General features: G+C 45.8%; 2 protein-coding genes across 3 annotated transcripts; one reads left to right on the top strand and one right to left on the bottom strand.

The window, feature by feature from the left end:
• Nucleotides 1-36,315: 36,315 nt before the first annotated feature.
• On the bottom strand, nt 36,316-78,683 carry PRKCSH (PRKCSH beta subunit of glucosidase II). Of its 2 annotated transcripts, none has more exons than XM_073622665.1 (17): nt 78,472-78,683; nt 71,041-71,157; nt 67,421-67,516; nt 64,101-64,158; nt 63,668-63,785; nt 59,996-60,125; nt 59,823-59,907; nt 56,658-56,736; nt 54,530-54,616; nt 50,166-50,309; nt 43,126-43,201; nt 42,974-43,043; nt 42,238-42,327; nt 40,098-40,172; nt 39,424-39,523; nt 38,580-38,740; nt 36,316-36,696 (listed from the first exon to the last, which is right to left on the bottom strand). In XM_073622665.1, the coding sequence occupies exons 1-16, from the start codon at nt 78,566-78,568 to the stop codon at nt 38,597-38,599; spliced, it is 1,566 nt and encodes a 521-aa protein (XP_073478766.1). In that variant the 5' UTR covers nt 78,569-78,683; the 3' UTR covers nt 36,316-36,696; nt 38,580-38,596. The 2 variants fall into 2 exon arrangements, with proteins under 2 accessions (XP_073478766.1, XP_073478765.1); XM_073622664.1 differs by having other exon boundaries at nt 36,316-36,578.
• Nucleotides 78,684-78,753: 70 nt separating this feature from the next.
• ODAD3 (outer dynein arm docking complex subunit 3) lies at nt 78,754-143,903 on the top strand. Its single transcript, XM_073622666.1, has 15 exons — nt 78,754-79,162; nt 83,079-83,169; nt 88,645-88,766; nt 90,486-90,563; nt 90,679-90,858; nt 92,080-92,115; nt 95,584-95,685; nt 105,813-105,938; nt 107,379-107,498; nt 109,475-109,618; nt 122,717-122,877; nt 128,387-128,543; nt 137,592-137,747; nt 142,040-142,124; nt 143,699-143,903. The coding sequence occupies exons 2-15, from the start codon at nt 83,085-83,087 to the stop codon at nt 143,827-143,829; spliced, it is 1,683 nt and encodes a 560-aa protein (XP_073478767.1). The 5' UTR covers nt 78,754-79,162; nt 83,079-83,084; the 3' UTR covers nt 143,830-143,903.
• The last annotated feature ends 276 nt before the right edge of the window (nt 143,904-144,179 follow it).

The following is a 144,179-nucleotide window of genomic DNA, read 5'->3' as shown; positions in this document are numbered from 1 at the left end:
GGACTGTCCCCAGAAACCGGGGATGTCTGGTCACCCTAGACTAGGGGGTACCCCAGAGGGCCACTGACAGTCTCTACAGCACTTTATCTCCATCTTCCACCCGACTGCCCTTGCTGGCATGGTTCATGCCTATTTGTGAGGTAAACCTACCCCCTGCCAGCCCTTTTACTGGGGATTGGCTCAGGCCCTCATAAATATTACAAACAGTTCCTCCTAACCTCCACCTAATAGCTCTAAAAGTTTTTACAACTTTCTAGAAGTTTCGTACAATAACAGACCTAATCTACAAACCTACACTACTAACTAGCACACACTAGAGGGTGCTACAAGGAGCTACTCAGACAGGCCTTAGGGGTGACCCAAATGGCCTACAGGTATAACTATTTAACCCCAGCACAATATTTCAAAGCTGCATACAGATTATGAAAACCCTGGGGCCCCTTGACTGCATGGTGTACTTTATGGAAAAGGTGAACTAACCCTTTTAAAGAATATATATTGTTGCTGACTGGTAGGTAGAGAACTGTAGTCACATGGCGAGGGTGGCTCAGGCAACCAAAACCCATGATGGCTAAGAGGCCCAGAGCTGTTTCAGCCTGGATTCACACCTGAGTGTTTGCATGTGATTTTGGAGATTTTTTGTGCACGTGTTCTGTTTTCATGTTTGAGTGTTTGATAATAACTCCTTTCCGCTGGCCCTTTAAGATCGGAGTGATGTCATCTCTTTGCGTGGTGTTGACTGGCCTCCCTTTATCACTGTGATTGCCTGACACAGCGATCATGTGATTGGGAGCCAGTCCTACCTACTCCTGATCACAGTCACAGTGCTGGGAGTGCTGATTGGCTCCTGCTGCTGTCAATCAGAGTCAGTGAGCCAATAAGGAGAGAGAGGGGGCGGTGTCAAGCTGCAGCTCCATGTCTGAATGGACACACAGGGCAGGGGAGCGGCTCGGGTGCCCCCATAGTAAGTTGCTTGCTCTGGGGGGCACTCGATAGGAGGGAGGGGCCAGGAGCGCAGGCAGGGGACCCAAGAAGAGGAGGATCTGGGCTGCTTTGTGAAAAACCATTAGGCCCGGTTCACACTGGTGCGATGCCAGACATCGCATGTGATTCACAGCGCACTGCTGTTCACATCACATGTGATGCGATTTCAGCCATACAGATAGTATGGCTGATATCGCACCGCATTCGGTCCAAACATGCACAGGACCCTTTTTTTTGTTCGGACCGGAATCGGATCGCATGGCTGTTCACACCTGTGCAATCCGATTCGTGTCCGAACTGTCAGTTCGCAGTGCGATATGCAAGCTGAACTGGGGGTGTCGTTAACAATGTATTGACACTCCCCAGCGATTCGCATATGGCAGTGTGAACTGCCATGCGAGTCGGTGCGATGTGGGAACCCGCAGTGGATTTGCAGGGTTCTCGCATCGCACCAGTGTGAACCGGGCCTTACACAGAGCAGATAAGTATAACATGTTTGTTATTTTTAAACAACAAAAAAAAAACAGGACGTCAATATCACTTAGTCGCACTGATCTGAATGTATGCCATTGAAAAGAATGGGCTGCGACAGGTCATGTCCAAAGTCACATGACAAGTCGCACAAGCGTGACTGGTGCCTTAACCACTTGCCAACCGCCGCACGCCGATTTACGCTGGCAGAATGGCACGGGCAGGCAAAAGGGCGTACCTGTATGTCCCTTTGAGTTTGCTGCCTAGTAGGCGCGCGCCCACCGCGTGCTGCGGGAGCGTGCCCGCGGGTCCAGCAAACTCGATGTTCGCCAGTGGCCTGCAATTGCGGCGAGGAGAGGCAGAACGGGGAGATGCCTATGTAAACAAGGCATTTCGCTGTTTTGCTTAGCAACATGACAGAGATCTACTGTTCCCTGTCACCGGGAGCAGTGATCTCTGTCATGTTGTAGTGAGCCCATCCCCCCTACAGTTAGAACACACCTAGGGAACACACTTAACTCCTTGATCTCCCCCTAGTGTTTAACCCCTTCCCTGCCAGTGTCATTTATACAGTAATCAGTGGCTATTTGTAGTACAGTGTATCACTGTATAAATGCCAATGGTCCCAAAATAGTGTCAAAAGTGTCCGATCTGTCCGCCATAATGTCGCGGTCCCAATGAAAATCGCAGATCGCCGCCATTACTAGTTAAAAAAATAATTTAATAATAAAAATGCCATAAATCTATCCACTATTTTGTAGACGCTATAACTTTTGCGCAAACCAATCAATATACTCTTATTGAGATTTTTTTACAATAAATATGTGGAAGAATACATATCGGCCTAAACTGAGGAAAAAATGTGTTTTTATATATATTTTTTGGGGGTATTTTATTATAGCAAAAAGTAAAAAAATATTGCTTTTTGTTCAAAATTGTCACTCTTTTTTTGTTTATAGCGCAAAAAGTAAAAACCGCAGAGGTAATCAAATACCACCAAAAGAAATCTCTATTTGTGGGAAAAAAAGGACGTCAATTATGTTCGGGTGCAACGTCGCACGGCCGCGCAATTGTCAGTTAAAACGGCGCAGTGCCTTTCGCAAAAAATGCTCTGGTCAGGAAGGGGGGTAGGGGGGTAAGTCCTTCCGGGGCTAGAGTGGTTAAACTGCTGCACACAGAATCTGGTGTAGCTGTGCATAGTAACCAATCAGTTTCCAGGTTTTAATGTCAATGCTTCATTGAACAAGCTGATTGGTTACTATGCACAGCTGCACTGGATGCTGAGTGCACCAGATATAGTAAAGCTCTGGTTCAATCTGATGCGGCTTTGAAAATGGGCGATTCCAAAGCCGCAGATCAGTGTGATTTGCACTGCTGATTTCCACCTAATCTAAAAATATACAATATTCAGCGCAGAAAAAATAAAACCACAAATGACCTAGGTTGCAAGCTGACACTTAGTTAAATTCATAATAACCCTTCACATGAACAGTAAAAATAATAAAATAGGGGAAGCCATTAGATGTCTCCCAATAATCAATAATAAAAGAGAGGAAGGGGACAAACTAGTGCTCTCTGTATATAATATTTTATTCGACAAATAAAAAAATGGGAAATGTACTCACATAAATTGCACTCCAAAACCGAGTGCAGCTAAACAAGCAAGCATGTAAGGTTGTTTCCAACCTAGAAGATGGCCGCGGGTGACGTCAAACGTGACTCCTCCCCCCTGTCACCCGCGGCCATCTTCTAGGTTGGAAACAACCTTACATGCTTGCTTGTTTAGCTGCACTCGGTTTTGGGATGTTTACATTCCTTGTAATAGGAATAAAAGTGATCCAAATAGTTTTTTACAGTGAAAAAATAGTGAAATAGTGAAAAAATAAATAAAATAAAGTAAAATAAATAAGAAAACGAAAAAAAAAAAAAATTCTTTTTAAAGCGCCCCGTCCCGACGAGCTTGCGCGCAGAATCGAACGCATACGTGAGTAGCGCCCACATTTGAAAACGGTGGTCAAACCACACATGTGAGGTATCGCCGCGACCGGTAGAGCAAGAGCAATAATTATAGCCCTAGACCTCCTCTGTAACTCAAAACCTGCAACCTGTAGAATTTTTTTTAAACGTGGCCTATGGAGATTTTTAAGGGTAAAAGTTTGACGCCATTCCACGAGCGGGCACAATTTTTAAGCGTGACGTGTTGGGTATCAATTTACTCAGCGTAACATTATATTTTACAATATGAAAAAAAAAAAAAAATGGCTAACTTTACTGTTGTCTTATTTTTTTATTCAAAAAAGTGAATTTTTTCCAAAAAAAAGTGCGCTTATAAGACCGCTGCGCAAATACGGTGCGAAAAAAAGTATTGCATTGACCGCCATTTTATTCTCTAGGGTGTTAGAAAAAAAAAAAACAATATATAATGTTTGGGGGTTCCAAGTAATTTTCTAGCAAAAAAACTGTTTTAAACATGTAAACACCTAAAATCCAAAACGAGGCTGGTCCTTAAAGGGGGGTTCTGGCCGTTTTTGTTTTTTTTTTTAAAGTCAGCAGCTACAAACACTGTAGCTGCTGACTTTTAATAAGGACACTTACCTGTCCAGCGAGCCTGTGATGTCGCCCCCCCCCCGGAGCCGATCCTCCATCCTAACTAAGGGAATCAGGCAGTGGAGCCTTGCGGCTTCACTGCAACTTTCCTACTGCGCATGCGCGAGCGGCGCGGCGCTCTGTGAATGGCCCCGTTGTTTCCTGGGGGACACACACATGTCCCAGAAGGCAACGGGGCCGCTCACCTTAGGAGAAGGAAGTGCCGCGGAATAGGAAGAGGCAGATTAGGAAGACTGCCTAGCAACAGGGCTTTCAGGTAAGTTAAAAAAAAAAAATTTTCTCAAATGTTTTTTTTTATTTTTTTTATGAATTTTAATGCCATTTCCTTTTTTAGGGTGGACCTCCACTTTAAGTGGGTAAACATCCCGTGTAATAGGAAAAAAAAAAAAGCATGACAGGACCTCTTAAATATGAGATCTGGGGTCAAAAAGACCTCAGATATCATATTTACACTGAAATGCAATAAAAAGAAAAGAAAAATATTTTTGTCAATTAAAAAAAAAAAAATGTCTCTTTAAGAGCTATGGGCGGAAGTGACGTTTTGATGTCGCTTCCACCCTGCAATGTTATGGAGACGGGTGGGGGCCATCTTCCCCTCACTCATCTCCATACCTAACACCGGGAAGGATCCGATCGGCTCCGGTAAGCGGCGGAGGGCACCAGAGCGTGGCGGAGGGGGGGGCCCCTCTCCCGCCGCTGATAAAAGTGATCTTGTGGCGATTCCGCTGCGGAGACCACTCTTATCGGAAACTGGACGAAGAAGAGGATCCCGTGGTTTTGGCAGGTAGCTGATGCCATAACAACGATATTCCGCTTCAAAATAATGACGTATATCGGCGTGCGGCGGTCCGGAAGTGGTTAACGCCTGAATTACGCCTCCAATGTGAAAGGGGTCTTATTCTAGCCTTACCTGTAGCTATCAGTGGTAGAACGAGGTTTACAAACACTGTAACCAGAGGCTGGCTTCACACTGGTGCGATGCGGGGAAAACCCTGTGAATGATCCAGTGCGGGTTCCCAACTCGAATTCATCGGCGATTCACACTGCACTATGCCAACCGCTTGCGGGTGTCCATACAAAAGTTAATGTCGCTCCACAGATCAGTGCGAACTGCGAATTCGGAACAGGAATCGGAACGTATTGGGTCCGAACACCCATGCGATCCGATTCCTGGTGCGGTCCAAAAAAAAAAAAGGGTCCTGCGCCAATTTCTGGTGCGAATGCAATGCGAATTCAGCCCTACAAACTGTGGGGCTGAGTTTGCATGGCACAGACATCGCATGAGATGTGCACAGCGGTGCGGGTGCGAATCACATGCGACGTCTGACATACGCTATAGTGTGATATCCTCATGTGTATTGTACATGTTTGCAGGGCGGCCCTCCGTTCATCATTCTGCCCACCAAAGAGGGGGGGTCAATTTTTGCTGCTGAGGTTACAACACTTGTACAACTTCCCCTCCCCCACTGTGATGGATTTAGTGGAGGGGGGGCGCAAAAGTGCAACTCAACCACCTATATTTACCGTCCCCCTGGAAATGGGGTGTCGCCAAGTTCTGGCAGCTGATTGGATTAGTAAATCGGTTGGGATGAGGGTGACGCCCCCCCTTAGCTGATCTCTACATATCACAGATGGCACAGGACATCACAGGAAGTGAGGGGAATCCCCTATATAAGGCAGGTGCCCCCAATGGGAGATTTCCCCTCACTTCCTGTTCTGGTGACAACTGAGAATTTTTGAGTTTCCATAAAAAAGGAAGTAGATTTTCCACAAAAGGGGGGGGCGAATGATGATAAAAAGGAGTGGGCGGAGCTTCAAGCCGCCACTGAAGCCTACGTGTAGGCGGGGCTCAACTCACAGGAGGCATACCAGCCTAGGGGTGGTGGGCGGGAACTACTTTAACTTGCAGAAGGCACGGAAGTCTGAGTTGGTGGGCGGAGCTAAACGAGTTCACAGACTGCTTTGCACAGCCTACGTGTAGGCGGAGTTTCCAGAAGATAGCGATGAAGGAATAGGGGTATGAGTGTTGGGCGGAGCTACACTAATCCGATGCAAGCATTGGAGTATATGCGTGTTGGGCAGAGCTACACTAACCCGCCGAAGGCATTGGACTCTGCCTGGTGGGCGGAGCTTACTCTAATCCACATCAGGGATTTGGAGTCTGCGTGGTGGGCGGAGTTTACACAGCCAGGGGTGGAAAAACGTCGTCTGCTAGCCAATTGACAGTGAGAGTACGACAGCAGGTGGCGAGAGCGACCAATAAGGGAATTATTAGGCCAGAATAGACAGGGCGTGCGGCCAATAGCAGTAGAGATTTTGAATAGCATCCCCAAGAAGGCGGATCACTGATGGTGGCGGGCATGTGAGGATAACATGGGAGCGATGTAAATCCATGGAATTCACTAATAGAAACTGAAACTAGAAAAGCTACAATTTCTGGGGAAATTGTGAAAAGTGTTCTTGCCTCTACAACTGGAGTGGGCGGAGTAACTGGGTGGAGTGGCTTGAGTAACTATTTTAAAAAGTATCAATAGTAGTAAAAAAGTTGAAGAAGTCCCATAATTAGCTGAAAGAGCTGAACATTTTTTTCAAAAATGATTTTTTTTTTTTCAAAAATGATTTTTTTTTTTTTTTTCAAAAATGATTTTTTTTTTTTTTTTCAAAGATATATATTTTTTTTATTAGGCGGTCATGTTTTTTCTGATCATGGGGTGGTCATAATGTTTTGACTGATCATGGGGTTGTCAGCTTTTGTCACCTCCCACTCTAGTTTTGAACATTTCGCCATTCATTCCTATGGGACCAATTTCGCCGCAAAAACGACGATATTCCGTGAACCATTCGGCGAATGTGTAAAAACTGTGGGAGGAGTTAGGGTGGTAAATTATCAGCATTATCAAGCATCGCAGATGAAGGTATGGCCACATGCATTTGGGGGGTTTCAGCATCTTGTGTTTACAACCACTGTTTCCTAGCAACGCTCATGTACTGTTTATGCTTCACACGCACTGCTCAATACACAACACAATGTAATTTCTACACAATACAATTCCTATCAAAACTTCCCCATCATATTGCCACCATTAAAACTGCCCCATCAGAATTGCCCTATCAAAACTGCCCCATCATATTCCTCTATTATAAATCAGTACATGGTGTGTCTGTCCCCTCGTTCCACAAAGTAATAGCACACCAATTAAATGACATTGAGGCCGGATTCACACTGGTATTTTTCAGCTTTTCACAAAGTTCCACAAGGTAATAGGACACCAATTAAATGACATTGAACATTTCGCAATTCATTCCTATGGGACCAATATTGCCGCAAAAAACTACGATATTTCGTGGACCATTCGGCGAAATATTCCACAAAGTAATAACACACCAATCGGGAACAATCCGCTCGTTTCGGTATATTACTTGTCTCTGTAGTGTAAAAACTGTGGGAGGAGTCTACAAGCATTATCAAGTCTAGCAGATGAAGTCACATGCATTTGGGATGTCTCAGCATCTTGTGTTTACAACCACTGTTTCCTAGCAACGCTCATGCCCTGTTTATGCTTCCCAAATACTACTTTATCAAAACTGCCCCATCAGAATTGCCCTATCAAAACTGCCCCATCATATTCCTCTATTATAAATCAGTACATGGTGTGTCTGTCCCTTCCCCCGGGCTCTGTAATCAGAGCTGAGATGCTCCAGCCACCTCCCCCCCTGTGTATAACAGAAGCTTTGGTAACCATGGCAACAAAACAAACACTAACAGTACACTCTGATTAATGGCTAAAATTTTCTGAAATGACCTCTAAACAAATGGCCGTATTTTAAAAACTATACATCCTACAGCGAAGATCTTTATATTGTGAGAATCACAAGACCCAGACCTAGATTTTGATACATAGTATGTCTCTGAAATATTAAAAATGAAGGCACGGTCGCAGTTTAGAAATTGCCCTTCAAATTTGAAGGGGCTAGAGTGTAGTTTCAATGAATGTCAATGGACGGTGTGAGTTGCAAACAAATGGTCATATTGTGAAAACTATCAGGACTATGGCTTAGCCGTGGACATGTTTAGTGGCAGCAGGGATAGCTGAACGTTTTGATATAAGATTTGTGTAGGTGGGCTTGAAAATGAGGGAGTGGCGGCAGTTTAGAAATCATGTTCTGATTTTTCAGCTTTTGTCATCTCCCACTCTAGTTTCCCCATTCATTCCTATGGGACCAATTTCGCCGCAAAAACGACGATATTTCGTGAACCATTCGGCGAAACGTTCCACAACGTAATAGCACACCATTCGGGAACAATCCACACGTTTCGGTATATTACTTGTCTATGTAGTGTAAAAACTGTGGGAGGAGTTAGGGTGGTAAATTTGGCTATAATAATAATAAGAATAATATATATGTGAGATAACAATAAGTGGTCTTGCTATGCAAGAACACTTAATAAAACCAAATATAGAATACTGGGATAATTATTAATTAGCAGAATGATGATGGGAATAATTACTTTGCTTTTGCATTTATAATTAAAACTGGTGATGGGACACAAGTGTTTGTCAGTTACATCAGGCAGCCAATGAGATCTAGGCATTCCTCCCACACACCTGATTCATGTCTCCTGCTGCCCAACTGCCAGTTGAAGGAGTGAGCTGAGATTATATTTAAATAATAAAAATGTATCCAGTATAGAATTCTCTCCATTTTATTACATTATAATTGAATGAAATCCTACATACCTTCTGCGTGTCTCTGTCTGGGTTTTAGGTGAATGCAGACAGTGTTTAGAACTGCCCTGAACCCCCGCCTGATAGCCTTACACACCCCCCTACGAGGGGCTTTGGGCTGTGCGGGGGGCTGGTTTTCCGCTGTTAAGGTTGCAACCATTTTTGATTGCATAATTGGGTCTCCTTTGATGATAAACAGAAGATCCGCTGACTTTATCGCACTTCTCTCGCTATGAAAACGCGCTATTATAAAATAATAAGCAACGTGTCTCAGAGCAACAGAACTCACGTCCTTTCCACACAAGAGAAATTCTGAGAGTGAGCCCAGCTCCTGCCAGAGCTCCTTATATCAGGACTCTCCCACTGTGACATCATCAAGTCACATGTGACATGACCATATATGGGCATGTCACATGTGACATGCCCATATATGGGCATGTCACATGACCTTTTTCTAACTGACAAAGAATTCAAATTTGTAAACATGTTAACCCTTCGCTGCCCAGGACAATTTTGACATTTCTCACACACTTGTTAAAATGAACATATTTTTTAGCTAGAAAAATGGCTTATAATAGCCAAACATGATATATTTTCTGAAAGCAGCGACCCTGGAGAATTAAATGGTGGTTGTTGCCATATTTTATGTCACACGATATTCACGCATCTGTTTATTAAATGCAGATTTTCAGGGAAAAAATACACTTGAATGCATTTTTTTTTTAAAGTAATTTTTTTTCTCAAAAATAATTTTTTTTTTTCGAAATAATTTTTTTTTTTAAGTAATTTTTTTTTCAAAAATATTTTTTTTTTTTTCAAAAATAATTTTTTTTTTCGAAATTATTTTTTTTTTTAAAGTAATTTTTTTTTTCAAAAATATTTTTTTTTTTTCAAAAATAATTTTTTTTTTTTTCAAAAATAATTTTTTTTTTTTCAAAAATAATTTTTTTTTTCAAAAATATTTTTTTTTTCAAAAATAATTTTTTTTTTTCAAAAATATTTTTTTTTTTTTCAAAAATATATATTTTTTTTTTCAAAAATATTTTTTTTTTTTTCATGGGGCGGTCATAATGTTTCAGCTGATCATGGGGTTGTCAGCTTTTGTCACCTCCCGCTCTAGTTTTGAACATTTCACCATTCATTCCTATGGGACCAATTTCACCGCAAAAACGACGATATTTCGTCAACCATTCGGCGAAACGTTCCACAAAGTAATAGCACACCAATTAAATGTCTATGTTAATCAGAAGGCAGCGTGGCTGAGCGGTCTAAGGCGCTGGAGTAAGAGCTCCAGTCTCTGCGGAGTCATGGGTTCAAATCCCATAGCGGTCTAAGGCGCTGGAGAAAGCGGTCTAAGGCGCTGGAGAAAGCTCCAGTCTCTGCGGAGTCGTGGGTTCAAATCCCATAGCGGTCTAAGGCGCTGGAGAAAGCGGTCTAAGGCGCTGGAGAAAGCTCCAGTCTCTGCGGAGTCGTGGGTTCAAATCCCACCGCTGCCTGGATTCTTTTTGCTTTGTCATTAAAGAGGAATTGCAGTCTGCTCACATAATAATTTGTAATTAAAACATCTTTGCCATTCTGAAGCTTCCCTCCAACCACTTTGCATATTATTTTATATATACTGTACTTGCCAAATACCCTGCAGAATCCTCCCTCCACGGAGTCTGGCTGCAACCATTTTAACTGTGGGCAGCTGAAGCTGCTGCCTGGATTTACACAGAGGCACACCTCCAGCTCTGCAGCTCTCATTGGCCCTCTTATGAATCCCCCCCCCCCCTTCCTGGCAAACTCTCCAGAGAGAGAAAGCTGTGCATGATGTCATAAGCCAAGGCTAGAAACAGCAAGTGGGCTGTATAAGGTATTTGGTGGCAGAATAAAAGAATAGGATTGTTTGCCCCCCCCCCCCCCCCAAAAAAAAAGTACCACCAACCGCCACTGGTGTCAGGAAAGGTAGGCTGTGATTGGTGATGGGGGGAGCATGTCAGGAACAGCAGGCTGTGATTGGCTGGGGGGGGGGGGGCAGGGAGTGTGTCAGGAAAGGTAGGCTGTGATTAGTGGTGGGGAAGTGTGGGTGTGCCAGAAAAAAAGGCAGGCTCTAATTGGCGGTAAGCGTATTGGGAAAGACAGGGTGTGTGTAGAAAAAACAGACTACAGTGATATAGTCTTCTAACTCTAACTTAGAAATACTAATACACAAACTGACCACACCAATATGGATCTGCTTCCATGCTTAAAGCAGAGAAGATTGACTGACAGGATCGCCATGTACTGTACGAAAGAAGAAAGAAAGATACAACAGGGTCCAGTTTCACACACCAACATATAATGAAAGACATATTTAACATAGACTTTAGGGCACACAGCCACAATATATGATCCACTTTTCTGGTAAAATATAAAAGATGAGGTTGTGTCGAGTAAATAGATACCCAACATGTCAAGCCTTAAACTGATGCACACCACTGAAATGACAACAAGCTTCAGTACCCAAATTTGTCCGTAGGTGACATTTTTAAAAACAGTTTAGAGTTGAATGGTGGCCCTAAGTTTAAACGTCACACATTATGGCCTCTGATGCAGCCGGTCAGCGGGGGCAAAACTGGTCAGGCTGAATTTTAATTTTCTATGCCCCTTCTTTTCCCAAGGGAGCAACTGATCAGGGACTGATAGGTATTTTTTGAACATTTTGCTGCCATAATGCCTTTGGAAAATCGATGGTCATCTTACTTGGCTTGAAATGATGGATACTCGGGACATGCGTTTTCCTTATAGAGAGTGCAGATAGAACTTTTGGCTGCTGACCAAATGATTTGCCGCTGTGAAAGGGAGACTTCCCCAAGAGCTTGCTCCCATTTGATCATATAGCTATGTTTGCCCCGAGTATCTATATTATGCGAGTTTAATATTTTATATACAGTATATCCTCACTAACAACACTGTCCTAACAGAAGGGCCTTGCACTGTATCACCAGCAACGTTGGAGCTCATAGAACAGAGATTCCTGGCTGCAGCAAAGCGATGATGAACAATGCAAGATAATAACTCCCATTTGATAGCAATACTATTTGTAATCCAAGAGAATGTTGCAGGTGTTCTGTGCTGAAAGTGTAGTACTTGGCAAACAATGGAATCCGTGGGCCTGAAGCCCCCTCACCAATCCTGATAGTCTTCAGAGTCACCCGGTGGAACCAACAAACGATTCTTCCTCTTTCAGGTGGACCGGGACACAGGGATCCGTCTGTGGACTGTTTCCGCGGTATTCAGCGCTGCTGCAGAGCGTCCTTCTGACAGCTGGAACTCACTGGGGCTGAAGCGGTGGACTATAGATCGCGTACTAGGCCGCAATCCTCCAAATCCGCATGGGCCTGATCCTCAGATCCCCATATAGTCTCTCCCACAATTCCTCTGCGAGCAGACAGTCTCTTGGGAGATGAGGTTCACAGTCAATACTGCGAAATCAGCAATGCCTGTTAAGGGAACTACTTCTCCCACAATGCTTTTCTCAGTGCTTTAGTTGATGATGCCACTGATGAAAATCCAGCACTAAGCGGGCTAAAATAGTAACAGACAGTCTGCAAAGTCAGATAACTGTAGTCCACTCCCGGCTACATACAGTCAGGTCCATAAATATTGGGACATCGATACAATTCTAATCTTTTTGGCTCTATACACCACCACAATGGATTTGAAATGAAACAAACAAGATGTGCTTTAACTGCAGACTTTCAGCTTTAATTTGAGGCTATTTACATCCAAATCAGGTGAACGGTGTAGGAATTACAACAGTCTGTATATGTGCCTCCCACTTTTTAAGGGACCTGACTGTATGTAAGCCTTGTTCTTTTCTCCAATAAAATTTTGAACAAGAAAATTTGACGGGCAGAGACTACAAAGTCTAGGTTGCTCATAGGCAGTTTATATTCACACTTTTAAAGTTCAGGAAGGTTTCCACAAGCAACACTTATATAGCACCTGGTTTTTAGGCAGGGTTGCTCCTCACAAATTTACTTGCCAGGAGTAGTTATCCTGGTTGATTGCTAGAGATCTATTGATTTCTCCCTAAGTTTGGCCTTGTTGCACTTTTCTCTTCTACCACTAGGTCAGGTTATGGGTATATGGGGGATCTCAGCCAATATGGGCAAGGGTTTTCTTGAAACCCTTGGCCTGCTGGGAGAGCCTATATACTCAGGTGATCTGTGGACGGCTGTCTGGGTGGACTTGTGTTGTACTGCCCGGGCTACTAGGCCGGAAATTGGGCACATCTGGCTGCTGGGCTGTCTGAGGGCCTATCCAGAAGCAAGAGAGCATCGCAGGGTTGGAACTGCGGTTTGCAGTCCAACCAAAAGTGACGGTTCTGCCGGCCGGAGAACCTGTCGTGGCCGGAGATAGAGGGGAAGCTGTCACCACTAAGGGTCTATCCGCCTTATTACCAGGGACCACAGTGAGTAACTGAAGCAAGTACCGAAGCAGAATTCTCAGCAACCGGGGTCGGTGAAGAATCTGGAAACTTCAGTGGGAATCAAGTCAGGGACCCAGCCAGCAGAGGTAACGCTTGCAGAGCAGCCTTGTGTGTCAAGCTAGGGACCGAGCAGGCCAGTGTCGGTGAAGCTTGAGAGGTATCTAGAGTATTAAGCTAGGGACCCAGCAGAGAAAAGGGGGCGATGCTTGAGGAAGATACCACCGTGAAGATTGACGGAGCTCAAGGGATTCAATGGCAGTGAATCAGTGGGTCTAGTGAGAGACCAGGAGCTCAGTGTGCTGAAGAACTACAAGGAGTGATTGTAGTGAAAGTGAAGGAACTGTTAAGCCTTGTGTTTGGAACTGTTAAAGACTGTTGCCATAGGAGGCAGCATTCCTACACATGCAGATGTGGCATCTTGCTGGATGCCTTTCCCTGCATGGCTGTCTTATTGAAGTCTCAGAGTCTGCCAATTAATCTTGCAACTACCTAAGGTTGTCCTGGCCCTAACCCTCTCTCCCCCAAAAAGGTTTGTTAAGAGAAATAAACTTCCTTTTGCATCCAAGAAGTGTCTGGCGCCCAATAACGTAACTACTCTACACCCACCATGCCTCACAACCCACTACATACAGAAGGATGTCAGCTATCCCTAGCCCTGGAGGTTCTCATTAGATCAAAGGAGGCCTGGGACCTTGCTACACTTAGTACAAAATTTTGGAAAAATTCCTGCAATTTTCAACCTCAAGCTCCTGGGACGGCCCCCCACCCCACTCCATATTCAGTGCAAATTCTAGAATTTCTACAAGCTGGTTTCGATAAAGGTGCAGCAAAATCTCTGGCCTTGTCCAGTCTAATGAGAACTTTCCAAGCCAAAGATAGCTGACATCCTTCTGTATGTGGTGGGTTGTGAGGCAGAGTGGGTGCAAGGTGGACAAAGTTATTGGGCGTCAGACACTTCTTGGATGTAAAAGAGGTTTTATTTCTCTTAACAGTCCTTTTTGTATTTTTGGGGGAAAGAGGGTTAGGGCCAGGACACCCTTCAATTTGCAGACTCCGAGACTTCAATAGGAAGACAGCCGTGCAGGGAAAGCCCCCAGCAAGGAGCCACATCTGCACATGCAGGAATGCTGTCTCTCCTATGGCAACAGTCTTTAACAGTTCCTAACTCAAACATAACAGTTCCTTCAGCTTCACTGCAACTGCTTCTTGTAGTTCTTCAACTCTGAGCTCCCGGTCTCTCACTAGACCCACTGATTCACTGACTCTGAATCCCTTGAGCTCCTTCAATCTTTGCGGTGGTATCTCCCTCAAGTGTCACCAATGCTTCCCTGCTGGGTCCCTAGCTTGGCACTCCTGATACTTCTCAAGCTTCACCCCTGCTAACCGGCGAGGTCCCTGGCTTGACTCACGAGGCTGCTCTGAAAGCATCTCCTCCACGGGTTGGGTCCCTGACTTGAGTACCGCCTGAAGTTTCCCGATTCTCCACCATGCCCTTTCGGTGAGAATGTGGTTCTAGTACTTGCTTCAGTTACTCACTGTGGTCCCTGGTAAAGGTGGTTGGTCCCTTAGTGGCGGCAGCTCCCCTTCTACCTCCTACCACGACAGGTTCTCCGGCTGGCAAAACCGTCACTTTTGGTTGGACTGCAAGCCGCAGTCCCAACCCTGCGCTGCCCTCTTACTCCTGGATAGGCCCTCACACAGCCTGGCAGCCAGACGCCCCCTGGATAGGCTCAATCTCCGGCCTAGCAGCCCAGTGCGTATGACACACATCCACCCAGACAGCCGTCCAGGTGGCACAGAACATAGATCACCTGACCTGACCCAAATATATAGGTTCTACCAGCAGGCCAAGGGATTCAAGAAAACCCCTGCCCATTACCATTGGCTGATATACCTCATATACTCATAACCTGACCTTGGGTTGCCCTTCTCATATCTAGTACCACCAAGTACCCGGCCACCTAGTGGTAGAAGAGAAAAATGCAACAAGGCCAAACTAATGCCGTGTACACACGGGCCGACTTTTCGTCCGGACTGGTCTGACGGGACGAATCTGTCGGACAATCCGACCGTGTGTGGGCTTCATCGGACCTGCAGCTGACTTTTTCGGGCGAAAATCAGACGGACTTTAGATTTGAAATATGTTTCAAATCTTTCCGACGGACTCGAGTCAGGTCGAAAAATCCACTCGTCTGTATGCTAGTCCAACGGAAGAAAACCAACGCTAGGTCAGCTATTGGTTAGGCCCAAGGTAGGCCCTTGCACTACATGGTTTTGGTAAATCTGAAGACAAAAATCAGCAGAAAATCTGATAGTGTGTATGGGACTTTACTCTTCGGGCCCCGGCTACTACTGGGTGGGGAGTGGAAGAAGGTCACTCCACCAGGGAAGGCAAGGAGATAAGCAGGCAGGCGGCTGGCTGGGACTTGAGCCAAGGCAGAAGAACATGCGAGCGGAGCTGAGTGGGCATGCGCCCGAAACTGAAGAAATAGTCCCTCCGCTCCGACCAGCACATGATCATCAGAAAGGGACACAGATAATGGAAAAAATAAACCCCCATAAGCTAGTAGGAGCGGCAGAGGAGGGGGGTGCAATTCAGATTTTTTCTTTTTATTCTGCACGGGCTGTCTTTGAAATTGCCCCAGCCCCTGTTCAAATCCAATCCGGGGACAAAACTGGGGACAGACTTGGTCCGGGGACAGTGTCCTCAATCCGGGGACTGTCCCCAGAAACCGGGGATGTCTGGTCACCCTAATTTAGCCCCCTTTACGCTGATACCCCTAACTAAAATCTAGTGGAACTTATTGCCTTCAGAAGTCACCAAATTAGTAAATAGAGTCAACCTGTGTGTAATTAATCTCAGTATAAATACAGCTGTTCTGTGAAGCCCTCAGAAGTTTGTTAGAGAACCTTAGTGAACAAAGAGCATTATGAAGGCCAAGGAACACACCAGACAGGTCAGGTATAAAGTTATGGAGAAGTTTAAAGCAGGGTTAGGTATAAAAAAAAATATCCCAAGCTTTGAACATCTCACAGAGCACTGTTCAATCCATCATCCAAAAATGGAAAGATTGTGGCACAACTTCAAACCTACTAAGATATGGCCGTCCACCTAAACTGACAGGCCGGGCAAGGAGAGCATTCATCAGAGAAGCAGCCAAGAGGCCCATGGTAACTCTGGAGGAGCTGCAGAGATCCACAGCTCAGTTGGGAGAATCTGTCCACAGGACAACTATTAGTCGTGCTCTCCACAAATCTGACCTTTATGGAAGAGTGGTAAGAAGAAAGCCATTGTTGAAAGAAAGCCATAAGAAGTCCTGTTTGCAATTTGTGAGAAGCCATGTGGGGGACACAGCAAACATGTGGAAGAAGGTGCTCTGGTCAGATGAGACCAAAATGGAACTTTTTGGCCTAAAAGCAAAACGCTCTGTGTGGCGGAAAACTAAAACTGCACATCACCCTGAACACATCATCCCCACTGTGAAACATGGTGGTGGCAGCATCATGTTGTAGGGATGCTTTTCTTCAGCAGGGACAGGGTAGCTGCTCAGAGTTGATGGAAAGATGGATGGAGCCAAATACAGGGCAATCTTAGAAGAAAACCTGTTAGAGTCTACAAAAGACTTGAGACTGGGGGGGAGGTTCACCTTCCAGCAGGACAACAACCCTAAACCTACAGCCAGAGCCGGATTAAGAACATCATGGGCCTGGTGCTGAGGATTTTGGTGGGGCTTTTTATAAAAAAATAAAAATGCAAACAATTTCTTGTTATAACAAATTAAATGAAATAGAGGGAGGAGGAGAGAGAGTGAAAGGGTATGAGAGAGGAGTGAGGGGTAAGGGAGGGAGAATGAAAGTAAGAGGGGGGATAAGAGAGTGAGAGGATGCGCATGGGCATGCGTGGGAGTGACAGCAATGCAGCCCGGCAAAGGCAAGTGACCGAAGGCACAGAACCCAGGAGGAAGACCAGGTGAAGATCACAGCGCAGCGCTGGAGGGCTCAGTCTGACAGGTAAGTGTACCCTAATGTGCTAATATGCTGTGCATACTTGTACATAATGGCATAACCTACCTCAGGGCCTCTAAAAAGTAGTAATGTTAGCGAAGTTTACTGTTGCTTTAATATCACAGCATCCCAGGAGCCTCTCATGGAGCCCCCTACTGACCCGGTGGCCCTTGGGCAGTGCCCAAGTGCATAGTTGCCAACATTTCAAAAATATTTTCAGGGACACTTTTTTTACCAGTGGTATATTTAGAGTAGATGACATCCCCTATGTTCCTCTATACATCACAGTAGTAATCACAAAATTATATGAATGCTAACAATGGGCAGAACAAAGCTGAGGACTGAGAAAATTTCCTTTAGTTGAACTAACAAAAGTGTGCCCATTCTGCAGCTGTAACATTGAGGATATTCAATATAAATTGAAAGAACTGTTTTTGTGGGTAAGAGGCATAGGGGAGGAGTATAGATGGTATAAAAGAGGGAAGTATGTGCAGGTGAGGCAGGAGAATGTGGAGGGTATAACAGTGGGCACTATGTGCAGGAGAGGAGTGTGGAGGGTATGGCAGTGGGCACTATGTACAGGAGAGACGTGTGGGGGGTATGGCAGTGGGCAGTATGCACAGCAGAGGAGTGTGGAGGGTTGACAGTGGGCAGTATGTACAGGAGAGGAGTGTGGAGAGTATGATGGGGACATTATGTACAGGAGAAGAGTGTGGGGGGTATGACAGTTGGCTGTATGTACAGGAGAGGAGTGTGGGGGTATGACAGTTGGCAGTATGTACAGGAGAGGAGTATGGAGGGTATAATGGGACAGTATGTACAGGATAGGAGTGTGGAAGGTATGATGGGGCAGTATGTACAGTAGAGGAGTGTGGAGGGTATGACAGTGGGCAGTATGTACAGGAGAGGAGTGTGGAGGGTATGACAGTGAGCAGTATGTACAGGAGAGGAGTGTGGGTGGTATGATACTGAGCAGTATGTACAGAAGACAAATGTGTGGAGGGTCAGACAGTGAGCAGTATGTACAGGAGACGGGTGTGGAGAGTAAGACAGTGGGCAGTATGTACAGGAGAAGAGTGTGGAGGATATGACAGTGGGCAGTATGTACAGGAGAGGAGTGTGGAGGGTATGACAGTGGGCAGTATGTACAGGAGAGGAGTGTGGAGGGTATGACAGTGAGCAGTATGTACAGGAGAAGAGTGTGGAGGATATGACAGTGGGCAGTGTGTACAGGAGAGGAGTGTGGAGGGTATGACAGTGAGCAGTATGTACAGGAGAAGAGTGTGGAGGATATGACAGTGGGCAGTGTGTACAGGAGAGGAGTGTGGAGGGTATGACAGTGAGCAGTATGTACAGGAGAGGAGTGTGGAGGGTATGACAGTGAGCAGTATGTACAGGAGAGGAATGTGGAGGGTAGGAGACAGTGAGCAGTATGTACAGGAGAAGAGTGTGGAGGGTATGACAGTGAGCAATATGTAAAGGAGAGGAGTGTGGAGGGTATGCCAGTGGGCAGTATGTACAGGAGAGGAGTGTGGAGGGTATGATGGGGGCAGTATGTACAGGAGAGGAGTGTGAAGGGTATGATAGGGGCAATATGTACAGAAGAGGCATGCGGAAAGTATTATGGGGGCAGTATGTACAGGAGAGGAGTGTGGAGGGTATGACAGTGGGCAGTATGTACAGGAGAGGAGTGTGGAGGGTATGACAGTGGGCAGTATGTACAGGAGAGGAGTGTGGGTGGTATAATACTGAGCAGTATGTACAGGAGACAAATGTGTGGAGGGTAAGACAGTGAGCAGTATGTACAGGAGACGAGTGTGGAGAGTAAGACAGTTGGCAGTATGTACAGGAGAGGAGTATGGAGGGTATGATGGGACAATATGTACAGGAGAGGAGTGTGGAAGGTATGATGGGGCAGTATGTACAGGAGAGGAGTGTGGAGGGTATGACAGTGGGCAGTATGTACAGGAGAGGAGTGTGGAGGGTATCACAGTGGGCAGTATGTACAGGAGAGGAGTGTGGACAGTATGATGGTGGACAGTATGCACAGGAGAAGAGTGTGGAGGGTATGACAGCCGGCACTACGTACAGTAGAGGAGTTTATGAAAGTAGGCAGTGTGTACAGGAGGGGAGTGTGAAGGGTATGACAGTGGGCAGTATGTACAGGAGAGGAGTGTGGAGGGTATGACAGTGAGCAGTATGTACAGGAGAGGAGTGTGGGTGGTATGATACTGAGCAGTATGTACAGGAGACAAATGTGTGGAGGGTATGACAGTGGGCAGTATGTACAGGAGAAGAGTGTGGAGGATATGACAGTGGGCAGTATGTACAGGAGAGGAGTGTGGAGGGTATGCAATTGAGCAGTATGTACAGGAGAGGAGTGTGGAGGGTATGGCAGTGGGCAGTATGTACAGGAGAGGAGTGTGGAGGGTATGACAATGGGCAGTATGTACAGGAGAGGAGTGTGGAGGGTATGGCAATGGGCAGTATATACAGGAGAGGATTGTGGAGGGTATGACAGCTGGCAGTATGCACAGGAGAGGAATGTGGAGAGTAGGACAGTGAGCAGTATGTACAGGAGAAGAGTGTGGAGGATATGACAGTGGGCAGTATGTACAGGAGAGGAGTGTGGAGGGTATGACAGTGGGCAGTATGTACAGGAGAGGAGTGTGGAGGGTATCACAGTGGGCAGTATGTACAGGAGAGGAGTGTGGACAGTATGATGGTGGGCAGTATGCACAGGAGAAGAGTGTGGAGGGTATGACAGCCGGCACTACGTACAGTAGAGGAGTTTATGAAAGTAGGCAGTGTGTACAGGAGGGGAGTGTGAAGGGTATGACAGTGGGCAGTATGTACAGGAGAGGAGTGTGGAGGGTATGACAGTGAGCAGTATGTACAGGAGAGGAGTGTGGGTGGTATGATACTGAGCAGTATGTACAGGAGACAAATGTGTGGAGGGTATGACAGTGGGCAGTATGTACAGGAGAAGAGTGTGGAGGATATGACAGTGGGCAGTATGTACAGGAGAGGAGTGTGGAGGGTATGCAATTGAGCAGTATGTACAGGAGAGGAGTGTGGAGGGTATGGCAGTGGGCAGTATGTACAGGAGAGGAGTGTGGAGGGTATGACAATGGGCAGTATGTACAGGAGAGGAGTGTGGAGGGTATGGCAATGGGCAGTATATACAGGAGAGGATTGTGGAGGGTATGACAGCTGGCAGTATGCACAGGAGAGGAATGTGGAGAGTAGGACAGTGAGCAGTATGTACAGGAGAAGAGTGTGGAGGATATGACAGTGGGCAGTATGTACAGGAGAGGAGTGTGGAGGGTATGACAGTGGGCAGTATGTACAGGAGAGGAGTGTGGAGGGTATCACAGTGGGCAGTATGTACAGGAGAGGAGTGTGGACAGTATGATGGTGGGCAGTATGCACAGGAGAAGAGTGTGGAGGGTATGACAGCCGGCACTACGTACAGTAGAGGAGTTTATGAAAGTAGGCAGTGTGTACAGGAGGGGAGTGTGAAGGGTATGACAGTGGGCAGTATGTACAGGAGAGGAGTGTGGAGGGTATGACAGTGAGCAGTATGTACAGGAGAGGAGTGTGGGTGGTATGATACTGAGCAGTATGTACAGGAGACAAATGTGTGGAGGGTATGACAGTGGGCAGTATGTACAGGAGAAGAGTGTGGAGGATATGACAGTGGGCAGTATGTACAGGAGAGGAGTGTGGAGGGTATGCAATTGAGCAGTATGTACAGGAGAGGAGTGTGGAGGGTATGGCAGTGGGCAGTATGTACAGGAGAGGAGTGTGGAGGGTATGACAATGGGCAGTATGTACAGGAGAGGAGTGTGGAGGGTATGGCAATGGGCAGTATATACAGGAGAGGATTGTGGAGGGTATGACAGCTGGCAGTATGCACAGGAGAGGAATGTGGAGAGTAGGACAGTGAGCAGTATGTACAGGAGAAGAGTGTGGAGGATATGACAGTGGGCAGTATGTACAGGAGAGGAGTGTGGAGGGTATGACAGTGGGCAGTATGTACAGGAGAGGAGTGTGGAGGGTATGACAGTGAGCAGTATGTACAGGAGAAGAGTGTGGAGGATATGACAGTGGGCAGTGTGTACAGGAGACAAGTGTGGAGGGTAAGACAGTGGGCAGTATGTACAGGAGAGGAATGTGGAGGGTATGACGGGGGCACTATGTGCAGGAGAGGAGTGTGGAGAATATGAGAGTGGGCAGTATGTACAGGAGAGGAATGTGGAGGGTATGACAAGGGGCACTATGTACAGGAGAGAAGTGTATGACAGTGGGACCTATATATAGGAGAGAAGTGTGGAGGGTATGACAGTGGGCACTATGTATAGGAGAGGAGTGTGGAGAATATGAAAGTGGGCAGTATGTACAGGAGAGGAGTGTGCAGGGTATGACAGTGGGTAGTATGTACAGGACAGGAATGTGGAGTGTATGACAGTGAGCAGTATGTACAGGAGAAGAGTGTGGAGGGTATGACAGTGGGCAGTATGTACAGGAGAGGAGTGTGGAGAGTATGACAGTGGGCAGTATGTACAGGAGAGGAGTGTGGAGGGTATGACAGTGGGCAGTGTGTACAGAAGAGGAGTGTGGAGGGTATGACAGTGAGCAGTATGTACAGGAGAAGAGTGTGGAGGATATGACAGTGGGCAGTGTGTACAGGAGAGGAGTGTGGAGGGTATGACAGTGAGCAGTATGTACAGGAGAGGAGTGTGAAGGGTATGACAGTGGAAAGTATGTACAGGAGAGGAATGTGGAGGGTATGATAGTGAGCAGTATGTACAGGAGAGGAATGTGGAGGCAGTGGCGTAGCATGGGGGGTGCAGAGGGGGCCGTGGCCCCGAGTGCAACATTTAGGGGGGCCACTGTGTGTCACTTCTGGCTACGACTCCCTAATGTTTACTTCCTGTGTTCCTGAGCTCAACTGTGGCTGGCGCCCTGTGATTCGGTGAATAGGATCATGTGCGGTGGCCGTGGCGGGGCGGGCCTATCCGTGATCGCTGCAGGGCTGGCCTATCAGTGATTGCTGCGGGCCTGGCCTATCAGTGATCCCTGCAGGGCTGGCCTATCTGTGATCGTGGCGGGCTGGCCGGCCTATCTGTGATTGTGGCTGGTCTGGCCTATCTGTGATTGTGGCTGGGCTGGCCTATCCGTGATTGCTGCAGGGCTGGCCTATCAGTGATTGCTGCGGGACTGGCCTATCAGTGATTGCTGCGGGACTGGCCTATCAGTGATTGCTGCGGGACTGGCCTATCAGTGATTGCTGCGGGCCTGGCCTATCAGTGATTGCTGTGGGCCTGGCCTATCAGTGATCCCTGCGGGGCTGGCCTATCTGTGATCGTGGCGGGCTGGCCTATCTGTGATCGTGGCGGGCCTGGCCTATGTGTGATCGCGGCGGGGCTGGCCTATTCGCGATCGTACGGAACTGGCCTATCCACGATTGCAGTTGCTCCTGGAGTCCCGCCACCGCCTCCACTACACTTCTTTGGCTTTGAGACAGGAAGTAAAGGGAAATCTCCCCAATGGGACACAGATGGCCCAACAGTCCCTAAGGCTAGGTTCACACCTATGTGGGTGGTGCCGCTGACCTGCACGAAATTCCTGAAGCGCAACCACCCCCTGAACAGTGAGACGTGGGACCCACAGGCGGGTGCCATTAATCCTACTGGCCCGCCACCTGCACTGGAGATTGCACTCGCACTGGGAACCATGCTGTACTCGCAGTTGCTAGTGCGGGCTGCGATTTTCCAAAGTTGGGACTTCTTTCCTGAGTTTCACTGGGCACGGCAGCCCATTCAAATGAATGGGCTATTGGCCCGAGCAAACGCAGGCCACAAGGCCCGCAAAAGTGCGAACCTAGCCTAATGCTAGGTTCACACATCTGCAGGTGGGGAATGCGTGGAAAATGAATGGGCCTGGGTTAGTCCCCCCGCCAGAACACGTCATAGGTGTGCACAGCCTATTGCATTAGGGTGTGCACCGCAAAGCCATACCTTCCAACTTTTTCAGATAGGAATGAGGGACTTAAAGGAGAATTGTACAAAAAAAACAAGATTGGTTAAACCCAAGTGCTTTTTTTTACCATTACTATTTCTTTATATTGGCATTTCTTTATTTTGGAATTTAAAAATGCAGCCATTTAGAAATCAGACGAAAGGTTTAGCACTGGGAAACACCTTTTAAAAGATAAAAAGTGCATTTTATATACATCTATATAGATCAGACCAAAATGGGGGACAAATGAGGGGGGGAGAGGGACAGAGGGACATTGCTCCAAATCAGGGACAGTTGGAGGCAATGCCAAAGCTCAAATACAGAGCAACAGAGGCAGTGGCTAGGGGTGTACACATACTATGGTTGCAACAGTAGGCTTGGCAGCCAAGGCAGAAATATTTTTTTTCTAATTATTTTTTAGGATTTTAATTTTTTTACACTTTTTTTTTTTTTAATTCATTTTTACATTTTTAACTGAGCTTTTGGGGGGCTGTGGATAAATGCCAGGGGTCTAAACAGGTTTTTAGCAATCGGATATTTTAAAAATCAGAACACATTTAGGGCCAGTTCAGACCACATGCAGTCCAGTGTGTTTTTTTTCTGCATCAAAAACGCATGGAAAGTAGATTATATGGTTTCCAATGGCATAGTTTACACCAGTGCAGTCAGTTCCAGGGCTTTCCAGTTACAGAAAAAAGAACATGCTGCATTTTTTCTGCACTGGACTGTATTGGAATGCAGTAAAACGCATAAAAAGCACACTGGAACGCACCTAAACACGCATGCAGAAAATCTTCTGAAACACATCCAGACTGCGTTTCTATGGTGTGAGGACAGAGATTCATCAGTCCCTTTCGTGGCAGCCTCAACTGTGCAGATGAATGAATAGTAAGCGCTCACAAACTTTCTATTAATTCACAAGCGGAAGCATAGTAAACACGGTTTACTATGCTTCAGAGATGAGTGGACACAGGAGCAATTGGTACCGATCGTTTACTGTGTTCATTCAGAAAATGAAGGGGCTCTCCATCCTGAAACATCCCCCTGTGTGCCCATAGCAACTGCCAGCGGGAGGGAAGGGAAGCCGGCAGAGCTACAGGCAAAAGTAGGTGGATGGGGGTGCAGATGCTAGAACTGACCCCCCTGCAGTGCCGCCGGAGGAAGGGAGTGGAGGAGAAACTGGCAGTGATGTAGGGGGAGGAAAAAGAGGATCAGTGTCTGCAATAAGGCCCCAGCCCCCCGTTTTAACCACTTCCCATCCAGGCCTATTCTGGCAATCCTCTCCTACATGTAAAAATCAAAATTTTTTTGTTAGAAAATTACTCAGAACCCCCAAACATTATATATGGTTTTTTTTAGCAGACACCCTAGGGAAGAAAATGGCAGTCGTTGAACCTTTTTAATGTTGCACGGTATTTGCGCAACAATTTTTAAAACAAATTAAAAAATAACAAAACAGTAAAGTTAGCCCAATTTTTTTGTATAATGTGAAAGATGCAGTTACGCCGAGTAAATAGATACCTAACATGTCACGCTTTAAAATTTCGCACACTTGTGGAATGGCGCCAAACTTCGGTTCTTAAAAATCTCCATAGGCGATGCTTTAAATTTTTTTACAGGTTACCAGTTTAGAGTTACCGAGGAGGTCTAGTGCTAGAATTGTTTCTCTCGCTCTAACGCACGCGGCGATACCTCACATGTGTGGTTTCAACAGCGTTTACATCTGTGGGCGGGACTTATGTGTGCGTTCGCTTCTGTGCGCGAGCACGCGGGGACGGGGGCAATTTTTTTTTTATTGTTTATTTTACTTTATTTTTTTTATTTTTACACTTTCTCTTTAATTTTTTTTTCTGATCACTTTTATTCCTATTACAAGGAATGTAAACATCCCTTGTAATAGGAATGTGCGTGACAGGTCCTCTTTCAGGTCCTCTTTGATCTCATGCTGGAAAGTATGAGATCACAACAAAAAAATGAACGATCCCATGCTTTCAAGCCGCGATCACGGCTTTGTTTACAACCGCGGCCCAGACGGGATTTCATAACATCGCGTCCGGGCCTCCGATGGTCATAGAGATGACTGGAGACCATCTGGTCACCGGAAATCTCTATGTTCGTCATCCGGCGGCGGTTGATTTTTTCTCCGGGTCCCCGATGGCATGGGAGAGCCCGGAGAAGCACCGGAGATCGGCGGGAGGGGGTGATGTCCCCTCCTGTCGCCTGTAAGAGTGATCAAGCAGCGGAACTGCCGCTATGATCATTCTTACGGTGCACAGAATCGCCGGCTCTAAAAGATGATATCTAGATGATGGCTGTAACTGCAGGCATCATTCAGATATCCCACTGAAAATCAAGGACGTCATATGACGAATCTGGGGCGGGCCCGAGCACGGGCCTGGAGGGTTGCCTGTACTGCCTTATTAGCAGCCTTGGCACACAGGGTGATTAGGGTGTGCCCAGGCACATCTGGCACACCCTGTGCGCATAGCCGTTGGCTGCAAGCACTGAATGGATGCTGGATGAGAAGTGGGGCGTGCATGGACTGGAAGCTTTGACCTAACAATACCGCTGTGTCCTTTGACTTTTTGGAGATCCATAACCAGGCAAGTACAGCATGCGGGTAAATGAAAAGAACCATTGGCACTGTCCTTTCTAATTAGCATTCCTGGAGATCTCCTTTAGGCTCCATTCACACTAGCGTGACTTCAAAGTCCAGTGCAATGTTGATCCGACTTTACACCTCTCTGGATCAAAGTCGCATCAAAGTAGTGCAGGCACCTTTTCAAAGTCGCTGCAACTTTAAGTCGCACCGAATTGAACTGGTGCCATTGAAAAGAATGGGCTGCGACTTTGATGTCCAAAGTCGCATGACAAGACGCTCAAGTGTGAATGGAGCCTTGGAGAGAACGTGTGCTTTGCCCATCCACAGAAAAGCAGGAGGTTTTTTTTTGCAACCACACCCTTTTATAGCGTCTCTTTAGTAGGCACTGGTGACCAGCCCTTTGCCAGCATAATACTGAGAATGACACCCCCATCCCTGGCATTACATGCTCGGGTGAAACTCGCAGTTCCCAGGAAACGTGGTATTGTTAATGTTCAAATTTCAACTAATTGGCTCCCCATCTGTTTGTACTGTTGGCCAATTAGGAGTAGGTAACACACAATGTAATGTACAGCACAGTGTACAGAGTGGAATGATGCACCACTAGGGTTGCCACCTCATCCCTTTAAAACTGAACACACATGAAATACACAGGTTCTGTGGATGATTAAAGTGGCTGTAAACCGCTTACAACCACTTTAATCTACAGGTAAGCCTAGATTAAGGCTTACCTGTAGGTGCTTGAGATATCTCCCAGACCTGCACGGTCTAGGAGATATCTGCAAATCGCCGTAGGGTGATTTCTTCTGTGCATGCGCCCGAGTTAGAAAGGGCACACTGTGTCATGCTGTTAAAGGCGATGTCATGCGCCGTCACGCGACTCCGGCCAGTCACAGAGCCAGAGTTCACAGCCCCGGAAGAAGGAGGGGGAAGAATGGATGTACACTACTAGCGAGGAAGACGGGGACATCGCGGGCTTCTCCTACAGGTAAGTGTCGCATAATGGGCTACTATGCAATGCATAGTAGCCCATTATGCTTTACCTTTGCAGGGAAACAAAGAGGAAGTAACACCCATCAGGGTTTACTTCCTCTTTAAGGTGGTAATTAAATTCACTTTGTGCCCTATCTGCATTAAATTAGCCTCAGGTCCGGAGGAATCACACACAGAGAAGAGGGGTGAGAGGTTCAGGGAGGCACACAGAGAGAAGGGTGAGAGGTCCAGGGAGGCACACACAGAGGAGAGGGGTGAGAGGTCCAGGGAGGCACACACAGAGGAGAGGGGTGAGAGGTCCAGGGAGGCACACACAGAGGAGAGGGGTGAGAGGTCCAGGGAGGCACACACAGAGGAGAGGGGTGAGAGGTCCAGGGAGGCTTACAGAGGAGAGGGGTGAGAGGTCCAGGGAGACACACAGAGGAGAGGGGTGAGAGGTCCAGGGAGTCACACAGAGAAGAGGGGTGAGAGGTTCAGGGAGGCACACAGAGAGAAGGGTGAGAGGTCCAGGGAGGCACACAGAGAAGAGGGGTGAGAGGTTCAGGGAGGCACACAGAGGAGAGGGGTGAGAGGTTCAGGGAGGCACACAGAGAAGAGGGGTGAGAGGTCCAGGGAGGCACACACAGAGGAGAGGGGTGAGAGGTCCAGGGAGGCTTACAGAGGAGAGGGGTGAGAGGTCCAGGGAGACACACAGAGGAGAGGGGTGAGAGGTCCAGGGAGTCACACAGAGAAGAGGGGTGAGAGGTTCAGGGAGGCACACAGAGAGAAGGGTGAGAGGTCCAGGGAGGCACACAGAGAAGAGGGGTGAGAGGTTCAGGGAGGCACACAGAGGAGAGGGGTGAGAGGTTCAGGGAGGCACACAGAGAAGAGGGGTGAGAGGTTCAGGGAGGCACACAAAGGAGAGGGGTGAGAGGTCCAGGGAGGCACACAGAGGAGAGGGGTGAGAGGTCCAGGGAGGCACACACAGAGGACAGGGAGTAGGGATGAGATGACACAGGATCCGCACACAAGCAGTAGGGATGAGATGACACAGGATCCGCACACAAGGAGTAGGGATGAGATGACACAGGAGCAGCACACAGAGAGTAGGAATGAGATGACACAGGAGCAGAACAAAGGGAGTAGGGATGAGATGACACAGGAGCAGCACACAGAGAGTAGGGATGAGATGACACAGGATCTGCACACAGGGAGTAGGGATGAGATGACACAGGATCTGCACACAAGCAGTAGGGATGAGATGACACAGGATCCGCACACAAGGAGAAGGGATGAGATGACACAGGATCCGCACACAGGGAGTAGGGATGAGATGACACAGGATCTGCACACAGGGAGTAGGGATGAGATGACACAGGATCCGCACACAGGGAGTAGGGATGAGATGACACAGGATCCACACACAGGGAGTAGGGATGAGATGACACAGGATCTGCACACGGAGTAGGGATGAGATGACACAGGATCCGCACACAGGGAGTAGGGATGAGATGACACAGGATCTGCACACAGGGATGAGATGACACAGGAGCAGCACACAGAGAGTAGGGATGATATGACACAGGATCCACACACAGGGATGAGATGACACAGGATCCGCACACAAGGAGTAGGGATGAGATGACACAGGATCCACACACAGGGAGTAGGGATGAGATGACACAGGATCCACACACAGGGAGTAGGGATGAGATGACACAGGATCCACACACAGGGATGAGATTACACAGGAGCAGCACACAGGGAGTAGGGATGAGATGATAATACAAAGGTACATGGTGAGAATTTATATTAATCAGAAAGGTGATTGCTTTATCAAGTCTAAGCAGCAGATGGTGCCAAAGTACACTTTCCAGCAGAACCATGCAGCAGCGCTAGTTCCAGGGCACCCCACTTCTGGGAGTTGGGCAATGCAGTGCCTAGCACAGAATGACAGCATTGGCTATGCCCTTTAACACCATCTCAGACTTTTATTTTTCTTTAAAAGAGTTGGATTAAAGAAGAGCTTCAGGCCCAAGAAACCAGTAAGCAAGCTTTTTATTTTTTCAGTGTGGAGTAAAAAACAGGAGAAAGAATAAGTCTTTGTTATACATTATATATATATATATTTGTGGCTTCAATTTTTGCAAAGTGGGGCTTAACCCCAGATTGGACAGGCTCACAGGACAGAATAATTGCATTGACTTGGAGGCAGTAAGAAATAGGCAGAGATCAGATTTCCAGGACATGCATCTCTATCGTCTCGGTACTGGTGTTCCCAGGAGCCTTGGAACAAAAGGATATATAACAAAACAAAACAAAACCAAAAAAAAAGGTAGGAGCCTGGCGCACCACATACATGGATTAGGCTACTTTCACACTGAGGCGTTGAAAAACGATGAGCGTTATTACCGCGTTTTCGCAGCGATCTTACCGCGTTAGCGGTAAAAATAGCGCTAACGCCCATGCGTTTTAATCTCGTTTCAATCGCGTTTTTTAAGCGCTAGCGTCAGCAAACCTGACCATGTGACCATGCGGTCATGTGATCTTCCCCACAGTTTTACAGCATTTCCCATTCATTTCAATTGGGATAGACGTTTTTACAGCGCTATTTTATGCGCCCCAAAGATGCTCCAAAAAAGCTGTTTGCAGGATTTTTTCCAACGCACAGCCAGCACAATGCCTCAGTGTGAAAGGTAACACTGAGATACATAGGGGGGCTTTTTCATGCGGTATTTAGGCGGTAATTTTAGCACAAAAACGCCTGAAATACACCTCAGTGTGAAAGGGGCCTTACTGTTGGGCAGATAGGTTTCCTCACTTGTGTTTTAAAGCCAAAGTTTGATCAGCTTTTATTTTGCCTTCCCCAGGCCCCCCCTTACCTCAGCTTGCTAATGAAATATTTAGATAAAACCTTTCCATTTTTATCATAGTGAAGGGAAAAAGGTATTTGATCCCCTGCTGATTTTGTACGTTTGCCCATGAAATAGAAATGATCAGTCTATAATTTTAATGGTTGGTTTATTTAACAGTGAGAGACAGAATAACAAAAATATTCAGAAAAATGCATTTAAAAAAAGTTATAAATTGATTTGCATTTTAATGAGTGAAAGAAGTATTTGATCCCCTATCAATCAGCAAGATTTCTGGCTCACAGGTGTCTTCTATACAGGTAATGAACTGAGATTAGGAGCACTATTAAAGGGAGTGCTCCTAATCTCAGCTTGTTACCTGTATAAAAGACCCCTGTCCACAGAAGCAATCAATCAATCAGATTCCAATCTCTCCACCATGGCCAAGACCAAAGAGCTGTCCAAGGATGTCAGGGACAAGATTGTAGACCTACACAAGGGTGGAATGGGCTACAAGACCATTGCCAAGCAGCTTGGTGAGAGGGTGACAATAGTTGATGCGATTATTCACAAATGGAAGAAATACAAAATAACTGTCAATCTCCCTCGGTCTGGGGCTCCATGCAAGATCTCACCTCGTGGAGTTTCAATGATCATGAGAACGGTGTGAAATCACCCCAGGGCTACAAGGGAGAATATTGGCAATGATCTCAAGGCAGCTGGGACCATAGTCACCAAGAAAACAATTGGTAACCCACTATGCCATAAAGGACTGAAATCCTGCAGCTCCCGCAAGTTCCCCCTGCTCAAGAAAGCACATGTACAGGCCCATCTGAAATTTGTTAATATACATCTCAATGATTCAGAGGAGAACTGGGGGAAAGTGTTGTGGTCAGGTGAGACCAAAATCGAGCTCTTTGGCATCAACTTAATTCGCCATGTTTGGAGGAGGAGGAATGCTGCCTACGACCCCAAGAACACCATCCCCACCATCAAACATGGAGGTGGGAACATTATTCTTCTGGGGATGTTTTTTCTGCTATGGGGACAGGACAACTTCACCGCATCATAGGGACGATGGACGGGGCCATGTACCATTAAATCTTGGGTGATAACCTCCTTCCCTCAGCCAGGGCATTAAAAATGGGTCATGGATGGGTATTCCAGCATGACAATGACCCAAAACACACACCCAAGGCAACAAAGAAGTGGCTCATGAAGAAGCACATTAAGATCCTGAAGCGGCCTAGCCAGTCTCCAGACCTCAATCCCAAAATATGTGAAGGGAGCTGAAGGTTCGAGTTACCAAACGTCAGCCTCAAAACCTTAATGACTTGGAGAGGATCTGCAGAGGAGTGGGGACAAAATCCCTCCTGAGATGTGTGCAAACCTGGTGGCCATCTACAGGAAACGTCTGACCTCTGTGATTGCCAACAAGGGTTTTGCCACCAAGTACTAAGTCATGTTTTGCGAAGGGGTCAAATACTTATTTCACTCATTTAAATGCAAATCAATTTATAACTTTTTTTGAAATGCGTTTTTCTGAATTTCTTTGTTATTCTGTCTCTCACTGTTAAAATACACCTACCATTAAAATTATAGACTGATCATTTCTTTGTCAGTGGGCAAACCTACAAAATCAGCAGGGGATCAAATACCTTTTTCTCTCACTGTACATACCTTACCTGGCAATGTCACCACTGGGTCTCTGTACCTATGTATTGTAGGCAATTTATTGCTGGTGGGAGGGGCCTGGGCATGTGCTATACATAGCTTCCTGAAAACATCACGGCGCCCTGCCTGCCCTCCCACATGGCTTTTTTTTACCCTCCTGACGAAGCCCGGTGGGTGGGTGGAGATACATGTTGATGCAGTGCCAGGCGGCGTGTGACTACTGGAGCAAGTGAGATATGCCTGTTTTTAATAAAATGTGAGTGCAATTCCTCAAGTTTGGGCTAGTGTTATCTGTGATATTAACTAACATACTGCACTATTGGAGTTTTCTGCAGGTACTTTGTGGAGCTATTCATTATGGAGTTGATATGCTAAGAAGGAGGATCAGCATCTGTTGCACAAGATATTATTCCCTTAAAAGCAGTGTTGGCCCATTAGTGCGTCTTGTAATAAGGGGAGTGCCCCCTTCACCTGGTGGCGGAGCACTATTGCATGGTTTGCTGAAACACTGAGGGGATCCAGGCATTTGCTATACACTGTTCTTCTTCGGAAAAGAAGCCATACTGGAATATTTCTTTTGGACTTTGGGATTTCTCCTACTAGATTATTTCAGGCTGACCCCTTTTTGCAGGTATAGTTATGTAAAACATTAAAAATAAGTGTTTATATTGTTTACAATCCAGTAATACACTGTTTCACCCTGCTCTGCACATGCTCAGTTGCTCTCTATTTTTAGGCACTGCTGAATTTGTAGAGGCCGATCTGCTGACAGCCTTAGGCCCCTTTCTCACCATCGGCCCGCAAAGATCCACCTGTCCGTTTTTCAGGTGGATCAGAGCAGGCCACCCATTGACTTCTATGGGAAGGCAGATGTCAGCGGAGATGTGTCCACTGACACCCGACAAGATCTGCTCAAAACAGACGGATGGCGTTACGTTCGCCATCCATCCAGCGGATTGGATGAAAATGGACAGGCTGTCCGTTTTCATCCGATCTCGCCACAAAGAACAGCGGTACTCTGACAGGTCAGTCCCTATACAGTGAGCAGAAACAGACCTGTCATCCGCCGGCTCAGCGGGGATCAACAGAGCGATCCCCTACTGAGTTGGCGGAGTCCGCCCTGTGTGAAAGGGGCCTTAAAATGGAATTAAGCCCTCCTATCCTTTACAGCAGGGGTAGGTAACCTTAACTACTTCAATACCGGGCACATTCCCCCCTTCCTGCCCAGGCCAAATTTTCAGCGCTGTCACTTTTTAAATGACAATTGTGCAGTCATGCTACACTGTACACAAACAAAACTTTTATCATTTTGTTCCCACAAATAGAGCTTTTTTTTGGTGGCATTTGATCACCTCTGCGTTTTTTTTTTTTTTGCAAAACAAAACTAAAATTAAAAAAAAAAAAAAAAAGTTTGTTTCTGTTATAAAATGTTGTAAATAAGTAAGTTTTCTCCTTCACTGATGAGGCTGCACTGACAGACACTGATAGGCAGCACTGATGTGTACTTATGGGCGGCACTGATGGGCATTTCTGATGGCACTGATTAGCATCACACGTCTGGGTACTGAGTGGCATCCCTAGCAGGCATCTGCGCGGGGGGGGGGGATGGGTGTGTGTGTGTGTGGTTGTGCTGATAATCAATCAGCGCAGCCCCCCCCCCATCAGGAGAGCAGCCGATCAGCTCTCCTCTACCCGCGTTTGTCAGACGCGAGTGAAGAAAAGCTGTCAGCTTTTCCTGTTTACACTGTGATCAGCTGAGATTGGACACGGCTGAACACGTGGTAAAGAGCCCCTTTACTGAGATCAGTGTTGCGGTGTGTCACACTGACACACCGCACCACCGATCGCTGCGCTGAGTGCCCCCACGGATGCGCGTTGGCTGTTATCCTGAAAGACATCATATGACATCCAGTCAGGATAACTGAACCATCGCCCGGCTGTCATTTTGCTATAGGCCAGGCGGGAAGTGGTTAAAGAGGTTGGGATCTACCTGAACAACATGGGAGAAGTCAAAGATCACCAGGCATAGTGTCGCCCAGTGCCACCTCCTTACACCTGATTTAAACCTGTAATTGCCGTACTACTGTGTCTCAATCTCTTGCGTTGCACAGCTATCATGGGTTTAAAATCAGGTAGCGAGGAGGCAACATATCGCCTCTTCACCCCCTGTCAACGCACACTCGGTTCGCTTTTCAGAGGAGCAGCAATGCCTGCTGCACTTGTCAATGAGCCCTTAGTTGCATTTGGCAACACCCTTAGGGCTTGTTCACACGTAATGTTGTGAGGTGGTAAAACAGCAGGATATAACAGACATCTATGGCTAAGCACATCAAACCCAAAGGAAAGCTGCAGGTACACCGTACTGCACCCGGCGTGTAGGTAAACCACAGCACATCAGTGTGAAAGCAGCTCTATACTATTATGCCCAGTGTATTGCTTCACACTGACCTGAAGATCTCTTCTTTCCTGCTAGTGGCACCACTCTGGAGACCGCTAGCTGGGATAAGTGGTGGAGTGCAGTTGGTATCACTCCGCATGGGACAGGAGCGGGAGCTACAGAGGAGGCATCGGCTTATGTGGCTCTTGCTGCCTACTACAGCTCCAACTTTACAAGTTGTCCCTCTGCATTGCACTCTGTCTGATGCGCTGGAATGGCAGGTCAGCAAGCCCAGTCGGAGATCTACCAGTCACCTGTCCGCGATCTACTGGTTGCTGACTCCCGCTTTACAGCCAAGGAAGCTGCCTAGATTGATCTGCAGCTGCCATGGTGCTGGACATGTGGCAGTTATGAAACCAGCCATTTGACAGTTTGGTTGTGGACACAAGCAAATGTGACAGTTAGCTATCTCCGTATTACAGGAATGTATTGTTTTTTGAAACAGTTAAACTGATGGGTTTAGTTCTGCTTATGATTTACTGCTGCTCAGGGCCTCTGCAAAATGGCAGCCTCCAGCAAGAAGTAACAGGAACAATGCTGGAGGCAATTTATAGCTCACACTAATTTTGGTAGCATAATTTAATTTGGAATGTATGTTCCTTGCTAAAGAACATTATTTGTTATGGGTAAAGTTCCACTTTAAAGCGGAGTTCCAACTGTAAATATATATATATATATATATATATATATATATATATATATACATATACACATATACATATATACATATATATACACACACACACACATATTATCACATTATTTTTTTTCTATGATGAATATCTTTGTATTAGAACTCATATATAGCACTCACATTTTTAGGAACTATCGCTGCTCGATTGCCGATTTGCAATCAAAAGATATCTTTTATTCTTGTCTCCTGGAATTTTTCCTATTGCTTGTGGGCATGTGAAGCCGCTGCTGAGCGACCAGCGTGCACCGCCCGTTCTCGCGCATGTGCAGTATGTTTGGCTCGCAGCGCCGTCAACTTCTGACGATGCCATCACAACGGGCGTCGTCGTTGGAAGTTCCCGCCCCGTTGTGATCGCAACGAAGATGCTATGCACTGTTAGCCCACATTTAAAATGGCGTTTGGTAATGCCTTGTATTGCGCCATTTCCGTTATCACTGCGCTTTTGAAATCTCACGATGCTGAGCAGCGATAAACACTGACTCCTGGGAATTATGACACCAAGCTCCCAGGAAAAACAGTGCGCCGCCGGGAAATTATGTTATTAGCCATGGGTGGGAGGAGGAGGAAGTGAAATTGATCAGCTTAGAAACAAGGTCTTTTAAAAAAAAAAAAAATGATCAATGAGTAAATTATTGGCATTAATAGATTGAATAAGAAAGAGTTAAAAAAGTGGGTGGAACTCCACCTTAAGGTAACCTCTGCTCATGTATTTTTTCTGTCTGTTATAGATTTGCTCATTTCAAATTGCCCAGTGTAGCCACCCTACCATAGGCAGAGGTGACTAGTAAATTTAGTTTTGGTAATTTACCCAGGTTGATGTATATTCTTTCACTTGGCTCTCCCCTTAGATCAGTGTTGCTGTTCCTGGCTGCTATCAGGTGTCACTGGTACTTACAGCAATAGACAAGGGCGCTGCAACAATGCTGGGTTATGAATATTAATGTCCCCCCTGATCAACCACCAGGAGGTTTATGGTCAGTGGTGCAAGCTGGAGGGGGGTATAAACATTGTTGAGTGGCTTGGTGTTCGCAGTTGTGTGTGCTTATTAGGCCAGAAGCCTATTTGGCCCTAACAAAATCCTCAAGCCACCTTGCCAGGTTGAAAAGCATACAGTACCCAAGATGGAGAGCCAGGAAAAGCAGTCCTGCTGAAGTGGGATGGAGTCTGCCCTCAGAAAATCCTGGTACTCCCTTGGATGGAGGGGGGAGTGTGGCAGTCTGGACCCAAGTTGCTGGAGGTAACTGAAGCCCTAACCCTCTCTCCCTGTGAGCCCAAGTAGATAACTGGAAAAGACTAAAGTGACAGGTACCCTTCCCTTATTGTAACTCTCCACTGTGGCCATCGATCCACCCTGGGATAATATGAGCCCACCCCTGTGCTGGAGCTTTTTCCTTTCCCAGCCAAGGGGAATTGCTACAGTAGTTTTACAGATGTATATCAGAAAATGGAGTACTGTCCGTCATCCTTTATTTGCACAAACATATCATTTTTCATGGATGAGCTTTCGGGGTGTGTCCATGAAAAATGATATGTTACTTTTTTTTATTTGCACTAACATATCATTTTTCATGGACACACCCCGAAAGCTCATCCATGAAAAATGATGTTAGTGCAAATAAATAAAGTATCACGGACAGTACTCAATTTTCTCGGTCACAATTGCACTAATACGGCTACAATCACCTCAAAACAGATGTACATAAAAATTCAAGATGATCAATAACGATTGATTAGATATTGAGCAAGTCTATTGTAGCCTACGTAAATAGCATTTTTTTTTTTACAAATTTAAAAGAAAAACGACAGCAGCCAGAGGGGAACGTGTCTAAATTTAATAGAATGAAACATCGCACACCGAAATCATGACTATGTACAACGTGGAGGTGTGGAGAGCAGCAATGCAGGATGGATGGAATGTGTCTGTTGGTTGCCGGTGACTTTTACTGCAGTATACAGGAACGAAGGGGGGGAGGGGGGAAACTGAGGTCACAAGAGAGGTCACGGGGCTTCATCCCACTGGTCACAGCGTTCATAGTTCCCAGAAAGAATTACACGGAGTCTTTTTTGCTCCATCTGTTGTAAAAGAGAAGAATGCAGAAACTGATTTGATTGTAGAGGACATGTAAGGGCAAAACTGCTGACTCTGTTTTACGTGAAGGTCGGCGTGTAAGGTTACCTGGCCTATCAGTCTCTGTGCGAGAAAAAGGAAATATTTTTCATGCAGCATTTTAAAACATTTCTAACCAAATCTACCATTTTCTTAATAATTTGGAAGTGAAAAAAATTAGGAGCCAAGTAAAAAGTTAACCCCTTCCCGCCGACCGAACGCATATATGCGTCCTCGGCTTTCCGAGGTTATACCGGGATGATGCCCGCAGCTGCAGGCATCATCCCGGTACCGTTGTTTTCAGCGGGCGATCGGCTACCCGAATATAACAACCGATGCGGCTAAAAGCCGCTCGGTTGTTATACCGGAGGAGCGGGAGGGGACATCCCCCCCCTCCCGCCGCTGTTACCGGGCCTCCCGTGCGATCGGGAGGCCCGGTGTCCGGTCCGCTGCCTTCGGCGGCTGGGGGCGGACTGGAACGAAGCTGCGAGCGGCTTCGTTCCAGCCTTCTTCTTGTAAATGCGGAAGCGACGTCATGACGTCACTTCCCCTTTACTCGGCTGCCAATGGCGCCGAATTTAAAAAAGTACACAGTATTCAGAATCGCCGTTTTCGGCGATCTGAATACTTTGAAGTGTAAAGGAGGGATGGGGGGTCTTTTAGACCCCCCATCCCTCCATAAAGAGTACCTGTCACCACATATTACTGTCACAAGGGATGTTTACATTGCTTGTGACAGCAATAAAAGTAAAAAAAAAAAAAAAAAAAAATTTAAACACAATTTATAAAGTACAAAAATAAATAAATTAAATAAAAAAAAAAAAAAAAAATTTTTTAAAGTGCCCCTGTCCCCGCGAGCTCGCGCAGCGAAGAAAACGCATACGGAAGTCGCGCCCGCATATGTAAACGGTGTTCAAACCACACATGTGAGGTATCGCCGCGATCGTCAGAGCGAGAGCAATAATTCTAGCCCTAGACCTCCTCTGTAGCTCAAACCTGGTAACCGTAAAATTTTTTTAAAGCTTCGCCTATGGAAATTCAAAGGTACCGTAGTTCGTCGCCATTCCACGAGTGCGTGCAATTATAAAGGGTGACATGTTTGGTATCTATTTACTCGGCGTAACATCATCTTTCACATTATACAAAAAAATTGGGGTAACTTTACTGTTTGGATTTTTTAAAATTCATGAAAGTGTCACTTTTCCAAAAATTTGCGTTTAAAACACCGCTGCACAAATACCGTGTGATAAAAAATATTGCAACAATCGTCATTTTATTCTCTAGATTCTTTGCTAAAAAAATATATATAATGTTTGGGGGTTCTAAGTAATTTTCTAGCAAAAAATATGGATTTTAACTTGTAAACACCAAATTTCAAAAATAGGCTTAGTCATGAAAGGGTTTTTAAGGACCAGCCAACCTAATTTGGTTATATCAAGACAAACATTTTTTTCTTTGTTTTGGACAAATTAGGGAAAAGATTAGAACCCCCAAATCTTAGCCTTGCACACATTTTTACCAAAGCTCTTATTATTAGCATTACTATTAAAAACACAAAAACGATCACGGATTGTGACATCTGACATCTACACTGGATGCAATATTATCACTGAAGTCTCTGAAAACAGCTCACTCAGGTTTGCAGCAGTTGCTACCTTGCAATCCACAGAGGGGAAAATGAAGGATATATTAGCCAACTCTGCACTAAACCAAGGCCAACTACAAGCATTGCAACACCAAAAATAGCAGGGAACTTTACCTAAATGAAAATATGGACCATTAAACTATGCATTTTTTGAATTATAACTGCTCTGTGCAGTGCGAATGGGTGTCTGACTGTGAACGGCACACCAATGCACTACACAACAGACTGCAATGCACTACAACCAACATATACCCTTTTATAGTGGGAATTGTGCCGAAAACATTTTTCCCTGCTTACACTCCCACTCAGAACAGAAAGGTACCTGTAGGACTGATGAGGTCACAGCTCGTCATGTTCCTCTGGTTGGGGGATTTCAGCAGGCTGCTGACAGGCGGCCGGAGTGTAGAACTCCATGAGGTATTCACATCGACTTGGCTCCGACGTGGATGTGACAACTGTTTCTTTACCACAGAGCAATTTCACCTGCAGGGGGGAGAATGACAGCATTTGCAAGTCTTATCAAACATCTCATCAGGATTCCTATGGGGGGGCACATGCCTCCTCATATGTTCCCCAGGATTCTAACTACAAAGCTGCCACGGGCAGTACGTGTACTATGACTACAATGCTGCCAAGTGGCTGTACGTGTACCGTGACTACAATGCTGCCAAGTGGCTGTACGTGTACCGTGACTACAATGCTGCCAAGTGGCTGTACGTGTACCGTGACTACAATGCTGCCAAGTGGCTGTACGTGTACCGTGACTACAATGCTGCCAAGTGGCTGTACGTGTACCGTGACTACAATGCTGCCAAGTGGGTGTACGTGTACCGTGACTACAATGCTGCCAAGTGGCTGTACGTGTACCATGACTACAATGCTGCCAAGTGGCTGTACGTGTACCGTGACTACAATGCTGCAAGATAGATGCACTTTTAATGGTGACTACAAACCTGCTATGTGGTTGTATTTATAAAGTGACAGCAATGCGGTTACGTAGCTGTGCAGAAGCATAAGATAGATGGTGTATTTGACCTTCTAGGTGTCATTATCCAGTAATGAAGCCATACCCTGCACTTTGGTCACAGCAGGCAATGATAAAACTATGTGTAATTGGCCAGCAATCCAACACGTTACTCGCATCATCCATCTCTAGAGACACTCACCAGTGTGGACCGGTTGGGACCTTGCCAACAGCCTGTGCCCTGGTCATACTTCATGGCACTAAATTTGTCATTTTCTGGTCCGGCCCAGGTGTTCCAGATTCTGTGAATATGAAGCCAAAATAAAAACACGTTCTTAAAGTCATGTTTACTAGAAGGTGCTCAGGAGCCAATTACAGCCACTCAAGCAAATAAATGCTTTATTTTGCAGACCAAGAGTTCATTAACACCATATGTGCCTAGACAAGGCAATTTGCCTATGTCCTACGAGTTCAGTTCACACCAATGCACTGAATGTTATTTTTGCGTAATTTTAAAAATGAAAAAAACTGCGTTGCCTTGTAACATCACACCAGTCAGCATGCGTTATAGGGAGCATAACACACCGCTGGTGTGAATGGGCCCTAAAAGGGTAGGAATTGTGGGTCTACTGAGTCTGAAATGTGCTCCAACACGGGGGTTTTCAAGTTCTCTCTTTTACTCAAAAACTCGCACACAAATATCCATGCTGTTGGACGCCTTCATTGTTTTCACTTTTGTATAGAAGAATTACTGCTGGCAGGTTTGGGGCAGTCTCACAGTAGCAAGTATCAGCTTCTATAGCCAGAATGATTTGGGATTGAACAGTGTGTAGAAAGCTACCATGAACAGCATCCAATCAGGTGGCAGGAACTCACCCCAAATTAGTCTCTGATCCTCCAGCTTTCGGCTTCTGTGTTACACGGTTAAATGGACAGAGGCGATAAACGTACCTAAGAAGAAGCAGAGCATGAAGTACACATACAGGTGCATCTCAAAAAATTTGAATATCATCAAAAATGTAATTTATTTCAGTAATTTAATTCAAAAAGTGAAACTTGTATATTATAAAGATTTATAAATTCATTACACACAGAGTGATATATTTAAAGCATTTTTCTTTAAATTTTGATGATTATGGCTTACAACTAAAGGAGATATGTTCAGAATACCCATGTGAAAAGGGTCTAACAATTCGCCCTATACCAGATCATGCTCATCTGCAGCTTAAAGGGGTCGTAAACCTTTGTGTTTTCTCACTTTAATGCATCCTATGCATTAAGGTGAAAAAACACCTGGCAGTGACCGGCTCCCTAGCCCCCCCATCTTTTTTTACTCACCTGAGCCACCGGAAGGGGACAGGACAGTACGTGTGGTAGGTGAACTACCAGGAACGATCAGCATACCGTCCCGTTATCGGCCGGTTTTATTCATTGATTTACGCTTGTTGTAGAATGGCGGACTGACGTGCCTGGCTATTGTGAGTACCCTGTGTGGGATCTTTTTATTGTGTTAATAAATTGTCTTTACATACTATACCATGAAGTCCTCCTTTTTCTATTAAAATACCGAGGCTCAGTGGTGACCCAGCCAGCATTTCAGATCTACTGCTGAACCCAGGAGTGGTTCTAAGGCGTGTATTGACAAAACATATTAGCAAGGTCACAAGATTCAAGGTGAACCTTCAATACCTGGGGGGGGGGGCACCTGAGTGAGAACACAGCATCTTTCTATTGGATCACCTTCACATCGTTTTCTGTATCGCATGGAGTGTGGAGCACTTGTAGTTTGACACCATTTGAACTTTGCACAGTGCACAGGAGCACTTTTATTTATAGTTTTATTTATTCAGACTTTTATTCAATCTTTTGGAGTTTTTGGATTAGTTGCTATTCCTGAACCTGTGGACTTTTACGGTTACTTATCACACCTATATGCACTTTGTCACATTATTATAACCATTTCAGGCATTATTTGCTATTGCAATCTATGTATACACACATTTTTTACATCTTTAGTATAGCATTCATTATTTATATTTATATTTCATGTGTAGCACAATTAGCACTTTATTGAAGAGCATTATTCACTAGCATTTATGCTTATATCTCAGATAGCGCAGCGTTCATAATTTGATTCAATTATTTTTGCACAATATATGAGACATGTATAATGCTTGCTGCTGAATCATAGAGGATACATTGTTTTTTTTTTTTATTTATAGTGGTGGCTCATAGGACGTTATATATTTCTGTTTATCATTGTACAGGGGGTCCCCAGGTTACAAACAAGTTAGGGACTGTAGGTTTGTTCTTAAGTTAAGTTGTTTGTAAGTCGGAACAGGTACATTTTTTAAGTGTAGCTCCAGCCAAAAAAACTATTTTTAAGCTTTTTGGATAGCATAGGGAAGGGTTAACACCCCTGTAACAGCTGTGTGTGCCCCTGTTCAGAAGATTTCACCTCACTTTCTGTCCCAATGACAATTGGATTTTGAAAATTTTGGGTTGTTGTGGAAACAAGCCTTGGTGATAAGGCATCAGTGGAGGTACCTTTTCCCCATAATAGGTCTTACAGGAGTGAATTTCCCTTCCTAGGGGTAGATTTACTCTCACTTCCTGTTGTCTCCTTCCGTTTGTAAGTAGGAGTCGTTTGTAAGTCGGATGTTTGTAACTAGGGGACCCCCTGTAGTTTGTGTTTATCCATGGGGAAAAAAATGCAGGTGACTGCACATAGTGTAAACAGTCCCTTAAAGAAAAATTCTGAACACGGTGATCTTTGATCTCCTCCATGTTGTTCGGATAGATCTTCACATCTCAAAAGGTTACCCACCCCTGGGTCTAAGCTGAAGGTGAACATAATCTATATAGGGCAAGTGCCTTGTGATGTGTCAGAATTACACACACAATGATATTTCCATTAATCCTGAACACAGGCTATGACCTTATAGTCCTCCATTAATTAGCATATACATAAAATTAGGCAGCACTAGAAATTCCATGGGCACCAAAATCTACTCACTCAGGGGTTGAAAGCTCATAACATTGTCCATAGAGGTAGGAAAATTCTCCCTGGGATCCGAAATCCAGTGAAATCTCCTTCTCCAGATTTCTGCATACAATTTAAAAGATCAAATGGATTAATAGCTTGCCTTCTGAGTTATTGAAACACAAAAAAAAAAAAAAAAAAAATACATGGCCAACTCAGCCATCCAGGAGCTGGGTTATTGTAATAAGATATTACAGGGGTAATAAGACACTCAGGAGCTGGGTTACTGTAATAAGATATTACAGGGGTAATAACACACTCAGGAGCTGAGTGCTAACTTTAAGGCCTCATACACACAGGAAGTTTTGGAAACTCTCCCAAAAGCTTTTCTCCCGCACGTTTACAGGCGTCAAGCGTTTGGGTGTTAATTCATTTATTTAGCCAGAATATTTATTTATTCTGGCCAATGAAATTAACATCTAAGCACTAAACGCGTCTAGTGTAAACAAGTGTTTAGACGCGTTAACATACTTTTACAGGCGTCAAGCATTTTTTCTGCCAAAACGCTGCTACTTCTGGACGCACTGGCAGTGGGTTTTTTTTCCTGCCTCTAAAAGACCGCCACTAAACGCTGCTAAAAGTCTATGTGTGCATGGACACATAGGCCAACATGGCAGGGGAAAAAAAAGGGTCTGACGCTCTGAGAAACCATTTAAAAAAAAACGTCCAGTGTGCATGAGGCATAATGGAGAGAAAAGCCAAAATTCACCTGATTGTATCTTCAATTTCCCTTAAAGATTTGGAAGCGCTTTCATACTCATTACGAACTACTTCAGCAGCTGCGATTAAAAAAAAGAATGGGTAATTTGGGAGATAGAAATAGACAGATTATACACTGGAATTATTCAAAGAGATGCTCACCATCTATTAATTGCTGGGTTGCGTCATCATATGGTGGCATCTCAGACTCCTCCCCCTGAGATTTACCAGGTGGACCCTGTAACGAAGACAACCAATTATTTATACATTAGTGAATAAATATTTCCAAACTCCTAGCGCTGGCTCTAGATCACAAGACTCTGAGGTGCCTGACAAAAATAAAATACTTTGTTTTGCCACAAAAAGGAGCCGTCATGCTTTATTTTAAAAGCATATTGGTGAAAATATTACTCCTAACCACAAATGTAATCTTTTTCTTCATATACATGGTCTCTGGGTCCGTCTGTGCTGCCCCCTAGCAATCTTATTTCATGTTTATAGGGAAAAAAAAAAAAAAAGTTGCAACAGGATAGTGGCGAATAAGACTACAAAAACAGGGGATGCATCCCCCACTTCTATTGGGGTAAATGGATGCTTACATTACTTACAGTGACCAAGTTGTTACTTAACTACTTGACCTCCAAAAGATTTACCCCCCTTCATGACCAGGCCGTTTTTTTGCGATACGGCGTTACTTTAACTGACAAATGTGCGGTCGTGCAACGCTGTACACAAATAAAATTTGTCACTCCCCCCCCCCCCCCCCCCCGCATATAGAGTTTTTTTTTTTTGGTCGTATTTGATCACTTGTTTATTTTTTGCGCTATAAACAAAAACAAATCTAAATTCTTTATGAATGTAGGCAAATGTGTATTCTACTACATATTTTTGCCAAACAAAATCCCAATAAGTGTGTATTGATTGGTTTACCCGAACGCTATAGCGTCTACAAACAATGGGATAGATATAATAGGATTTTTTATAACAGCTTACCTGTAAAATCCTTTTCTTTTGATGGACATCACGGGACACAGAGCCACAGTAATTACTGATGGGTTATATAGGTATCACTAGGTATTGGACACTGGTCACACCCTAATCAGGAAGTTCAACCCCCTATATAATCCCTCCCCTTCCAGGGATACCTCAGTTTTGTAGCAAAGCAGTATAGGTGTATTAGAAGAGGGGCGGGACCTCTGTGTCCTGTGATGTCCATCAAAAGAAAAGGATTTTACAGGTAAGCTGTTAGAAAAAAATCCTATTTTCTTTCTCGGACATCACGGGACACAGAGCCACAGTAATTACTGATGGGATGTCCCAGAGCAATGCCAACTGAGGGGGGGGGGGGGGGGAACCACGACCAAGTAGGGTGCAATCAGACCTGAGGACCCTGTACCGCTGCCTGCAGCACACTACGCCCAAAGGCGATATCCTCATGCCTCCTCACATCCACCTGATAGAATCTGGTAATTGTATGGACTGAAGACCAGGTTGCGGCCTTGCAGATCTGAGCCATAGAGGCCCGGTGATGCACTGCCCAAGAAGCACCAATAGCCCTTGTGGAATGTGCCTTGATCTGAAACGGAGGAACTTTCTGTTTCAAACCGTAAGCTTGAATAATCAACTGTCGAATCCATTTAGAAATGGTAGCTTTTGACGCTGCCTGTCCTCTATTGGGACCCTCTGGCAGCACAAACAAGACATCTGTCTTGCGGATCTGAGCAGTTGCTTCCAGATAGGTCTTGACTGCTCTTACCACATCCAAAGAATGTAGTAACCTTTCTTCCGAAGAACAGGGATCTGGAAAAAAGGAAGGCAGAACAACGTCTTGGTTTAGATGAAATCTGAAACCACCTTCAGTAAAAAACTAGGATGAGGGTGCAGTACCACTCTATCCTTGTGTATAATCAAGTAAGGCTCTTTACAGGAAAGAGCTGCTATTTCTGATACTCTTCTAGCAGAAGAGATGGCTACCAGAAAAATTAGTTTCCTCGTCAGCAAGACTAAAGGAATCTGACGTATTGGTTCAAAAGGCTGTTTCTGTAACACCGACAGAACCAAGTTCAAGTCCCAGGGGTTTAGGGGCGCTTTAACCGGAGGATTAAGACGCATCACCCCCTGCATAAAGTTTCGGATCAGAGAATGCGAAGCAAGCGGCCGTTAAAACAATACTGATAAGGCCGAGACCTGGCCCTTGATGGTACTCAAGGCCAGCTTCATCTCTAATCCTAATTGTAGAAAATCAAGAATTCTACCTATGACATATTTCTTGGGATGCCAACCCCTGGATTCACACCAGGATACATAAGCTTTCCAGACTCTATGATAAATCATTCTGGAAGCTGGCTTCCTTGCATTGATCAAGGAAGATATGACAGGACCTGAGAGCCCACGACTTTTCAGAACGTGGGTCTCAATAGCCCCCCCGTCAAATCTAGCATTTGTAAAGCAGGCCGGAACACTGGACCTTGAGATAACAGGTCTGGACGTACCGGTAGGATCCACCGGGAATCCTCCGCCATCCTTGCTATTTCTGCCTCTCAAGCTCTTCTGGGCCAAACTGGGGCTACCAGAAGTGCCGACTTCCCTTCTTGCCTGAGCCTGCGAAGGAGCCGTGGCAGTAACAGAATAGGAGGGAATGCATAAATCAGTGAGAACCGAAGCCACGGAATCACCAACGCATCCGTCCTGCCTGAAAGAGGATCCCAGGCAACCGGTAGGAAGGATATCCCCTTCTGCAGGTCTTTGGGTATGAGCTACCGCCTGCGATAGGTGCACTGGAAAGTCTAATGCCTGAACCTTTATGTTCCAGGCCGACATAATACTGTGTTGCAACAGTCCTAACTGGAACTGAGCATAGGGAACTGCTTCGAATGAAGACACCATCTTCCCCAGCAGCCTTATACAAAGGCGGACAGAAGGACCCTTCTTGGCCTTGACTGTCAGGATCAGCTCTCTTAGAGCAGTGATCTTTGCCTGCAGACACTTCAGTTGAGCAGGAAAAATGGGCCCAGGTAGGCCTGCATCTTTGACGCCTATTGATGTCAAAAATTCTCCTCCCTGCAGGGTGGAGACTAATGTCTGAATTGATTCCAAATGTAAGGACTGCATCCTTAGGAATGGATTCAGATCTCTTAAATCCAAAATGGGTCTGATATCCCCATTTGGTTTTTGGACCATAAAAGGATTGGAATAGAGCCTCAATCCCTGATCCTTTGTGGGTACCCCCACAATGACCTCTTGCAACAAAAGTCGCTCTATCGCTAGAAGGAGCGACTGCTTCTTTTCTGGTTCTCTGGGATCACCGGATCTGAGGAAACGAGGAGAGGGAATTTCTTGAAACTCCAGTCTGTACCCTAAGGTTACCGTGGAGATTACCCATCTGTCCTGGAAGTCCTTCTGCCAGGGCCCTGAGAGCTGCAGCAGTCTTTCCCCCCACTCGAGCGAGCGGGGCGCCCCTTCAAAAAGAGGTCTTCGTGTCTTGTCTAGAAGACTTCTTCCCCCAGGACTTCTTTTGTCCCTGGGGTTGACTCTTGTTTCTTGCCCCAGACGGAGGAGACCGTCGTGACTGCCTGGAAACTGATGCCCCTGGCGCTGGGGAAAGAGGCCGCTTAAAAGAGGGACGCTTACTCTTCTTCTTATTAGGTAAGAGAGTGCTTTTCCCACAAGAGATTCTCTTGATATAATTATCCAAGTCCTCTCCAAACAACCTTTCACCACGGAAGGGAAACCCAGCCAGGAGCTTCTTACATGGTGCTTCGGCTGACCAGTTTTTTAACCATAGGATTCTACGTATATGCACCAACCCAAACGCAAGGCGAGAGGTCTGCACGATAGAATCTCTGATGGCGTCAACAGCATAACATAAAGCCGCAGGAAGGTTAGCAAACCCCTGGGCCTGCTGTTCAGGTAATACTTTGATGACCTGTTTAACATGGTCTCTTAAGTATTGACAGACACCAATCGCTGCTACTGCAGGTTTGGCCACTGATCCTGCTAAGGAAAAAACATCTTTTAATAAGATTTCCATCTTTTTATCCACAGGATCCTTGAGCATCTGAACGTTGTCTACAGGACAAGTCAGGCTACTATTTATTGAGGAAATGGCCGCATCGATGGCTGGCATTCCCCACCTCTTAATAAATTTTTCTTCCATGGGATAAAGTGTAGAAAACTTTTTCGGCGGAAGAAATCGCTTATCTGGGTGATCCCACTCAGAATAAATGAGCTTTTCAAGTAAAGTATGAACAGGAAAAGCATGTGCTGCTTGGAAAGGTTTCAGTGACCCCAAAGCAGAAGAGGATTCTGTAGCAGTTTCAGGTAGGGGCAACTTAAATGTGGAGCGGACCAATCCAGTAAGGATCTACACTAAGACTTTCTCCTCTTGGGAAGTCGCAGAGGGTCCTTCACCACCTGATTCCTCCGAAGAGGAATCATCCGTCCCATCCCGATCCTCTGAAAGGGATTCATCTCCTTTATCCCAGAGCTCCTCTGTCTGAGGGTCTTGGGGAACAGAGGCAGGCCTAGTGCGTTTTCTTCCACTGAGAGAAGATGTAATCACGGCCATTAGTCTTCCCTCTAGTCCAGTAATGGTTGAGGAGAAAACCTCTTGTGTAATGTACACAGGAGCTGAAGTGCCGGAAGCAGGTGTAGCCCCTAACCCCAATGGCTCTCCCTGTCCCGCCGCCCCTGGTCCCTCAGGAGGGGAGGATGTAGCACAGGGGGTCCTCAGAACCTGAACGAGATCCCCTAGTGTCTCTGGTTCTTGGGGTGCTTGAACCTCTTCTACCCATAGTGCAATGCAACAAGGTGTGAGGTATCAAAAAATGAACACTGACTGCTGAGCGATGTAGTCTGGCAAAAGCCTTGCTACCAAATGCCCAGTCCGGTGTTTCTCAGTAAATGCAGCCTAGGGGAATGCCTGTGTCCCACCTTACATGCGACTGTCAGCTCTGTATCCCTCCAAGGCTCAGAGCACCTGTACAGTGTGCTTTAAATAGCCATGCTTACAGGCACTAAGGGCGTTTGAGCACGCTGACGCTGTGCTGACGCCCCGCCCCCCTCGGTTTTTTTTATTTTCAAAAAAACGAGCGCTTCCCGCGCGAGCCGGCCCTTTCTGACAATCCTGAAGGAAGGCTGGGGGTGGGGGAAGAAGGAGGAGGCCGGCAGTGATGGGCCCTGCATCGCAATGGCGGCTTCGGCAGTGGCGGTGATAGTGCGGTTTAAAACCGCCTTACAGCATACCCGCGCCTGCCCCAGCCTGGGGGGAACATCCCAGCTGAGAAAAACCCCCCATCATCTTACCTGGAGCCATCGGAAGAGCTTTGTGCAGCGAACGCTGAGACAGAATACAGCATGAGAAGGTTTGTGCTCTTGGCAGCCCCCGGTGGTCATAATAGGCATAGCATGCATTTACCTTAAAGGAGAAAGCCACTAGAATTTAAAATTCTGTGGAATCTCCTCTTACCTTATCCAGCCGCAGGGTTCAGTTTACACAGACCCAATCTTCACCTCTCACGGTGGGCTCCGTTTGTGAAAACCGTCAGACTGGGGCCCCCTACATGTAGGGGGATCCTGCAGTTCTGGCCCTGTAAAGCACCTCGCCAGAAATTAGGAAGTTTAAAGCCATTTTCTGATCTGCGGGGTCCAGCTCTCTAAAAAGAGAAGCGTTACAGGTAAAACCTCGTTTCTTCGGACACGAGGCCCTGGGTACCATCCAATTTGGCCATGAAAAGACACTTTGAATGGATCCGGTTCGCCTGGCTTGCCCCGGTATAGGATATTCCCTTCGGAGCTCAGCACAGGACATCTTTGCACGTCCAACACCTAAGACACTGGCGTAAAAACTGAGGTATCCCTGCAAGGGGGAGGGTTTATATAGGGGGTTGAACTTCCTGATTAGGGTGTGACCAGTGTCCAATACCTAGTGATACCTATATAACCCATCAGTAATTACAGTGGCTCTGTGTCCCGTGATGTCCGAGAAATAAATATGTATATATCTCTCGATCTATATAAAATGTATTCATTCAGCTGCTTTATTGAAAAAAGCTATACCAGGGAGATCGGTGCTTGTAACTGCCCCCACTGTCCTCCTCGTCCCAGATCTGTCAGGATGGAGAACGGAAGAAGGAGCCTGTAAATATGGCATTTACCGGCTCCTTCTTTTTCTGAATGCACAGAGTCAGTGATCACTGACTGTTAATTCATTACTAAGATATCTCAGTAATTAATTAACAGTCAGTGATCACTGCCATATTTACAGGCTCCTCCTTCCGTTCTCCATCCTGACAGATCTGAGACGAGGAGGACATGGAGGACAGTGGGGGCAGTTACAAGCACCGATCTCCCTGTATAGCTTTTCAATAAAGCAGCTGAATGCCGTGGGAGGGAGGAGGAGAAACAGCTGTCAGCTGCTTTATTAAAAGCTATACAGGAAGATCGGTGCTTGTAACTGCCCCCACCGCTGCACCGATCATCTGTCCTGCGCTGGAGAGCCACCCTGTAGCAGTAATACTGCTACGGGGTGGTCTTTAAGTGGTTAAGATGGAAATACATGAATCAAAATTTGGCCCGTTTAGCCAGGGCTGGCCGAATTTATATCAATCCAGGCTAAATGGATCGACTCGAGAACAACCAGCCTGTCAGTTTTTTAAACTAATTTTTAATTAAAGCCAAAGTCTAGGTTTCCGGTTACTTTAGTTTAAATAGTTCTTGTGGGCCAAGTTTATCCAAACTATTACCAAGCTATTCGTCTGTTGCGAGCGTTGTATCATAAATGTATTAGCATCAATATGGTGGCCCTGTGTTCTGCAAAGGGCATTTTCCCATCCACTGCTGGAACAAAATTGAGTAATTCTTAGTGCTTCCCAACCACAGGAAGTGTTGTATTTAACAATGAATACAATGCTTCTTCTTACTGGCCGAGGTGAAGTGGCTAAATGGTGCCACAATATTCACCTCAGGCAATCAGGGAAAGCTCTGTATTTTCATTGATTAAAAAAAAAACTTCCTATGAATGGATGCAAAGCACTTAGCCAGACTCACTTTTGCTCCAGTAGCCAGTACTGCTGCCGAACACAATGCTGCATACAGTATGATACAGCAGCAGAACATCATAATCATGTGAATAGTTAATTTGGGCAACCTTGGCCTAAACTATTTAAAGTGACAGGAAACCTGGACTACAGCTTTAAGCTTACCCTATGGTCTTCATCCAAATCATCGTCGTCATCATCATCATCTCCTCCCTCCTCTCCATCATCATCATCCCCATCGTCCTCATGGGGAATTTCTGGATGAGAGTCTGTTCCCTCTTCCACAGGAGGCGGTGAGGGGGCTTCACTCTGTAACAAAGATGTCTAAAAGGTTAGATGTGAAGTGTGCTTTAAACGCTAGTCTCACACCTATGTGCGTGGCTGCGAGTATCGCATCTGTTCCTGCACTCACAACCAAATCGCGCTGCTCTTAGGAGACGGCATTTACTCTGAATGGCACCCCCACGGATCTCAGCCCACAGCGCAATTGTGGGTGCGGCAACTGCAGGGAAATTGTATAGTCAAAAAGACAATGTGATTTCCCTGCGGCCACGTTTTTGAAGAGGTGCATGCAGAGCAGTTCATTCATTTGAATGGGCTGCAGTGCCCACGCAAATGCGGCCTCCAAAAAAAGTGTGAACCTAGACTTAATGAGCAAACAGACAGAAAATAAATATTTCTAAAGCAATTAAACCACATTTTTCTGGACACCCATCTATCTATCTCTCTCCTCTATGTCAGGAGGCATTTCTGGATGAGTGCATTCTCACTTCTCTAAGAGATGGTAAAAGGGCTTTACTTAAAACAAAAAAGGGGTATAGCTGAGACCGCAATTAAAACCAAGAGGTTCTAACCCTTTTACACTTCATACAAAACTTAGGTTTTGCCTAAAGTTGGGCTTTCAAGGAACTTATACTGAAAGAAATATGTTGGCTGCCATTTCTGATCTCTCCTTCTGAAAACATTACCTGGCTGTCATGCTAAGCCAATGTGTTCAACGCAATGGGGGGAGATTTACTAAAACAGGAGCACTCAGAATCTGGTGCGGCTGTGCATAGTAACCAGTTTCTAACTTCAGCTTGTTCAATTAAGCTTTGAAAATAAAAACTGGAGGTCGATTGGTTGCTATGCAGAGCTGCACCAGATTTTGCACTCTCCAATTTTAGTAAATATTCCCATTTGAGTCACTGGCCCTGAACAAGCACCTTGTGAACACTTTTCAGAAAGTTCGAGGCCAGCCAGTCTTTGGCTGAAAAGTAAACCTCCCCATCAGCAAAGACTCAATGACCAATGTCACTGCAGTGATCATGTGCCAAGTTGCCTGAGAGGAGCCTGGATTTTTTTTTTTTGTCAAGACAGGCAAGTTTTTTTTTTTTTTTTTTTTTTTGTTTTTTTTTTTTTTTTTTTAGACATTGGGGCCGATTTAAAAAGCAGTGGTATGGCTGTAACACTACCATATTGCTAAAAAAAAAAAAAAAAAAAAAAAAAAAAACACACACCACACACTTAGAAGAAATGTACAGTGGGGAAATTATTTGACCCCCTGCAGATTTTGTAAGTTTGCACACTTAAAAATTATAGACCCTTCATTTCTTTGCATCATAGGTGTATTTTAAATGAAAGAGACAGCATATCAACCAAAAAAATCAAAAAAAAAAAAAAAACACACATGATACAGATGTTATAAATTGAGTTGCAATTCAGTGAGTAAAATAAGTATTTGATCCCCAAGCAAAACATGACTTGGTACTTGGTGGAGAAACCCTTGTTGGCAAGCACAGAGGTAAGACATTTCTTGTAGTTGGTGACCAGGTTTGCACTCATCTCAGGAGGGATTTTGGTCCTCTCTTCTTTACAGATCTTCTCTAAATCCTTAAGGTTTCTTGGCTGTCTCCTTCAGCTCCCTGCATACATTTTCCATAGAATTAAGGTCTGGAGACTGGCCAGGCCACTCCATTTTTTAACTCCAACAAGGTTTTTATTGGACAAAAGAAACCGGTCATGCACATGTCAGCGCAAAGTAAATTCAGAAGTAGGGCAACTATTAGTAAGTAGGTTAACACCAGAGACAGCCTTATACATACAGTAGTTTTCATCTCATTTGCCTGTACAAAACAAATGTCGGGTTGTGGAGTCAACCTGGGGTCAAATCATAATCCCCCACACTAAGTCCTCTCCTGTGTAGTTTTGATAGTCGCTTCACTACAAGAGTATACGTTCCATGACCGGATCGACCGGATCAACCGGGGCTAAGCCCGGAGCATCTAGCCACGTAGACCATAATTTGTCAAATTTACCCGTGTTGGTAAATAAACTTCTCCAACCTGAGGGTGTCCCCCATTCAAGTAAGCCATTCCCAGAGTGTGGGCGTTTCTGTGGATTTCCAGTGTCTCAATATTACTAAGCGGGCCTGAAAGAGGGCTCTTGCAATTGCCTGTCTGGGGGCATCCTCCACCTGGAGGCCATCCAAAATACCCAGCAGGCATTATTTAGGGTCTTCTGGGATCCGAACTGGGAAGACCGGATTGAGTGTGTCAATTACCTTCCTCCATTATAGGTGCATAAGATCCCCGTGGTCCCTGCAACACCTAGTACAAGTGGGATCAGCACTCCATGACCTTAACGTGCTTCTTCTTGAACCACTCCTTTGTTGCCCGTGTATGTTTTGGGTCATTGTCATGATGGAAGACCAATCTTCAGTGTTCTGGTTGAGGGAAGAAGGTTCTCATCCAAGATTTTTCAATACATGGCCATTCAGAATGGCAAAGTCGGCCTGTACCTTTAGCAGAGAAACAGCCCCAAAGCATCAAGTTTCCACCTCTGTGCTTGACTGTAGGGATGGTGTTCTTGGGGTCATAGTCAGCATTTTTCTTCCTCCAAACACAGTGAGTTAAAGTGTAAGTAAACCCTCCTATCGTTATGCTCCACATGTGATCAGTTATGACACCAGCCATTGGATGGTTTGACAGTTTGGTTGGGAGTGTTACATTTCCGGCACGTGCCAGAAATGAAACGGTTTTATGGATGGGTTTACTTCTGCTTTAAGTTAATGCCAAAGAGCTGAATTTTGGTCTCATCTGACCACAGCACTTTCTCACAATCCTCTGAATCTAGATCGATCAGGGGTGTCAAACTGGCGGCACTCCAGCTGCTACAGAACTACATGTCCTATTATGCCTTTGGGAGTCATGCTTGTAACGGTCAGCTTTCCATTGCCTCATGAGACTTGTAGTTCCACAACAGCTGGCGGGCCGCCAGTTTGACACCTGTGATCTAGATGTTCATTGGCCAACATCAGACGGGCCTGTACACATGCCCTCTTGAGGAAGGGAACTCACCGTGTTTGGAGGAAGAAAAATGCTGACTTTGATCCTAAAAATCACCATCCCAACAGTCAAGCATGGAGGTCGAAACATTATGCTTTGTGGCCCGTTTCACTGCTAAAGGTACAGGCTGACTTTGCTTCATTGAGGGGCCAATGGACGGGGCTATGTATTGTAAAATCTTGAATGAGAACCTTCTTCCCTCAGCCAGAAAACTGAAGATGGGTCATGGATGGGTCTTCCAGCATGACAATAAACCAAAACATACCGCCAAAGCAACAAAGGAGTGGCTCAATAAGAAGCACATTAAGGTCATGGAGTGGCCTAGTCAGTTTCAAGACATTAATCCTACAAAATAAATTTATGGAGGGAGCTGAAACTTCAAGTTGCCAAGCGACAGCTAAGAAACCTTAAGGATTTAGAGAAGATCTGTAAAGAAGTGTGGACCAAAATCCCTCCTGAGATGTGTGCAGACCTGGTCACCAACTACAAGAAACGTCTTACCTCTGTGCTTGCTAACAAGGGTTTCTCCACCAAGTACCAAGTCATGTTTTGCTTGGGGATCAAATACTTGTTTTACACACTGAACTGTAGCTAAATTTAGAATATTTGTATCGTGTGTTAATTCTGGATTTTTGGTTGATATTCTGTCTCTATCATTTAAAATACACCTATGATAAAAATGATAGACCCTTCATTTCTTTGTAAGTGGGCAAACTTACAAAATCTGCAGGGGATCAAATAATTATTTTCCCCACTGTATAAAAGTGTACTCTGCAGTCTGTGGACTTTAGTGGAGCGCAACAGAACTAAATGAGAGTTCTGTAAAATAAAAAAAATAAAAATAAGTTGAGAGGAGAGCCCGGTCATGTGACTGACAGGTCTCCCCCAATCCCACAGCTTTTTCTGTTCTATTAAGAACGGTATGGGACTTCACTGGCTACACACTGCTGCCTTATTTTTATGAATCAAATAAGTCCCATTATGCATAATGGACAGTGGATGGCGATATCTGCTCTCCATTATAAATGAACCCCCTTAGTATTGCATGTTCCATAAAGGATTAGGGAATGCTGCTCAAATGAATCAATCTTTTCTATAAGTACTAGCCAATCAAATAGAGATGCATTCATCATGTTGTCGCCCCTCTTATTTCAGAAGCCCTTGCAGGCACATTTTCATCAATCTTCATATCACACCACTTACCTTAGATTTGTATTTTTCCTTAATCTTGGGCCATATAGAATCTTGGAAAGTGGAGACATCCACCGACTGCGAGCCTGAAAGGAGATCCTGAGAACGAGACAACCAAGAGGCAGAATGAACCCCTGTTACTAACTGGAATCGGATTGGTTGCTAAAGGTTACTGCACATAATTTGTGTTGATGTCAGCCAGAAAAAAAAGACAAAATTTAACAGGAACTGTTCAAAAACCATATATACAGTTTACAAATGCTTACTACATTGTTGACTCTTTCCATAGATTTGTTCAAAGTACGTCCTGCATAGTTTGTCCCCACCATGCATTCAATGTATGGCAGGTGCATGTCCATAGAACAACAAGTAGGATCAGTTGTGAACTTAAAGCGGTGTTCCAGCCAAATTTTTTTTTTTTTTTAAAGTCAGCAGTTGCAAATACTGTAGCTGCTGACTTTTAATAAGGACACTTACCTGTCCAGGGAGCCCACGATGTGGCCCCCCCCCTCCCCCGTGGGCGATCCATCCATCTGATCGGGTGCAGGCGCCCCCATTCCAACTAAAAGAAACCAGCAGTGGAGCCGGTTTCCGACTGCGCGAGTCCTGCATCACTTTGTGAAAGGCAAGCTTGTCTTCTGGGACCCACACATGTCCCAGAAGACAACGAAGGGCTCACCACAGAAGAGGATGTGACTTCCTCGGCTGCGGCCCAGCTGGATCGGAAGTACTCTTAGTACTTCCAAAAAAAGTAGGTTAGAAAGTAAAATTTTTTTTTTTAAATATGCAAAAACGAGGGCTGGAGAAGTGGCTCTTTCATTTAAGGCCACCTCTAAAAATTGGCTGGAAATCCGCTTTAAAAGGATAAGTTCACCTTTTAACAAAAAATAATAAAATGTACATTTTTTTGCAGGTTAAAAAAAAAAAACAAAAAACAAAAAAAAAAGCGTGCAGTTATTAATTTTTCGTTTCTGGAACCTCTAAAGCATTGCATAATCTGCATGAAACCAGCAATCTAATCTGATCGCTGGTGTCATGCAGAATTGTCAGTGTATCTGTGTACCCGTACCCCCCTTACGGGCAAGCCAAGTAGATACAATCTGACAGGAAGACAGAATGAACTACCACAGCGCCGTGGTAGTTCATTGAAAAACTACAAGCCGACAACCGCAAAGGCCTTGTGGTTTTCCATTTACAGATTAATTTGAATTAGTGATGCAACCACTTTTTTTTTTTATTGTGATATCTAGGTGGAGGGGGGGCTGGTCCGTTCATAACATGTTACACCCTGACTATGGGTGTAACATGTTACGAAATGTGAACTTGTCCTTTAATTTGTCAAACTCAGATGGTAAACGGTGCATTGTTCTTGTGGCCACCTGCGCTTATGATTTCAGAGTTCCTGCACAGTACTCTCTCTGAAACTTAAGGCAGACAGATACACACATCGCAGTACATTACAGAAGGACGTGTGTGAGCATGTGTGTATGTTTTCACCCCAACATGGATGGTAAGATGTAAACATTTAGCATTTTCTATATGCACCAGTACCATAAAGGCACAGAGCAGACCCAACAGTACAATGCAGAAACTGGTACCTGCACATACCGTCATGCGACTGATAATGCTTTGGGTGCACTGTATCCAACATTACTATAACATGCCAGTTTCAATATTTCCTGCAAATGTCGTGAACCAATCCACACCCTACCACATGTTCCTATTATCCTTCGCTATGATGGGCAGCCTTACTTGCCAATAGAAATTTACAGAAGGTGGGCCAGCTCTCTATAATACCATAAAATGTCAGCTGGCATGTTACACTAGCCCATGATTTAGGGTACACCAGATATTAGAGAGAGCCAAGAAGAAGGCGAGTGTAAACACTACTAGGTGCCTTCACTGTAGCATGTTCACCTCCTTTATGATATGGTCAGGTTTACTTGAAATAAAATCTAAAAAGCTATTTGTATAACCATCCACAGGTATAGCAGCACGTTTGTTTGCAGCCCTGAGGATTTATAAGTCACAAATATGAGCCAGAGTGCCTCAGAGGCAGAGCTCCAGAGCCTCGTGGAGGAAGAAACAAAAAACCCCCCAAAAAAACAGAATGGAGATAGAAACCAGAGACTATTTATACCTGGGCCTCCTGGTCAGACAGGGAACCGTCTCCATCTGAATCAAGCTCTGAGTGAGACAGCAGCTCTTGTGTAGACAGTCTAGTGAGAGAGATAGAATACATTACATCACACCTGGACAGATTAACCTATGCATTTCTTAAAAGGGATTGTAAATGTTTTTTTTTTTTCTTCTTTTAAATAACAGACACGTTATGGTTTTGCACAGAGAACCCCCGAGCCTCCATTTCTCTGGGTCCCTTCCCCCTGCCGAGTGCACCCATAGCAAGCTGCTTGCTCTGGGGGCACTCTTGTGTGCTCGGTCCTGAGCCCCGCTTCATTTGTCCATTGACACACAGAGCACGGTTCGGCCCAGCCCCTGCTCTCTCCTCACTGGCTGTGATTGACAGCAGGAGCCAATGGCTCCCAATGCTGTATCTGAGCCAATGAGAGATGCTGCTCTCATGCACATCACTGGATCGAGATGGCATGCAGGTAAGTATAAGGGGGGGCTCATGAGGGGAGCTGCATGCAAAAGGTTTCTTTTTACCTTAATCCAGAGAATGCACTAAAGGGGCTGTAAACCCTCCAGTTTTCACCTCAATGCATTCTATGCATTGCAGTGAAAAACCTATTGTAGTGCACCAGTCCCATTTTACTCACCTGAGCCAGTTTTGTTCCCACTCCAGAGATGCGCACAACCTCTCTGGCCGGTGTCTCGGCTCTTGATTGGATAGATTGATAGCAGCGCAGCCATTGGCTCCCGCTGCTGTCAAATCTAATGATGCTGGGGGCGGTGCAGAGTACTGCTGTCTGTGTCTATGAACGCAGCAGGACACATGAGCGCGTCCGCACGGGTGCCCTGAAGGAGAGCTCTACTCTGACAGGTCACTCGATGCGGGAAGGAGCCAGTAGCACCGGAGGGACCCCAGAACAGGAGAATCAGGGCTACTCTGTGCAAAACCAACTGCACAGAGGAGATAAGTATAACATATTTGTTATTTTAAAAGGAAAAAAAAAAAAAAAAAGGGAACCTTTAGTGTCCCTTTAAGGTAAAAAAACATTCTGCTTTTAGAACCACTTTAATAATCATACACCGTAGAATGAAAGCAAAATTTACTTACAAATATATAACGTTTGTGACGGACCCCGTACTCAAGAGGAGTATGTCCGCCCTATAATCTTCCCTTGCCCGGTACCAGCACGATCCAAGATCCCTTATCCCACCCAGTCACTAACCGTAACTCAGTGTAGGGTGGTAAGAAAACATAAGACTGTTTATTCAAACACAGGCACAAAAAGAGATAAACACTAAGGCAGGGATATGCAATTAGTGGACATCCAGCTGTTGTAGAACTACAAGTCCCATGAGGCATAGCAAGACTCTGACAGCCACTAGCATGACACCCAGAGGCATGATGGGACTTGTTTTGCAACAGCTGGAGGTCCGCTAATTGCATATCCCTCCACTAAGGGGACAATCCACCCCTTCTTTGCATGACAACTCAGGGCGGGGTAAACTGTATATCCAGTTACAAGAGACACAGGTACATTCAAACTTTTCAACAGTAGACAGTAGGGGTGTCCCGATACCGATACTGAGCATTTGCCCGAGTACTTGTACTCGGGCAAATGCTCCTGATGCTTCCCCCGATACCTGGAAGACAGCTGTGATCGGCGCATGGGAGAGTTACAAGATTCTCCCCCAGCGGCTTTCAGCAGCTTTAGTGGCATACAGCGGTGATCGCTCACCGCTGACTGCCACTGCATCCTCCTCCATGCCCCCTCCATTCCTCTGTCCCCCTCCGCTGCCCCCCTCCGTTCCTCTCTCCGTCTCTTTGCCTCTCCGCTGTCCCCCTCCATTCCTCTTTCCTTCTCTGTGCCTCTCCGCTGTCCCCCTCCGTTCCTCTCCCCTTTTCTGTCCCCCTCCGCTGTCCCCTCCGTTCTGCTGTGCCTCTCCGCTGTCCCCTCCGTTCCCCTCTCGTTCTCTGTCCCCCTCCGTTCTCCCCCTCCGTTCCCCTCTCCTTCTCTGTCCCCCTCCGTTCTGCCGTCCTCCTCCTCCTTCCTTTGTGTATGGACAGAGTCAGCTGACTCTGTCCATTCACATAACTGAAACATTGTAATCTCCTGTGATTACGATGTGTCAGTTTATGAATGGAGAGGAGCCGCTGTCTTCTCTCCATTCATTCTCAGTGCAGCTGAGGCTGCAGAGAAAGGGACTGGGGAATCTCTATCCTCTGTCTCTTTCTCTGTCTCAAGGGGGAGATATCAGAGGTCTGTTAAGACCCCTGATATCTCACCAAAGTCCCCCAACAGGGCTGATTAAAAAAAAAAACAACACATATTGCAATAAAGAATAAAAAAAATATTATTGTAAAAAATAAAAATTGTAAGTAAAAAAACAAAAAAAACAAAACACACACACACACACACACACACACACACACACCGTTCACCCCCCCCCCCCCCCCCCCCCCAAAAAAAGCATTGTTAAAAAAAAAAAAAAAACACTGTCACGTGACATTAAAAAAAAAAGTAATCGGTATCGGCGAGTACTTGAAAAAAAAGTATCGGTACTTGTACTCGGTCCTAAAAAAGTGGTATCGGGACAACCCTAGTAGACAGTCTTATCAGCAGGTAGGGCTGTTGGAGAAGTTACCCCCCTTCCACCCTGCCCCCAGTCTACATGCTGGAAACACAATGCAAACAGTAAAGAGGAGACGGGTATGGTAACAATGGTGGCCGATAATAGTTCCATAAGCCCGGCTGGTAGAAGTGTGACTGCCCGGTAACTTAGGAACATGGGACAGCAGTCACCCTTTAAATCTGGGTAACAAAGTGCTGTATGGTCAGTGAAAACAATGTCATTTCCAATGTCAGTGTCACAGGGAATGACCGGGGCACATCAGGCAAATATACCCAGAAATATAGTCCCGTACAAGCACATAACATAGATATACTTGTCTGGTTCAGGGAACAGGTAATCCAGGGAAACAAAGAGAGACCAAATGGGACTGGTACTGTCACAACGTTACTCTCCCAAAACAGCACTCAATAAGCAATAGATGGAGAACCCTTCTATTGTACCTCTTCCAATACAGCATGAATGGAGGATTCGTGGATTAGGAAGATCTCCATAAGAATAGCAACACCACTTTTTATGTAATACCAGAAAAGCCTACACTCACGTCCCATCGGAGTCCTCATCCAGCTCAGTAAAAGCTTCCAGTGATTTCTTCTTTTCAAGGGCAGCTTTCTCTGCTTCTCTCCTCTCTAAGACACACACATACATGTCAATTTATGCAGATAAACCCACATGTAAACCAATACTAAGCTTACAGAGCGATTGTACTGGCCTTACCTTCCCACTCCTTTTTGTGTGCATCCTTTGCTTCCTTCTCTGGTGCCTCTACCTCCACTTTTTTCGCGAGCAGAGAGTCAACCTCCGACTGTGCGCTCTGACGCTTCTCCATCATTTCTTGCAGCCTCACCTGCCATAGAAACATTTTTCAACGTATTGTACTGTTCTCTTAGACATGTTATACTTTTCTTTATCACCAGTGCTTTACAGATGTTTGTTTGCTACCACCCGCTCTATACTGCAATACGGATGTCTATTTTCCAGGTTAATTCTATTCCATTCCCTCGATTAATAAAATTGTTGCCCAATTTACTACACCAGTCACTAACAATGGAGGTAAATGCTTACAGCTCTGTATAATAAATTCAAGGATGTTGTTATTCTCTTGTAAATGTAGCAAGGTTTCAGACCTCCTTCGGTCTAATGAGAACCTCCAGAGCCAGAGATAGCCAACATCCTTCTGTATATGGTGGGTTGTGATGCATGGTGGGTGCAAGGTAAAATTTACTGGGAGCGAGACATTTCTTGAATGCAAAAGAGATTTTTATTTCTCTTAACAGAACTTTTGGGAGAGAGGGTTAGGGCCAGGACACCCTTCGGTAGTTGCAAGATTAACTGGCAGACTCCGAGACTTTAATAGGAGGACAGCCAAGCAGGTAAAGGCATCCAGCAAGACACCACATCTGCATGTGCAGGAATTCTGTCTCCTATGGCAACAGTCTTTAACAGTTCCTAACACAAAATGCAACAGTTCTTTTACCTTCACTACAATCACTTCTTGTAGTTCTTCAGCCCACTGAGCTCCCGGTCTCCGATTAGACCCACTGAGTCACTGACACTAAATTCCTTAAGCTCCTCAAATCTTCACTGTAGTATCTTCCTCAAGTGTCACCCCCGCGTCTCTGCTGGGTCCCTAGCTTGGCACTCCAGATACTTCTCAAGCTTCACCCCGCTGGCCTGCTCGGTCCCTGGCTTGACACACAAGGCTGCTCTGCAAGTGTCACCTCCACTGGCTGGGTCACTGACTTGTTTCCCACTGAAGTTTCCCGATTCTTTACCTTCCCCAGTTGGTGAGAATATTGCTCCTGTACTTGTTTTAGCTACTCACTGTGGTCCCTGGTAATAAGGTGGTTGATCCCTTAGTGGCAACAGCTTCCCCTCTACCTCCGACCACTGACAGGTTCTCCGACCGGCACTTTTGGTTGGACTGCAAGCCGCAGTCCCAACCCTGCGCTGCTCTCTTGCTTCTGGATAGACCCTCAGACAGCCTAGCAGCCAGATGCCCGGGATAGGCCCCATTTCTGGTCTAGCAGCCTGGGCAATACAACACACGTCCACCCAGACAGCCGTCCAGGTGGCACAGAATACAGATCACCTGACCCAAATATATAGGTTTTTCCAGCAGGCCAAGATATTTAAGAAAACCCCTGCCCATTGGCTGAGCCACCCCATATACCCATAACCTGACCTTGCAATGCCCTTCTCATTTCTAATGCCACCAAGTACCCAGCCACCTAGGGGCAAAAGAGAGAAGTGCAGCAATTACAGACTTAGAGTGAAATCAATTGATCCTCAACAAATAGCCAAGACAGCTATACCTGGCAGGTAAATTTAGGAGCAACCCTGCCTAAACACCAGGGTGCTACATAAATTAGCTACATTAAACTGGTGCTTGTTAGACGATGGAGCATAAACATTTATGTAAGTTTGATCCACATTCATTACCTACAATGTGCCCAGAACCTACAGATGCCCAGTTTAAACATGAATCACAGCAAGCACCCGCAATGCACTGCTGACAATACTTTCTGCTCTTTTAATGTGTCTGATTATAGACATTCATATTAAAAAAAACATAAGTAGAAGTCCAGTCAAATCCTAACAATAGTTAAACCTGGTCCCACTCTCATTCTAAGCCCATTCAAACTATCCTGCAAAGGAAAGTTGTCTACAGTTACCTATGCTGAGGAGAGATCGCAGAGAATGGCTGCAGAGGCAGTGACATCACTCATAAGCTTACTACGGGGCATCCGTTGTCAGCTGTCCCTTCCTCTACCCTAAAGCTGGCGCTGGAAGCCGATCATGTGACCGGACTGGAGCAGCCTCAGCATAGGCAAGTATAGATATCTTTCCTTTACAGCAGGGAGACCACACGTGGCCCGTGACCTACTGCTCTGGGGTGGCGGGTCGATTCCACAACTAAGAGCACCAGTGTTGTGGATGAAGCCTGCGGTAGAGGAAGCAGAGCGGCATAAGCAAATGCTTCTTCTTTAGTGCCGACTTCTGTGCCAGGCAGAATGATACAAAATGAACTCTGCCTCGGACAGCAATACTTCTACAGCCGGCACCCGGTGATGCCTGCAGAAAGGGCAAATTCCTGGGGATCAGAAAGTGAAGGATGAATAAATTAACCGCTTCTGACCAGCACATGACGATGTACGTCGGCACAATGGTACGGCTGCGCAAGTGTGCGTACGCGCCTGCCGCGTGAGCGCGCCCACGGACTCGATGTTCGCCGGTGGCCCGCGATTGTGACACGGAGAGGCAGAACGGGGAGATGCCTATGTAAACAAGGCATTTCCCTGTTCTGCCTAGCAACACGACAGGGATCTACTGCTCCCTGTCATCGGGAGCAGTAATATGTCATGTTGTAGTGAGCCCATCCCCCCTACAGTTAGAACACGCTGAGGGAACACAGTTAACCCCTTCATCGCCCCCTAGTTTTAACCCCTTCCCTGCCAGTGACATTTACACAGTAATCGATGCATTTTTATAGCATTGATCGCTGTATAAATGTCACTGGGTCCAAAAATAGTGTCAAAAGTTTCTGCCGCAATGTTGTAGTCACGATAAAAAAAATAAATAAATAAAAAATATATATCGCAGATCGCCGCCATTACTAATACAAAAAAAAAAAATAATAAAAAAAAAGGCCATAAAGCCATCCCAATCTATTTTAGACGCTATAACTTTTGCGCAAACCAATCAATATACGTCTATAGCGAAATTTTTTTCCAAGAATATGTAGAATACATATCGGCCTAAACTGAGAAAGAAATTTGGTTTTTTATATATATTTTTGGGGGACATTTGTGATAGCAAAAAGTAAAAAATACTGCTTTTTTTTTTTTTTTTTTCAAAATTTTCGCTTTTTGTTAATAGTGCAAAAAAACAAAAAACAAAAAAAAAAAAAAAAAAAAAAAAAAAAACGCAGAGGTAATCAAATACCACCAAAAGAAAGCTCTATTTGTGGGGGAAAAAAAAAAGGACGTCAACTTTGTTTGGGTGCTACGTTGCACGACCGCGCAATTGTGAGTTAAAGCGACGCAGTGCTGAATCGCAAAAAGTGCTCTGGTCAGGAAGGGGTTAGATCCTTCCGGGGCTGAAGTGGTTAAAAGGTCAGTTTATAGGGCTGGCTTTGTTCACAGGAGTTGGAACAGAAACGAGCCTTCCTCAAAATAGTACAGGGATGGAAGTGCACAATTGTCTAAAATGTCTTTAGATGTTGTAGCATTAACTGTACCCTTCACTGGAAACACCCAACTCAATTTGGAGGGATGTCCCCACACATTTGGCAGTGTATGGTTCAGCGACATAATATTCTTTAGGCAATTGTGTTTACAAGCCCACATTTCTGTGGGAGAGGGGTCCTTTTCCACAGCTGGACATTACTTGTTTCTCTTCACGTCCCTTTCGGGAATCTTCAATATACTTCTGTTTCAGTAGCATTCCCTCCCGAGCCATTTCTGCTTTCTTCTCCAGCTCTTCTCGCTCCTTTCGACCCATCTCCCTGAGAAACATAGCAGTAAAGGAAGAGATGTTATGAGGCCTAGTGCACATTGGCTAATGATCTAGTGTGTATAATATATGCAACTACAGAGATGTCAACAAGTTTCAAGCAGCTTTGCTGACTGGCTTTAATAAAGCTGCTTGAATTTTGATAAATAAGGTCCCATATCGGCAAAGTGTCTGAAGGAGAAACTCATCTTGTTTCTAAAAGGAATGGGAAAAAAATCCTATTTTCTCCAGAAGCCCCCCGGAATATTTTTTATAAATCTGACTTTCACCGATTCATTGATCTTCTTGGCAGCAGAGACGCTCTTACCTGCAGGTGTTCTGGCAGTTCGCTCCACTGTTATACTCATCAGTAGTGTCACAGCAATCTGCATCATAAGAAAATAGTGTAAGCTCTACAAAGCAAAATTGTTCCTTCTGGAGTGGATGGAAAGGTGTAATATTAAGCTTGTACATGTTAATGGTCAGAGAATATACAGTGGGGACGGAAAGTATTCAGACCCCCTTAAATTTTTCACTCTTTGTTATATTGCAGCCTTTTGCTAAAATCATTTAAGTTCATTTTTTTTTTCCTCATTAATGTACACACAGCACCCCATATTGACCGAAAAACACAGAATTGTTGCCATTTTTGCAGATTTATTAAAAAAGAAAAACTGAAATATCACATGGTCCTAAGCATTCAGACCCTTTGCTCAGTATTTAGTAGAAGCACCCTTTTGATCTTATACAGCCATGAGTCTTTTTGGGAAAGATGCAACAAGTTTTTCACACCTGGATTTGGGGATCCTCTGCCATTCCTCCTTGCAGATCCTCTCCAGTTCTGTCAGGTTGGATGGTAAACGTTGGTGGACAGCCATTTTGAGGTCTCTCTGGAGATGCTTAATTGGGTTTAAGTCAGGGCTCTGGCTGGGCCATTCAAGAACAGTCACGGAGTTGTTGTGAAGCCACTCCTTCGTTATTTTAGCTGTGTGCTTAGGGTCATTGTCTCGTTGGAAGGTAAACCTTCGGCCCAGTCTGAGGTCCTGGAGAAGGTTTTCGTCCAGGATATCCCTGTACTTGGCCACATTCATCTTTCCCTCAATTGCAACCAGTCGTCCTGTCCCTGCAGCTGAAAAACACCCCCACAGCATGATGCTGCCACCACCATGCTTCACTGATGGGACTGTATTGGACAGGTGATGAGCAGTGCCTGGTTTTCTCCACACATACCGCTTAGAATTAAGGCCAAAAAGTTCTATCTTGTTCTCAGACCAGAGAATCTTATTTCTCACCATCTTGGAGTCCTTCAGGTGTTTTTTAGCAAACTCCATGTGGGCTTTCATGTGTCTTGCACTGAGGAGAGGCTTCCGTCAGGCCACTCTGCCATAAAGCCTCGACTGGTGGAGGGCTGCAGTGATGGTTGACTTTCTACAACTTTCTCCCATCTCCCAACTGCATCTCTGGAGCTCAGCCACAGTGATCTTTGGGTCCTTCTTTACCTCTCTCACCAAGGCTCTTCTCCCCCGATAGCTCAGTTTGGCCGGACGGCCAGCTCTAGGAAGGGTTCTGGTCGTCCCAAACGTCTTCCATTTAAGGATTATGGAGGCCACTGTGCTCTTAGGAACCTTAAGTGCAGCAGAATTTTTTTTGTAACCTTGGCCAGATCTGTGCCTTGCCACAATTCTGTCTCTGAGCTCTTCAGGCAGTTCCTTTCACCTCATGATTCTCATTTTCTCTGACATGCACTGTGAGCTGTAAGGTCTTATATAGACAGGGGTGTGGCTTTCCTAATCAAGTCCAATCAGTATAATCAAACACAGCTGGACTCAAATGAAGGTGTAGAACCATTTCAAGGATGATCAGAAGAAATGGACAGCACCTGAGTTAAATATATGAGTGTCACAGCAAAGGGTCTGAATACTTAGGACCATGTGATATTTCAGTTTTTCTTTTTTAATAAATCTGCAAATATGTCAACAATTCTGTGTTTTTCTGTCAATATGGGGTGCTGTGTGTACATTGAGGAAAAAAATGACCTTAAATGATTTTAGCAAATGGCTGCAATATAACAAAGAGTGAAAAATTTAAGGGGGTCTGAATACTTTCTGTCCCCACTGTATGGTGGCCCTCCTGCAGACTGGGTTGGAGAACCCCCCGCCCCACACACACACACACACACACACACAACAGAAACAAATATTTATCAACAATATTCCTAAAGGGATCTATGAAGATAAATTAATGCCACTTTATCAGACTGCTGGAACATTGTCTTCTGATGACTTGTCTAGTGGACAGATTACACAAGTTTGTGCCTCTCCCATTGTGTGCCTCCTAGATGTGAATTCCCATTGTCAATTGAGTTACCTATTGTTTCCGTCTGTCTGATTATCTCTTGGAGATGTAATTAATATTGTGACTACTGTACTTTGTTATCGAACCATTGTGGGATGCTTATAATTTACTTTGTATCCAGGGTGGTGGGCTGGGTGCTGAACAGTCTGGGCACCTAGGCTTGTTTAACCACTTGCTTACAGGGCACTTAAACCCCCCACCTATCCAGACCAATTTTCAGCTTTCAGCGCTGATGCACTTTGAATGACAATTGCGTGGTCATACAACACTGTACCCAAATGAAATTTTTATCATTTTTTCAGCACAAATAGAGCTTTCTTTTGGTGGTATTTGATCACCTCTGTGGTTTTTACTTTTTGTTAAAAAAAAAAAAAAAAAAAAAAAAAAGTTAAAAACTGCATATAAAAAAAAAAAAAAAAAAAAAAAAAAAATTTAATTTTTTTATATTTTGTTATAAAAAATTTAAAACTGGTAATTTTTCTCCTTCATTGATGTACGCTGATGAGGCGGCAGTGATGGGCACTACAGGTGGGCACTGTTAGGTGGCACTTTTAGTGGGCATTGATGAGGCAGATGTGCCTCTTCCACTTCGGGACCGATGTCCCTGACATGTGAGCCGGTGATCGGCTTTTTTTCTACTCGCGCTGTCAGCGTGAGTAAAAAAAAAACAAAAAACGATTACCGATATTTTGTTTACATCATGTGACAGCTGATCACATGGTAAGGGGCCGGGACCGGCCCCTTACACGGATTGGTGATCAGCCGTGTCTCAGTGACTCAGGGCGCGCGCAGGGAAGGCCGTCATATGACGGCCTCTCGGGAATGCAGGTCCGCGCTGTGGCCGTCATTCGGCCATAGCGCGGATGTCTAGTGGTTAAGTGACTAGCAGGTTGATTAGTTCATGCTTAACTGATGTTTATGTTGGTTGTTCCCTAGCAATGTTAATTATCTCACTTTTTACATTAAATAAAATAAGCTCTTTTTGTGTTGTATATAACATCCAGTTCCAGTTTGCATTGCAGTGTCATTTAGTGTTAGGTGTTCAGCGATAATACCTGGTTCTTGGGCCCAGACTGGAGGAAGCTATATCTTGACAGAAGCACCCAAGCTGGGTGCTGGACAGTTTCAAGACAATTTTTATTTGCCGACAAGAGTGTGGGACAGGAAGGAAAGAAAAATCCTATCAAAAACCGATTCTAATGACCTTTTCTCTACTCTTAAAAAAAAAAAAAAAAAAAAAGTTTGGCAGGATTTCTACTTTAAATTCCTCCATTTTCTGTGTATTACACTTACCACAAATACCGTCATTAACCCGAGATGAAGGTATGTAGGTGGGCCGATACCCAGCATTGGTGCAGTGGAATCTACCATTGGAACATGCAGATGTACCTGAGGGGTGCAGAACAGACATCAGTACTTATCAAACGTTTCATATTTAAAGATCATATTCTCCCCACAGACTAGAGAAATAAGAGATCTGTTACCAACACACAAATCACATTAATCTAAAGCCTAACCAGACACAGCATAGAATAAGACCATTACAAAAATATAGTTCCCCTTCTTCCTTGCTTGGAGTGTTACTGTGGATCTCTAAACTTTGTATATGTCCCCCTTACTATAATGTTTACTATAGTGACAGTAAAAAGAAAAAACAGACGTAAGAAATGTATATTTTCCTGGAATCCCTGAAATTCTTCACCCATGTGCCTGACCAAATGCCAAAGATCAGCCAAAGGAAACCGGGAAACTGACATAAAAGGTAGACCTGACCAATCAGCAACTGTCTCTGCATACTGATCTTCTGCCTTAGTGGACAAAATGTGACCAAATATTGGGGTCCTGTACTAAGCAGCCTGCCTATCCACCTCCACCTCATCCGATCAGGGAATGTTTGCATCATTGAGAAAATGCAAGGTGTTCTCAAAATGGTGCAAACAAGCACCTTCTTATGCCGCTTAGCATGGCACTCAAAGGTAAGTGGTAATCACTGTAGCAGCAGTACCCATTACAGCGATTTCCAGGTTCCACAGAGAAAAACCAAATATGACCAGGGGCGGCCCGTCTATTAAGGGCGCACAGGCGCCGCCTCCCCTCTCCAGCCACCCCCTCTATGAATAATAGATAGATTCAAGCATAGCATGAATCTATCCATGGCCGCCACCCCCTATTCAGGCGTACGGCCCCTTTTCGGATGCCTGAATTACAGCAGCGGGGTGTATTTTCAAAGCACCTGATTAGAGCCAAAGGCTCTAATAGGCTTCAAAAAAAGGTGAACTCGGAGCGCAATGAGTCCACCCAGGCGAGTTAAAAAAGCAAATGAATATTTGCTTTTCCAACACTAAACTGCCTCTCCGCCAATCAGGAAGCGCGGGTCTGTTACCCGTCACCTGATTGGCTGAAAGGACAGGCACTGCTATTGGACGCCTATCAGGAGGAGGGGAGGAGGAGACGCATGGAGGATACAGCTCGCCGCTGTCTGACCCCCTGCAAGGTCCCATAGCTCGCCATTACCCGCTGCCTCTTCCGCCACCAAGATAGGGTAATTGCCAGTCAGACGGCAGGCGAGTGGGTCACAGTGGCAACTTTTGATGGGCACAGTGAGGCTGCAATTTACGTTTTTTTTTTTTCAGGTTTGTTTACGCTCCCCCAAAATTTTAGAGCATCACCTGCCACTGGATATGACACATGCATACAATGGTCCAAGTTGGCCCAATGTACCTGTACATAAGCCTTACTTAGACTTCAGCTGTAATAAACATACTCACCTGCCCAGCAAATTCAGTGTTCTGTTACAATCCACAGCTGCACACAAGATCCAGTACCGCCACATTCCTCTCTTATAGCATCAGGGGGCCAGCTGATGCTTCCTGGTTCTTGCTGTCAGCTACCCAATGATGCCCATGTGCCACATCATCAGGGGGGCAGCTGCAAGAAACAGTAGATAGCTGACAGCCAGATGACACACTGCACTACAAGTGCCTGACTGCCTCAAAGCCCCCTGGGATGCATAATGTGAGCATCCAAGCTGGGGGAGGCAATTCCTTCCTAGATGAGAAATCCAGATGTGCTCATGCATTTCCTCATAGTGACAAAGATTGCCCACCCCCTTCCGCCTCCCATATATTCATAAGGGCCTGTTGGAGCCAATACGAAGGGGGGGGGGGGGGGGGAATTTAGTGACAAGCTTGAGCACATCTCAACTCTGAGCTTTGATGGTTAAATCAGCCCAAAATTCAGCTATGACAGAGAGGGTAAGGGAAGGCGCTGCAGGTATGGCATCTCTCACTTAAACCCTTCACACCTAAGGGTAAAACAAATCTTAATGCCCAAGCACAATTTTGCAACTTTGACATGTGTTAGTAAAACTGTACATATCACCACAACTACTTTGTGCATTCAGGTGGATTATACCATGTTTATTTCAGGACAAATTGGGCTTTCATTTGGGGGTAAATGGTAATGAATATCTCCTGACTTTTCTTTTTATTATCTAAAGGAAAACTGTCCCAAAATAGTAAAAAAAAAAAAAAAAAAAAAAATATCATTATATATGTGTATATATAATCACTGCGACACTGACAATTGCGCAGTCATGCGACCCCAGCGATACCACATGTGTATGTTGTTTTTACTGTAGTACAGCCCAGAAATAATAGTGCGCATTTTGCTTTTTTTTTTTTTATCATACCTAACACACTGACACTAATTTAAAAAAAAAATCCTGTCCCTGACCTTTGACCCAAACACTAACCCCCCTGGCACTAACCTAGCTCAAACCTTGATCTAGGTTTTTTTTTTTTTTTATCTACACACTTTTTCCCCCCCCTATCTCTACAAGGACAGAGAAAGATACAATAGATCGGTTTCATTCATTCACAGAGACAGAAGACACGGGGGCGGGCTTCACAGTGACTGATCACTGTGACAGCCTCTGATTGGCTATCACAGTGATCAGGTGACCTGGAATCAGATGTTCTGGATGCCGACCGTTAGACCGGGGTCTCACCAAGAGCCCCGGATCCCATTCTCTGTGCTTGGAGATACGCAAGTTTGCAGCCCCTAGGCCAAAAGCCTAGTCCAGTGGGGGCATGTATTTGAGTACGGTCAGTGTAAAGGGGTTTATCCTCCAGAGTTTTGTCCCCCTCCGGTAGAGCTGCACGATTAATCGTTATCGCAATTTTTTCCCCGTTGCGGTCTTGAAAAAAGTATTTCCTGATTCTTTATATGCAGAGAATTCTCTCTGCTCTGCTAAAGCGGACAGCCGTCAAAAGAAAGGGAAAAAAAAAACAACTGGCCAGTCTGCCAAGAATCACAACATTCTTTAGCAGTGCAACATAAGTATAAACATTGTAACAATTTGTCCTTCAGATCAAAGGAATACACTTTGGTGTGAAAATGAAGGAAGTTTAACCACTTAAACACTAAACCTTTTTCTGACATTTGTTGGTTTCAAAGTTAAAATCATTTTTTTTTTTGCTAGAAAATTACTTGGAACCCCCAAACATAAATATATATATATTAGTAGAGACCCTAGAGAATAAAATGGTGGTTGTTGCAATATTTTATTTCACACTGTATTTGCACAGCATTTGTTCAAATGCAATTTTTTGGGGAAAAAATTACACTTTAATGAATTAAAAAAAAAAGAACAAGTTAGCCCAATTTTTTTTGTATAATGTGAAAGATTTTACGCCGCGAGAATCGTGATCTTTTTATTCTAAGCAAAAAAAAAAAAATTGTGATTCTCATTTTGCCCAGAATCGTGCAGCTCCACCCTCCGGGTAACAGTCTTTTTAAACACATGCCCCTTTAAAAAGAGAAGGACAAAAAAAAAAAAAAAAGATGTTCTCTGGGGTCTTTTGAGATACCATAATAAAAGCCATTTCAGTATACAGTCACGAGATTCTTACCAGGCTCATCAGACCCATCCACACAGTCACAGTAGTCATCGTTCACTCGGTCATAGGGAATCGTCTTAGACCCGTCCAGACAGGTGAATGGTTTTGCCTCATCATAAAAGACACGATCTGCAAATAACCAAAGTCAAACAAGTCAGCACAGCACAGGAAAACAGGTGGGCTCATCAAATATGTGGTGGTTGTGTCAATAGATTTATCATCCTTTAGGCTGGGTTCACACTGGTGCGACACGACAGCCGTCCTACTTTGGATCCGACTTTGCCCTGCGACATGAAGCCGGCATGTGTCCGACTTTCAATGAACGGGGATCCGACTTGGATCCCCGCCAATGCCGGCACTGTGTTTGGTATGAATCTTTAGGGGGGAACTCCGCGCCAAATTTTAAATAAAAAACCGGCATGGGTTCCCCCTCCAGAGGCATACCAGGCCCTTGGGTCTGGTATGGACCTTGAGGGGAACCCCCTACGCCGAAAAAACGGCGTGGGGGGTCGCCCCCAATCCATACCAGACCCTTATCCGAGCACGCAGCCCGGCCGGACAGGAATGGGGGTGGGGACGAGCGAGCGCCCCCCCCCCTCCTGAACCGTACCAGGCCGCATGCCCTCAACATGGGGGGTGGTGCCTTGGGGGAGGGGGGCGCGCTGCGGCCCCCCCACCCCAAAGCACCTTGTCCCCATGTCGATGAGGACAAGGGCCTCTTCCCGACAACCCTGGCCGTTGGTTGTCGGGGTCTGCGGGCGGGGGGGCTTATCGGAATCCGGGAGTCCCCTTTAATAAGGGAGCCCCCAGATCCCGGCCCCCCACCCTATGTGAATGAGTATGGGGTACAGCGTACCCCTACCCATTCACCTAGGAAAAAAGTGTCAATTTAAAAAAAAACACTACACAGATTTTTAAAGCATTTTATTAGACAGCTCCGGGGGTCTTCTTCCGACTTCGGGGGTCTCTCCGGTTCTTCTCCACGCTCTCCGGATCTTCTGCCGGGCTCCTCCGCTCTCTTCTGCTCTTTTGCCGCTCTTTTGCTAAAGCGGAGGAGCCCGGTCTTCAATCTTCTGCCTTCTGCCTTCTGCCTTCTGCCCTCTTCTCCTGATGTTGACACGACGCTCTCTGGGGCTAGAATGCTCTCTGTGCGCTCTGCTCTGACTTATATAGGCGGTGACCCCGCCCCCTTATGCCGTCACAGTCCCTGGGCATGCTGGGACTGTGACGTTTTAGGGGGCGTGGTCATCACCCGATGACCACGCCCCCTAAAACGTCACAGTCCCAGCATGCCCAGGGACTGTGACGGCATAAGGGGGCGGGGTCACCGCCTATATAAGTCAGAGCAGAGCGCACAGAGAGCATTCTAGCCCCAGAGAGCGTCGTGTCAACATCAGGAGAAGAGGGCAGAAGGCAGAAGGCAGAAGGCAGAAGATTGAAGACCGGGCTCCTCCGCTTTAGCAAAAGAGCGGCAAAAGAGCAGAAGAGAGCGGAGGAGCCCGGCAGAAGATCCGGAGAGCGTGGAGAAGAACCGGAGAGACCCCCGAAGTCGGAAGAAGACCCCCGGAGCTGTCTAATAAAATGCTTTAAAAATCTGTGTAGTGTTTTTTTTTTAAATTGACACTTTTTTCCTAGGTGAATGGGTAGGGGTACGCTGTACCCCATACTCATTCACATAGGGTGGGGGGCCGGGATCTGGGGGCTCCCTTATTAAAGGGGGCTCCCGGATTCCGATAAGCCCCCCGCCCGCAGACCCCGACAACCAACGGCCAGGGTTGTCGGGAAGAGGCCCTTGTCCTCATCGACATGGGGACAAGGTGCTTTGGGGTGGGGGGCCGCAGCGCGCCCCCTCCCCCAAAGCACCAACCCCCCATGTTGAGGGCATGCGGCCTGGTACGGCTCAGGAGGGGGGGGGGCGCTCGCTCGTCCCCACCCCCATTCCTGTCCGGCCGGGCTGCGTGCTCGGATAAGGGTCTGGTATGGATTGGGGGGGACCCCCACGCCGTTTTTATCGGCGTAGGGGGTTCCCCTCAAGGTCCATACCAGACCCAAGGGCCTGGTATGCTCTTGGAGGGGGAACCCATGCCGGTTTTTTATTTAAAATTTGGCGCGGAGTTCCCCCTCAAGAACATCTGAGCACAAGTCGCGTGCCAAAGTCGGATCATGCAAGACGGCAATCCGACTTTGATCCGACTTCAATGATAGTCAATAGACTGAAGTAGGATCAAAGTCGGACCAAAGTAGTACAGGGAGCATTTCTAAAGTCGGAACGACTTGTGTCGGACCAGTTAGGACGGCTCCCATAGGGAAACATTAAATTTCACACGTCATGCGACATGAGCTCCCAATGTCGGAGCGTTTGTCGGACCAGTGTGAACCCAGCCTTAGGCTGGATTCACACCTATGTATTTTTTGTGCTTTTTGCAGTTTGCACTACAGAACGTGTTCCATAGGAAACCATGTTAAATGGACTGTAGTGCAAATGCAAAAAGCACTAAAATTGCATAGGTATGAATCCAGCCTCAGGTGGTTTTCCACTTTTCCATAGGCATTTATATTGCTGTGTACTCCGCTATTCGGTAACATCAGAATGATTTTCTCCACATACAGATTTACGTCTATCTAAAGCCAAAACTTTTTTTTTTTTGTTTTAGACAGCATAGAGAAGTGTAAGAACTTCCTTCATATTTTAAATGCTCGCTGTGGGCCAATTGAGAAGAGCTTCCCAGGTCAGTGACAACAATGTCACCAGGACAGGAAGTGAGGGGAAATCTCTAAGAGCACAGACCACAATAAAATACGCTTTTGTAGAATAGAAGGATCTTCTCTCCCTTCCTGTCATAGTGACAATGTTGAGGTGCTTCTTTGAAGGAGGTCTAGGAGGATAATGTAAGAGGGAAGCTCCTCAATGAAACCCAAGACAGCACAGCCTTCCCCCCCCCCCCAAGTCACTTCAGTTCCTCCGGGGCTCGCTTCCGCCCCGCCCGCATCAAGGGTTCCGCCGGGCCTCGCTTCCGCCGCCCGCTTCAAGGGTTCCGCCGGGCCTCGCTTCCGCCGCCCGCTTCAAGGGTTCCGCCGGGCCTCGCTTCCGCCGCCCGCTTCAAGGGTTCCGCCGGGCCTCGCTTCCGCCGCCCGCTTCAAGGGTTCCGCCGGGCCTCGCTTCCGCCGCCCGCTTCAAGGGTTCCGCCGGGCCTCGCTTCCGCCGCCCGCTTCAAGGGTTCCGCCGGGCCTCGCTTCCGCCGCCCGCTTCAAGGGTTCCGCCGGGCCTCGCTTCCGCCGCCCGCTTCAAGGGTTCCGCCGGGCCTCGCTTCCGCCGCCCGCTTCAAGGGTTCCGCCGGGGCTCGCTTCCGCCGCCCGCTTCAAGGGTTCCGCCGGGCCTCGCTTCCGCCGCCCGCTTCAAGGGTTCCGCCGGGCCTCGCTTCCGCCGCCCGCTTCAAGGGTTCCGCCGGGGCTCGCTTCCGCCGCCCGCTTCAAGGGTTCCGCCGGGGCTCGCTTCCGCCGCCCGCTTCAAGGGTTCCTCCGGCGGCCGCTTCCGCCCTCATTCAGAGTTCCTCCGGCGGTCGCTTCCACCTCCATGCAGAGTTCACTACTGTCATCCCTTTGAGGTCAATTCCTCTATCCTTCAGAAGCCCTTTGGGGTCACATTGATCAGAGTTCCTCTGGGGATCACTCCGGTGAACCCTTGGGAATCTTCTGGGTGTGGTCACTTTGGCTATCCTTATGAATTCCTACGGGGGGGGGGGGGGGGGTCACTTCATTCATCCTCCCAAGTTTCTGTTGGGGTAAATTCAGCCTCCTTTAAACTGCAGCACAAAAAACCTTCAACGGAGGCCCAAAGAATCTCAGAAGTACCTCCCCCCGCAGACCCCGCACGAGTACCTCCCCCCGAAGACCCCGCACGAGTACCTCCCCCCGAAGACACCAGGAAGCATGCTGCACTGACCCATCCACGGCTGACTATAGGAAGGGAGGATGCAGAGAGCCCAGCAGGGGGCGCTCCATTAAACAGCAGTGATGGGGGAAGAGGCTGGATATAAGGTGTGTGTGTGTAGAGAGAGCGGATGACCCGTATTTACTCCTATTCCTTCATCGCTATCTTCTGGAAACTCAGCCTACACGTAGGCTGTGCAAAGCATTCTGTGAACTCGTTTAGCTCCGCCCACCAACTCAGACTTCCGTGCCTTCTGCAAATTAAAGTAGTTCCCGCCCACCACCCCTAGGCTGGTATGCCTCCTGTGAGTTGAGCCCCGCCTACACGTAGGCTTCAGTGGCGGCTTGAAGCTCCGCCCACTCCACTGCTCCCATTGCCTTCTGTGAGTTAAAGCTCCGCCCACCGCTGCGACTGCCCACTACACGGGGCTGCACCGCCTTCTGCGAATTAGCACCGCCCCCCCTTCCCGTTACCCAGGAGACGCGTCCTCTAGACAAATGCGCAACACGGAGAGTTCCATAGAGAGCGCATGAGAGACCTCCATCCATAGAGACTGTTCTGCCGAGAAAGTTCCGTTCGGCAGATAAGTTCCCCCCTCTACTGCGCAGGCGCTGCGCCTGCGCAGTAGGATCCGGCGGAAATAGCCGAAGCGGAACAGCTGAAAATCAGCTGTACATGGCGCCTGTAAGAGGGCCCCTCGCGGGGCGGTGTCAAGCTGCAGCTCCATGTCTGAATGGACACACAAGGCAGGGGAGCGGCTCGGGTGCCCCCATAGTAAGCTGCTTGCTCTGGGGGGCACTCGATAGGAGGGAGGGGCCAGGAGCGCAGGCAGGGGACCCGAGAAGAGGAGGATCTGGGCTGCTTTGTGAAAAACCATTAGGCCCGGTTCACACTGGTGCGATGCCAGACATCGCATGTGATTCACAGCGCACTGCTGTTCATATCACATGTGATGCGATTTCAGCCATACAGATAGTATGGCTGATATCGCACCGCATTCGGTCCAAACACGCACAGGACCTTTTTTTTGTTCGGACCAGAATCGGATCGCATGGCTGTTCACACCTGTGCAATCCGATTCGTGTCCGAACTGTCAGTTCGCAGTGCGATATGCAAGCTGAACTGGGGGTGTCGTTAACAATGTATTGACACTCCCCAGCGATTCGCATATGGCAGTGTGAACTGCCATGCGAGTCGGTGCGATGTGGGAACTCGCAGTGGATTTGCAGGGTTCTCGCATCGCACCAGTGTGAACCGGGCCTTACACAGAGCAGATAAGTATAACATGTTTGTTATTTTTAAACAACAAAAAAAAACAGGACGTCAATATCACTTAGTCGCACTGATCTGAATGTATGCCATTGAAAAGAATGGGCTGCGACAGGTCATGTCCAAAGTCACATGACAAGTCGCACAAAAGCGTGACTGGTGCCTTAACCACTTGCCAACCGCCGCACGCCGATTTACGCTGGCAGAATGGCACGGGCAGGCAAAAGGGCGTACCTGTATGTCCCTTTGAGTTTGCTGCCTAGTAGGCGCGCGCCCACCGCGTGCTGCGGGAGCGTGCCCGTGGGTCCAGCAAACTCGATGCTCGCCAGCGGCCTGCGATTGCGGCGAGGAGAGGCAGAACGGGGAGATGCCTATGTAAACAAGGCATTTCGCTGTTTTGCTTAGCAACATGACAGAGATCTACTGTTCCCTGTCACCGGGAGCAGTGATCTCTGTCATGTTGTAGTGAGCCCATCCCCCCTACAGTTAGAACACACCTAGGGAACACACTTAACTCCTTGATCGCCCCCTAGTGTTTAACCCCTTCCCTGCCAGTGTCATTTATACAGTAATCAGTGGCTATTTGTAGTACAGTGTATCACTGTATAAATGCCAATGGTCCCAAAATAGTGTCAAAAGTGTCCGATCTGTCCGCCATAATGTCGCGGTCCCAATGAAAATCGCAGATCGTCGCCATTACTAGTTAAAAAAATAATTAATAATAAAAATGCCATAAATCTATCCACTATTTTGTAGACGCTATAACTTTTGCGTAAACCAATCAATATACTCTTATTGAGATTTTTTTACAATAAATATGTGGAAGAATACATATCGGCCTAAACTGAGGAAAAAATGTGTTTTTATATATATTTTTTGGGGGTATTTTATTATAGCAAAAAGTAAAAAATATTGCTTTTTGTTCAAAATTGTCACTCTTTTTTTGTTTATAGCGCAAAAAGTAAAAACCGTAGAGGTGATCAAATACCACCAAAAGAAATCTCTATTTGTTGGAAAAAAAGAAAAAAAAAAAAAAAGGAAAAAAAAATCTCTATTTGTGGGGGCCAATCACAGCCTGCTGTTCCTGACATGCTCCCCCCATCACCAATCACAGCCTACCTTTCCTGACACCAGTGGCGGTTGGTGGTACTTTTTTTTTTTTTTGTAGGGGGGGGGCAAACAATCCTATTCTTTTATTCTGCCACCAAATATCTTATACAGCCCACTTCCTGTTTCTAGCCTTGGCTTATGACATCATGCACAGCTTTCTCTCTCTGGAGAGTTTGCCAGGAAGGGGGGGGGGATCATAAGAGGGCCAATGAGAGCTGCAGAGCTGGAGGTGTGCCTCTGTGTAAATCCAGGCAGCAGCTTCAGCTGCCCACAGTTAAAATGGTTGCAGCCAGACTCCGTGGAGGGAGGATTCTGCAGGGTATTTGGCAAGTACAGTATATATAAAATAATATGCAAAGTGGTTGGAGGGAAGCTTCAGAATGGCAAAGATGTTTTAATTACAAATTATTATGTGAGCAGACTGCAATTCCTCTTTAATGACAAGAGGATTTGAACCCACGACTCCGCAGAGACTGGAGCTTTCTCCAGCGCCTTAGACCGCTATGGGATTTGAACCCATGACTCCGCAGAGACTGGAGCTCTTACTCCAGCGCCTTAGACCACTCAGCCACGCTACCTACTGATTAACAACCTCTCTATAATGCTACTTCTTGTTCACAATAATACACTTCTCATTTCAGTTTCTATTAGTGAATTCCATGGATTTACATCGCTCCCATGTTATCCTCACATGCCCGCCACCATCAGTGATCCGCCTTCCCGGGGATGCTATTCAAAATCTCTACTGCTATTGGCCGCACGCCCTGTCTATTCTGGCCTAATAATTCCCTTATTGGTCGCTCTCGCCACCTGCTGTCGTACTCTCACTGTCAACTGGCTAGCAGACGACGTTTTTCCGCCCTTACTTAGCGTAGCCCCGCCCACCACCTAGGCGACCTTGCTTTCCCTGGCTGTGTAAACTCCGCCCACCACACAGACTCCAAATCCCTGATGTGGATTAGAGTAAGCTCCGCCCACCAGGCAGAGTCCAATGCCTTCGGCGGGTTAGTGTGGCTCCGCCCAACACGCATATAGAACATTCCCTCTAATAAGGACTATTCCATACACATAATAATGACTACACAGTCCCCCATGGGAATGGCTGCGGACAATGAATGAAGAAGAACACTTACTGGACAAGGAGACCCCCCGGGGCCTCTTCACCTCCACCGCCCGGCACCCCAACACCGCCAGGAGCCCCACAACCAGCACCAGCGCCCGCATCGTCATCTCCGAACACCCGACTGCCAATTTCCGCCCTGCACAGCCTATCTGACACTGCCAAGCCGAACAAAGTCTGCCGGAGCCCAACTTCCGGTCTGTCACATCCGGTGTCCTCCGGCCGCCATATTGGGTGTGGTAAAGGACCTTCTTTTCCCTGTGGCGTTTCATCAGGTTCGGTGATCTGTCAGAATGTGTAACGGAAGTGACGTTCCGGCGCCGCCATCTGCATTTATTTTCTTTGTCAGCTTTTACTGTTTGTTAAACACGGGACTAGCAGAACATTTTATAGGTAGACATACTTCGTATTGTTATTTAGAAAATAGACGCAGGCCGGACCAACTAACGATTTCTGTAGAATCTTTCTGCGTAACGTATGAGGAGTAGCAAGATGGCGGCTTACCAAATTCAGTCTGGGAGTACCAAGATGGCGGCTTACCTAATTCAGTCTAGGAGTACCAAGATGGCGGCCGGATTCAACCCAATGGAAAGGCTTGTTAGGGTTGTTCATGGAAACTGTTGCTAAGCAGCAAAGATAATCACAAAGTTGTTATGGAGAAGAGCTGGCTGGACTGAGACAGGAGAGAAGGACCTCTTATAAAGGTGGGTTCCTGGACTTCATACCCTCTGCCCACACTGAACCTCTAGGTCCTGGAAATTATTGGTTTTCTATTGATTGATCATTTATAGGAAACATTCAATCATTCCCTGCACCAGAAGAGCTTACAATCTAATGACCCCACAACCATCATAAACCTAAATTAGGACAATATTGGATGCAAGCCACTTAACTCGTCAGATTATTTTGGGTTTAGAGGGGGGGGGGAGTACCCATTCATCCATCGTCCTGACCATCCAATCCATTGATTGCATGGCTGTCATCTGTCCTTTATATCCAGGGACGGTCCCTGTCCTGAAGACTTGTCCTCGGAAAAATGGTGTCCCTGGAAATGTCGTCTGCGTTTTTCATTTCTGACAAATTGCGCACATTTCTTAAATGTGTCCATGTTCATTTTCCTAATGTCTGCAATATTTATTTTGAGGGAGATGTATTTTCCAATGATTATTTTCTAATTTGATTCATGTCCCTTATTTTTGTCTTTGAATTAAAAATAGATATTTAGGCACTAGCCACTAGAGGGAGCCCTCAGAGGCTCATTGCAGTTACCCCCCCCCCCCCCGTTTCTCCCCCCCTCTCTAATTCTCTCCTCCCTCTCACTTGCCCCCTCTTGCTCTCCCCCCTCATTCTCTCTCTCTCTGCCCTTCTTCTTCCACCCTTGCCCCCCCACTTCCCTCTCTCTCATTCCCCCCCACCTCTGATGACTTGTTCCCCCCCCACCTTCCATCCTCTTTCACTCTCACCCTTCTTTCTCCCCCCCTCCCATCCCGCTCTATAATTCTCTCTCCCTCTCTCTCCCCCTCATTGCCTCTCTCTCTCTTTCTCTCTCTCCTCTTATCTATTTCTCTTGCTATCATCTACCTCCCCCATCCCACCATCCCACACCCTCTCTCTACCCCTTATCTAGTTCTATTTTCATCTACCTCCCTCTTTATCTTTCCACCACCTCTCTTCCCTCTCTCTATCTCCCCCCCCTTTTCTTTCTGCCCTCACCCCCACCCCCTCTCACTTTTATTTTTCTCCCCCCTCCCCCCTCTCTCTTTCTCCACCCCTTGTTCTTTTTCTTCTCCCCACCTCTCTCTCCCCTTCTATCCCCCCTTAATTTTCTCTCTCTCCACCCTCCCTCTTCTACCCCCCCCCCCCACTTTCCTCTCTCTCATTACCCCTCCCCCTCACTTGCGCTCTCCTTTCTCACTTTCATCCTTTTTTCTCCTTCCCCCACCCCTCTCTATAATTCTCTCTCTCTGCCCCTCCCCCTTATTTCTATCTCTCTCCTTCATTGTCTACCTCTCTCTTTTTTTCTCTCCTCCCATATCTCTTTCTCTATCTATCTTCTCTCTCATCTTCCTCCCTCTGCTCTCTCTCTACCCCCATCCAGTTATTTCTATCATCTCCCTCCGTCTTTCTTTATCTATCCACCTCTTCTCTTCCCTCTCTCTGTCTCCTCCCCCATTTCTTTCTGCACCCAAACCCCCCATCCCCCCCCCCGCTTGCTTTTTTTTTTCATCCCCCCTTTTTTCCACCCTTTCTTCTTTTTCTTCCCCCTCTATCTACCCGTCTCCCCCCACTTCTCTCTCCCTCTCTTTCTATCCCTCTCTCATTCTCTCCTCCCTCTCACTTGTCTCCCCTCGCTCTCCCCCTCCTCTCTTTCTCCCCCCCCCCACTTATGACTAAGGGCTTATAGGCTGAAACGCGTCAACTGACTTAATCTGCGTTTGTTCACTGTGGCTATTCATTAAAATGAAGACATTTTAAGAGTAACAACCGGAGGGCGGATAATTTTTTCGACACTTCCCTCTCTCTCCCCCTTCTCATCCCCCACCCCATCTCTCTCTCTCATTCTCTCTTGCCTCCCCCACCCTTCTCTCCCCCACCTCTTTCCTCTTTCTCATTACCCCCCCCACTTGCGCCCTCCTCTCTCACTCTTATCCTTTTTTTTCCCCTTCCCCCATCCCTCTCTATAATTCTCTCTCTTTCACTGCCCCCCCCTTTTTTCTATCTGTCCCTTTCAATGTCTACCTCTCTCTTTTTTTTTTCTCTCCCCCCATATCTTTCTCTATCTTCTCTCTCATCTTCTTCCCTCTCTCCCTCCCTCTGCTCTCTCTCTACTCCCCTATCTAGTTATTTCTATCATCTCCCTCCCTCTTTCTTTATCTATCCACCTCTTCTCTTCCCTCTCTCTGCCCCCCCCCTTTCTTTCTGCACCCAAACCCCCCCCCCACCCCCCGCTTGCTTTTTTTTCCTCCCCCCTTTTTCCCACCTTTTCTTCTGTTTCTTCCCCCTCTGTCTACCCCCTACTTCTCTCTCCCTCTCTTTCTATCCCTCTCTCATTCTCTCCTCCCTCTCACTTGTCTCCCCTCTTTCCCCCCCTAATCATTTTCTCTCCCCCCCACTTATGACTAAGGCCTTATAGGCTGAAACGCGTCAACTGACTTAATCTGCATTTGTTCACTGTGGCTATTCAATAAAATGAAGACATTTTAAGAGCAACAACCGGAGGGCGGATCATTTTTTCGACACTTCCCTCTCTCTCCCCCTTCTCACCCCCCCACCCCATCTCTCTCTCTCATTCTCTCTTGCCTCCCCCACCCTTCTCTCCCCCACCTCTTTGCTCTTTCTCATTACCCCCCCCCCCCCCACTTGCGCCCTCCTCTCTCACTCTTATCCTTTTTTTCCCCTTCCCCCATCCCTCCCTATAATTCTCTCTCTCTTACTGCTCCCCCTTACTTCTATCTCTCCCCTTCATTTTCTACCCCTCTCTCTTTTTTTTCTCTCCCTCTCATCTCTCTTTCTCTTTCTATCTTCTCTCTCATCTTCCTCCCCTCTACTCTCTCTCTACCCCCTATCTAGCTGTAGCTCTTCTCCCATCTCCCTCCCTCTTTCATTATCTGTCCACCTCTTCTCTTTCCTCTCTCTGTCTCCTCCCACCCCTTTCTTTCTGCACCCAATACCCCCCCCCCCCCCCGCTTCTCTTTTTTTTTCCTCCCCCTTTTTCCCACCCTTTCTTCTTTTTCTTCCCCCTCTATCTACCCCCCCATCTCTCTTTCTATCCTCCCTCTCACTTGTCTCCCCTGGCTCTCCCCCCTCCTCACCCACCCCACTTCCCTCTCTCTCCCCTTTCTCACCCCCCCATCTCTCTCTCTCATTCTCTCTTGCCTCCCCCACCCTCTCCCCCACCTCTTTCCTCTCCCCCCTCATTGTCTCCCTCTCTCTCTTTCTTTCTCTCCCCCTTATCTCTTTCTCTCACTATCATCTCTCTCCCTTCTTCTTTATCTGCCCCCACCCTCTCTCTACCACATATCTATTTCTCTCTCTTATCTCCCTCCCTCTTTCTTTATCTGTTCACCTCCTCTCTACCCCCTCTTTGTCTCCTTCACTCTCTCCCCCCTCTTCCCCCCCCCTCTCTCTCCTCTTTATCTACCTCTCCCCATTTCTCTCTCACTGATAAGATATCAGACACATGGGGAGTTTAGGATTCAGTGAGCACAATGCAGTAAAACACAACCATAGCCTAGCTCTGTAAAGCAGGACAGGGTGACTTTAATGTGCTGAGTAGAGCACTGTGGTTCCCCAGCACACTGCTCCTGACACCCCTCTTGAGTTGGCTAATCGTTGCATCGTCACCCCCACTTCATTTAGCCAACCCCCCCCTAGTTGGTGGATGTTATATAGAGACCCAGAGTTTAACAAGACTAGAGCAACCTGATATAATGCTCACCTGTCCATGGGGCTTGGCCACTGGCTGAGATACCACTACTGTTTCTGGAGGTAGGATCTACTGTTTCTGGAGGTAGGATGGATTCAGCAGACTCCAGACAGAAAACTAGGCAGTCAGGTTATTCCAGACCTAGCAAGCTATGAACGCTTAGAAAATGTCTCCTTTTTTTTTCTCCTTCTTAGGCAGCCATGCCGACCTCTGCATCCCTATCCGGAGTGAAACCTCCCATACATGAGCAGATTGTGGAGCTACAGAAGAAAATTCAGTTGCTGGGTGAGCTATTAATCTGCTATTACTATGTAATTACCATTGTTTCTGGATCTATGTATGGTCATGAAGACCAAAGAGAATCTGGTAATCCTATTCAGGACACAGCCACTTGGTGTCCTGAATGTCCTCACCTCCAACCTACTTAGGCTCACCTTGACTGCGCTCCCTGCCATTCCACTGTTGGAGTTCTTGTGAAATAACCAATGCTATGGAGAAGCATGTGACCTCCCAGGATGCAGGACTTGGGTCTAAGTGGCCAATCACCAGGTCACAACACTGTCATATGAGAAGGACGTCATAAATCCTGTTGTAAGCTCTGACACCATTTGACAAGGAGCTTACACAAGATTTCCTGGCTCTGACAGAGGACGGAATGGCAGGGAAGGGCAATATTGGGGGGGGGGGGGCCTTTAAACAGACTCTTTCACTTTGTCTTGAATGAGAAGAAAAAGAGCTTGTTTACACTTGGCATCAAGGATGGTAAAAATAGATAGTTAAGCTGTGGTTTTACTGCCCTCTGACCATCCACCTTAAAGTGTTAGTTCACCTTTTCAGAAAAAAATGAAAAGGTGAACTAACACCGTACACCCCCCACAGTCCTCACTGAACTTACCTCCAGGGATGATGAGCTTTCCGGGGCCCACCCAGCTGGTGCAGCGGTCAAGGGATTTGAAATACCCATTCTTCTCCCTATACTCTGTGCAGTGCTTCGGGGACGGATCCAGAGCGATTCTGATTGGTCATCACCTGAACAGTGAATCACTCTGGTCCATCCTGGAAGCACTGCACAGAGAAGAGGATGAAGAGCGGGGATTTAAAATTCCTGGACCGCTGGACTGGCTGCATGTGCACTGACAAGTAACTGACAGTAACTACAGCGGGGGACAGGGGGATGGGGGGAAGGATGTACGATGTTAGTTCACATTTTTTCACATTTTCTGAAAAGGTGAACCCTTAAACAAATACTGCAGCTGAATGAAGCTGTGCACACGCTGCAGCCACAATGCTTTGCTTCACGGGAGAAGCAACAATTATACTTCCTAGGGCTTTTCGAAAAAATAAAAACAGGGATTCAGGAACTAGCAGTATCACCTTTCCCGTACCTATCTCTGAAAGCTTTCCACCGCAGATCGCTTCAAGTGTGAACAAGCCCAAACAGGTGGATGGTGAATGGTGGATGCAAAGTGTAAGCTGCCTTGCAGGGGTAAAAAGGGTTGATGGAGTTCTGCAATAATAGAGCAGTGTATTTCTGGAGAAAACAAATATGAGAGTTCACCATTTCTTTTTTTTTTTTTTTTCCACTGACACAAGAATTTGAAATGTCTAGAAACTGTGACTTTAGTACTCTAGACAGATCTTGTCAAAGTAACATAACTTCAGTGTAGTAGTCCGCCTGAACAATGTCCTGCAGTAGTTACCTTTTATTTATTTATTTTTTTATTGTAGAGCAATTTCTGTTCCCCCAGCCCCAAATCATGTGACCAGTGCCAAGGTACTGCTTAGTGACCAGTGGTTACAGGGTCTCTCCCAGGTCTAGTGCAGTCTTTCTCAGCCCCTTCTTCCTAGAGGAACCCTTGAAATAATTTTCAGGTCTTAAGTAACCCTTTCTTAAACCATTTCATTGGGGGTCAGTGAAAAGAATGCCCCTTACATTGATGGTCAGTGAAAAGAATACCCCTTACATTGGTGGTCCATGAGAAGAATGTCTCTTACATTGATGGTCAATGGGAAGATGCCCTCTTACATTGGTGATCAATGAGAAGAATGTCTCTTACATTGGTGGTCAATGGGAAGATGCCCCCTTATATTAGTGGTTGATGCGAAGAATGTTCCTTACATTGGTGGACAGTGGGAAGAATGTCCTTTACATTGATGATTAGTGGAAATAATGCTCCTTAAATTGATGGTCAGTAGGAATTATGGCCCCTCTCTTTGTTGGTCAGTGGGAAAAGTGCTCCTTACATTGGTGGTTAATGAAAAGAATGCCCCTTACAATGGTGGCCAGTGGGAAGAATACCCCTTATATTACTGTTTGATGGGAAGAATGCCTCCTACAGTAGTGATTGATGGGGAGAATGTCGCTTTCACTGGTGGTCAGTGAGAAGAATGCCCCTTACATTGGTGGTTGAAGGGAAGAATGGCCTTTGCATTGGTGACCAGTGGGAAGAATGTCCCTCACCTTGGTAGTCAGCGAGAAGAATGTTCCTTACATTGGTGATTGAAGGGAAGAATACCCCTTGCATTGGTGGTCAGTGGGAAGAATGCTCCTTATATTGGTGGTCAGTGGGAAGAATGCACCTTATATTGCGGTCAGTATAAATGATTTAGTCAACAGAAAAAACAGCTGGCAACTCCATGAACCTCAAAATTCTTTATTATGCCATCCAGCTATATACTATGGTTCCACTGCTTTGAGCGTTGCATTGCTTCTGTCAGTAGAAATGATAGCCCCCCCCCCCCTATCTCTTGTAAAAAAAAAAAAGAAATGATAGCCCCTTCATTGTTTGTCACTGGGAAAGGTGCTCCTTACATTGGTGGTCAGTGGGAAGAATGCCCCTTACAATGGTGACCAGTGGAAAGAATGCCTCTTACCTTGGTGAGAGGTTGGCAGAGGTTATGTTAACAGTTTGTTAACATTGTTTGCCTTTTTTTCTGCAAAAAAGAGTAATAGTGTGTAGTATTGTGTTATAAATAATACAAGCCAAAGAAAAAAAAAAAAAAAAAATAACACAACAGTGTATTCAAATTGGAGAAACGCTGTAAGACCTAAAAAATGCCTCCAAAGAAAACAGCAGGATCGGGGGCAAAGAGCCAGAAGAGCTCCAGCTAGGCGGAAATCGGCAGAGGAATTTCCACTGGGGGAGGTACTCACCTATTCAGCCAAAACTCAGTGTATTCATAATGTTGAACTCAAAAGGGCAAAAAATGGCCGCATTTCTGGATGAAGGGGAAGTATCTGATATCGCTTGATCTTTCTGCATGCACCAGTTATCTTAGGTTATCCTGTGTTATCTACAGTCTATGATTGCACTTACAGACATCAACTCTGTCGTTAAGCTAAAGGCTCAAAATGAAGTGGCACCTGCAAAGAACATATGGAACAATGGCGCAGCAGTAGTATATGGACTTGGGGATGGAACCACTGAAGGCAGAGGGGGACCAGGAATTCAACCTTCTCAGAAGTGTTGGATTCTCTGGGATCTTCAGCCGGAGGTTTTTCTTCACTACAGCAGAGTTCAGCAGTGCAGTGAAATTAGTATTCAACCTTTATCTTAGTGACAAAATTGCTTTAAACCCTATTTCTAGCCAAGATATTTTGTTTTGCGCATAGTTGTGTCTTGGAAGAGTTCTACCCCTCCATCTGTAGAGTCCTGGAAGGTTTCGGTGAACAAAAGCCCTGCCCTTTTATAAAGCCACATATTTGATAAGGTTTGAGGGGGATGGGTGGCTTCTGCTCTCACTGTAACAGACTAGTTTTAGCCTTATTTAATGCTATCCTTTCTTTTACAGTGCCATGAAAAGTATTCATACCCCTTGACATTTTCCACATTTTGTCATGTTACAACCAAAAAACATGAATGTATTTTATTGGGATTTTATGTGATAGACCAACACAAAGTGGCACAAAGGGAAATTATAAATGTTTTTTATTTTTTTTTTACAAATAAATATGTGAAAAGTGTGGTGTACATTTGTATTCAGCCCCCCTGAGTCAATACTTTGTAGAACCACCTTTTACTGCAATTACAGCTGCAAGGCTTTTTGGGGATGTCTCTACCAGCTTTGCACATCTAGAGAGTGACATTTTTGTCCATTATTCTTTGCAAAATAGCTCGAGCTCTGTCAGATTGGATGGAGAGCCTCTGTGAACAGCAATTTTCAAGTCTTGCTACAGATTCTCAATTCTATTTAGGTCTGGACTTTAATTGGGGCATTCTAACACATGAATATGCTTTGAATATGGAATGCTAGATTCCATTGTAGCTCTGGCTGTATGTTTAGGGTCGTTGTCCTGCTGGAAGTTGGACCTCCGCTCCAGTCTCAAGTCTTTTGCAGACTCTAACAGATTTTCTTCTAAGATTGCCCTGTATTTGGCTCCATCCATCTTCCCATCAACTCTGATCAGCTTCCCTGTCCCTGCTGAAGAAAAGCATCCCCACAACATGATGCTGCCACCACCATGTTTCACGGTTATTCAGGGTGATGTGCAGTGTTAGTTTTCCGCCACACATAGCGTTTTGCTTTTAGGCCAAAAGGTTAAATTTTTGTCTCATCTGATCAGAGCACCTTCTTCCACATTTGCTGTGTCCCCCACATGTCTTCTTGCAAACTGCAAACGGGACTTCTCATGGCTATCTTTAAACAAAAGCTTTCTTCTTGCCATTCTTCCATAAAGGCCAGATTTTTGGAGTGCATGACTAATAGTTGTCCTGTGAACAGATTCTCCCACCTGAGCTATTGATCTCTGCAGTTCCTCCAGAGTTATCATGGGCCTCTTGGCTGCTTCTCTGATGAATGCTCTTCTTGCCCGGCCTGTTAGTTTAGGTGGACGGTCATGTCTTTGTAGGTTTGCAGTTGTGCCATACGCTTTTCATTTTTCGATAATGGATTGAACAGTCCTCGGTGAGATGTTAAAAGCTTGGGATATTTTTTATAACCCAACCCTGCTTTAAACTTCTCCACAACTTTATTCCTGACCTGTCTGGTGTGTTTCTTGGCCTTCATTATGCTGTTTGTTCACTAAGGTTCTCTAACAAACCTCTGAGGGCTTCACAGAGCAGCTGTATTTATACTGAGTTTAAATTTCACACAGGTGGACTCTATTTACTAATTAGGTGACTTCTGAAGGCAATTGCTTCCACTAGAATTTAGTTAAGGGTATCAAAGAAAAAGGGGCTGAATACAAATGCACACCACACAAAAAAAAATGAAAACCATTTATCATTTTCCTTCCACTTCACAATTATGTGCCACTTTGTATTGGTCTATCAAATAAAATCTCAATAAAATACATTTACGTTTTTGGTTGTAACATGACAAAATGTGGAAAATTTAAGGGGGGTATGAATACTTTTTCAAGGCACTGTATATGAGTTTTTCTGATATGTACTCCCATAGACCCTGATGGGGCAGGTTAATGGTCTTTCTGCAAGAATAATGGTAGGCCTCACAGCTTACATCCTCCGGAGAGTGTGGGTTGTTTTTTTCAAATGGATCCATATATTTTGTCGCCACTGGGTATATACATAGTTACCCAGGTCCGAGCTGATGTACAAAATGCCTGGAATTCTTCTTTAACTCGTTTCCACTTACTCCAAAACCAGAAGACCCGCCTAAACAATCAATTCAATTAGTATCCACTCAGGCAGGCCCTGGTACTACGTAGTTGACAGTAGATCTAAAGAAGATTGTACAATGTTATGTTATAATGTATGGCCAGCTGTAGACTTCAGTAATGGATCTTTGGGCTTCCTTTAGATGGCGATCACAAGGCTTACGAGGAGAGCTCCAGTGCGCAGATTCAGAAGAACTGGGAAACCATACAGTTCCAGCGCCAAGAAAACAAGAAGATGCATAAAAAGCTGGCTGATGTGCTTGCGGTAAGCAAAGTCAAGACAATAGTTATTAATTAAAGTGGTGTTCCGGCCAAAATGATACTTTTTAAATAAAAATACCCCTATAATACACAAGCTTAATGTATTCTAGTAAAGTTAGTCTGTAAACTAAGGTCTGTTTTGTTAGTTTATAGTAGTAGTTTGTTATTTTATAAACTTACAGCAGGCCGTGGCCATCTTAAGTGTGGGCATCTGAAGCCAGACTGTATTTCTTCCTGGGTCTCATCCTTGCAGATCTCGCACTTGCTCAGTGCAGCACAAGCAGTGTAATAGGTTTCAGGTCAGGTTTCCATAGCAACAGCAGTGTCAGAGGAAGTTGCCGCCCCTTCCCAGAAGGCATTGCAAGCAGGAAATGATGCGATGGGCCACGGCCAGGGAGGAGGAAGTGAAAAATGAATACAGCAGATATACAGTAGGTGCTAAGAAATTTTTTTTTTAAATATCCAATTTGTTTACAGTGCACAGTTTAGTGAGGGATGCTGAAGAGTTGTAAAAGTGGGTGGAACTCCACTTTAAATAAGGATGTACCTGGACTACTCTTGTTTCCTACCTTCCTATATTCTACCTAGAGCAATCACTTTAAAAATTAATATCACACCCAAAATGTAGGACTTACTGGGCCTTGGGTGAACTGTTGCTGTTCCCTATACAGGAAGGGAAAGTTCGTTGGCTTTCGAAGTAGCAGTGCAGTGTTCCACTATGACAAAAGTAAGGCAAGGTTAACTGAAACAGGCTACCATTGTATATATTAAATGTCAGGTGACATTTCATTAGTGCTTGGGGGTTCTGCTTCACTGCTGTGAGCAGGGGCTGCAATAGAAACCCTTTAAAGTGATGCAAAAAAAAGCAGGCAGTGTCCTTAGGCCTCATTCACACTGAAACTGTCAAACCTGCGTGTATATGAGTTTGAAAAACATTTCTAATTGCATACAAATGTACAGTATGTAATGATCTTTCAATGGTGCCATTCACATTGAGAGTTTACCTGCATTTAGGTATGGTCAGTTTAGCTGCAGTTTAGAGGAAATAGAGTTTTGTTTGTCCAGGATCTGACCTGCATTCCAGACCTTTGTTCCTAAACACGAGTACCACTTGGTACAGCGTTCAGAACCCATTCAGCCGAAGCCTGCCATAGACTCTTACAGGCTGCCTACGGCGAGGCTAGACGCTGCACCTGTCCCTCCCAGGGGCACTAAAACTCCGGGAGGGACACTACACCCAGGAAACTGAGACCAAACCATATATATTTAAAGTAAGATTTATTTACAGTGAAACTAAAATCCATCCAAACACCAGCAAACCTAACTAAACAAAACTGGGATCAGGAACAAGACAGCAGGGTCCAGGGCATAGTTACAAGGCAAAGAGCATGGTCAAGAGCAGGAACAGGATAAACAGCTAGCAGTATCTGGCAACAAAGCAAAACACTGAAGCGAAGTGTAATGGTAGAGGTGAGACTCAATACCCTCCCATCAGCCAGCAATAGGTGGAGAATGATTACTAGAACTCTTGGGAGACACCCACTGGTGGACACCAAAACTACAACCTCGCACTCTGGGAGGCACAGTGCCACCAGCAGGTGATCCAGGTCCTGACACTACTTTTCCCAACTATATAACAGAGATGGAAAAGTGATTCTACAGCTTGAAGTAAGTTGTTTAATTCTGCTCATGGTTATCACGTCTTGTCTCATGTGTAACCCAGGGTGACGAGAAGGTGATCAAGGAGGCCTTTCAGAGCCACTCTGTGGAAAGAGCTGCTATGAGGAACAAGAGTGGCCATGTAAGTAAAGACATGTGTGATATGTACAGGTAGAGATTTGGTTATGTTGTTGTATTGGGGCACGCCAGTGGTCAGTATCACATTTTTCACTCTACCATACACCACACTTTCTCAGGCTGCCATCCAGCTAATGGATCAGAAACTCTGTGACAAATTCAAGCGTCTTAACGCCTTGCACCACCAGACTGAGGTTCGGAAGAAACGACTGGAAGAGCTGGAGGCAGAGTACAAGCAGAAAGCTGAAGGTGAAGAAGCTAAGCCTGGGAAAGAAGACAGTTCTGTGCAAGCAGAGCAGGTGAGAAGTGACAGTTCTATTATGATAAGGAGTGATAGTCTAATCCTGGGGTTCAGGGTTCAGGCACCAGGTCCAGTTTTGTCAGCCTTCCAAAATGAAATTTTTGTCTTTGTATGAATGGAATGTAATGTCATCCTCCTGATCTGAGCACAGCTTATGCTGAACATACGGGTACTCTCTTGATGGGGATTAGGAAAAGACAGCGGATATCTGTAGCAAGAATTAACATAATCCTGCGGTAGGAATCACAGGTGTATGCGAACCATAGCAGAGCAGTGTCCTGGGCCTATCATCTATCCCTAACAGCAGATAACTGCTCCATGTGCGATTGCTTGCGATTACAGCTGCAGACAGATGCGGCCGCTGTCAGCCTGGCATTCATTTGTATAGCATATGGTTGTATGCCCGCGCTATGGCTCTCCAATGTATCCTTACAAAATTAATTTCTAGCTGTTTACATACTCCTGTGATTTCTGCCTCAGGAATCCACTGTTCGTTTCTAATCATCCAGTTGAATTGTTCTTTTCTACCTGTCTAAGAATTTTTCATTTTGCATAGATAGTCTTTGAATCTAGGTACCTCTGCTCTAGATAGCGCATCCAGCTACATGCCCCCCTCTGCAGAAAAAGCACAGCTTAGGCAAAAATGCATTCCTCAGCCTACTGATTGGACAATGACAGAACAGCAGCACACAGATAAGGTCATGTATCTACTCTCTCCTCCGATCAGCATGTACCTTGTCATACTGCCTCTCTCTTTCCCATCCTGAAGGCTACTATACAGGAAATTGCAGGAGGCTTACATAGATAAAAAAAATCAAGTACTTGCACTTGTTGCATTAACAATTAATGTTAGTGTTTTTTTAATAAATATGTATTTGTAATATTAAATATATCTGTCCAAATTTCGTGTGCTGAGCCCTTACCCAACATTGCTGGCTTCTAAGGATGGCTAAAATGGTTCACGCCCAACCACTATATTCAGAATTTTTGATGTGCGTGTTTTTGTGTGTAACTGTGGTAGGGACATTCAGTTGTAAGAACCTCTTGGGTGGGAACTGATGTGAATGGCTCAGTGTTTTCTGCAATAAGCTCTGGAGCATGTCTGTTGTATATAAATGAACACATAAACTCTGATTGGCTCACCCTGTAGTGGGAGGGGCAGACGCAATGGTCACATGGTCGATTCTGCCTCACGATGGTTTACTTGTTTCATCCACAGAATGAAGTCACAGAACAGGAGGAAACTCCTCAACAGGTTATTAATTTTTTGCTTGACCAAACCTTGCTTCATTCCGAATCAAAGGTCACCCATCAGCCAATGATTCTGCTGTTCTGTGCAATCTACAAGCTTTCTGCTCCTCTGCTTCAAACCTCACTCCTGCCTTTCCCTACAGGATTCTTCTGTGTACACGGTGCTCATATTAAAGAAGACTTTAGTGAATTTGTCCTTTAAATAAAGTGTAGCAGGTATAGTTAATTAGTTTCCTTCTTCCCCATTTCTCCAGTTTTTCACTGAGCAATCCTGCCTGGCACCACCCAGCCTTTGCACCAAAAACATGCTGACCAGGTCCTTTGCATAGCACACACAGCCCCATTCATTCTTATGAATGGTCCATACTCATGGGCATCCCCTAGCCGAATAAAAGCCCGAGTACCAACCATCCATAGGAACAAATGGAGAAAAGGACGCAGCCAAAATGCTTTGGATGGAGAGGCTGTGTAGCTCCAAGCAAGGCCGCCTATTGAACAATCTGAAGTGTCAATGTATCTACTGTAGCAACATCCCCAAAGAGAATATATAACCATATATACAGAAAGCAGGACTTTTTAGATACTAATTACTTTGAATGAGTCAACTAGTTATTTAGGTTAAAAGTGTCAGGTTTCTGTGGTAGTGAATCCTTGTAGAGCGCCAACTCTGGGTTCCCAGGGTGGGGAGTCTAAGTCTAAGCCTGCTTCTTCACCAGGGCCTTTGATGGTTGGGATGGACTCAAAACTCGAACCAGGTTGTGTGTGGCCCCCAGGTGCGCCCAACTGATAATACAAAGACCATTCACGTATACAGTGTACAGATGGCAGGAGACAGAAGAGGATCCGGGAAACAAGCCGAGGTCAGGAAAGGCCAAAGACCAGCACAAACGGAGTCGGTACATGGGAAGTCAGACACTTGGCAAACAGGAGCTCGGAGAACTCTTCTTCACCAGGGCATCTGATGGTGGGGATGGACTTGCAGCAAGCTGGAACCAAGTCGTGGCCCCCAGGTACGCCCAGCTGATGATACAGGGACTATTCTTGTATGCAGGGTACAGATGGCAAGAGACAGAACAGGATCCAGGAAACAAGCTGAGGTCAGGACAGGCAGAAGACCAGCACAAACGGAAGATGAAACTGGGGTCAGTACATGGGAAGTCAGACACTTGGCAAACAGAAGCTCAGAGAACTCGGAAGTTGCCCAAGCAACACAGGCTGCACTGAGCATGTCTATATAGGGAAGCAAACTAGGAGGTGGGCCAGCAGTGATAGAAGGGAAGGAAATACAAGCCCACAGTATAACAGGCGATGTCCATAGGTAAGCACAGAAGCCAAATACATGAAAAGAATCAAAGGTCTTATGCCCTGTACAGACGATTGGACATTCCGACAACAAAATCCATGGATTTTTTCTGGCGGATGTTGATCAAACTTGTCTTGCATACACACGGTCACACAAATCTTGTCGGAAATTCCGAACGTCAAGAACGCGGTGACGTACATCATGCACGGCGAGCCGAGAAAAATGAAGTTCAATAGCCAGTGCGGCTCTTCTGCTTGATTCCGAGCATGCATGGAACTTTGTGCGTCGGAATTGTGTACACACAATCGGAATTTACGACAACGGATTTTGTTGTCGGAAAATTTGAGATCCAGATCTCAAATTTTGTGTGACGGAAATTCCGATGGAAAATGTCCGATGGAGCCTCCACACGGTCGGAATTTCCGACAACAAGCTCCCATCGAAGATTTTCCGTCGGAAAATTTGACCGTGTGTACGGGGCATAACAGAGCAACTGCATCAAGGAGGTAAGAATTTCACAGGCAGGAAACCGCAGGCTAAACCGTGACAAAAAGTGAGTAATCGGATCTTTTCACCTCCATTTCTCCTGACCAAGTAGACTGTTGGCTTAAGAAACACGTAATGAACTGGACATCCCATCATGTGATTCTTGTGTTGATCATATAAAACATTGTACACATCAGAAGAATAATAATATATATTTGCTTGGGGCAAAGAAAAAAAAAAAGAAGGTTATCCCGATCCCGTCCAATAAGAGGATGTTCAAATACTGAGGTGTACAGAATTATTTTACTTGTTTTGAATTAATAATTGTGAAAAACAATTATTGACTGTTAATATAAATAACTACTTGACTCATTCAAAGTTATAGTATCTAAAACTTCATATTTTCCATATATATGTTTCTAGGATTTAAATAAAGGACAACTTCACTTTTAACTTCTCTGCCCTACTGTATTCCTAAAGAAAATCCAGAGCCTGTATTTAGCGTACCCCTACTGGAACCTTCCGAGGAATACAAGACTGGTCTTGCATAGACTGGTGCTGACACGTACCTTGGAGGTGAGCCTGACGTGCAGAGGGAGACCTCTCGTACAGCCCTGGGTTCGGGATCACTGGAGTTGGAACAGTGATCGTAGGAGCGCAGTGAGGTATGAGTGCCTGCAGAGTTCTCATAGCTGGAGATGATGACAGCTGGCAGAGATGGGAACAAACTTGGGTGCTATAGGTGCAGGTAGGCGGATGCAGGTGCGCTGAGGGGCAGCAGAGCCAGATGCACACGGATGTAAGACAGCAGGCAGGAGCAAGGTCAGACTAGCCAAGTAATGCACAGCGGATCAATCAGACAGGAACGGCAGGCAGCGGGTGATCAAAGGTCAGGCAGGGTAGTAACAGAAGATCAGGCAGACAGGTAAACAAAGCAGGGTCAAGGGAAGCCAAAGGTCAGGACTGGAGACAGCAGCGAGGTCAGAAAGCCGGGTAAGTACTGGAGCAGATGTAGGTTCAGGATCAGGTCACAGGTTAAGCTGCAGATCAAACAGCAAAGGATCAATGCAACAGGAGCCCCTTTTAAAAGCCACTGGGCGCCAAGGCAGCGTCACTGTGCGCTCGTGCACGATCTCTGCGATATGTGCATTGGTGCATGTCTGTTCACCGCTGGATGCCGGTTAGCTGGACTTCGTCTCTGTGAACCTGTGCACCTGTGACCTATTGCAGAGCTATGCGCAGCGTGTCCATGATATGTGCAAACAGTTGCTTGGTTGAAAAACCAAGTTCATCCAGTCATGGTTTGGATGTTGGAGATCCACTGACACACCAGAGGGTAAGTAACCTTGACTCTTTCTGGGTAGAGCTGTTCCTTATTGCTAGGGCCACCCAGAATTATTATTTCTTTGGATAACAGGCAGATTAAAGTACCTGCTAGCTTTATACTTCTCAGGCATTCTTATGGAGATCTGCTGAATTTCCAACTCCCCACACCTGCTATGACCAATAAAAGGAGAAGTAATGAGATCTAGGTTGGCTTTACAGTGTCCACATTTGTGACGTGGAGCTGGGAAGACAGCAGATAAAATAATCCTGTGAAAGAATCAGTTTGGCAGCATTAGTTTTAGGTGGACTGGTGTTCAGATTCCCCATTGCTAACATGTTATTTTGTGCCTAATACAGAATCTACGAATGTTGGAGAATCGCCTGGAGAAGGCACAGCTAAAACTTCAAGAATCCGACCACATATACAATGTATACCAGAAGTTAAAGGACCACATGCAGGTGATTTACAAATTATAAATACTTCATCCCTACATCCAGTGTAGGCACCAAGTAGCAGACTAAAGCCAGCCATACATGGATCTAAATTTATCCAGACCAGCAGGGACACAAGTCTGTCGATTGACTTGCTGAGAGTAGATGAGAAAATCCGGACAGCCGCACACCAGGAAGATATTATCCAAAAAAATTTATTGTAAAATCAGGATCATACCATATACAGGACACCGTGGCAAAAAAATACAGGCAATTAGCTAACGCGTTTCGCACTTATGCTAAGTGCTTACTCATAGCGAGCTATGAGTAAGCACTTAGCATAAGTGCGAAACGCGTATGATCCTAATTTTGCAATAAATTTGGATAATATCTTCCTGGTGTGCGGCTGTCCGGATTTTCTCATCTACTCTCAGCATGATTCAGCATTAGCCAGCACCTGGGGCTCTTTACTCCTGGAGAGAATCATTCACTTTACACCTGGTTTGGATCCACACTGGTGCGGGGAAAACTCTCTCGTTACATCTGTCGATTGACTTGTGTACAATTAGCCTGTTGTGTTTTTGCTGAACAATCGGTGCCATCGGCTATAGCCAGCAATACTGATCATTGTATTCTGACGGTGGGGAGTTTCTCCATCGTCAGGATACAATAGCTCAGTGCGAAGGATTCCCCCATCTGCATCAAATGTGTGGATGGGGGAATGGGCTCATTGCTGGTGAAACAAAAAAAAAAAAGAATCATGTATTATTATTACAAATGAGGGAATCAATTAGGAAGCCAGAATCTATGCATCTGTGCATGGCAACCAATCAGCTTATAGCTTTCATTTTCAAACTTAAAGTGGTTGTAAACCTCAGACATGAAAAAGGAACAAAGCATATCCCTCTATAGTGTGTACTTATCTCAATTAAAAGCACTAAGTGTAATTTCTGTCTGCGCCTTTGTTCCTCTGCTATCAGCATGAATCACTTCTGACAAGTTTTCCTGACACCAAGAGAAAAAAGGTGACAGGAGAGGGAGCTCCAGCTGATTGAAAGCCTTAGCTCTGTTCCTGTGTGCTGTGCGAAGGGGTGGGTGTGGGCGTCTCTCTTTCGTCCAATCAGCTCTCAGCTCTCCTTACTGAGCTTTGCAGAGTGTAACGTCAGCTCTCCACCCCTTTTTTTCTGAACTCTCAGACAAGCTTTATAAATTCAGCACTTTGAACAAATGTAGAGGAGAGAGGGCTTCAGATCAAAAGGTACAAATTATGTAAGAGGATTTGTTTAATCTCTGTGTATCACCTGAGGCCAGACACTTCATTGGGTATGGTATATGTAAGTGTTTACAACCACTTTAACTGAACAAGCTTAAAGTAGAAGCTGATGGGTTACTATGCACAGCTGCCACAGAATCTATCTGGTCCAGTTTTAGTAAATTCCTCGCCCCCCCCCCCCCCCCTCCAATGTCACTAAATGTTTGTATGTTACAATCACAGCCTTTGTCGTGGTGGACTCAGGTGCATTCTTATTTAAAGCTGAGTTCAAGGCAAACAGCTAAATATGTAGGTTAATTACTTATATGGGAACTGTTTTACCTGCCAAATGATTTGTGGTTTTCTGTACAGGGATTGTAGGAGGTTTATACAAAATCTGATTTAAGTACTTATGCATTTAATGATGTATGAGGACCCATTCACACTATTGTGTTGCGGGAACACGTGGCAAAACACATTACATGCATTGGTGCAGTGCAGTGTCAGTCACTGAATGGCACCTCAACACACCTTGCCAACAGACGTGTGTTGTGCAACGCATGGAGTAAGACGTGGTGAAGGCTCCTGTAAAAGATCCTGACATCTCCTTTCTCCTGGGCTGCATCAGTTCTTTTCGACCCACGCTATCATCCACCCATGGCGTCTCTCCAGCTGTGTTTTTTCGAGTACCACCATGCCATCTTCATAGAGACACCATCCCATTACTAAGGTCCAGAGTTTATCAGACTCAGTTTCACTCTGCACACACAGCCTACTCTAGGGAAGTCAGTATATTGATTTCCAATGACGCTCCCTTTCACCTATTACACTTTCGAATAGATGAACAGGGAAGATATATATTTTTACTATGCAAATTGGCTGAGATGCTGTGTATTGTAGTGAATGTGTATGTCCCTCCACCCTTCTCTCCTGGTAGCTTAAAATGCCTAGCTCAAATTATAGGCCTGTATTCTAATCTACCCTTATGGGTCCTGGGGGATTTTAATAATCTGCTTGATCGCACTCTAGGCAAATTTACACTGCTTGATGGCCATTCTACTGGCCCTGGTGGCCCTACCCCCTTTGCTAGATTGATTTTGGAGATTGGCCTGAGCTATATGTGGAGGGACAGATATCCGGACAAACTGACCTTTTCCTGTTATTCGGCTGCTTACCTCGGTTTATCCCATAATGATTTATGTTTATATAGCTCCCTGGCACAGATCAGGGTTTCACAGATTGATTATGCTTCCCGTAGTATCTCGGACCACTCGCTCCTGTGGGTACTGGTTTTGGTCCCTGGGGCGAGAGGTGCGAGATTGTGGAAGGTTAACCCCTTTTGGCTCCAGCTCTTTCCAGCAGACGACCCTATTCCCAAGGTTATAACGTGTTTTATTCGGGACAACAGGGATACGGCCTCAATGGGAGTGGTCTGGGATGCTCTCAAGGCCCATTTTCGGGGCCTTATTATTAGGCAAATATCTCACATTAAAACTGCAACTAAAGAATGGGAGACATTTGTGTCTAGTGAGGTACGGAGGGCAGAGGACAGTTATATTGCGGGTCCCACACCTTCTACTGAACGTAGCTGGGTAGCAGCGCAAGAAATGTACCAAAAAGTTGTTATCACTGCTGCAGAGAACAAACCTTTTTTCATACAGCAGCGATACTTTGAGGAGGGGGAAAGCACAGGCCATCTTCTGGAGGTTACTTCCCGCTCACAACAGGGACTATCCCATATAGATACTATTCAGAGCCCTACTGGGGAATGAGTGCAGGACGTGACACAAATGCTGGCGGTATTTACTGACTATTTCCGTGAGGTCTACTCCTCTAAGGTGGACCTGACGGAGGAGGCGCTGCAGCAATTCTAGGATTGTTGTCATCTTCTGTCACTGACTGCTGACGGCCGCAAACTTCTCAATGCCCCCTTGACAGTGGAGGAACTAACCATGGCAGTGGCAAGTATGGCCAATAGCAAATCCTCTGGCTTGGACGGGCTTCCAGCAGAAATCTACAAGCGTTATAGTGAGCCTCCTTTGCCTGTCCTACTGGACACCCTAACTAATGCTGTTAAAACGGGCCATTTGCCTTCTATTAACAAAGCTGTTATTGTAGTGATCCCCAAACCCGGCAAAGACCCATAATTACCTTTTTCATATCGACCTATATCTTTAATAAATACAGACATAAAACTGCTAGCTAGGGTACTTGCTACCAGGTTGGCAAAAGTGGTGTCCGGCTTAATTCACTTGGATCAGTTGGGTTTTATACCGGCTAGATCAACTGCGCTGAACATCAGACAACTGTTCTTGAGTATACTGTTACCAGTTGATAAGCCGAGTAATAGGGGCAGTATTCTCCCTTGACGCTGCCAAAGCTTTTGACAGCATTGAGTGGAGATATCTATGGGCTGTCATGCATAAATTCCAGTTGGGAGAGACCTTTATTAACCACTTGCCGACCGGCTCACGCCAAATATGTCGGTAGAGTGGCACAGGTGCGCAAAATCACGTACCTGTACGTCGCTGCGTCATCCGCGGCTAGAGGGCGCGTGCATGCCCGCCGTGCGCCACGGGAGCGTGCCCACGGGTCCCGCAGACTGGATGTCCGCCGGTGGCCCGCGATCGTGACACGGAGAGGCAGAACGGGGAGATGCCTATGTAACCAAGGCATTTCCCTGTTCTGCCTAGCAACATGACAGATATCTACTGCTCCCAGTGATCGGGAGCAGTGATCTCTGTCATGTTCTAGTGGGCCCCCCCTACAGTTAGAACACGCCCAGGGAACACAATTAACCCCTTGATCGCCCCCAGTGTTTAACCCCTTCCCTGCCAGTGACATTTCCACAGTAATCAGTGCATTTTTATAGCACTGATTGCTGTATAAATGCCAATGGTCCCAAAATAGTGTCAAAAGTGTCCGATCCGTCCGCTGCAATGTCGCAGTCACGATAAAAATCACAGATCACCGCCATTACTAATAAAAAAAAATAATAATAAAAATGCCATAAATCTATTACCTATTTTTTAGATGCGATATCTTTTGCACAAACCAATCTATATACGCTTATTGTGATTTTTTTTTACCAAAAGTATGAAGAAGAATACATATTGGCCTAAATTGAGGAAGAAATTTAGTTTTTTATATATTTTTTGGGGATATTTATTACAGCAAAAAGTAAAAAATATTGCTTTTTGTTTTTTCAAAATGTTTGCTCTTTTTTTGTTTATAGCGCAAAAAATAAAAACCGCAGAGGTGATCAAATACCACCAAAATAAAGCTCTATTTGTGGGAAAAAAGGACATCAATTTTGTTTGGATACAACCTCGCACGACTGCGCAATTATCAGTTAAAGCGACGCAGTGTATCGCAAAAAAGGGCTTGGTCAGGAAGGGGGTAAATCCTTCCGGGGCTGAAGTGGTTAAATAGACTCAGCTGCTGTACTTGGCTTCTGGTGTGTGGATTAGGATTAATGCGGTCCTGTCTGACCCCTTCCCTCTGCATAGGGGACTACATGGGGCTGCTCCCTTTCACCATTGCTGTTTGCCCTAGCGCTTGAACCTCTATCAGCCAGGGTGAGGGCATCCCCTAATTTTGTTGGGTTTCGGCGGGCTGGGAGGGAGGATAAGCTCTCCCTCTATGCCAACGACACCATAATTGGGGGACACTGCCGGCTCTCTGGAAACAATCATGAGTCTTATTGAACAGTTTGGGCAGCTATCTGGATTTGCTATAAATTGGCACAAATCTTCTCTTCTTTTGTTAGACCTTTTACCTTCGCCCTTACCTGCGGAGATAGTGGCGATAGTACAATCATTCAAGTATTTAGGCATAATGGTGACTGCCTATGTGAGTGATTATTTAGCCCTGAACCTTAAGCCCATTTTAGCAAAGTTTCAACATAAGCTGAGAAGCTGGTGTAAATGACCTCTTTCAGTAACAGGTGGGGCAAACCTAATTAAGATGGTCTGGGCTCCCCAGTTTCTATATATCCTCCATAATGCTCCTGTGTGGATACCACGCTACTGGTTTCAACGAGTGGAATCGTTATACAGAGCATTGTTGTAGAAAAATGGAGTAGTTAGGGTTAAACTGACCACTCTTCAATACCCTAAAGATCCGGAAGGACTAGCATTACCACATGCCCTTACCTTTTTTTAGCTGCCCAATTGCTGCATGTCACTGGTTGGGATTTACTGAATATGCTGGACCCATCCAGGACCTTGTGTATCGATGATAGATTATTCTGCACTGTCCCAGCTTGAGCAGGGGCTCCCGGATCTGACACCTCATTGTCCCTCAATAAAGCTGATTCTGAAACTCTGGGTGGAGGTGAAGACTAGACTGGGTTTGGGGGGTTTTCTGGAGTCTACTCCCATTTGGAATAACAACTCATACCCTGAACTAAATAAACTTCCCAATCCGGTCACGTGGAGGGAAGCTGGAGTCAAATACCTTGTACAATTGTATGATGGGTTGTCACTGAATTCTTTTGATCAGAGATTATCCCTCTTTGATTGGCCGAATCTTTATGTTCCTACAATTACGGCATGCTAGTAGAGCACAGGATAGAGGCTCAAACCTGAGACTGAATGACTCGGATTTTCTTAAATCTATATTTGCTACTACAGACAAGAAAGGAATTATCTCCCACATTTATGCCTATTTACTTTCCCATATCCAAGCTCCTGATCTATTGTCCTGTAGAGAAAAATGGGATGCTGATATAGGCCTAATATATGGGACCAAATACTGTCAGCAGACCCGCTGGTCTCTGTATCAGCTGCCCAAAAGTTAACACACTTGTTTATTTTATCGATCTTATAGGACACCGCTGCAGCTGCACAGATGGGGTAGAAGAGAATACCCTTTATGTCCAAAATGTCAGTTACACCAAGGAACATTAATCCATATGCTGTGGAGGTATCCCAAACTGGTTCGATATTGGCAAGCAGTACTGGCCATCATTAATCTTACATATAATACGCAGTTGCAACTTGTTCCAATTACCTACTGGGGGGATTGGAGGAGGACCTATACCCCCCCCCCCCCATACATACATACATAGCCATACTGAGGCTGCTATACTTAGCCAGGAAACTAATTGTGAGATATTGGATCTCCCCTCATGCCCCTACATCCCAACAATGAATTCAGGAGGTAGGGAGAACCACACATATCAGCACAGGAAGGTGCCAAACAAATTTACGAACACATGGCAGGAATGGCTGGAGTCCCCGAGGGTTGCTCCCCCACAGCTTGTCCTTAATAGATTATGAGTGACATAATGGAACTACTAATCGGAAGGGTGATACATTGGGAGAGACGTACATGTGGAACATCTGCTCTGCTCGTTTGGAAGAAGAGTGCACACCAGGCTTAGGGATGAATCCAATTCAAAATTTTTTTTTCCGTCGTGCACATCTTGACTGAAAACAAAAGCATTACAATTTGCACATCTTGTAAGGACCCTAGAGGGCGCCACCTGAAAGTCTCACTTTAGCTCATGGCATTACAGCTGTGGTCTGAGTATGCCTGTTTGTCTTTGCATTTCAGTGTGTGGTATTGCAAGATGTATTTACCACTTTTTTAAAGAGTATCTGTACCTTTGTTAGGGCCGCTGATAAGGCAGTACAGCCAGCCCTCCTGTACAGGGCCTGGACCCCATGAGTTCAAAAAGGGGGGCTCAGGCACCTGCTGAGCTGGAGGTCCGGCTGTACTGTCTTATTGCAGACACCAATCCTCTCCTGCCTCCCCTTGCAGCGCTGCCAGCTTCACCTCTTTCTCCCTCCGGCTGCACTGCAGGGTGGTTGGTTCCAGCACATGTGCCCCTTCCTTCTGCTGTGTGCCTCTTTCCCCTTCAGCGCTTCTGCCTTCCCATCACTCCTCTCCTGCTGGCAGCTGCTTCCGGCACACAGGGGGATGTTTCAGGATGGAGAGCGGGGGGGCTATGTAATTTATTGTTCCCATTTCATTCCTGAATGAACACAGTGTTTACTATGCTTCAGTTTGTGAATGAACAGGAAGCATCAAAGCGCTTCTTGTTCATTTATCTGTGCAGCCGAGGCTACAGAGAAAGGAACTGATAAATCTATGTCCTCAGTCACTTTCGGCCAGGGGAAGGGGTCCCTGTCAGGTAGGCTGTATGGGGCCCAGTGATTTCTAACACCAGCCCTGACCTTTGTATTATATAAAGTAACAGGTGTCTCCACAGCACGCACCATTAGATACCTTTACGTACCTTTCTCACACTCTCCTGATCTCTTCTATCCACTGACCACAATTTCTCTATACATTTCAACAGTCTGAAAGTCTTGTTCAGGGCTAAGCAGTTCCCTTAGGTGAGACCCCCCCAAGGATGGGCAAATTGCCTGCTCGGGCACCAAGTGTTGAATTATGGGAGATGGGGAAACGTCAGATTTTCTTCTGAAGGTGCTGAGCTTTTGTTGAGTTTATGGTGACAGATCAGGGCAGAAGGATATCCCAGCACAAGCAGTCTGATGTACGGTCGTTACTTTGTCTATTATGGACATAAAAGCTCACTATAAATTGTGACATCTATATCTTTTCTGCTGTTCCCTATGGTCTCAAATGGAAATATCCTTTTGTTCCATCCTTACCTATAGGTAGCTTTGACTTCCACAGTGTCCCCTGATGGATCCAGCAAGTGAGCCCTGCTCCATCCAAGCATGGCTATTGAATTTCACAGACCATACTCTTCTGGTCTTTGGTTTTAGGGCTTATTCACACCTATGCAAAAAAAAAAAAAACACGTGTTATGTTGTACAGGAATGTACCTGCTGGAAAAACAATGGTTCAGGTACCTGCCTTGCAGGCACGTTGTAAAATAAATCTGTGCACATTTTTAGACATGAGGACAGTGGCGACCCATGCACTGTGCATGCACTGTACCCCTTTCAGGATGGCGGACGCATGGATTTCTGTGGCGAGGCGGGAGGGGGCACAGAGAGTGTGCCCTGATCCCACCCAATTGTGTGAGGATAGCAAATTAATTTTCACTATTTTCACACTAACCTTCCTCCCCGCCAATCAGGAGGCAGGGCATCAGACCTGTTTCCTGATTGGCCAAAGCTCCAGGCCACCCTATTGGATGCCTGGCGCTTAGAGAGGAGCAGACTCAGCGGAGCAGACACACGCTCTGGTGCACTCACTGCACTGAGAGGAGCTGCTGCCTGGCGGTAAGTACCAGGGGGGTCTGTCAGAGCCACGCGCGCGCGCGCGCGGGGGGGGGGGGGGTGTGTGCTGCCAGAGCCCTGCGAGTGAGGGGGGTCGGTGGGTACAGTGCATGCATATGATGGGCACAAGTGGCTGCATATACTGGACACAAGTGGCTACATATACTGGGCACAAGTGGCTGTATTTGATGGGCACAAGTGGCTGCATTTGATGGGCACAAGTGGCTGCATTTGATGGGCACAAGTGGCTGCATATGATGGGCACAAGTGGCTGCATATGATGGGCACAAGTGGCTGCATATGATGGGCACAATGGCTGCATATGATGGGCACAATGGCTGCATATGATGGGCACAATGGCTGCATATGATGGGCACGAGTGGCTGCGTTTGATGGGCACAAGTGGCTGCATTTTATCACCTGATACAATCTAAGTATCATAGGTGAGCATTGATTTACTCAGGGCTCATGCTAGATAGTTGCAGTCCTAGCAGGTATTTGCATTATGTGCGGCTGATCCAAGGTTCAAAGTCTATTGTATTTAGGGACAGAACAGTGGCCCCTCTATAGGCTCAGCCACTTTTTGCTGAGTCTGCAACCACCTCGGAGCTGCATGCAGGCAGCCCATAGAAGTGGATGCAGACACAGCAGCTGCACAGACATAGCCGCATGTCAAAATGTGAAATATTTGAGACCCCCCCTCCCCCCCAAGATGTTTTGTGCCTATCGTCCCATCCCTCCGCAGGTTCCCCTGCAGCTCCCAGATAACTTTTTTTCTTCCATTTCTCACTTATGTTTACCTCTCCTTCTCACCCTTTGTTTTTCTCTCTTTTTATTTTTTGCCTCTTTTCTTAAATTCATTTTATTGTTGATTTCTATAACATGGGTGCAGTTTTTGGATGTGTTATCAGAACGGAATCACAGGCTATTGCTCCATTTGTTTTTACTTTATAACACGTTAACCATATGACCTGCTGGTCAGGTCTTGAGATGATTTCTACATTTGCATAGTAGCCAGGTACTTCACCCATGTTTTTCTATTCCTGGATTTGATATCTTTAATCCTACCTAGGTGACTACTTCTTTTCAGTTTCTTGTATCCTGGAAATGCTGAATATTTTTTCACTTGGTTATCTCTAACTGTGATGATTGTAACACCAAAACTTGCTGCACTGCAGCTCTGGAAAATAATTTTGTAAGATTATAATTAATAAATATTTACAGTAAAAAAATGTGATATGCGAGCAGTAGAGGATGCACAGATCCAAATGCAGACACATAAAAAGTGGCTCAGCATGGAGGACAGGGCTCAGCGCCTGTCGGAATGAGTGCTATGACTCAACCTGGGTTCCACCCCGGGATTCAGTTATGCAAAGGAAGCTACCAGGCTCACAGATACTGGTATGCTGTCTCAGCTAACCCACAATGCTCAAGGAATCCTTTATCACTTGTTTAATGTTTCTATGTAAAACAAAGCTTTTACTAATATAGATAATAAAAAAGTCAGCTTTAAAACATAAACCTCCATGCCTGACAACTAGAGCAAAAGAAGGACTGTCTTCTGATTTTTTTTATTCTTCCACGTGTGTACAGTATGACTTTTTATGAAGAGTATTTTTTTTCACATAAATTAGTGTTCATTCAATAGAGTTAGATTATGTGGTCTGTTACTACATCTACTGATGCTGATATTGTTGCTGCAGGATGAAAGCCTGACTTTTCAATCACAGTTGGATCTCTTGGAGGCCGAAATACTTCGCCAGAGACAAGAAATGAAGGAACTTCAGATGGTGAACAAGGAGGCAGTGACATCCCGGGAACTGGCCCGAGTACGTGGTGGGAGAGAGCGACATGAACTATACTCAGGACTATGGAGCAAGACTGTAGTATTGTCTGTATATTATATAGGTCACCTTTATTACATCATATACAGTGGGTATAGAAAAGAATCACCCCCCTTTTCAAATAATTACATTTTGTTGCTTTGCAGCCTTAAATGAAGACAGACACAGTTTTTATTTTACCCAGCTGTATTTACTAGTGCAACTTATAACATCCAAGTGAAAAATATAACACCTACATGTCAGAAAAAAAAAATAAAATTCAAAAACAGAATCACTGAGTTGGTAAAATGATCACCCCCTTATGTCAGTATTTTGTTGAACCACCTTTTGCTTTAATTACAGCCTTTAGTCTGTTGGGCTATGTCTCTACTAACTTTGCACATCTAGACTTTGCAATATTTGCCCACTCTTCTTTGCAGAACTGCTCAAGTTCAGTAAAATTTGATATTGACCATTTGTGGACTGCAGTCCTCAAGTCATTCCACAGATTTTCAATGTGATTTAAGTCTGGGCTCTGACTAAGCCATGCAAGGACATTCACCTTTTTCTCCTTCAACCCCTGTGTGGTCATTTTTGCTGTGTGCTTTGGGTCATTGTCATGTTGGAAGGTAAACCTTCCCATTGACAACTTTCTGGCAGAGGGCAGCAGATTTTACTCAAGAATTTGTTGATATTTTGCCCCATCCATCCATTTTCCTTCTATCCTGACAAGTGCCCCAGTCCCTGCTGCGGAGAAACACCCTCATAACAAAATATTATCACCTCCATGGTTTACTGTAGGAATGGTGTTATTTGGATGGTGATCTTTATTGGGTTTCCGCCAGACATATTGTTTGGCGTTGAGGCCAAATAATTCAATTTTAGTCTCATCTGACAATAACACCTTTTTCCATGTGGCCTCAGAATCTTCAAGGTGAGTTTAAGGTGGTCAGATGAGACTAAAATTGAATTGTTTGGCCTCAACGCCAAACAATATGTCTGGCGGAAACCCAATACAGATCACCATCCAAATTTCACCAAATGTGATTATTTCAAAGGGGGTGATTCTTTTCTATACCCGCTATAGCGCATCCTACAGGAGAGATTATAGTAACAATATCTGTGTATTACACATCTCCTTTATTACATAATACACAGAGCAGACCCCTCTGGAGGGAGCTCCTGGTTATATCTGTATATTATACAGCTTCTTTATTACATTATACACAGCGAAGACCCCTCTGGAGATTGATCCCAGTCATAATTGTGTATTATACCACTCCTTTATTACATTACACACAGGGCAGACCCCTCTGGAGATTGATCCCAGTCATATCTGTATATTACACATTGCCTTTCAACTCCATTATATGGTCTTATATGTTGTTTGAGATGATAAGGGTAATATAATTGAAGCAGCATTGTAAAGCACATGATTTTTTGCAGGCAGAACTTCAGCTGCAGGAGGAGGAGTTTCACCGTGAGCGCAGAGAGAGAGAGACAATCCTGCAGGAGTATAAGCGGAAAGCAGAGGAAAGGCGCTTATTTGCCGAGAAAGATCGCAGGGTGAGGAATACTGTTTGATCGCACTTGGCGCATCCAGTATACTGTGAAAGACAATTTACTGTGCACAGACTGATACAGATGGCAAAAATAAACAAAGCAAAGCAGGAGGCAGTGAACTCACAATCATAGTGGGTAGCACTCTCGCCTAGCAGTAAGAAGGGTCGCTGGTTCGAATCCCAACCACGACGCTACCTGCCTGGAGTTTGCATGTTCTCCCTGTGCCTGCGTGGGTTTCCTCCGGGTACTCCGGTTTCCTCCCACAATCCAAAGACATGCTGGTAGGTTAATTGGAACCTGTCTAAATTGTCCCTAGTATGTATGAATGTGAGTTAGGGACCTTAGATTGTAAGCTCCTTGAGGGTAGGGACTGATGTGAATGTACAATGTATATGTAAAGCGCTGCGTAAATTGACAGCGCTATATAAATACCTGAAATAAATAAATAAATGTCATTTACTGCCCTTTTTTCTGGTAAAGTGAATGCCAGTGTTCCGTCAGATATGGCGACCCGTCAGAATTGGTAACAGAAGTGACGTTCCATCACCGCCATCTTGTTACCCCCTGCACTCCTCCCATAGTAATGATACATCGAGAAGGGGCCAAGCGGAGATTTTGTTTCACCCACCGGAGTTTTGCACTTCACAGTTATTTTTAACAGAAAACTGAGCTTATAAGGTGAAATACAATATTTAGAAATCCGACGGACTGTTTAGACGTTGAATTTTAAAAGCAGCGGCAAACCTGCTGATCTCACAGGTTTGCTAATGTGACAGAACAGCACTGCTTTGATAATTCAACATGTAAACAGTCCGAGGGATATCTAAATACTGTATATATGTTCAGTTTCCTGTTAAAAATAACTGTGAAATGCAAAACTCTGGTGGGTGTAACAAGATGTCCGCTTGCCCCCTTCTCGGTGTATCCTTACTGTGGAGAGTGCAGGGTGTAGCAAGATGGCGGCGACAGAACGTCGCTTCCATTACCAATTCTGAGGGGTCGCCTAATCTGACGGAACTCCGGGCCACCATCCTGCACAGACAATACCACTCCGATGATCCATGCATGAATCTTATCAGGACAATCATTAAGTAAATATTGTTTGTCCCTGCCGTTCTGACTACCATCTGAGGTCTATGGGTAACTTAATCAGTTGAAAGACACAGCATCACCAATTTAAAAGTTAAAAGCTCTGAAAAATCCAGCTTGATTGCAGCATTTTTCATTTCCATAAATGATTTTTTTGCCCTGCAATGTACCTTTGAACATGTTAGCAAATTTGACTACTCCAGGAGAATAAATTGCCTATCACAGCCCTCTCCTACTTTAGCAGCATTTAATTGGTGTCTGTGCTGGCCCAGGACCTCTGCCCCTCCCTTCACCTCCCTATATAACCTTTTATGTAGCTGCTGGGGGAGAAGGAAAGGGGAATATATTGTGATACTTGGGTGACAGCTCTGAGTCTGCTTTGGCTGCTGACAACACATTCAAGATGGCGGCTCTCAGCAACAATCTGCACAAAGGAGGTAAATAATATACATAAAATAAGTGTAATGAATATATAATCTTAAGAGAACATTGTTGTTGAAATGAATGAAATGTCTCTTTAAAGCAAACTTGTCAAGAAACATAGAATTCCCAATGCAGCCCCACACTTTGCTTGGTAGCCTCAATTTGCTATAATTACATTTTTTTCAGCCCTCTATCTGATACACATGACCCCTTTCCCTCCAATCCAACTTAAACTGTCTGTCTCCCTGGGGTGTGATAAACTTCACAATATAATACCTCGTGGGCGGAGTCTAATAACAAAGTATATGTGTGATATCTCTGGGATTGGGCACATTAGAGAGGGTGGTGCCCTACACAACTAAGGGCTGTAAATGTATAAAGGGTGGGGGAACAGTGAATTGGTACCCCCATACGTTGCTGTATTTCTCTGCATTGGGTTATAACCATCCTTCTGCCTGTTTTTATAGGCTCAGCGTGTACCGTTGCCAGGAGAGGACACACCTGTGGAAACGCAACTGGTGGCAAGTGGACAGGAGGAGGAAAAAGTGATCCGCACTTATCAGGAAGCTTTTCAGAAGATCAAGGAGGCCACCGGGGTGACTGACACACAGGTAAGGGGTTTCTGGATTTGGGGGGTAAAGAGAAGGTACCTATACAGGCTAGATAACAATGGATAATATTTCTCCTGAAAAGTGGAAAGGTTGATTGACACATTTATGTGAGGCTATGGGGTTGATTTACTAAAACTGGTGAGTGCAAAAACTGGTGCAGCTGTGAATGGTAGCCAATCAGCTTCTAACTTCAGCTTGTTCAATTAAGCTTTGGCAAAAAAAAATGGAAGCTGTTTGGTTTCTTTGCAGAGCTGAACCAGATTTAGCACTCTCCAGGTTTAGTAAATCAACCCCTAGGTTTGGCTGAGTGCTGCACCTAAATGCATATCTGGTACTAATACAGAGAGTCCCTGCCTTCATCACTAAGTTAAAGCAGGACTCCAGGGAAGCAGCTAAAGACCTAGATACAACACATATACAGTGCCTTGAAAAAGTATTCACACCCCTTGAAATTTTCCACATTTTGTGATGTTACAACCAAAAACGTAAATGTATTTTATTGGGATTTTATGTGATAGACCAACACAAAGTGGCAAATAATTGTGAAGTGGAAGGAAAATGATAAATGGTTTTCAAATTTTTTTACAAATAAATATCTGAAAAGTGTGACACGCATTTGTATTCAGTTCCCTTTATTCTGATACCCCTAACTAAAATCTAGTAGAACCAATCGCCTTCGGAAGTCACCAAATTAGTAAATAGAGTCCACCTGTGTGTAATGTAATCTCAGTATAAATACAGCTGTTCTGTGAAGCCCTCAGGGATTTGTTAAAGAACCTTACTGAAAAAACAGCATCATGAAGGCCAAGAAACACACCAGACAGGTCAGGAATAAAGTTGTGGAGAAGTTTAAATCAGGGATAGGTTATAAAAAAAAATCCCAAGCTTTGAACATCTCACAGAGCTCTGTTCAATCCATCATCCAAAAATGGAAAGAGTATGGCACAACTGCAAACCTACCAAGATGTGGCCATCCACCTAAACTGACAGGCCGGGCAAGGAGAGCATTAATCAGAGAAACAGCCAAGAGGCCCATGGTAACTCTGGAGGAGCTGCAGAGATCCACAGCTCAGGTAGGAGAATCTGTCCACAGGACAACTATTAGTCGTGCACTCCACAAATCTGGCCTTTATGGAAGAGTGGCAAGAAGAAAGTCATTGCTGAAAGAAAGCCATAAGAATTCCTGTTTGCAGTTTGTGAGAAGCCATGACCAAAATTTAACTTTTTGGCCTAAAAGGAAAACGCTATGTGTAACACTGCACATCACCCTGAACACAACATCCCCACCGTGAAACATGGTGGTGGCAGCATCATGCTGTGGGGGTGCTTTTCTTTATCAGGGACAAAGAAGCTGGTCAGAGTTGATGGGAAGATGGATGGAGCCAAATACAGGGCAATCTTAGAAGAAAACCTGTTAGAGTCTGCAAAAGACTTGAGACTGGGGTAGAGGTTCACCTTTCAGCAGGACAACGACACTAAACATACAGCCAGAGCTACAATGGAATGGTTTAGAGCAAAGCATATTTATGTGTTAGAATGACCCAGTCAAAGTTCAGACTTAAATCCAATTGAGAATCTGTAGCAAGGCTTGAAAATTGCTGTTCAAAGACAATCTGACAGAGCTTGGGCTGTTTTGCAAAGAAGAATGGGCAAACATTTCACTCTCTAGATGTGCAAAGCTGGTAGAGACATCCCCAAAAATACTTGAAGCTGTAATTGTAGTGAAAGGTGGTTCTACAAAGTATTGACTCAGGGGGGCTGAATACAAATGCTTGCTACACTTTTCACATATTTATTTGTAACAAATTTCAAAACCATTTATCATTTTCCTTCCACTTTACAATCATGTGCCACTTTGTGTTGGTCTATCACATAAAATCCCATTAAAATAGATTTACGTTTTTGGTTGTACCATGAGAAAATGTGGAAAATTTCAAGGGGTATGAATACTTTTTCAAGGCAATGTATGTTAACTTTCTTACCTAAAGATGCTATTCTGTTCAGTCTTGTGATATGGAGAATCCTGCCAGATTCTGTAACTAGGATGACCACTGTTCTTTCTCAACTGCCAAAACTGCCTGACCTGTCCCTGGTAATTTTATTTGGGGGGGGCGGTAAACATTATGCCACCGACTCCCACCCCCCCGGTCGTCGGTAACACTTACCCCATTGCTTCATTGGCTGCTTCCCCTGCTCGGTGGCGGCCTCCCATTCCCCTGCTCTCCATGGGTCATCGCGGCGGTGGTGGCTTCCGTTTCCTCCCTCTTCCTCGGTAGCCAATCGGGAGTCTTCTCTTTTCGGCCAATCAGAAAACGGGTCTCACACCCGCTTCTGATTGGCCGGATTGAGAATCAGTGTTTCAACAGTGAATATTAATTCGCTGTTGTAACACCTGGGTGGGCTCATGGCGCAATGCTCTCTGCCATGAGCCCACCCTATTTTGAAGCCTATTAGAGCCTATGGTTCTAATCAGGTGCTTCAAAAAACACCCCCACCACTGTAATTCAGGTGCCTGGCATCCTGAAAGGGTCCGGATGCATGAAAAGGGGGTGGCCGTGGTAGCCATGGATAGATTCATGCTATGCATGAATCTATCTATTATACATATAGGGGGTGGCGTGGATAGAGGGGGCACATTTGGCACCTTTCAGGGGGGAGGGGGGAGCATATACCTGTGTAATCCAGGTATTTACTCCCACTTCCAGGCATAGATCACCGCAATATCCGCGGCTATCTACGCCATGTCCGGCCCCTCCTCCGCCCCCCCCCCCACACTGTCTTCTGGGAGACACACAGGTCCCAGAAGACAGCAGGGACCAGTGGGATCGCTCGACTCGTGCATGCGCAGTAGGGAACCAGGCTGTGAAGCCGCGAGGCTTCACTTCATGATTCCCTTACCGAAGATGCCGATGCCTCCACCCAGGAGCTGAGGGACAGATTGGCTTCGGGTAAGGACATCGCGGGTGCCCTGGGCAGGTAAGTGGCCATGTATTAAAAGTCAGCAGCTGCAGAATTTGTAGCTGCTGACTTTTAATTTTTTTTTTTTTCGGCGGAACTCCGCTTTAATGTATTCTCTGTATTAAGGTACAAAACCTTCTGCATGCAGCTCCCCCCTAGCCCTCCTAAATACCTACCTGAGCCCGATCTTGATTCAGCACTGTACAACAGCTCTCTTGTCTCTCTCTCTCTCCTCATAGGCTCAGAGTCATTGGTTCCTACTGCCATCAATCACAACCAGTGAGGAAAGAGAAGGGGGTGGGGCCCAGCTGTGCTCTGTGCATCAATGGACACACAGAGCCAGCTCGGGATCAAGCACACACAAGTGCCCCTAGAGCAAGCAGCTTGCTCTGGGGCTCTTGGCAGGGGGAGGGGCCTCGAGCGCCGGCGGAGGACATGAGAAGAGGGAGATCGGGGCTGCTCTGTGCAAAAGAATTGCACAGAGCAGGTAAGTATGACATGTGTATTTAAAAAAATATACTTCATATTGCAGTTTACCAGTTCCTGGATCTAGTTGAATCAATCAGTTTTCATTTTTAGGCTTTTTAAAATCTATTTCCACCTGATAATCCTAGAAACAACATGTTTCCTGCCCATAAGTGGCCACACTCATTTGTCCATTGTATCAGTGGAGGAAGCCATGATTGTCACACAGGCTGGACTTCAAACATGTCTGCCTTTATTCATCTCTATTACGTGGTGGATTGTAGTTAAAACTAGGGTTGCACCGATACCAGTATCGGTATTAGTGCCGAGACCAAGCATTTGCACAAGTAAATCTATTCGATCTCCCTGTATAGATTTCAACAAAGCCTGACAGCCGCTTCTCCTCCTCCCCCCACGGCTTCAGCAGCTTTATTTAAATCTATACACAGAGGCTTAAAGCGGAGTTCCACACAAAAATGGAACTTCCTCTTTTCGGAACCCTCCCCCCCTCCGGTGTCACATTTGGCACCTTTCAGGGGGGAGGGGGGTGCAGATACGTGTCTAAGACAGGTATTTGCACCCACTTCCAGCATAGACTCCCATGGGAGTCTACGCCACTTCCTGTCCCCACCGCGCTGTCTGCTGGGAACACACAGCTCCCAGGAGAGAGCGGGGACCACTTGGGACGCGCAGCGCGAATCAAGCATGCGCAGTAGGGAACCGGGAAGTGAAGCCGCAACGCTTCCCTCACCTAGGATGGCGGCAGCAGCTGCCGAGAACCGAGCGGGTTCTCGGCGTCCCCTGCCGACATCGCTGGACCCTGGAACAGGTAAGTGGCCATGCATAGGCGTGCGCAGCCTATGGCATTAGGGTGTGCACCCCAAAGCTCAAACAGACAAAAGTATTGTGACGCCTGCCTTTACACACACATGAACTATAATGACATCCCAGTCTTAGTCCGTAGGGTTTAATATTGAGTTGGCTCCGCCCTTTGCAGCTATACCAGCTTCAACTCTTCTGGGAAGGCTGTCCACAAGGTTTAGGAGTGTGTCTATGGGAAGGTTTGACCATTCTTCCAGAAGGGCATTTGTGAGGTCAGGTACTGATGTTGGATGAGAAGGCCTGACTCACAGTCTCCGCTCTAATTCACCCCAAAGGTGTTCTATCGGGTTGAGGTCAGGGCTCTGTGCAGGCCAGTCAAGTTCCTCCACCCCAAACTCGCTCATCCATGTCTTTATGGACCTTGCTCTGTGCACTGGCCCAAATCATTTGGTGGAGGGGGGGTTATGATGTGGGGTTGTTTTTCAGGGGTTGGGCTTGGCCCCTTAGTTCCAATGAAGGGAACTCTTAAGGTATCAGCATACCAAGACATTTTGGACAATTTTATGCTCCCAACTTTGTGGGAGGAGTTTGGGGACGGCCCCTTCCTGTTCCAACATGACTGCCCACCAGTGCAGAAAGCAAGGTCCATAAAGACATGGACTTAGCAAGGGTGTTGGAAAATTACCTTCAAGTGCAAAAATTCACATTACAATAGTAACTAAAATATCTAAAATTAAGTGTAGTGATCTAAAAAATAAAAATTCAAAAGTGCTATAATGGTGGGAACCTCCCAACTAAAAAATTTTTCACTTGAGATTAATCTGTATGGTAAATATCTATAGGAGGGGTTTCCACCATCCTTGCTAAGTTTATTTTTATAAAGTATGTCTTATTCTCAGTGTGATGTGTATTATATGTGAAGTTGCGTATCACAGAGACCGGTATTGTGATAATATTGAAGTTTATTGAGATTTCCATACATTAGAGAATTTCACCATTATTGTTAAGTTATTGATCAGTAAGTTAGCGCTGCACTTTTCTTTTTTTTTTTTTTTGTGGTGTGGGAACACATAACAGTGCTTAGTGGCCGGCCTTTCAATTACCTTTTTTTTATTTTACCTCCAGTAGTTTATTGTAAATAGTAGTGTGGTGATTACCTATTATACTAAAATCAGCATGTGGCATTAATAAACATCAACAGATTTCATTTGTGCCCCACCAGGCCGGCACACCCTTGGACAATGTGCCTGGTTGCTGAGTTCATCACCCCCATCCCTGCACTCAGTGCACTGATGGGCACTGATTAACAGCACTGATAAGCGGCACTGACAGGTGGTACTCATTTGCACTGGTGTGTAACTGACTGGCACTGACAGGCGGCACTGATTGGCACTGATTGGCACTGACAGGAAGCACTGGCACTGATTGGCACTGACAGGTAACACTGATTGGAAGTACTGATTGGCACTGCCAGGTGGCACTGATTGACCCTGACAGGCGGCACTGATACTGATTGGCACCGAAAGGTGGCACTGATTGGAAGCACTGATTGGCACTGACATTGATTGGCACTGACAGGTGGCACTGATTGGAAGCACTGATAGGTGGCACTCATTGGCACTAACAGGTGGCACTGATTGGAAGCACTAATTGGCACTGACAGGCGGCACTGGCTGGCACTGACAGGTGGCACTGATTGGAAGCACTGACTGGCACTCATTGGCACTGACAGGTGGCACTGATTGGAAGTACTAATTGGCACTGACAGGCGGCGCTGGCACTGTTTGGCACTGGCAGGTGGCACTGACAGGCGGCGCTGGCACTGTTTGGCACTGACAGGTGGCACTGACAGGCGGCGCTGGCACTGTTTGGCACTGACAGTTGGCGCTGGCACTCATTGGCACTAACAGGTGGCACTGATTGGAAGCACTAATTGGCACTGACAGGCGGCACTGGCTGGCACTGACTGGCATAGACAGGTGGCATTAGTTGGAAGCACTGACAGAGGAGAGGGGGGGTTTCCAGGGGCGTACCTAGAGCATTTGGCACCTGGGCGGATCATATATCTGGCACCCCCCACATTAAAATGTAAAAACACCCCACTGTGCTCCACTGGACCCCTTTACATTATTCAGCCCCCCTCAGCACAGACCCCCCCTTCAGCACAGACGGACCTCCCCCTTCAGCATAGACCCCCCCATTCAGACATACCCCACTTCAGCACATACCCCCCCATTCAGCACAGACCCCCCCTTAGCACAGACAGACCCCCCTTCAGCACAGATGGAGCCCCCCATTCAGCACAAACCCCCCCTTTAGCACAGATGGACCCCCTATTAAGCACACCCCTCCTTCAGCACAAATGGAGCCCCCCATTCAGCATAAACCCCCCTTCAGCACAGACAGACCCCCCTCCCCCCATCCCATTCAGTACCTCTGATCAGCGTGGCACAGGCACAGCAGGTCCCCTCCCCCTGTGTACACATAAACACTGGAGGGGGAGGCGGCTTCACTCTGCTCGCTGTGCCTGTGTGACATCCGAGCAGGACCGAGCAGCTTAAGAAAGGGGGCGGGGCTACATACACGTAGCGGCCCTGCCAGACTCATCCCATTGGCTGGTATTTGGTACCTGCTCGGTCCCGCCCACCCTGACATCATACATGAATTCTGACAGGTCCTCTCTCTCTCTGCATGCAGTTATTATACAGGAGGACAGTGTCACACTAAGCGATCGGCAATGTTATACTGCCTCACAGGTGGTGCGGGGTACACATTGCACATCAGCCCAGGCAGATCTCAGGATACAGAGGGCATGCAACTAAACACTGCTCAGGGGATTAGGGTGTGCCCAGGCACACCCGGCACACCCCGTGGGCACGCCTATGTGGCCATGTATTAAAAGTCAGCAGCTGCAGTATTTGTAGCTGCTGGCTTTTAATATTTTTTTTTTTTTTGGCGGTGTGGGTGAACCCCCGCTTTAACTAGAATCTTCAGGGCCCCGGTGCAAGAAACCATGAAGGGCCCCTACCAGTGGCATTGCTGGGTCTACAAAAGATCTTGGGCTAGAGCCCATAGCAGCGAAGTAAAGAAAGTCATACACTTGGGCGGGCATACACATGTATATAATATACATGTGTGTGTGTGTGTGTGTGTATGTATATGTATATATATATTATATATATATATATATTATCATTACATATCTGAGTGCGGATCCCCCACTTACATCAGGGTCCCCAGAGCCCCCCCCCTCATTACATCAGGGTCCCCAGAGAGCCTCCCCTTATATCAGGGTCCCCAGAGAGCCTCCCTACTTACATCAGTGTCCCCAGCGGGCCTCCCCTTTCATTAGGGTCCCCAGAGAGCCTCCCTACTTACATCAGGGTCCCCAGAGAGCCTCCCCTTACATCAGGGTCCCCAGAGAGCCTCCCCTTACATCAGGGTCCCCAGATAGCCTCGCCTTACATCAAGGTCCCCAGAAAGCCTCCCTACTTACATTAGGGTCCCCAGAGAGCCCCCCTTACATCAAGGTCCCCAGAGCCCCCCTCATTACATCAGGGTCCCCAGAGAGCCCCCCCTTACATCAGGGTCCCCAGAGAGCCCCTCCTTACATCAAGGTCCCAGAGAGCCCCTCCTTACATCGGGGTCCCCAGAGAGACCCCCTTACATCAGGGTCCCCAGAGAGCCCACCCTTACATCAGGGTCCCCAGAGAGCCTCCCTACTTACATCAGTGTCCCCAGCGGGCCTTCCCTTTCATTAGGGTCCCCAGAGAGCCTCCCCGCTTACATCAGGGTCCCCAGAGAGCCTCCCCTTACATCAGGGTCCCCAGAGAGCCTCCCCTTACATCAGGGTCCCCAGAGAGCCTCGCCTTACATCAAGGTCCCCAGAAAGCCTCCCTACTTACATTAGGGTCCCCAGAGAGCCCCCCTTACATCAAGGTCCCCAGAGCCCCCCTCATTACATCAGGGTCCCCAGAGAGCCCCCCTTACATCAAGGTCCCAGAGAGCCCCTCCTTACATCAGGGTCCCCAGAGAGCCCCTCCTTACATCAAGGTCCCAGAGAGCCCCTCCTTACATCGGGGTCCCCAGAGAGACCCCCTTACATCAGGGTCCCCAGAGAGCCCACCCTTACATCAGGGTCCCCAGAGAGCCTCCCTACTTACACCAGGTTCCCGAGAGAGCCCCTTCCTTACACCAGGGTCCCCAGAGAGCCTCCCTACTTACATCAGGGTCCCCAGAGAGCCTCCCCATACATCAGGGTTCCCAGAGAGCCTCCCCTTACATCAGGGTCCTCAGAGAGACCCCCTTACATCAGGGTCCCCAGAGAGCCCACCCTTATATCAGGGTCCCAGAGAGCCTCTCTAATTACATCAGGGTCCCCAGAGAGCCCCTTCCTTACATCAGGGTCCCCAGAGAGCCTCCCTACTTACATCAGGGTTCCCAGAGAGCCCCCCCATACATCAGGGTCCCCAGAGAGCCCCCCCATACATCAGGGTCCCCAGAGAGCCCCCCCATACATCAGGGTCCCCAGAGAGCCTCCCCTTACATCAGGGTCCCCAGAGAGACCCCCTTACATCAGGGTCCCCAGAGAGCCCACCCTTACATCAGGGTCCCCAGAGAGACTCCCTACTTACATCAGGGTCCCCAGAGAGCCCCTTCCTTACATCAGGGTCCCCAGAGAGCCTTCCTACTTACATTAGGGTCCCCAGAGAGCCTCCCTACTTACATCAGGGTCCCCAGAGGCCTCCCCATACATCAGGGTCCCCAGAGAGCCTCCTCTTACATCAGGATCCCCAGAGAGACTCCCTACTTACATTAGGGTCCCCAGAGCCCCCCCCCTCCATTACATTAGGGTCCCCAGAGAACCCCTCCTTACATCAGGGTCCCCATAGAGCCCCTGCTTACATCAGGGTCCCCCGAGAGCCTCCCTACTTACATCAGGGTCCCCAGAGCCCTCTCATAACATCAAGGTCCCCAGAGAGCCCCTTCCTTACATCAGGGTCCCCAGAGAGCCCCTCCTTACATCAGGGTCCCCAGAGAGCCTTTACTTACATTAGGGCCCCCAGAAAGCCCCTCCTTACATCAGGGTACCCAGAGAACCTCCCTTTACATCAGGGTCCCCAGAGAGCCTCCCTACTTACATTAGGGTCCCCAGAGCCCTCCTCATTACATCAGGGTCCCCAGAGAACCCCTTCCTTACATCAGGGTCCCCAAAGAGTCCCTCCTTACATCAGGGTCCCCAGAGAGCCTCCCTACTTACATTAGGGTCCCCAGAGGGCGCCTTCCTTACATCAGGGTCCCCAGAAGGCCCTCTTACATCAGGGTCCCGAGAAAGCCCCCCTTACATCAATGTCCCCAGAAAGCCCCCCTTACATCAGTGTCCCCAGAAAGCCCCCCCTTACATCAGCGTCCCCAGAGGGCCTCCCCCCTTACATCAGGGTCCCCAGAGGGCCCCCCCTTTCCAGAGGTTCCCCTGTACCTGGCTGGTCTCCGCTGTGCACCTCCAACCCCCAGCACATCTCTGGACCCCCCACCTGGGGGGAGCTGTGAGGGGGCGATCAGCAGCTCTATGGTGCCCGCGGGCCACGTTATCTTCCTGGGGCCTGTAGTTCTCTTCCCCAGTGTATACAGTGGAGAGGGGAGGGGCCTCTGACCTGTGCATGTATCAGCAAGAGTGTACAAGCAGAGCAACTCACTTGTACACTGAAGAGTGAAACTGATACATACCCGGGTCAGAGGCCCCTCCCCTCTCCACTGTATATACTCTGGAAAAGAACTACTAGCCCCAGGAAGATCCCGCCGCCCACGGGCAACATAGAGCTGCCGATCGTCTCCTCCCACCTCCCCCCACTGCATACTAAACGGACAGCCAGAGGTGCAGGGGGAGATGCTGGGTCTTGGGGCCCCCCCACAGCGGCAGAACGGCAGGGCCCAGTCGCAAGTGCGACTGCTGCGACCATGATAGTTCTTCCACTGTCTATTAAGGGAGATTGGTGCTTGTAACTCCCCCCCACCGCCACACCGATCATCCCTGACTGTCCCGTGTGTCCTTCTCCGTTTTCTCCTCCGTGCGCCTAAGGTCCTCCTCCATGTCCTCCTCCAGTTCCCCTCTGTGCTCTTCCACCCCCTCTGTCCTCCGGTCTCCCTTCGCTCCACCTCATTGTCCTCCTCCAGTCCCCCCTGCCCCAGATCTGTCAGGATGGAGAGCAGAGAAAGGAGCCGGTAAATCTGTCATTTACCGGCTGCTTCTTTTTCTGAATGGACAGTCAGTAATCACTGACTCTGTCCATTCATAACTAAGCAGAGTAAACTGTGTTTATGATTCTTCAGTTTATGACTGCAGAGGAGCCTCTGTCTCCTGTCCATTCATCTTTAGTGCAGCTGAGGCTGCAGAGAAAGGGACTGGGGGAATCTGTGTCCTCTGTCTCTTTCCCTATCTCAAAGGGGAGATGTCAGGGGTCTGCTTAGACCCCTGATATCTCACCAACAGGGTTGATAAAAAAAAAAAAAAAAAAGGAAAACATTTAATAAATAAATATTTAAGTAAAATTGTAAAAATAATAAAAAATAAAGGAAAAAAACAACTGACATTGTCCACCCCCCCCCCCACATACACACACACACAAAAAAAGCATTGTAAAAAAAATAACAAAAAAATATATAAATTGTAAAAAAATTATTTAAAAAATTGTAAAAAATAAAACTGTAAAAAAAATAAAAATAAAAATAAAAAACTACTGACACAGTCCACGCCTCATCAGTGCCACCTATCAGTGCCCATCAGTGCTGCATATTAGTGTTACTGTCACATGGCATTTAAAAAAGTATCGGTAATCGGTATCAGTGAGTACTTAAAAAAAAGTATCGGTGCTTGTGTTCGGTCTTAAAAAAGTGGTATCCCTAGTGGCAACTCTAGTTAAAACCAAAGATAGCACTTCTTTTTGGTAAAGCTGGACTCTCATGTTGTTTTGGGTTTAAATACGATTAGGGGCAGTGTTAGAGGTCCATAGGCTATAAACAAAACATATGAGAAACTCTTTAGTATGAAAGGAAGTAGACGACATACTGTGTATTCATAATATGAGGGTATCAATGCAGTTTAGAGAGTTGCATCTCCTTCATTGGGTCTAGAGAAATTCAAACAACTATTTGTATTATACAACGTTGTACATCTAAAATGTATATTTTATTACATCATGATGGAGATCAAAAGTTAGGGGGGGTGTTAAAATTCCCTGAGTTATGCCATAAATTATAGAGCACAGGTTAGAGATTGTTTATATATTTAGGTTGAAAAAAAGACACGGCCATTAAGTTCAATTAAGGCTTGTTTCACACTGCTGCGACATGGGGTCTGACTTGTTGAGACCCCAAGTCGCATGACATGTCAAATTCAACGTTTCCCTATGAGAGACCGCTTACCTGATACTAACTACACAAGTCGCTCGGACTTTAGAAAAGGTTCCTGTACTACTTTGGTCCAACTTGGATGCGATTTCAGCCCTTATACCGTCTCCTAAAGAGCATCCAAGTCGGATCAAGTCGTAAAGGACATCGCAGGGCAAAGTCACAGGCAAAGTCGTACGACTTTGCCGTCGCTGCAGTGTAAACCAAGCCTCATAGTTACAAATAAATGAATTAGAATCCTATCTTCATAGAACCGTAAACATGCAGCTGATCCAGAGCAAGGCAAAAACCTATTTGTTCTAACAGCAAAAAAATCCTTCCTATTGCCCTAAGCCATATTGATATTACCCGGATCAACATTTTCCAGTGTAATGTTTTATAATTATACTGTAAATAGCCATGTTTATTTTGTGCACTTCGAAACACATCCAACATTTTTGAAAAAACAAACAGAGTTGGCTAGAGCTAGCTCCTGTGAAAGCCTGTTCCACATGTTCACTGCTCTTACTGTAAATAAGCTTTTCCATATGTTTCTCCAGGTTCAAAGAATACCCCCTTGTCTCTTACAATGAATGAATTTGCGCCCAACTTTTCCCACCACTGTGCCACTAATGCCGCGTACACAAGGGGGCACTTTTCGACGGACTAGGTCTGGCGGACTTTTCATCGGACTTTCCAAATGAACGGACTTGCCTACACACGATCAACCAAAGTCCAACGGATTCGTACGTGATGATGTACAGCCGGACTAAAACAAGGAAGTTCATAGCCAGTTGCCAATAGCTGCCCTAGCGTCGGTTTTTGTCCGTCAGACTAGCATACAGACGAGCGGACTTTTTAAACCGGACTCGAGTCCGTCGGAAAGATTTGAAACATGTTTCATTTCTGGGTCCGTCGAACTTTTGGGAAAAAAAAGTCAGCTGGAGCCCACACACGATCGAATTATCCCACGGAGTCCGGTCCGCCAGACCAAGTCTGACCGTAAAGTCCGCTCGTGTGTACAGGGCATAAGATTCACAGGAAGGCCTTTTTTTTTTACTTACTAGTCAAATCGAGTGATGAGAACCAGGAAAAAAAAAAGAGTTGCCTTTGGCTGCATATTTGGGTGGCGCATGCCCAACGCAGGAATTCAAATCATTCAGCTTGCTATGATTTCCCCAGGTTTTGAGTTGCATATTCAGGTGAAGATGGCCCAAAGCAGGAACCTGAATCATTCAGCTTTGTATGATTTTCCCAGGTTTTGAATTTCAGAAGGCTGAGGCTTGTTGTGGTCTGTCTAGATATAGTCAGATCTGGGTGGGGTTCTCATAAATTGAGGCCAAGGCTGTATTTGTTCTGGGTTACGTTGGCAGGAATGCATTATCTGTAACTACAATCATAGGGATACTTTATCTCTGAGCAGACTAATGTAACCTATTTCTTTTCTGTGTCCCTCTCTGGAATCAGGAAGTGGTCAGGCGTTTTGTAGCGCAGGGAGAGACTTATCGACACCTGGAGGAACTGAAGAGCGAGAATGAGAAGACCCTGGTGAGGCTGAAGGAAGAAAAGGAGAGGCTCCAGGACATCTTTCAAGAGCTCAAATACTCAGGAGAGGCCAAGCTATCCAGGTAGATCATTCATAGAATAACACTGATTACCGTCCTTGAATTGGATGGTGGATGGTACCATTTTAGATGAAGAATGGTCTTTTCAGAGTAAACCAGTGCCTATACATTCTGTTTTATCCCTTTAAAGACCCCACGTACGGAAGGAAAATACGTGTTGATCTGCCAAAAACAGCTCCTAAATACTGTTGTGAGATGACAACACAGCATTTTTGTGGACCTAGTGGTGTCAGCCCTGCCCAGTTTTCTCTTACCAAACTTTTCAGATCTACCCACTATCCCATCTCCTCAACATAAAGGTTAATCATTCTGTAGTCCCAAGAACTAAGAGGGCTAATTACTCTCTTTGAGATAGCAAAAGAAGTGAGCACTGGACACAGGAGAGTTCTGAATTTTTGATGTGATCAACATACCATATCTCTTCTGCAATAAAATAAATTTACCTACCTGTTCACAGTCTGTCATGGTCAGGGGTCAGGCCCGGAGACCTGTAGCTTTAGCAGTAGAGAGGCTCCCACCAACCAGCTGGATAAGTGGACAAGCAGGTCAGCCTGGTAGATAACACAGGCTCAATAGAGGTGCGGGGTCTATGTACTAACTGGTGTTCACCAGAGCTCCTGATGGTGGAGATGGGTTTTGTTGCATGTTAGTACCAGGCCGCGGTCTTTAGGATTGCCTCACCAGAAGGTGAGCAAGCTGGGGTCCAGTAGCAGATACAGTCATGGACGAAATTGTTGGCACTCCAGAAAATTTTCCAGAAAATCAAGTATTTCTCACAGAAAAGTATTGTAGTAACACATGTTTTGCTATACACATGTTTATTCCCTTTATGTGTATTGGAACAAAACAAAAAAAGGGAGGAAAAAAAGCAAATTGGACATAATGTCACACAAAATTCCAAAAATTGGCTGGTAAAAATTCTTGGCACCCTTTCAAAATTGTGGATAAATAAGATTGTTTCAAGCATGTGATGCTCCTTTAAACTCACCTGGGGCAATTAACACTTGTGGGCAATATAAAAATCACACCTGAAAGCAGAAAAAAGGGGAGAAGGTCATTTAGACCTTTGCATTGTGTTACTGTGTGTGCCACACTAAGCATGGACAACAGAAAGAGGAGAAGAGAACTGTCTGAGGACTTGAGAACCAAAATTGTGGAAAAATATAAACAATCTCAAGGTTACAAGTCCATCTCCAGAGATCTAGATATGCCTTTGTCCACAGTGCGCAACATTATCAAGAAGTTTGCAACCCATGGCACTGTAGCTAATCTCTCTGGGCGTGGACAGAAGAGAAAAATTGATAAAAGGTTGCAACGCAGGATAGTACGGATGGTGGATAAGCAGCCCCAAACAAGTTTCAAAGAAATTCAAGCTGTCCTGCAGGCTCAGGGAGCATCAGTGTCAGCGCAAACTATCTGTCGACATTTAAATGAAATGAAATGCTATGGCAGGAAACCCAGGAGGACCCCACTGCTGACACAGAGACATAAAAAGCAAGACTACAGTATGCCAAAATGTACTTGAGTAAGCCAAAATCCTTCTGGGAAAACCTCTTATGGACAGATGAGACCAAGATAGAGCTTTTTGGTAAAGCACATCATTCTACTGTTTACTGAAAACAGAATGAGGCCTACAAAGAAGGGAACACAGTACCTACAGTGAAATATGGTGGAGGTTCAATGATGTTTTGGGGTTGTTTTACTGCCTCTGGCACTGGGTGCCTTGAATGTGTGCAAGGCATCATGAAATCTGAGGATTACCAGAGGATTTTGGGTCGCACTGTAGAGCCCAGTATCAGAAAGCTGGGTTTGCGTCCAAGATCTTGGGTCTTGGAGAGTTCTAAAGTGGCCAGCAATGAGTCCAGATCTAAATCCCATTGAACACCTGTGGAGAGATCTTAAAATTGCTGTTGGGAAAAGGCGCCCTTCAATAAGAGAGACCTGGAGCAGTTTGCAAGGGAAGAGTGGTCCAAAATTCTGGGTGAGAGGTGTAAGAAGCTTATTAATGGTTATAGGAAGCGACTGATTTCAGTTATTTTTTCCAAAGACTGTGCAACTAAATATTAAGTTAAGGGTGCCAAGAATTTTGACCAGCCCATTTTTGGAGTTTTGTGTGACATTATGTCCAATTTGCTTTTTTTCCTCCCTTTTTTTGTTTTGTTCCAATACACACAAAGGGAAAAAACATGTGTTACTGCAATACTTTTCTGTGAGAAATACTTGATTTTCTGTAAAAACTTTCTGGGGTGCCAACAATTTCGGCCATGACTGTATAGCAGGTAGAGATCAAGCAGAAGTGTAGTCAAGGAACAAGCCAAAGGTCAGTAATGAGTGGCAAAGATACGGACGACAGCAGGAGTGACAAGAGCGAGATATCAGCTGGAAAGTGCACAATAATCTGGCAAACAGGAAGTGCCGAGACATGGCTTAAATCAGGAAGTTCATGGGAGGAGCAAAGAGTTCAAGGTTCATGAGAAAAATGACATACGGTAAGGTTGTCTAAGCAAATCAGGCAGGGAGCTGTCCAGCATCTCCGATGGCTCAACAAAAAGAGTTACTGCCAGAAACACCAGAGGTCCTGGTTTCAGGTCCAGGCCCTGACAGGGTCTTTTGTAGAATGTACACTGAGCCCCTGTGCTGGGATGACTGCAATCCTACCCATGTGTGGGACTGACATTATCCCATACTGGTCAATCAAGATGGCCGAAGACTGGCTTCTGGAAGAAGCTGGGTAGAAGATGCAGACGCTGGTGAGGGACCTCGTGGGCGTTGGGCTATTGAAGCAGAGGTAAGTATTACAGACTTTAGTTCTGCTTTAACCGCACACAAATATGTTGCCTCTTGGCAGGTGGGCCTTGGTGCAGAGCGACCGCATATTTGCGTGCATTAGTGTAAAAACAGTTGTGCCGAGAGCACGCGCACTGGGCGCTCCCAACACAGTTACCGGCAGTAGTGTAAAGCTCCTGATTGCTGCTTGTGTTTAGGAGCGTTTCGACCATGTGACCACCGTGACAGCCAATCACGAAGGTCATATGATCATAAACCTAGGATCTTAAACCCCTTAAAGGGCTGGGAGGCGCTAGCCCCAGGGGGTCAAAGAGGGCATGTGCACAGTATTGGACATTAAACTTACAACTGGAGGTGTAGGGCCCGTCACATAGACCTGATATTAGCAAACAGGAGGGATTCAGGGCCTAAGTACAGAATGCTGTTTAGAAACACACATTTTCTTGTAGAGAATCATCAGCACAGCATGAGGAGGGCTCAGCATCTGAGAGTTAAGCAACAGGAAGAACAGCATTTAGAGGCAAAGCAAGATCAGACCCACATGCTCTCTGTTTGTATACATTAGCCAATTTCACAATATTTATTCTGATCCTGATGGCAACTTGCCAGCTACAGAATCATTGACAGCGCACAGAAATACCCATCTGCTTCCATGTGCTGCTCTCTTGCTTGCTGGATAAGAGATACACTATAATGTTAAAAGTATTGGGACGCCTGCCTTTACACGCACATGAACTTTAATAGCATCCCAGTCTTAGTACTTAGGGTTCAATATTGAGTTGGCCCACCCTTTGCAGCTATAACAGCTTCAACTCTTCTAGGAAGGCTGTCCACAAGGTTTAGGAGTGTGTCTATGGGAATGTTTGGCCATTCTTCCAAAAACACATTTGTGAGGTCAGGCACTGATGTTGACATGTAGGCCTGGCTCGCAGTCTCCATTCTAATTCATTCCAAAGGTGTTCTGTCGGGGTAAGGTCAGGACACTGCGCAGGCCAGTCAAGTTCCTCCACCCCAAACTCACTCATCCATGTCTTTATGGACCTTGCTTTTGTGCACTGGTGCACAGTCATGTTGGAACAGGAAGGGGCCATCCCCAAACTGTTCCCACAAAGTTGAGAGCATGAAATTGTCTGAAATGTCTTAGTAGACTGACGCCTTAAGAGTTCCCTTCACTGGAACTAAGGGGCCAAGCCCAACCCATAAAAAACAAACCCCACACAATAACCCCTCCCCCTCCACCAAATGATTTGGACCAGTGCACAAAGCAAGGTCCATAAAGACATGGATGAGTCCTGACCTCAACCCGAAAGAACACCTTTGGAATGAATTAGAGTGGAGACATCAGTGCCGATCTCACAAATGCGCTTCTGGAAGAATGGTCAAACATTCCTATAGACACACTCCTTAACCTTGTGGACAGCTTTCCCAGAAGAGTTGAAGCTGTTATAGCTGTAAAGGGTGGGCCAACTCAATATTGAATCCTACGGACTAATGCCCCGTACACACGGTCGGATTTTCCGACGGAAAATGTGTGATAGGACCTTGTTGTCGGAAATTCCAACCATGTGTGGGCTCCATCACACATTTTCCATCGGATTTTCTGACACACAAAGTTTGAGAGCAGGCTATAAAATTTTCCGACAACAAAATCCGTTGTTGGAATTTCCGATCATGTGTACACAAATCCGACGCACAAAGTGCCACGCATGCTCAGAATAAATAAGGAGACGAAAGCTATTGGCTACTGCCACGTTTATAGTCCCGACGCACGTGTTTTACCTCACCGCGTTTAGAATGATCGGATTTTCCGACAACTTTGTGTGACCGTGTGTATGCAAGACAAGTTTGAGCCAACATCCGTCGGAAAAAATCCTAGGATTTTGTTGTCAGAATGTCCGATCAATGTCCGACCGTGTGTACGGGCATAAGACTGGGATGCCATTAAAGCTCATGTAAAGGCAGGTGTCCCAATACTTTTGATATTATAGCGTATATCTCTAAATAGGTCTCTCGCCAATCATCTTATATTCTGCAGCATTTCCATCATCTAACCAGCGAGAGAGGGACACATGGAATTACTTGAGAATTTTCTCCTCAGTTTTCAGCAATCTGCCAAGTTCTTGCCAGGGACAGAATCATGAGTGTGACATTCACAAAAGTCTCAATTCACAAAACTTTTAGAAAAGGATAATGCCGCGTACACACAAGCGGACTTTACGGCAGACTTTGTCCGGCGTACTTTTCGACGAACTTTACGACGGACTTTCCGAATGAACGGACTTGCCTACACACAATCAACCAAAGTCCGACAGATTCGTATGTGATGACATTCGACCGGACTAAAACAAGGTAGTTCATAGCCAGTAGCCAATAGTTGCCCTAGCGTCAGTTTTTGTCCGTCGGACTAGCATACAGACGAGCGGACTTTTCGACCAGACTCGAGTCCATCGGACAGATTTGAAACATGTTTCATTTCTAGGTCCGTCAAATTTTTGAGAAAACAAAGTCCGCTGGAACCCACACACGATCGAATTGTCCGAACCAAGTATGCTGTAAAGTCCGGTCATGTGTATGCGGCATAAGGATCCTAATTTCAGATCTGAGACTCTAATTTCAAACCTCATTGGAGCTGAAAATAACTTTTTTTTTTTTTTTTTTAATAAGGTTCCTTTTACCTGCTGGGCTTTGTGAACTGAGCCAATAATGTCTTCTTCCACACTTACAGTGGCCAGCAGGTACTGGAAGAGCTTCAAACCCACCTTCAGAAGGAGGAGAAGAGACGGGACAAGTGTAGGGAGGATCTGGAGAGAATGTCCAAAATTCTGAGCACTTCAAAGTCAGGAATGGAGCATCTGGCCACCAAAGTCCAGCACATCAAGGTGGTGAGTGTCCTGCCGCTTCTGTGGGTGCTAATATTGAAATAATGGAATGTACCTATACATTAAAGGATTCAATTCTGTATGTGCACTATTTTTCCTGCCTAAGGATTTATAATCTAGTTCATTCAGTTTTGTGATGTACTGAACCCTACCACACTGCATAGTGTGACAACACTTTTTATCTGATTTCAGTTTGTTACAGCTTCCTGTGTCACCTGCCTGCTCATTGGGCATCATCAAATTTAATGGGCTACCTTAGCAAACGTTAATGCGTATATGGTAACAGACTGCAACCTATATAAAATTATTGTTTAAATGTACCCATAACCCCTTTGTGACCCTATACAACTTTTTAAAATCAAGATGTATAATGCCCCTTGCTGTGAGAATGAAATGTCTCCTTTATGGACCCCTCCCCTGCACTGCTTCTGAACAAATTATGTACAGAGCATTTTCAACTTTCTCCTTTCCTGGCCACAGCCGCCTAGAAACTGATAGCCTTGAACCCGGAAGTACTCATAGCAGAACACTTCCAAGTTCAGAACATAAATGTTCACTTATCCTTCTCTGCTCACCATCCTGAGAAATTTGCACAGACTTCTCAGTATTGACCCTAAGGTTAACCCTTTTTACATAGAATTCTGAGCATGAGTAATGTTCAGGTTTAACACTAAAAAGGTTAGGGAAAGACCTTACTACAGAAAACTGCAACAGGGAATCACCAGTATAGTTAAATGGGACTAAGATGGCCAAGCCAATAAATATTTGAAAAATATCAATACTAAACAATGTTTTTCTTTTTATTATTATTAATCATATATTCACAAAACAATGAGTGTGAAAAGCATAACATGGTAGCGACCCTTAAAATTATTATTCCTGGCCGTAATGCACATGCTGTCGCAGACTTCAAAGGCACGCAGGGTTGGATAAAAATCTATGATTTTTAAAAAAAAAATTAAAAATCAGGGTTTTTTTTTAATTTAAATCAATTTTCTGATTTTTATCAAATTTATTTTAATAAAATGCTTTTATTAGATAGTTTTCTATTTAAGATACATTAATGATTTCGTTTATTCAGCATGAAATTCAGCTTAGTTATGTAGCATGAGGCTGTATATTCTGCAATAATTACATTTTTGGTAAGCCCATTCAATAAATCCAAGCTCTGCAAGCTGAGATAACATGCACTGCATTGATGCATTCACACAATTTCACAGTAACCATGAGATAAAACAAAGAATATTCCTTTATCCGATTGTTTTGCAAATCTATGTACACTACAAACTGTATGACTAAATCGGTTCTGATATCGCTGTTTTACTACCTAACAGCTTTTTATTCTAAATAGGAAACCTTCATTTTGTTTGCAAATATTAAAGATTCTAACTATCAGCAAGAATAAGTCCTTATGCCCTTTACACACGATTAGGAAATTCGGCCAGCAAAAGACCAATGAGAGCTTTTGGTCGGAAAATGTGACCGTGTGTATGCTCCATCGGACTTTTGCTGGCGGAATTCCAGCCAGCAAAAGATTGAGAGCATGTTCTCAATTTTTCGGTCGGAAAAAGTTCAGATTGGAAATTCCGATCTTCTGTACCAATTCCGACGCGCAAAATTCCTACGCATGCTCGGAAACTATTTGACGCATGCTCAGAAGCATTGAACTTCATTTTCCTGGCTCGTCGTAGTGTTGTACGTCACCGCGTTCTTGACGGTCGAAAGTTCAGCGAACTTCCGTGTGACTGTGTGTATGCAAGCCAAGCTTGAGCGGAATTCCGTCGGAAAAACTATCCAAGATTTTTCCGATGGAAATTCCGCTCGTGTGTACGTGGCATTACATGTAAAGAGCACCTGTCATTTCAGATCCATCATGGCAGCGCCTGTTAGCGGGCATCCAATCACCTGCTGCCGCCACATGTCTCACCTTGTTGTGTCACCTCCACATCACCAGCCGTCCCATTAAAGTGAATGGGACTGTTGGTGAGTCAACAGTGGGTCAGAGGAGGAGCTGCTGCGGGACAGAGATGACAGGTGCTGTTTAAAAATTATGATTTAAATCGTGATTTAAAACGACTTGATTTAAATCGAATCCACCCTGCAAGGCAGTGTCAGAAATAGTTGCTCTGGCTGTCAGTTTTACTGCTGGGTGCTTCATTAGTTGCTGTTAGCTCTCCTGGTACACAAAGTGGACCGCTGTCTCTCCTGGTAATCTGTTGGGCTGGGCTGTCAATTTAAGCAGTAAGAGCAGGAGATTCACCCCCCCCCTACCACCACCACCACCACTGCAACTGCAGCATCCTTTAGCACCACTGCATCCAAGACAGGAGGCTCTCCTGCCCCTGTCATCACAGCCCTGCCCCAAGGCAGCAAGCAACTAGAGGAGCTAAACCACACCTCCCAACATTTTGAGATGGAAATGAGGGACACCTACTAGCAAACGTATGTAGGCATAGGACACGCCCACTGCCACACCCTCTTAAAGGAGAATTAACCCAAAAAAAGGTTTATTAAATCCACAAGGGCTTTTTTTTACCACTACTATTCTTTTATATTGGCTTTTAAAATGTACAAATGCAGCAATTTAAAATTTTTGGATGAAAGGTTTAGCACTGGGAAACACTTTTTGTAAGATAAAAAGTGCATTTTATATACAACTATATAGATCAGACCAAAATGTGGGACAAATGAGGGGGAAAGAGGGACTTTGCTCCAAATGAGGGACAGTCCCCCGAAATCAGGGACAGTTGGGAGCTATGGCTAAACAGTTGTGAGAAATAGCAGGGTGGACTGTGACTAAATGGCTCTAGGGGGAACACTGCTTGATGGACTTAAGCCAGCCATAGACGGATCAAACCTGCTGATCCGGCCGAATATTGATTTATCTATAGGCAGGCTGGTTGTACTGAAGTTGATCTATTAATCGACTTCGGTACAATCAGCCTGTCAGGTTTTTTTTTTTCATATGAGCACTGCCGCGGGCTTTAACCGGCAGCAGTGATCATTGTATTCTGATGGCGAGGGGGAAACTTCCCACTGTCCAATACAATAGCGCAGTGGGAGGGATTCCCCCATCAACATTGGCTGTGCTGATGGGGGAATCAAGCACTTTTCTTTCCTTCAACCCATGGTTGAAGGGAAATAATTGCCTAATGTATGGCCAGCCTTCGTTTCCCCTTGCCCTCTTCTGGCTGTAAAAAACATACACACTGTTGGTTGAATTCTGTCTGTAAACAACAAACAGATGTTCCCACAGTTTATCTGCAGACTTTTATTCCAGTGATTACATTTCTCCCCTAACTTCCTTTTTTTTAGTATTGCACAGTTTGTGATCTGTGCCCTTGTGTACACCTTGTGGCGTCATAAAATTCTGATATCTACACAGCATCTGTCTACATGCATAAATGACACAGAAATACTGACCACAGATGCAGAATTTTCTACTTTGGTTTTACATTGATGAATGCAGGGCACGATTACTGAGCCCAATGCAGCTGTGTGTATGGACCTGTATTATACAATATGGCTGCGCTCAGATCCATAAAATGCTATGTATTGTACAAATCTAAACGCAGTGCTTTATACACCTGTGTGGAGCCCTAATGCCCCGTACACACGATCAGAAATTCTGCCAGCAAAAGTCGGATGTGAGCTTTTGGTCAGAAATTCCGACCGTGTGTATGCTCCAGCCAGAAAAAGATTGAGAGCAGGTTCTCTATTTTTCGGTCGGAAAAAGTTCCTATCCGAAAATGCTTTCGTCTGTATGTAATTCGGACGCGCAAAAAAAACACGCATGCTGGGAAACAATTTGACGCATGCTCGGAAGCATTGAACTTTATTTTCTCGGCTCGTCGTAGTGTTGTACGTCAACGTGTTCTTGACGGTCGAAAGTTCAGAGAACTTTTGTGTGACCGTGTGTATGCAAGGCAAACTTGAGCGGAATTCCGTCAGAAAAACCATCCAAGTTTTTTCTGACGGAATTTCTGATCGTGTGTATGGGGCCTAAGGCTACATTCACACGGCCACGCTGCAGGATCCTGGGGCGGCCGCTGGTGAAAATCCATATATTCTCACCGGCAGTTCTAAACACAGCCTGCCCACACTGTGTGCGACCAGAAGCAGCTGTCAGATTTGTACTCTGTACATATCAATGGCCGGTGCCGCTGCTGTTCGCATGTAACTGCTCATCTGACCAACCTAGAGATGTTCAAAGCTTGGGATATCTTTTTATAACCTAACTCTGCTTTAAACTTCTCCACAGCTTTATCCCTGACCTGTCTGGTGTGTTCCTTGGCCTTCATGATGCTGTTTGTTCACTAAGGTTCTTTAACAAACCTCTGAGGGCTTCACAGAACAGCTGTATTTATACTGAGATTAAATTACACACAGGTGGACTTTATTACTAATTAGGTGACTTCTGAAGGCAATTGGTTTCACTAGATTTTAGTTAGGGGTATCAGAGTAAAGGGGGGCTGAATACAAATGCACGCCACACTTTTCAGATATTTATTTGTAAAAAATGTTGAAAACCATTTATCATTTTCCTTCCACTTCACAATTATGTGCCACTTTGTGTTGGTCCATCGCATAAAATCCCAATAAAATAAATAATGTATTTATTGGCATATAACTAGCACTGAAAATAGGGGGGAAATCGCGGGTGCATGTTATACACTGACAGCGTACCTAAGAGGGGGACGAGTGCCGCCAGAATTCAACGAGCCGCCATCTCTTCACTCGGCTCTCACGTCACACACACACAGTCCCGCCTCTGCCACGGCATTGGACCAGTGTTCTGTCTATCACAGGAGCTGGTCCAATGCCGATGGCGGAGGCGGGACTGTGTATGTGACTTCCGACTGAGAGCCGAGGAAACAGGAGATGATGGCTCGGTGATTTCCTGCGAGAGATGAGAGATGGTGAGCTGCATTGATGGGGGAGATGGGTGCAGATCAGGCTACAGATGGGCACAGATAAGGCTGCAGATGGGAGCAGATCAGGCTGCAGATGGGAGCAGATCAGGCTACAGATGGGCACAGATCAGGCTACAGATGGGCGCAGATCAGGCTGCAGATGGGCGCAGATCAGGCTGCAGATGGGAGCAGATCAGGCTACAGATGGGCGCAGATCAGGCTACAGATGGGCGCAGATCAGGCTACAGATGGGCGCAGATCAGGCTGCAGATGGGCGCAGATCAGGCTGCAGATGGGCACAGATCAGGCTGCACTGAAGCTGCAGATGGGCACAGATCAGGCTGCACTGAAGCTGCAGATGGGCACAGATCAGGCTGCACTGAAGCTGCAGATGGGCACTAATCAGGCTGCATTGATGCTCACTGACCATTTTTTTGCTTCAAAGTGGTTTATTTAAAAAAAAAAGTTTTTCTTCCTGAAACTTCCCTCTTAAATTGGGGTGCGTGTTATACGCCGATAAATACAGGTGTACGTTTTTGGTTGTAACATGACAAAATGTGGAAAATTTCAAGGGGTATTATTACTTTTTCAAGTCACTGTATAATGGTGCAATAAAAAGCAACTTTTGTTGCCCATAGTAACCAACCAGATCCATATTGTTACGCTTCTGGTGCAGATTAGAAAATATAATGAAGATTGTGGTTGGTCAGTATGGACAGCACAAGGTCAGTTGCTTTGCACGCCAACATTTACATGTCATAGTTTTTCTGAGCAGACAATCGTCTTATCTAGATTTGTGCTTACACAACAATACATGACTTCAGCAGCTTGGCTCTGTGCCCTTCACATGAGCCGGTACAATGGCCTGAGGCTCAAGCACCAGAAAAATTCTAAAAATGCTGTTAGAAGGTACCCGCAGATTTATAGGGAAACTAGAACCTTTTTAGGCTGGGTGCACATTGGTGTTTAAGTCTAGGTTCACTCTGAATGCGGCTTTAAAATTGTGCAACTTCATCTGAAATCGCACAATTTCAAAGCCTCATGTCAGTGTGACTTCAGGTGCGACTTGGAAGACATCTGTGCAGACAGGTGTCTATGCAAGCCGCACTTGAAATCACCAAAAGTAGTGCAGGAACTACTTTTTCAAATCGCTGTGGCACCGCAAAGTCATCGTCTCACCAATTTGAACAGTTTCATTGCCGACAATAGGGTGGGACTTGTCATGCGATTTGACCTGCCAAATCTCATGACAAGTCGCTGTGGTTATGCTACTAAAATATCCTGCAATCACCCATGAATAATTGCTAGCGATTAGCGATTGCTTGCTATAGAATGTCGCATTTAGGAGCCATTAATCACTATAGATCGCACAATGCTCTAAATGAATGTGCTCTGTGGTTACCACATATAACTATACAAGTAGCGTTCGCCAGCAATTTTCATTTGACTTGCATTTTATTGTAGCTCACTTTATTTCAGTGCCGAGCAAACTGTTGGCGCTATATAAATCCTGTATAATAATAGCACAGGCACAATAACAAAAATCAAATCTTTATTTGGTAACTGTACAGTTGATAGACTCATAACCCTTTCCTGTCCAATCCGGCGTCCCTTTAGAAAGTTCTGAACACCAGGAGACAGGAAAGATCAGTTGATCACATGACCACAGTGATTGGCTTTCACAGTGCTACAGAAAAATGACAACTGATCGCAATCAGGACGCCGGCTCACTGTGACCACAACTGAACCAAGTAGTGTAAGATGGCTTCAGCTCTGCTCTCCAGCCACAGGAGAAGTCTCTCAGACGCGTTTCGTCCCCTAGTGGACTTAGATTTATATCCTGGTCCCTTAAAGCAGATTACACAGCACAGTGCTTGTGCTGTGTAATCTGCCCCCCTCTAAACTGTAAAAAAAAACCCCTGAATCTGTTACTTCCTGTATTCCCTCTCTATACAGACCACGATAACCAGGGCTGCTCCGCCCTGATCACCGTGGTCAAAGTGCGTCCCTCCGTCATACGCTGCCCTGCTCTGCCCCCCTCCTTCCTCCCTGTCAGCGCCCTCTCTGTCTGTCTCCTCTCAGCCCCTTCCCGCCGTTATTATTGAAAAAAAAAAAACTACAATTGTCACTGCCAGCCCCTCTATTAGAGGCAAGCATACCACATTGTGTAAAGCATTTTAAAAAAAGAGCAGTGTAAATGCCGCTTTTCAGCTGTCTTCAGGCCGGTCACATGACTCTCGGCCGCTTTACAGCTATGAGACAGAGCTTCTGCGGGTGCAGCCGAGCGGCCATGTGATCTGCCCGGCTAACATCAGAGGGAGATCACGTCCTCTCCCGCAGAAGCAATCCATCAGAGCTGGAAAGTGGCCGCAAGTCACGTGACCAGCCTGAAGACAGCTGAAAATCGGTATTTACAGCGTTTTTTTAAAAAAATGCTTTACACAGTGTGCTATGCAGGGCTCTAATAGAGGGTCTGGCATAGACTTAGTCAAGTGGGTTCACAAACCCTTTAATCATTGAGGCCTGAGTACGATCATTTGCCATTTTTTTGTAGCATATGGTAGCCTGACAAGCTGTTTTATATGATCTGCACCAGTTCATTACATGTTATGTTAGATGATATCAGTGATACGAACATTAGAGCGGTACTGTTTTATGTTTGTCTACATGACTGTCACAGTGGTCACATGATCGGGAGTGGGTCTCGCCGGCTTTTAGTCAATTAGCAGGGACCAAGAACTGTCTTTCACAGCTCGGTCTCTGTGCGGGAAGCACATAGTGCACACATGCTCTCAAAACAGGGATATTGGCTGCCCGACGACACAAGTATGCGGCGTGTGGGAGTTAAAGCCCACCTTTTTGCCATTGCACCTATGTGTTAGGCGTTTGTAAAGGAGTTTAAGATGAACTTAAAGTGATTGTAAAGGTTTACTTTGTTTTAAAATAAAAATAACAAACATGGTATACTTACGTGCTCTGTGCAAGGGTTTTGCGATCCTCTTCTTCTGGGGTGCCCTGCCAGCGCTCCTGCCTCCTCCCCTTCATTGGGTGCCCCCACTGAAAGCCGCTTTCCATTGGGGCACCCGTGCGGGCGCGCTACCGAGTCCCACTGCTGCATCCATTGACACAGACAGCGGGACACGGCCCCCCACGCTCCCGTTTAACTGGATTTGATTGACAGCAGCGGGAGCCAATGGCAATCAGTCTGTCCAATGAGGAAAGAGACAGCGGCTAGAGCTGCTGCACTCGTGCACATCGCTGGAACTGATGGGCTCAGGTAAGAAAAAGGGGGGCTCTGGGGGGGGCGAGCTGCAGCAAAGAAGGTTTACATACAGTTCTGAGATTACCACAGCTCTGCCGCACAGCACAGCCCTGGCAGTTCAAGAACACTTAGGGCTCATTTATACTTGCAACGGCTTCAACACACATTAACGGCTAGTTTACACTTGCTTCAAAACAAGGCTTCTGACAGGCTTTGGTAAAGCTCTCTGAACGCTAGTCAAAGCTCATATCACTAAATAAAATGGTTAGCTTACAGTCCTGTTTACACCTTGCTTTTGCTTTGCTTCGGGTTCGCTTCAAAAATGATACCCCATGTAGCTTTAGTTGTGCTTCAAATCGTCTTCAAAGCCTCCATAGAAGTCTATGGCAAAGCTTGCTTGAAGCCCTACTGAAACCTCACCAAAGCCTCATCGAAGCCCCACCAAAGCCTCATCGAAGCTCCACCAAAGCCTCATCAAAGCACCAAGCAAAAGCAAGGTGTAAACAGGACTGAAAGCTAACCATTTTATTTAGTGACAGGAGCTTTGACTGGCGTTCAGAGAGCTTTAACAAAGCGTGTCCGAAGCCTTGTTTTGAAGCAAGTGTAAACTAGCCCTTACAGTTTTTCTTCTTCCTCCAGCCTGTGAAAGGAGAAGCACCAGACTGATGTGCTTACACGGCTTGCATTTAAAAAACACATTTAATGATATAATAATGAACACAGAGCTGCATAAATTTGAGTCTTCTATCTGCCTGAAGTTCAGTTATAAGTCTTCATCCTAAAGCCCTAAATAACTCTCCTATTCACAGTTAAGTTAAATTACATGAGAATCAAGAGTTCTGTGATTATATCATCTCCTTCTCTGTCATCTTCCAGTCTAGGAGTCATTTCCCCGCCAGGGACCTGTCTCCTCAGTCAGATGAGTATACACTGGACCTCCTGGAAACCACAGAGAAGAAGCTGCAGAAACTCTTAGAAGAGCTGGACGGCCAGGATGTTGTAGCCGTCCTCAAACAGATGGAAGAAGAGGAGGTGAGTGTCCTGGGAAATGGGGTCTCCTGCAGCTCACAAGGTTCAGATCTCTTTTTACCAATAACGTATTTGCTGTGCACCTTCTCTGTTATATTGAATTACCCCAATTTCTCCATTTTCTCAATTCCTAATGTTGCTTTGTCGTTGTGGTTAGGCCTGGACTGGTAATCTGGTAACTGTGGTTAAAGCAAGTTGGTGGTCTTTTGGGGAGCTATAAGGACTGTTGCCTTAAAGAAGAACTATAGTTACATTTTTTTATATTTTATATAACTCTCCAGTGGACCAATCGCATGTAACACTTGATCCCATTTTGATTGGTGTCCTTTTGTCCCCAAAATGCACCTCTATATGCCCCCCGTTACTATTATGAATGAACAAACAGTGCTGCTTGTTTGTTCATAATAGTAAAAGATCACTTAGAGCTGCGTCTCTGTGTAAAGTGGGGGTCGGCAACCCGCCGATCACGGTCCACCAGTCGACCATGGGCAGGTGACAGGTGGATCGCGAACAGGTTCCTGCACTGCCGACCCCCACCCTCTAGGTGCTGGTCCTTTTCTCTCCTCCCAGTCTCAAGCCTCATCCGTGGCTCCGCCGCACTTTCTATGTCCTGGTCTTTCTCTCTTCCTCCACTGCTGTCATCAGTAAACAGCGGAGACCGGGAGGCAGCACAGCTCAGGACGCAGGGTGGGAAGAGAAGCTGGCCAAATTAACTTTGAGATTTAACAGGTGATTGGTTGCTAGGACACAGGGTGGTCCTAAGCAACCAATCACCAGCTTGCTAATATGAAAAGTCCCCCTTGCCAGCTCCTGCCCTCTGTCCAGAATTGTGCTGCCTCCTGGTCTCCTCTGTGGAAAAGGGAAGGGGGGCCAGAGGTTACTGCTATCTGCGAAAAGGGGGGGCAGAAGACACCACTGTGTGTGTGGGGGGGGTGTGTAGGGGCACAGGACACTGTTATGGGCAGGGTCACCCCATTGCAGTGTCCTATACCACTGTTCACATCACCCCCCACCCCACCCCCTGAATCCTGCATTCTGAACCTAACATACTCCTGAACCCTGCATTCTGAGCCTAATGTACTCCTTAACCCTACATTCAGAACGCAACGCACTCCTGACCCCTGCATTCTGAGCCTAACATACTCCTAAACCGTGCATTCTGAGCCTAATACACTCCTTAACCCTGCATTCTGAATGCAACACACTCCTGAACCCTGCATTCTGAGCCGAATGCACTCCTTGACCCTGCATTCTGAGCCTAACATACTCCTAAACCTTGCATTCTGAGCCTAATGCACTCCTGAATCCTGCATTCTGAGCGCAGCGCACTCATGATCCTGCATACTGAACATAATGCACTGGTGAACCCTGCATTCTGAGCACAAGGCACTCCTGAACCCTGAATTCTGAGCCTAACATAGCATTCTGAGCCAAATGCACTCCTGAACCCTGAATTCTGAGCGTAACGCACTCTTTAACCCTGCATTCTGAGTGCAGCGCACTCATGATCCCTGCATTCTGAACGTAATGCACTGGTGGACACCCTGCATTCTCTTCATAATGCAAAGCTGGTCTCTAGAGCAGCTCCTGCTGCCAAAGACCAGAGCTGTCAATTGCAAATCCGTCTCCTTTCCAGCAGCTTTGTCAGGCAGGAGGGGGGAACCAGTCAAACCTGCTTAGAAACTATAGGAAAGATTTGAATAGGACCAGGGGCTATATACACTTGTACTCTTGGGTGTTAAATAACATTGAAACATTGTGTTTAGCCCATGGAGGCAGCACCTGTGTTTAGAGTATGGACAGTAAAGTGGAATTTCAGTTTGCTTTACCAGTACCTGGAGTCCAGCGCTGTCTTACTGCAGCTAGTTCTTCTAACTGGAGAAAGAGATTTGTGAACATGGCTCCAAGCTGGCCCAATTAGTATCAGTCCCTCCACTATATGCTCGGGTGCCGGTCCTGTCCTCAACCACCGATAATCCAGAGAAAATAAAAGGGTTGACTGCACTCCGGTGGAATAAGGAATCTTGCAAACTTTTATTGAATGTATACCATGCCAAAACAACGTCACAGCCGCAAATGAATAGGAAACAGCAGGTAACGCATGGCTAGGGTATAAAAGATGAAGTTCAGGCCTTCCTAAGCTGCCTGGCCACTCCACTACCCAACCCTGTCCAAATAAGACACTCTGACACCAACTGGGATTTAATGGCCAGAGCAGTCGCTTTATTTAACAAAATATAAATAACAAATTAAATAACCAATATAAATACCAAATATACGTAACAAAAAAAACAGCAACAGACTGAATGTATACTGGAGTCTCAAGGCCCTTGTAGTCAACCAAGTAATACCTATGACCCATAACGTAGGGCTCCAGCCACATCCCACCGACTAGGAAACAGGGTCAGGTACTCAATTACTGCCATAAAGGTACTAAACTAGGAAGGAAACCATACCCAAGATGGGTCCCAACCTATAGACCAGGGATATGCAATTAGTGGACCTCCAGCTGTTGCAAAACTACAAGTCCCATCATGCCTCTGCCTCTGGGTTTCATGCTTATGGCTGTCAGTCTTGCTATGCCTCATGGGACTTGTAGTTCTGCAACAACTGGAGGTCCGCTAATTGCATATCCCTGCTATAGACCTTCACCACTGCCTAGCTTTAAAGACCTTGAACCCCACCAGCCACCATGACCCCAAGAAAACTCAACCCTGTAAGAACAAAATCGACCACTAAATATAGGGAAGATTGGGTGGGAAGATTCCCTGATGTCTGCCGTCTTCCTATTGAAACTTTCTTGGGACCGCCCTGCCTACAACCCCTTACGGACCCCACCCGTCTCGTCCGCTTCACCAATCAGGTCAGTACCCCTCCTTCCTGCATCCTACAAACTTTACTAACTCTCCACCCCAGTCCACCACTCCCCTTTTAACCCAGTCATGCTGTCCCTCCATCTATTCCTTCCAGATTTTTCCTCCAGTGCTGACTTTTTATGCAACCTACACTTAGTCATAACTTAGTGCAGATTGTGAGCGAAACGTGTTAACTGCTGTTCGCTATCCATTTGGAGCTGTGATGTTGTTTTGACATGTTATACATTCAATAAAATTTTGCAAGATTCCCTATTTCACCAGAGTGCCATCAACCCTTTTGTTCTCTCTGGTTCTTCTAACTGCTCCGGGTCCTCGGCGCAGCTATTTTGGATATGGGAGTCGGCTGCGGCTTCCTGAGGAACCGCGACCAACTCAGTTACAGGCTGGGGAAGGGAGGTCTTTACTTTTTGAGTGAAGTTCCACTTTAACCGTTTTACATATTTTTGGCAAGCAGTAAAACAAAGCTTTAAAATAGGCCCTTACTGACCTCTTTAGCTGCTTGTATTGTGAAGTAATTAATCTTCAAACATCACAGCACCTTCTGCATGTTTACATTAGAAGTGAAATAGAGCAAGAAATACAGTATACAGTATATATGTTGGAAGTTTTATGTGACGGTACTCTGAACCATTAAAGCAATTTGAACTCTTCCATCAGTTGGTCTGCCGCAACTGTTGTTCCATTTCACTTTGAGTCACATTCTGGGTACCCCCTGGGATGGAGCCTTGTTTTATGTCAGCAGCCTTACCAGAGCCAATGAGCTTATCAAAAAATTGTGTTCACCTTACCTTCTTGAGCAAATAAGTACTGGGGTTCCAGCGCCTCTTGGAGTTATCATTGTGGCAGACATTAGAAAGCTGACATGCTGCCAAGATTCTGAAGCAATAGAAATAGAAAAACGTTTTTAGTGCCTGTGTTGTGAACTTTGAAAATCAATTTCTCCAAGATGCCTATAGCTATAGTGGTGAATGAGGGCTTGTTTTAAAGTGTTTTTTTTTTCCTGCTCATTCAGATTATGTAAATACTTTATTGTGCCTAGTCTGGGCACAGCTTCATTTACATACATATACTGGGTTATTTTCACATGATATCAATGAAGGCAGTATGGTAGATTCATAGGTGTTCTACATATGTTTATGTTGATTTGTATCAGGAAAGCGTATTGCTCAGGCAGTTGGCTGACCTGTATATTCATCATAGGCATGTTAGTAAGCTCTTTAGGGGGTGTGGACTAATGCGATGGCTCAGGGTTCTTTGTAAAATTCTGTTGAATATAATGTTAAGAATTGACAACATAAGACAATTTATTATTATTATTTTAATTTATGATTGTAATTTATTATTATTATTATTATTAAAAAATAAGACAAAATTAAGACAACCTCATTATCTCTTACTGAGTCTATGTTTTAACACCAGTTCCAGGCCAAGATAGAGGGCAAACTTCCAGCCTACAATGTGCGTATCTCACTTCCAGCTCCCACTAAGCAGGATTCCTTTGAAGGTAAGGAGAAATGCATTAGTGTTTTGTCACCGTATCTTACCCTATCCAGAGTAAACAGAATAGAAAGTTATAGGTCTCTCACAATAGATAAGTGCGGTATGGGAGCATGCTGCTGTATCTTCAGAAAATCGCCAATGAAATCTACCCATCGGGGCTCATCCCCTCTATTCAGCCACTTATAAGCCATGTAGAGAGTCTCATTCCTACTGTTGAACTTTCTCTAAGGGAAATTGGAGAATCAAGCAGGAAAAATGAGACCTGTTATTTTAGCCCTGAGGAAGTGAGAAAATTTAGGACCCTAGATGGACAAATCTTGCCACTGAGGTCTACATTACAAATAAGATGTCTGTGGGTGAGACAATCCAATGGCATCCATCCATTGTTGATCTTAGACAGGCCATACTTGATTCATTTTTTTTTTTCTTTTCAACCAATGAGTTGAACAAAAAAAATGAACTGATTCCCCAATCCACACATTCAATGTGGATGGAGGAATCACTCCCGCTGAGCTTTTGTATTCCGACTTGGGGAGCCTTCCCCCAGAATGCAATGGTCAGTGTTGCTGGCTTTTGCCAGCGGCACTAATCACTTGGAAAAAAAAACATAGGCTAGTTGTATGTTGATTGATGGATGGACTTTTTTACAACCAGCCAGCCCATACATGGATCGAAATACGAATATTGAATTCTGATCCATGTATGGCCAACTTTACCCAGTATTTGCCCTCCTGTATCAACTCAAACTCCACTCTGCCACTTTTTCATTTTGGATATACGGTGCTTCTTCCTTGGTAAGGAAAACAAATGCAACATATATTCCCAGATTCCAGGAACAGTCTTTTTGTAGTTCTCAGAGGAAGGTTGAACAACACCACGAAAAGGCTGCTGAGACTCAGCACAGCAGATTTTATAAACCTTGGGGTTAAAAAGGTATATAAAGTGGACTTTTACACTTTAGCAGAGTTGCAGTGCTTCCATGGTTGCATTAGCAGTCCCCTGATTTTAGATGTTCCTGTTAATCTTTAATAGCTACCAGCCAATTTACTGAGCTTTGCCACGCAAGTTGTGGACAGCTGCTACTGATCACCAGAGTAATGCCTGGCACACACTGCTAGTTTTTTTTTCTTTCAACCCAGTAGGTTGAACGGAAAAAACTGACAGCTCCAGCCGGAGCTGTTGTACTAATGATCCGACGTTGGTACAGCGATCTCCCCACTGAGCAGTTGTGTTCTGACAGGGAGGCGCCACCCCCCCCTCCCACACACACACACACACACACACACACACACACACACCACACCCCCCCGCCAGAACACTCTGATCATTGCCTGAGAGTGCTGATTAGGAGCCGGTCGGCTGCTGGTTTTCCAGCATTCTCATCCGACAGGAGCCGGCCAAATGGCTGGCTTCTGTCGGACAGAGTGCTTTACACACGGGCCAAATGTCCGCCAGTTTTTATTGAACCGGCCAATGTCGCCCGACATTTGGCCCGTGTGTATGGGGCTTAAGACATCTTTGGTGTAATATGAAACAAACACCCAATACTGATTTATGTCTTATCCCCATTATCAACAGAGGAAGAAGACAGTGGAGAGGATGAAGGTGATGTAGTGACCAGAGCCGCACTAAAGAGACAATCTCAACAGATTGTAGAATCCAAGACCAAGAGAAAATCTCGTCCCAAGAAGAAAAAGGGGAAGCAATAAAGATAACAACAAAACAGAATTAAAACGGCAATGTTCTACCTATCATTAAATGTTCACTTACCTACCTGACTTAACTTATACTGTATTATTGTATTATTGTTATATACTGTATTACTTATTGTTTTAGGCTTTCAAAGGGCTTTCAATTTTCAAGGTGTTAACACCATGAATATGTAGGTAGTTTCTAGAGAGTGAGGCCCCCTGAAACCGGAGTACTGACTTGGAAATAGAAAGTCAATGGCTAGCTGACCATCTCCTGCCTCTTTATCGTGCTGTATACCAAACCTCAGAGGAATGTCCTTACAGTTTTACTTGTTATGAATAGTAGGTGCCTCCATGTCCACATCTGA

The sequence above is a fragment of the Aquarana catesbeiana genome, linkage group LG03 (assembly GCF_042186555.1).
Source record: "Aquarana catesbeiana isolate 2022-GZ linkage group LG03, ASM4218655v1, whole genome shotgun sequence".
In the NCBI taxonomy this organism is placed as follows: domain Eukaryota; kingdom Metazoa; phylum Chordata; class Amphibia; order Anura; family Ranidae; genus Aquarana; species Aquarana catesbeiana.
This window is presented reverse-complemented; position numbering and strand designations above follow the sequence as displayed.

Excerpts from the sequence above, each read along its gene's own strand:
- PRKCSH (XM_073622665.1), bottom strand. The coding sequence starts at position 78,568 with ATGACGATGCGGGCGCTGGTGCTGGTTGTGGGGCTCCTGGCGGTGTTG. Across the intron at positions 56,737-59,822 it reads GATGAGGACTCCGATGGGAC|ACTGTCTACACAAGAGCTGC; the intron begins GTGAGTGTAGGC and ends CTCTCTCACTAG. Across the intron at positions 43,044-43,125 it reads AACCCAGCAATTAATAGATG|CTGCTGAAGTAGTTCGTAAT; the intron begins GTGAGCATCTCT and ends TTTTAATCGCAG.
- ODAD3 (XM_073622666.1), top strand. The coding sequence starts at position 83,085 with ATGCCGACCTCTGCATCCCTATCCGGAGTGAAACCTCCCATACATGAG. Across the intron at positions 88,767-90,485 it reads AGCTGGCTGATGTGCTTGCG|GGTGACGAGAAGGTGATCAA; the intron begins GTAAGCAAAGTC and ends TGTGTAACCCAG. Across the intron at positions 128,544-137,591 it reads AAGTCCAGCACATCAAGGTG|TCTAGGAGTCATTTCCCCGC; the intron begins GTGAGTGTCCTG and ends GTCATCTTCCAG.